We start from the raw sequence: 144179 nt of genomic DNA, 5'->3' as shown, positions 1-144179 counted from the left end.
AATGCATATTTTCAGATGCATGGATAGATGATCCTTAAATATTAATAGATCCTTTTAATTTTGTTTTTTGGCCACACCCAGTGACGCTCAGTGGTTACTCCTGGCTATGTGCTCAGAAATCGCTCCTGGCTTTGGGGGACCAGATGAGACCCCAGAGTTTGAACCCAGTTTCGTCCTTGTTCACCCATTACTTTCCTATCTCATCTTCTTTCCCACCTTGATGTCTTTTTTCTCTCATTTTCCTGCCTAGCCTATGAGGTTAAGGGTGATCTAGGCATTCCCCTTTACTACACTGAATTTTCTAATACAATTATTTTATATAAAAACGTAAGTGAGACCGTCCTGTGTTTGCCTTTCTTCAGAGCCAAGACTGTTCTAAGGTGGGAAGATGATGTTTATCTTTGGTAGCTTGGGATTGGGGCTGAAACTGGATGTCACACAGACTTGTGTTGGGCAAGGACTAAAAGTAAAAATGTCGCAAACATGCAAAAGCAGATCTGACTATCAGTGTAGTAGTCAAGCCAAGCTGAATACTTTTATCTTATTGATATTGTGCTTGGGTATGAGGCAGGTGGTACCATAAACTGGCTATGCTCAGTGCTTAATCCTGACTCTGCTCAGTGACATGTCTTGTGGTGCTCATGGGGTCATATACAGTGCCACGGATCCAAGTTAACTTGACTCTATGGTGTCACTACTGGTGTTTGGTGGACCAAATGTTGCCAAACTCAGTGCTTCACACACATAAGGCAAGTGCTCTAATTCTGAGCTACATATCTAATTCTGAATTATATTTACATTGTCTGGGCCTTAACTCAGCCCTATTGAGTCAGCACTCTCAGTTTGGGAGCAGAAAGATGTTCTTCTACTCCTGAGGGGATGTGTATGACAGCGCACTTCAAAGGGATGTTCTCCATAAATTTGAAAGGGAAACACAAGAATTCATATTGAGGTATTGGGAATGTAAACTATGCAGAGGCACCAATGATCTAAATAGAACAAGAGCACAAAAAGTTAGATAAAAACGGGAAGATACATGATTTCAGGACGCACTTTTTTAACCAACAGCGTGAAAACTGGTGCCAGTCTGGAGGTGTACAAAAAGGTTTAAAACCACTGATTTAGAACACAACACCATCTACATACCTTCATGAACCTATTTGTTTATATCATTCTTCTTTTTAAAGATTCAAAAATAAAAATGGTTGTAGAGAAGGTATGAAAAGGAAATAAAAAGCAAGTTGTATAATGAAAACAGATTTAATAAGAAATGGGGGGAAGTTGTGAAAGAGAAAAGTGATGCACAAAGATGACAATGTGCTTTAAGCTGGAAGATTGATGAACTCAACTTGCACAAGAATACAGTGGTTGGTGGGGTGAGTAGAAATCTTGATGGAAGTAGAGATGAGACAGACTTGGGACATTGGTGGTGGGAATGTTGCACTGGCAAAGGGGGTGTTCTTTACATGACTGAAATCATACAACTACAATCATATTTGTAATCACAGTGTTTAAATAAAGATTTTAAAAAAGAAATCTAGATGGAGGACTTGAGTAATAGCAAGGCAGTAGAGAGCATTTACCTTGCATGTGGCCTACTTGGGATGGACCCAGGTGTGATCACCAGCATCCCATGTGGTGCCCTGGGCATGCCAGGAGAGATTTTTGAGAGCAGGGCCAGGAGTAACCACTGAGCATGACCAAGAAAGAAAAGAAAAGAAAAAAATAAATCAGTAAAAAACGTTAATAAATCTGCTGCAAACCAGAGCCCTATATAATTCTTCTGCACACCACCACCACCTTGACTTCTGAAGTTGTTATTTCCTTTTTTAGCATTTCCATGACTTGACCTCCACTTAGCCTTTCTCTCACTGCCTGCCTTCTACTTTGCAATCTAATACTGTAGCAAATGTCATGCTTCTCACTACCCCACATCTTTATTCATGCTGTCTCTTGCCTGAGACAATTTTTTAGCTTTCTTCCCTTGACTAATTATTCTTTTTTTCTTCAATTCAGCTCAGGTGTCCTTTCATCCAGAAGTGTTTCAGCCCCCTCTGACTGGGTTAACTTGACCCATAAACTGTCAAAGAAGTGGGTGATTTGATTGAAGTATAATTAATGTGCTGAAACCATTGATTTGTGTGTTGTTGGTTTTAGTTCCGCTTAGGGGTGGGTCTCAGTCAGCAGTGCTTAAGGAGTCATTCCTGGCTCTGTGCTCAGAAGTGACTTTTGGTGGTACTCAAGGGACCATTTCTGGGACCAGGAATGAAACTGGGATCAGCATGAAGCAAGTTACTATCTCTTCAGCCCCTGCTGTTTCAATTTTTATGGAAGCAATATGGGTTTATATTTTTATGTCTATTTCGGGTGTACAGCATTAAAGTTCAAAACCTGAATACAAAATTACACACAAGGGACCAGAGAGATAGCACAAAAGGTATGTTTCCTCATTTCAGAGCTAGGAATAACCCCTAAGCATTCGAGTTTGGCCCAGAAACAAACAAAAATCACTCACAAAAACATTGTGATTACTACGGAAAGACTTGTTTCTATTTACTACCGTACAATTGACTCCTATTAACCTGCTTACATACTCCCAAAACCTCTCTCCTCTGAAAATCTCTGTTCTAAGAGATATAGGAGTTTGTTTTCACTTTGTTTCTTTATCTTCCAAGTGAAACTGTAAAGTGTTTGTTTTTCTTAGGTTTTTGTCTAACTTATTTCATTTAGCATAACGTTGTCAAGATACATCCATTTGTGTTTTTAAGCCTCTTCAGACTAAAGACTCACTCATCCTTTATACCCCGGTGCCTGTCAATATTGTGCTTACAATTCAATAGGTTTCAAATGATATAGGACTTACCTTAAAACAGATGTGGGATGACTTGCCAAGAAGTAGGAATTTCATTTATGCATTCATTCACTTACACAAGGCCTTGTTCAGAATAACTGTAAAGCAGTACTTGAGAATAAAACTGCAGAGAGACAGAGAAAGAAAGAGAGAGAGAAAGAGAGAGAGTAGAAGTTCACTATGTAAGCAGTGATCACCACCAGTCTTCTGTTGCCACAGAACTCCATAGCAGTTTTCTGTGTGGATAGACATAGATCTAGAACAAGAGTCTATGGTGCCATCCCTGCCATCTCTAGGAGAGTGGGTGGTTTTCACCCAGGTGCAAACTTGTTTAATTTATTTAGGTTTCTACATCTTCCAATCAAGTAGAAATATGAATGTTTTACATTGTCTTCTTATTTACATCAAATAATTTCTGAATGTGTAACCTCACAAGAAAACTCCCAAAATACAGGTTGCCTTTACAAAACCAAGGAATTGCATGATGAATTGATATAGAGAATTCAAAAGTTCATGTCCTAAAGGATTCACAAATCTTCCATTGAGAAAACAGTGACAGTCATGCTCCCTTTCCACAAAAAGAAAATAAATGCTTTATTCAAATAAAATGTTATGTAGGAGATATTTTTAAACCTGAAATACTAACTATATAAAATGAATTTGTCTCTTAGTTCTGAAATTTTAAACCTGAAATACTAACTATAAAATGAATTTGTCTTGTGATTCTAAGAGTCATCACAAATTGCTGGGGTATTTTTAACAGACCAAATTATATTTGTTTAAATTATTGGTTGGTAAAACTGAAATTCATTTGGCTAGAAAAATGATTTGCCTTTTATTTAAAAGGTACTTATGTACAGAATGAGTTAATCATGAGGGATACAATTGAGTATCCCTAGAGTAGAATTTCTCAGCCTCAACAATATTAACGTTTTGAGTGCTATTATTCTTTCTTGTGAAAGTACAGGTGTTTTTTGACTGTAGGAGAGTTAGCAGCATCCTTGGCCTCTACCCACATAGTGACTATAGTAAGCACCTGGCAGTAATCAAAACCAAACTGAAGAGGAGCAAACCCCCTCCCAATTAATGACCACTTCACTAGAGCCATTCACAGATTAGTCTTCTTTAAAACATAAAACAGGGCTGGAGCGATAGCACAATGGCAGCCCTACCATTTGCCTTGCACACAGTTGACCTGTGATAGACCCCAGTTCAATCATTGGTATCCCATATGGTCTCTGGAGCCTGCCAGAAGCGATTTCTGAGGTCAGAGCTAGGAATAACCCTGAGTGTTGCTGGATTTGGCCTCACACTACCCCCCAAATAAATAAACTCTCACTTAAAAAAACATAAAATAATACACAGGCCTTTCCTTAACCCAAACTTCAAGAATTAAATTGAACCTTCTTCAGTCATGCATGTCAAACTTGCCAATGCAATATAAAGCAGCATATTCTTTTATATATAGCATTTTTAACTCTAGCCAAGAGAGGGTTCTCTAGTACAGTGAGTAGAATGCTTGCTTTGCATACAGCTAACTAGGTTCAGTACCTGGCATTCTATATGGTTGCCACTGCCACCAGGAGTGACCTCTGAACTGTGAGTCAGGAATAAGCCCTGAGTGCTGCTGGATATGCTCCCCCCAAAAAAATCTAGTTTAAAGATATTTTACAGAAGTTTACTTTTTAATAATTCAATAATAATACTTTTAGATATTGTAAAGAAACTCACCTTCCACCTGAGGACAAGTAGGAACAACTCTGGATAGACAGGGTTTTTGTTCAGACAGGGTTTAATAGGGAACAGGCAGGATAAAGAAGCCAGGGTCTGTACAGTCGAAATCACTAGTCCAGTAAACAATCCTTTCAAGGAAGTATTTTGGGAAATCCAGCTAGCGTCCAGGAGAAACAAACAGGAAAAAACACCAAAAGAAACAGCCACCACCATGTACAACAATTAACCAACTACCAGCCACCATCCCCCTAACACCCCCATTCTCCAGCTGGGAGATCTTATCCCCTCACACACAAAATCTTCTAAATTAATTACCAGGGGTCTCTATTTGACCAATTTCTCCATGCTTAAAGGAGCAGATGACTTTTCAGGGAGTGTCACCTAAGAAGATACTGTATTCTTTCACTCAAATATCTTCAATTTCAGGGGTCAGAATAATAGTACAATGGGAAGGTCTCCTGACTTGTACATGATCAACCTAAGTTTGAGCCCCAGCACCCCATATGTTTCCCAGAGCCTCCAGAAATGATCCCTGAACACAGAACCTAGAGTAAGCCCTGAGCACTCCTGGGAATGACCCAAAAACAAACAAAAATTTTTCAATTGTTTATGTTTATTTTTAATTTGGCAATTTTTGATTTGTTGCACAATGTGCAGGTGAGTTGATATTTTATGATATTCTAGCATGTCTCTTACATTTGTATAGTTCTATTTTATCAAGTTATAAACAGTGAAGCTGAACTATGGTTTCTTTTTTACATTTCAATTATAATCTTAAAACAAATTTTAATATGTGCATTTAGCACACCTTTAATTTTGACTTAGACAAAATACATTGTATGAATGACAAGAGCTTTATTGACCTCAGTGAACATTTAATCATCATTAATCACAAATAATTAGAAATGTTAAGTGAAGCCACCAATTATTAAACGGTTGTGGTAGACTGAATCATATGGCCTCTGAAGATAGTTAAATCTTAATTCAAGAGTATGTCAAGCAAAAGGGACTTTAGAAGTGTGATTAAATTATGAGTCTTGAGGTGGGAAGATTATCCTCGACTATAGAATGTCATAAAACGAGATCCTGTCAGGGGGGAAAAAGGAAATGTAGAAAGAATATGGTGATGAAAAACAGAGGTCAGTGTGATATTACATTTGATAAAATGGAAGAGGCTACAAGCCAAGGAAAGCAGGCACCTCTAGAAACTGAAAAGGCAAAGTATAAATCATGAGTGCCTACAGAAGGACATAGCCCAATGAAGATCTTGATTTTAGTCTAATGAGACCCTGACCGCCAGAAATAGAGACTATATTTGTATAGTCAAGTCATTAAATGTGTGATAATATGACACAGCAGCAAATATAACTAATACAAGGAGAGTCTCTGAGTATATCATGAAGAAAATTCAGCAAGAAGGTTGTAGCCTATGAGGCCAGGAAAAAAAGCTATTCATTAGTTTTACTAAGCATAATAAATTTGACTTGTTTGTATGGTGCCAGGGTTTGAACCAAGAATCTCACATATTCAGCACAAGAATTCTTCTGCTGAGCTATATCCCTGACTAAATTAGCATTTTAAAACATAGACAAATATTTTGGATAATACAAAAATGAATTTCATTTCCCTTGTAACCAATAAGTATATAGATCTTTTGTCAAAGAAATAATTAAGGGTTTTTACTTTATCAACAATTCATTTGATCGTACTAATAGCATTATAACACAAATATTTTAATGATCCCCATGTTAATGATGAGAAAACTGAAATAAAAAGAATAACAATTAACTCTTTTTTTGGCTTTTGGGTCACACCTGGCAGTGCTCAGGGGTTATTCCTGGCTCTATGCTCAGAAATCCCCTCTGGCAGGCACAGGGGACCATATGGGATGCCGGGATTCGAACCATCGACCTTCTGCAGGAAAGGCAAACACCTTACCTCCATGCTATCTCTCTGGCCCCAACAATTAACTCTTAACTCTAAAATGTCAACACTTGGTTTCAAATCTAGGCTGCTTGACACCAGAATTGCAACAACAAACAAACAAACAAACAAACAAAGCACCCAGAACAGTTCTATGAAATTCAGGTATGGGGCCCGGAGAGATAGCACAGCGGTGTTTGCCTTGCAAGCAGCCAATCCAGGACCAAAGGTGGTTGGTTCAAATCCCGGTATCCCATATGGTCCCCCGTGCCTGCCAGGAGCTATTTCTGAGCAGACAGCCAGGAGTAACCCCTGAGCACCGCCAGGTGTGGCCCAAAAACAAAAAAAAAAAAAAAAAAAAAAAGAAATTCAGGTATAAAATGTTTATCAAGCAAACCAGTAGATTTCTGTTCCCGAAGAGTATGCTTGACCATAAACTCTGTAGTATCTGTTTTCAGGGTAAAGATATTTACTGTTTTTCTCCAGTCAGTAGATTTGCCACCTCATTTGGACATCAGAATGTCATGCCTCTTGATTGCACAAGGTTACCACTCCCTTGGCCAATTAGATACAATCCCTAACCAATATTCCACGTCCCACATCTGGAACTTTTTAAAAATATATTTTATTGCCATGAAGACATTTCAACTTACATTAAATTGAACCTAGAACTTCTTTCTCCTAGAAAATATACAGCTCAGAATCCAGTTGAATAAACCAGTGAATTAGTTTGCAATATTTTATCATACTTACATAACTTCACTTGTTTAGGAAAATAACCTCTAAAGCAGATATACCTCCAGCCACCTTTTATACCATCAGTGCAATAGATCACTTTGTTAAACACCCTGAAACTCCAGCATTCCAACCCACCAAATGCAAGCAACAATGGGGAAACTACGGAAGATGCCTGAAAAATCCTGGAAAATTTCCAAGTCTATCAAAATGCCTGAGCCTTATAGATGAGGACCTAAAATCAATACTTAATGTTTTATCAACTGAAATCAAGGAGTCACTAGCCTGTGAAATTAAGAAATCTATAGATTAACAATTCAACCAATTCAAAGAAAAACTCTTTCAAAAGATGAGATAATCCATACAAAGGGAACAAAAGGAACTGAAAAACATGTTAGCAAGCCATTGTAGCAGAATTATACAGGTGGAGGCGCTGGAGAGATAGCACAGCAGTAGGGCATTTTGCCTTCCATGCGGCCAACACAGGACAGACCCCTGTTCAATTTCCAGTCTCCCATATGGTCCCCTGAGCCTGCCATGAGCAATTTCTAAGTACAGAGCCTGAGCGCTGCCAAGTATGACCCATAAACCAAAAAAAAAAAAAATCTTACAGGTGGAGAATCATATAGACAAATTTGAAAACAAGTTACAAAGCAGCATTGATAAAGAAGTCAAAAAAGGGGGCCCGGAGAGATAGCACAGCGGTGTTTGCCTGGCAAGCAGCCGATCCAGGACCAAAGGTGATTAGTTCAAATCCCGGTGTCCCATATGGTCCCCCGTGCCTGCCAGGAACTATTTCTGAACAGACAGCCAGGAGTAACCCCTGAGCACTGCCGGGTGTGGCCCAAAAACCAAAAAAAAAAAAGTCAAAAAAGAAAGGAGGGGACGGAGAGATAGCATGGAGGTAAGGCATTTGCCTTTCATGCAAAAGGTCATTGGTTTGAATCCTGGCGTCCCATATGGTCCCCCCAGCCTGCCAGCCAGGAGCGATTTCTGAGCATGGAGCCAGGAGTAACCCTGAGCACTGCCGGGTGTGACCCAAAAACAAAAACAAAAAAAAAGAAAAAAGAAAAAAAAAGTAGAGAAAAACCATTGGAAGAAAAGGTACTTAATGAACAAAGACAAAATAAATAATCTCCATATTATAAGAATACAAGAAGGAGAGGAAAAAGGAAAGGGGAAGAACATGTAGTGAAGGAGATAGTAGCAGAGAACTTTACCACTCTCTGGAAAGAGGGGCTATACAAATCCAAGAGGCAAAAAGTGTACCAAACAAAATGGACCCTAAAAGAACAACACCAAGACATATAGTAATCCAAATGGCAAAAACAAGAGATATATGGACTCTTTAAAGCAGTAAGGGAGAAGAAAACCTTAAGTATAAAGGAAAGAACATAAAAATTAAACCAGATCTTCCATTTGAAACAATCCAGGTAAGAAATGAGAGTAATGACATATTCAAACTACTGAATTAAAGAAATTTTCAATCTTGAGTCCACTACCTAGCAAACCTCTAATTTACATGGGAGGGAGGATTAAAAACACTCTCAGATTAAAAAAAGGAACTTGCAATATTTGGACTATCCAAACTGACTCGAGATGAACTACTCAAAGATCATTTACATAAACCAATTGTAAAGCAAAAATCTTACGCAATATAATGAATGGCATAACAGCCCTTTATGTCAATAGTGTATTTAAATGTCAATGGACTAAACTCTCCAATCAAAAGACATGGAGTAGTGGGTTGGATCAGGGAACAAAACCAGACATCTTCTGCCTTCAGGAAACACACTGAAAATTTCAGGACAGACACAGGCTGAGAGTAAAAGGATAGAAAAAAATTACTCAAGCTACCGGAAAACAAAACAAAAATAAGGGACAGCCATACTTCTATCAGACCAAATTACATTCAACCTCAAGAAACTACTTAGATACAAAGCTGGACACTACTTATTGATTAACACATCAAATAAAGGTTTAATACCTAGGATATACAAAGTACTCACAAACGTTAACTCCAGAAAACCTAAAAACCCATCAAAAATGGGGAGAGGAAATGAACAGATACTTCTCTAAGGAAGTCAGATGGCCAACAGTTATGGAAAAAAAGTTCATCATCACTTATAATTAGGGAAATCCAAATCAAGACAACATTTAGATATCACTTTACACCAGTGAGGATGGTGTATATCAAAAATACTGTGAACAATCTCTCTTGGCGGGGATGTAGTGAGAAAGGATTTCTCCTCTACTGCATGTGGAATCCAACCCCTATGGAAAACAATATGGAGGGTTCTCGCTAAACTCAAAATTGAGCTGCCATATGACCCAGCAATCATCCTATTGGAGATCTATCCCCAGGACAGAAAAACATTCATCCAAAATTATGTATGCACATCACTATTCATTGCAGCACTCGAAGACTTGGACTCAACCTAGATATCCAACAACATAAGGAATGATGCAATCATGCAATTAGCAACAACATGGATGGAACTAGAAGATGTTGCGTTAAATGAAGTAAGCCAGAACAAGAAAGATAAATACAGAATGATATCACTTATATGTGGTATTTAGAATAAGTCTATGAAGAAACAATGCTAGAAATGGTAGCTCTCTCAAACTCGTTGGATCCAGAGTATAGTGAGAAGTAAACTGAGTGGAAGAGGAGAAACAAAAAAGCTTATAATCTCTTTTATACTTCAAAGAAACCTGCAGAAATGATACAGCTGTTTAAATTGAACATGTGTTTCATTAACAGCTCTTCATAGAGGTCTATAATAATGTTCTAATGCTTTTACCTACAGAATCAGGTGCAGAAAATGTTTGGAAACCATGGACTCCCACTGCAGTGTTCACTATAAGAATGTTTTAGTGTCTTAATTTTAATGTTTATAATAACTATTTAATTTTTTAGTTCACAAAGGTTCTTGGAGATATGGGTTTGTTGATCTAACTTCATACTACAGTGCTATATTATATTAGAATCCAAATACAGTCTTCATTATGATAATGTCTTGACAAATATTCTAGTCTATTAATTTTCCATTTGATTATGCCTGCTAATTTGATCTAATATTTATGTCCACAGATATTATTGGAATACATATCTGCATGTTATAGACTCTTGCTACAGTGCTCATCAATCGAGTATGTTTTTGCAAATTATTTTCAATTCAAAATAGTTTTCTATTATATCGTAATAACTATGTTTTCAGTTTGCTTCCAAGAAAGGAACCTTGATGTTCAAGGTCTTGATGTTCAAGACCTGTTAGACAATACGTCATGGTGTAGACTCCTTTTACAGTGCTCATTACCATATTACTTAGTACTCTAGGCTTGAAAATTACGATTGTTTTAAGAATGTTTTCTGCACAATCTACCCAGGAAGCCTTTCTTCAGCAAAATTTACCCTCACCAATGATGAGTTGCCTAAGAATTGCAAAACCTTTCCATCTGACCTGCTGGCTTTATATTTTTAAGCACTCTGATAATTTCACCTGGGTCAGTTTTTCAACCTATGGATTGATCTTCATTGTCTGTCTATGTATGTGTGGGAATATTTGTGTGGTGGCCACCTCTATGTCCATCTGTATTGTACATAATGTCTGTCTATATTGTATACAGTCCTTTCCCCTGTTATATATAACCCTTCCTTTTCCCCCTCCCCTGCTTACCACTTTATAAATCCTTTTCTATAACTTCACTCTCTCACCCCTGATCTGTTATTTCTCCCTACTTAACCTTTTTTACCCTCAATTCTTAACTCCTTCAGAATGGAACATTCCCCCATCCTACCCCATCCAACTGCCAGCTGGCTCCCAAAACTAAAGGACAGCCTCCCAACCTACCTTGTCTTAGCCATGGAAGAAGCTGCCACCACGGCTACTTCTGATTTGTTCTTGGCAGCCCCTTTTCTCCCATCTCCCTTCACTGTGGGCTGTTGTTCACTAATGGATTCAGCTTTTGAGAGACTCTCAACTTGAGGGCATTCCCTGATCTGTGTCTGTCAGCCATTTTTCAGACTTCACAAGACTATGTTGGAGGTTGAAGATGTGCTCTGAATTTTTATCCCCACCCCAGATTATTCAAAAGACTCAAAGGAGGTAAATATATTTCCTTTGTATATTTCTTTAGGTGTACTTTTTTAATAGATATAATTCTTATTGTGTATTTCCTAATGTAGATGTAGTTTTCTCACCGCCTTTTTTGGATTAGTTTAATAGGAAATTCTAGTAGATAAGTCTCTCTTGGGTTCTGATTTCATGTTAGAACCAAATTATAGGGATTGTTTAGCTTGATATTTTTACCCCCATATGCTCCAATACTATTATATGGCATTGTTCCTTTTTGCATAGGCACATTAAAATGGGGAAAATATCATGTACAGAAAGAAGTTCTTATCTAATAGGGATAGTAACTCCTAAATATTTTTATTGCAGGGGGAGGCCTTTCACCCGAACATTTGTCATAATGACTTGACTTAGGCGTCAGTTGATCAGACATCATACATTTACCCCCAAAACTTGGATCTTATCTTTGAAAACAGCACAGTTTTCTGCACCACCACCAGTAATCTAACTTCTGCTGAAGAAGGTCCTAATACTGCCCTAGCAACGAATTGCTCGAGGGTGGTTTCACATCACACTCTGATGATATGGAAATAGCAACAACTTGCTTTCAGGCAGGATTCCCTGCATCGCCACCTAATGGTCAGAAGAAACCAAAAGATTCTCCATGGCACCCTGACTTCAACATAGGATAAGTGCGAAAACCAAGATCTCTAATGACTGAAGCCTGACTGTGACAACTATGATTGAACAGAACTTTTCCTGGTAGCATGAAGAAATACTTTGAAGTTAGGCAACTTAGTATCCCCAGAACCTGTAGATGGTCTTATGGCAGGATGCTTCATGGGAAAGGACACTGTTTTTAGGCCAAAGTTTTTTCTTTTGTATTTTACCTAACTTTTGCTGCACCTATACAAAAAATGTGACTCTTTTTTAATTTTTAGATAGCATCTTTTTCTATAGAACCTTGGGACATGAATTACTTTGTTTACCTCATATTTCTGCATTTTTGTTTAAAACTAAGGAGAAGAAAAATAAAAGAAAGGATAGGGGTCAGGGGCCAAGTAGACTCAGTTCCATTGATGGAGATAAAAAAGAACAAGTATAAATATCCAAAACTAAGGTAATAAAAATAGAAGCAATATACCCAAACTATATCAATCTAAACTTAAAATGGACCTATTATACTTGGCAGGCCAGAGGGCAAAGGGTGGTAGTATAGGATGCACTCTGAGAACATTGGTGGAAGTAGGTCGACACTTGTGGTGGGGGATTAGCCCTCTATGTCTTAAATACTGATATAAAGGACTTTGTAAATTGCCAAGCCTTCAATAAAATAAAATTTAAAAATATTTTACGGAGTAACATTGGTTTACAAGAATATATGGATTTATATGTCTTATTTTTATATATATTTATATATAATATATATTATATATATTTATATGTCTTAGAGGTATAATGTTACCACTCCACACCTACCACCAATGCCAATTTCCCCTCAAGCATGGTCAATAGGACACTTTCAGTTCACTCTTCTCTCCTACATTGTTCTGGACCAGAATCTAATTTTTTTTTTTGGTTTTTGGGTCACGCCTGGCATCGCTCAGGGGTTACTCCTGGCTCTATGCTCAGAAATTTCTCCTGGCATGCTCGGGGGACCATATGGGACACCGGGATTCAAACAGATGATCTTCTGCATGAAATGCAAACGCCTTACCCTTCATGCTATCTCTCCGGCCCCAGAATCTAAATTCTTGATTTTTACCAGGAAGTGTCTTTCCTGTCTTTTGTTTCTTTATATAACACATATGAAGAAGATCATACAGCACTACTCCTTCTCTTCAGACTTATTTTACCTACCATCGCCTCTCTCTTCCTATAGCAGAATTTAGGAGCTAACCAGAGAATAGGCAGAGTTTGCAGGCATGGAAAATAAAAACTACAGAACTCAGCTATTAAAATGGACCTACTGTTTCATAATCAATCAAAAGTACTTAGAAAGTAGACAATTTTTCCTGAGTCTACTGCATAGACATATGCAATGAGTCAATCATCCAAGCATTCACAAACATGGATACAAACAAGGATGCACTGAACCTAAAGAACACAGGAAGTGAAGTGAGGACCCTTCTGGCATAATGGATCATTTTATTGTTTTCATATACTGCTGTGGGTAGTTAACTCAACCCAATAGCACTCGTGACCATTGCAGCCGAGATATCACTGACAGAGTTGACAAATCAAATAAAGGATTACTTCCAGAAGAATGCTAGCTTTAATGGAGTTCATTTCTTTAGAGTTACCATATAAAAATAGAGCATGAATAAAATTTCTTGTTTTTTGATTGCCTGAACTTCTGCAAGCCTAGGCATCATTGCAATCTAAAAATGTTTCATTCCTATTATGTGTGCAGCTCAAAATCCGCAGCCTCCAATCTCTGTGTTAAGATAAAAACTTCGAGATAATCAGCAGCTTCACTGACCTGATTTTACCAGGTCTTAAAGTCACTTTCAGTTGTCAAAACTTTTTTAATTACAAAAAGCTACATTTTTCCAATAAATGAAATGTCAGATGGTTTGAGATTGCCTGAGGCAGACCTTTCAAAGTATTGGGGGCTTTTAAAAAACCTTTCTATTCGTGACTGATTCAGAGACATTAAAGTCCTTATGTATACTGTCAGTAGCCCCTCATCTTTTTTAACAATTTTGTCCTAGATTTACCCTATACAAGGCAAGTTTTACTGTCACTCTTTAAGGATTTACTAAGAAGTCATTCTACTTTTATGAGATTGCTAACTTGATGTTTAGCTGACCTTTGGGAAAAAAACTCCAGTTCAATCTGTTGCTGAATGGCACATACTTCTAGGCATATTAGGAAAAAAGAGAACAAATTTTAAGATTGAATTCCATTTCTTTGTATTTATTTTTTAATTACAAAATTTCATTTTTTGTACTTCAGAACTCAACAGCTATCAGGGTTTATTTTGTTTCTACATCCCCATAATTATTTATTACATACTTGGATATTTGTTCTTTTTAACTGCATTCATATAATTCTCCCACCGTGGCTAACCACAAATCATAACATTTTTACTATGAATTTGGTTTTGAGAGTTGTTTTAGATCCACATTTAAGTGAGTTAATAAAGTATTTGTCTGTCTCTGACTTATTTCTTGTTACAAACTGACCTCAAAGTCCATTCATGTCATTAAAACTTACAGGAATCCCTCTTTTCATTACTAAAATAATATTGCTTTCTATGTAATACTGCTTTATCCATTCATCTCTAGATAAATTGTTTGCCATGTTTTTGGTCATTATGAACAATATTAAAGTTAACATGGGATATAAATATTTATTTGACAGTGAGAGAGTACGGGAGTTAGACATGTGCCTTGCATGCAATCATCCTCTGTTCAAATCCCCAGCACCAAATATGGCCTGCTGAGCACATACCCAAGTGAATTTTCAGGTAGATCAAAATAAAAAAATCTCAGATATTCAGTCAGAAGTGGAATAGGTTTTATTTTCATAAAAGTAAGCAAACCAGGGCCGGAGTGATGGCACAAGCCGTAAGGCATCTGCCTTGCCTGCACTAGCCTAGGACAAACTGCAGTTCGATACCCCGGCAGCCAATAAGGTCCCCCAAGCCAGGAGCGATTTCTGAGCACACAGCCAGGAGTAACCCCTGAACAAAACAAGACAAAAAAGTAAGCAAATCAGTGAGTTATATACCAAGAATATATTGCAAAATATTTCCTTGACTTTCACTTTTTTGTTGTACTTTCTACAAGCAAATGTACAAGCAAAAGTACGTTCTCAATCAAATCTTGAGCATCATAGCTGTTCTGCAAGTCTGCAAGTCTGCAGTGAAAGTGACTTTAAATGAGTTTTCAGTCTAGGTCACAAAAAGTGCAGCAGCTTCCAGTTCGTCTCAGCTTAGAACCATACACCACTATGTGAACTGACTCTAGCTGATCAGATGGCGGTTAAGAGGCCATGTTGAAAGATGTGAGAGATACTTTAACTAGTCCAGTCCTGCCAAGGGCCCAGAAGTGAGCCAGTTAAGTAAGTAAAGGAGAGCCTGCATCAGGCCACTAGGTTTGCCATCAGTGATGACTTGAGTAAATGTTTGTTTTTGTAAGTCATCAAAGCCAAAAGCTATCTGATATACAAACCCTTAAGCAGAATATTTCAGCTCTCTGGGATCTGGAAATTGAGGAGATTGAAGTTGCACTGGCATTTTCTTTGCTTTCTTTTTTTGTTGCGGATACTCCTGTATCTAAGCTCAGGGGTGATTTCTTGGGAGCTTGGGGGTCAAACTCAGGTCGACCACATTCAAGACAAGTGATTAACCCCTGAACTATCACTGTGGTCCTAGAATTCTCTCATTGTTAAAAAAAAGTTATCAGTAATATATTCACCACCAGGCTTACCAAATAGAAAAAGTCTAACATGAGATACACACAGGACTGCATATAAGAATTCAAGAAACGTATCAGAGAAATAGTAAGTACAAGTGAGTGAAGGTACTTACCTGGCTTGAAGCTGACTCGAGTTCATATTTCTGGCACCACATGTGGTCCCCTGAACAAATCCAGGAATGACTCCTTAGCACAGAACCATGATTCGGCCCTGAGTGTGGCCCCAAAAGATCCCCCCAAATCAAGTATGTTTAATATACTATAGAATTAAATTACTTTATCTCCTATAGTATGTGGAAATGCTTGCAAAACTTAAAGCATGTTTGAAAATCAAGCTGCAATTGTAATCATCTACAAACTAGGAGTATTGTTTGTCTAAAGAACATAAATGAAGGTCAGGTCAAAGCATGGAAAGATATTTTCTTCCCAAAGCAATGGAAGGAAGGATGGAGCCCCTAGATATTACATATAGTAGTTTATTTAACCCTCAAAATAATCTCCCAAAATCTTGAAGGTGGTAAATAACTTGACTGAATTCAAACAGAAAAAGATCTATAAGTACTGACCTTCAGACCCCAAAATCTAACTCTTCATTTCTTTTCACTACTTAGCTGTTTACATGCTACCCCACAGAGTCAAATTTAATGACCACAAAATATTTTCCTGACTTTTTATTTTTGCTTATTTTTCCACTTACTGTTTCTTTTTTATTTTTTCGTATTGTTTCTCTTCATGCATGCATCTGAAACACCTGGTGTTAAATCTTAGCAATTTTTAAACCATAAGTTTTCCCACTGATTTTCTTCAATTAGTATAAATATTATTATTTTGATTATTATTTCTTAAATCATAAATATAAGAACTAGGAATGTAGCTCAGTTTTAGAATACCTGCATATAGGGGACCCTCAGTTAGAACCCTGGCACCCAAAATATTTCATAAATTATAATTTTAAAATATGGACATAGGGTTGTTATGAAAAGTAAAATGATCAAAAATACTGATGAGGGACTGGAGCGATAGCACAGCAGTAAGGCATTTGCTTGCTCGCAGCCAACATAGGACGCACCCTGGTTTGATTCCCGGCATCCCGTATGGTCCCCCAAGCCTGGCAGGAGTGACTTCTGAGCACAGAGCCAGGAGTAATCCCTGAGCGCCACTGAGTGTGACCCAACCCCCCTCCAAATTATAAGATGAAAGAGTATCTTTTTGGTTAGTGTCCTTTGAAAAACATTGCATAAATTATTGTAATGCACTATAAAATGTTGTCTTTTGCAGATATTAAGTATACTTTGTGTCAGATGAAATGGATAATTGTAAGTATGTTTGTTGTGACTTTCTTCTTCACTTACCAATTTTCTATACCAGGGCATTACAGATGTGCCACATATTTTGATATTAATATGCATAGAGCATCTGTACCATATATATTATTTAATACTTCTTTTCTCCAAAGACCCCAAGAGTGCTTCCAATATTTTACTACAGCATGACTAAAGAAACAACTATACATAAAAGATCATAAACAGAAGAGCATTTATTTAGAGAGATGTTCACAGACTTTTTATTTTTAAAAAACACTTCCGAAGTAACTCACCAAAAATGTTATTCCACACAGGGTTATTGCTGTTATTCCAACCACACTTGTAAATATTAGATTTTTATATTTTTCTAGTAGGTTAAAGAGCTTATTATTGCCTAATTTAAATTTTATTGATTTCAAAAATAATCAGTTCTTAAGCTTATTGATCATTTGATTTTTTTCTTTAATAAATTATTCATTTCTTTCCTTATTCAATTTTAATCATTTTCTTTTACATATATATACACACACTAAATGGATATTGATTTTTTGAGATATACAAAATAGGTATTGATCTTTTGCTATATATATTTAAAATGTATTTGCAAGCTGTTACTTATATTTCATCTTGTCTTGTGATATGTCTGAATATACAAAATTATTAAATTTTGCATCTATTCAAATATGTCAGTCTTTTCCTTTATGGATTTAAATACTATAAAATAATTTTTCCTACTCTGTGATTGTAGGTATACACATATTTTCAGAACTTTCTACATTTTTTAACATTTAGAAATTTAATATTTAATTAATATGGAATTTATTTTTGTATCTGGTACACAAACTGATTCTGCTTTGTATGGATTACACTTGGCAGTGCTCAGAGGCAACTCCTGGGTCAGTGGTTGGGGGTAACTCTCAGTAGTGTTCAGGAGACCATATGGTATCAGAATCAAACATGGAATCAGAATCGAACCTGGGCCTCCTACCTGCAGAGTATGTGCTCCAGCTTCCTGTGTTCTCTCTCTGGAGAAGAGACTATTTTAAATCAAATGAGTTGTTGGTTTCCTTAACACATCTTCTGTCACCTACCAATGTCAAAGTATTTTTATTTTAGTTTTATAGCATGCTTTATGTCTTATAGAGCAACTTCCTTATGATTGTCCCTATTCGTTCAAAAACTTGTTTTTCTGATAGATTATCTCTTTTACATTGTTTAAAAGCAAACAGTTATGGTTCTAATTGACAGTGCAATAACTATGAATGGGAATGACCATTCTATGTGGTAGGTATATTAGTGACTCTCCCCTCAACAAAACTGTCCCTGTCCAAATACCTAGAGTTTCTAAATAGGTAGCATATTACCAAAGAGATAAGTAAGGGTTTATGAGGAATTAAGATTGCTAATCAGATCTTTAATATAGCGATATTAGATTGAGTTTTTAGAGTGAGCCAAATGTGATCATAAGGGTCTATAAAAATGAAAGAGGGAGTAGAAGACTAGAGCTAGAGGAGATAGACTATTATGGAAAAAGAATCAGAAAAATGTAATGTGACTGATTTTAAAGTAAGAAGAAACCATGAACCAAAGAACATTGTACCCTCTACAAACTGCAATAATCAAGGAAATGAATTCTTTCCTGGAGCCTCTGAAAAATAATGTGGTCTTACTCATTATTATACCTCAATATTATAAGCCTAGTGAAATCCATGTTAAATTCCTAACTTGCAGGACAGTATGATAGCCAATTCATGTGGTTTTAAGTCACTCAAGTTCTAATCATTTTTCACAGCAACAACAGAAAACTAACACTTGGCCATACTGCTATTCCTGTTACATTTCTGAAACAATTGGGACCTTAGCTAACTTAAATGAAGGAAATTTATTGCTATTGTATTAAATATTTTATAAAACTCCCAATACTTGAGAAAATCCAGGTTTGGAGGGGAAGTCAAAGAAAGCCAGTTACAAAGCTAAAGTTTGTACAACAGTTAGTGATCAACTGGAAAGCGTGAAGCCAATCTGGATATTCAAGCAGATGGAGTTGGTTGCAATGAATGTAACAGAAGCACTAAATTAACAAAATGATAAATAGGATGAAATAAAAGGAGTTGCCCCAAGATTATGAACACATGAAGCTTGCCTGTACTCATATAGAGCTTCTGGGAAAACAGCTATACTAGTATTGCTCTGGAAACTGTAACTCTACTAAAAAGGAAAGCAGCATTCCACATCCTCCTGAATGATAATGGAGACATGAGCTCTCTTTCTATAGTTACCTTCCATTCATTTTGCTGATGGTGCTATTGCCAAAGATGCCCTCAAAAAGTGGCAGGGCTAGAGGTTAAGGGAATACCCTCAACTTTTCCATGATTACTTTTCATTTTCATACTGTTACCAGCGATTAAGGTAATACAGGAGTTTGGGGGGAGCAGGGATTGTAGCTTGGATGGTTTTAGTCTTCATAAAGAGAAGTGAAAAGTGAGGGTATATCTGAGAGATAAGAGATATCATCTAGCAAAGCAAGAGTAATATTAAGCTGGTAGCTTCTATATTATATATTAAAAATAATCTTTGTATCTCATCATTTTTTGTGTTGGGAGACCATGTAAGGTATATCTGGGTCTTTTATTGAGAATCTCACAAAATTTTGACGGAAGTCTGGGCCCTGGTAGCAATAGCAGCTGAATCTCAGTTCTTTGTGTAAGATCACTGCTGGCAAAATGCAGTGCTTTGTGATTGTAAGAATGAGGACCTGGGCCCGGAGAGATAGCACAGCAGTGTTTGCCTTGCAAGCAGCCGATCTAGGACCAAAGGTGGTTGGTTCGAATCCCGGTGTCCCATATGGTCCCCCGTGCATGCCAGGAGCTATTTCTGAGCAGCTAGCCAGGAGTAACCCCTGAGCACCGCCGGGTGTGGCCCAAAAACCAAAAAAAAAAAAAAAAAGAATGAGGACCTTCACACCCGGTGATGTTCAGGGGATACTCCTGGCTATGAGCTCAGAAATCGCTTCTGGCTTGGGGGACCATGTGGGACATTGGGAGATCAAGCCGTGGTCCATCTTAGGCTAGCACTGGTAAGGCACCACCATGCCACCATTCCAGCCCCAACAGTCAAAATTTAGATAGTTAAAAATACATGCTAAACCTACTTTTCAAAAAAATGTAACTCTGAATAAAAATGCAGAATGAAAAAGAAAGAATCAGGACCTTCTTTATTCTGACTATTAGCCAAACATGGATCATTTTCACCTCCTAAATTACTTGCCTGGTATTCCCCAAACAAGAAAGTAGCTTAGTTATTCAAAGCAGTAGAGCAGGGGTCTCAAACTCGTGGCCCGCGGGCTGTTTGCGGCCCTCCGTACAACATTTTGTGGCCCGCGGCCGGCCTTCAAATATCGCAGTATTTGCGATTATTTGCTTACCAAGTAATCGTAATAAAAATCGCATTAGTAAGAAAAAAGTCGCATTAAACATTCGCATATTCTGAGCAGTTCCGTTCAGGGTATGCAAATGTTTGATGCGATTTTTTCTTACTAATGCAATTTTTTGAATTAATAATGAGTATTATTGCTTTATTTTTAGAGGAAGTATATATCTTTTGTCATATACTGTTACTTCTTTTTTAAACATTTTAATTTTTTTATTGTAAGAATTTATTCAAGAGACAAAATTGATTAACATAATGAGGTAAACTAACATAACATAATATAGTGACATAACATAAATATAATATTATTGATATAATAATACATGTAAGTCAAAGAAAGTTTCTGATTAAAACCACAATTTTTTTCCATAATGGCTTATTATCTTTCACTGTAGTATTTTAGGTATATATTAACATTGAATCAGGGGAAAACCCATCACCAACTATGTCCTCCCCCCATTCCAGTTCCCTTTCTACAACCCATATACCCCACCATCACCCCCCGGGCTGCTAGAGTAGGTGGACCCCTCTTTGACTGGCTTACTATTAGTGATCACATATCTGTTTGGTCCTGGAACCCTCCCTTGTTTCCCCCTCTGTTGTGAATATTCAGTAAGTGAATAATTGCGAATAATTTGCGCCTAGCGAAGACGTCATTTCCGCTGCTTCTGCCCGCTGTCCCTTGCATTATCAGAGGCCTAAGGGAGAGTAGTTTATTACAGAATTAGATTTTGTCATACTTTCATCATGACTTCATCAAAGCCTGCAGTGAAGAGAAAGATTGATGACGAGCACAGACAATTTCAGAAAAAGTGGGAGATGCAGTATTTCTTTGTTGAGTACAGGGGCATCCCCACATGTCTTATTTGCTCAGAGAAAGTTGCAGTGCACAAGAAATACAACTTGAAATGCCATTATTCAACTAAACATGCTGAGGAATGTGCAAAACATCAAGGATATGAGAGAGCCAAGCGGGTTGCCAGTCTTAAAGCATGTCTAATGAGGCAACCAGATTTCTTCAAGAAAGCAACCAAAGAGAATATTGCATCAGTTGAAGCTAGTTACATGGTTAGTGAGATGATTGCTAAGGCAGGGAAACCATTCACAGAAGGAGAGTTTGTTAAAAAAAAATGCATGTTACAGGCTGCAAGTATTATCTGTCTGGAAAAGAAAGGTCAGTTTAGCAAAATCAGTCTTTCTGCCAACACTGCGGCAGAGTGCATTTCTGACATGTCAAGTGACATTTATCATTAACTGTGTGAGAAAGCCAAATGTTTTGATGCATACTCAGTTGCTCCTGACGAGGGCACAGATATAACAGACACTGCGCAGCTCACAATTTATGTCCATGGTGTTGATTGCAATTTTGAATTGACAGAGGAGTTGCTCACAATAATTCCAATGCATGGCCAGACCACTGCTAATGAGATATTTCGGCATCTGTGTGATGCCATTGAGAATGCAGGTTTGCCATGGAAGAGGTTTGTTGGAATAATAACCGATGGAGCACCATCGATGACAGGAAGGAAAAATGGACTGGTGGCACTTGTTCAAAAAAACTTGAAGAGGAGGGTGTAGAGAAGGCCATTGCTCTTCACTGCATTATCCATCAGCAGACCCTTTGCAGTAAATGCCTGTCGTGTGACAATGTGATGTCTGTTGTTGTGAAATGCATCAACCAAATCAGATCCAGGGCCTTAAAGCACAGGAGGTTCCATGCTTTTTCAGAGGAAATGGAGTCAGAATATGGAGATGTGTTCTATTTCACCAAGGTACGTTGGCTCAGCAGGGGAAATGTCCTGAAAAGATTTTTTGATTTGGGAGAAGAAGTGAAAGCCTTCATGGAGAAGGATGGGAATGCTGTTTCTTAGTTGAGTGATCACAAATGGCTCATGGACTTAGCTTTTCTTGTTGACATCACACATAAGCTGAATGTACTAAACAAGATGTTACAAGGCCCGGGGCAGCTTATCAGTGCTGCCTATGACAATGTGAGAGCATTCTCCACAAAACTTGTGTTATGGAAATCCCAGCTCTCTCAGACAAACCTTTGCCATTTCCCAGCATGCAAGGAACTTGTGGATGCAGGCAAACCATTCAGTGGTGAGAAATATATTGATGCTATTTTTAAGCTAGAGAAGGAATTTGATCACAGATTTGCAGACTTCAAAAAGCACAGAGCCACTTTCCAAATTTTTTTGTGTTATGGAAATCCCAGCTCTCTCAGACAAACCTTTGCCATTTCCCAGCATGCAAGGAACTTGTGGATGCAGGCAAACCATTCAGTGGTGAGAAATATATTGATGCTATTTTTAAGCTAGAGAAGGAATTTGATCACAGATTTTCAGACTTCAAAAAGCACAGAGCCACTTTCCAAATTTTTGTGGACCCCTTTTCCTTTGATGTGCAAGGTGCCCCTCCTGTGCTTCAAATGGAGCTCATTGACCCGCAATGCAACTCTGATCTCAAAGCCAAGTTCAGGGAGATTAGTGGAAAAGCAGACATGCATGGGCAATTTTTGAGAGAATTGCCCCCAAGCTTCCCTGAGCTTTCCTGAATGTTATAAATATCCATTTAAAAAGAAGAAATGAAAAAAGAAGAAAATCACAAAAAAGCAAAAAGAACCACAGCAAAACAAAAACCAACAGCAACAACAACCAAATAGACAAAACCAAAAAAGAAACAAAAATCAGACAAAAGGCCAAAACCAGCAATTACAAAAAGCACCATAGCAACAAATACAACAACCAAACAATAACCACGAGACCAAAAGATAAAAAAGAAAGAAAAGAAAAAAGGAAGGAGGGCTGGTGTGCAAAGTTTTTTTGTTGTTGTTTTTTGGTTTTGTTTGTTTTGCATAGGCACAGTAAATATTGGGGAAATTAGAAAGGGAAGTTCCTTGGCCTAAAAAATACAGTGTTTCTCTGCCCTTGAATCATAGGCTCCATACATGCTCCTTTTCACACCCCAAGGAATTTTTATGGTGCCAGGAAACTTTTCTGCTCAATTGTGGCTGATAGAATCAGGCCTCTAACTATAAATCTTGCTATTTGCATGTCATAGGATGAAGCCTAGGATAGCACTGTGGTTTGCACTGTTGTTAATGGAGGCGTGCCTTGCCTGCTGGTTTCTTCACTTCTAATACTAAGTTCGTGTCTAGATCTATCAGTTCCAACTGTCATTGTCCTAATAGACCTTTCTCTACTCTAGCTACAATCACCACTCTATGTGGTGAGCTTTCTACCCAGAGCTGGACCTCCTGACCTATGTCTCTATTGTCTCTGGTATTACTATAATACTCTCTTTTATTTTTCTTAAACCCCACAGATGAGTGAGACTATTCTGTGTCTATATCTCTCCCTCTGACTTAATTTTCCATGATTAGAAAAAATTCATGACTTCAGTTTCCTGTTCCATTGTGTAGATATACTACAGTTTCTTTAGCCACTCATCTGTTGTCAGGAAAATGGATTGTGGGGAAACTCTTTTTGCAGTCTTCTAAGATATAATTTTCTATAAAGTATTAAATTCATGGCCACAGAAATTGAGTGTTTAAAATATTATTTTAAAATATGGTATGCAAATATTTTACTGTAAAGTAGAAAAACCCATAAGACCACCTTTTGCCATTAAATCATTATAGAAATCCTGTAAACAATTAATGTATCTAAATGTATTTTATTTAAAATAATTAAACTGTCATATCATCTGAAAAATTTGACTTTCTTCCTTTCCCCTTAACTGTATCTAATTTACCCATCAATTCCTCGAGGCAGTCAGCAATATAAAAACAATATTCACAATTGAAGATAATGTAGCTATCTCCAACTTAAAGCTTAGTCTTGAGGGGACCGTAGAGATAGCACAGTGAGGCATTTGCCTACAGAAGGTGGTTCTAATCCTGGCATCCCATATGGTCCCTCATGCCTGCCAGGAGCGATTTCTGAGTGCAGAGTCAAAAGTAACCCCTGAGGACTGCCGGGTGTGACCCAAAATCCAAACCAAACAACAACAACAAAAAAAAAAAACCCTCAGTCTTGAGTAACCTATTATTTCCACAAACACCTTTCTTTACAGAAATAAACTAGGTTTTTTTATAAAAATAATTTTTATTTTGACCAAAGTGGATTACATATCTTTCACAGTAATATTTTAGGTACATAGTGACATTGAATCAGGGGCATTCCCACCACCAATGTTGTCCTCCCTCCACCTCTGTTCCCAGCATGCATCCCATAAACCCCTCCTTTACTCCCCACCGGGCTGCTAGTTAGTATATGTGGTCCCCTCTGTGTCTAGATTGTTGTAGATTGGGTATGGATTCTGTTGTCATTGACTTTGGATTTGGTGTTTAAATCTGATCATTTTTTATTTCTACTTAATGATCAAACAACTGTTTGGTCTTGGTACCCTTCATTATTTCCCCCTCAATTTGTGAGGCGGAACAAGATGGTTCAAGTTATGTGTTTCTGTTTGTAGGAAAGAAAAAAATAAAATGAGGCAAAAATCAAACAAGCAAAAAATGGGCAGAGTCCTTCTAGAGGCTATACATATCAATTTGTGAGGAAAAAAGGGGAAAAGGAAGAGAAACATAACAACAATACAAAAAGAAAAATCAAAGAAAAAATTCAAAAAGCACCACAGCAATAAAGACAACCACCATACAATAACCATGGTCCTAAAATAAAAACAAAGCAAGCACAAGAAAATCGGAAATAAAACAAACAACAATAACAAAACCAAAATAATTTATTTTGCGCTTCATTTTTTTGCATAGGCACAGTAAATATTGGGGAGATTAGAAAGGGAATTCCCTTGGCCTAAGAGATACAGGGTTTCTCCGCCCTTGAAGTATACTGTCATGGGAATAACTACAGGCTCCATACATGTTCTTTTACTCTCCCCTAGGTCCTTTTGTGGTGTCTGGAAACTGTCTGCTCCGTTTTGGATGATAAAATCAGATCTCTGTATCTAGAGATCTTGGTATCTGCACAGATCAAAGGATGGAATCTTTCTTTACGGTTCTAGAAGTTCTGTTGCATCACTGTTGTTTTAATCAGTCTTCTATAGTTGGTGGTCTTGGTTTTTGTACAGGATAGCCAACTACATAGGTAGGCCTTGTTAACACATTGCTTAGTACTCAAGACGTGAAACCTATGTATATCCTAAACTGCTCCAGCCATTATCTAACCCTAAAACCTTCATTTAGCAGGGCCGCACCCTATCTCTGATGAAATGCCTAGAAACTGGGAAAACCTCCCAACTCCGATGCCTGGACCCGATCTCTTATTTATTAATTTGTTGAATGACATAGCAAATCACACTTCAATAAGAAGAGGGTCAACTAGATACAGGAATCCTGTTTTCTACTGGAATTAGTTGGAATTTTAAAAACTCATCTGGTCCTTTCATTTTTTATCATTCGTTGCTGAAGCCCACTAGCCCATCTGTAATAACCAGACACAGTTCTGATCCTTCTTTAGCCTGACCAAAGATATCCTAAAAGGAAAGGGCACAGTCAATGACTCTTGGAGATTTAGACTCTAGACTGCCCCATGCCACTACCACAACCAGGCTTAAAATCATGGATCTTTGTAGATTCAACATCAGGAATCTATACCTATGAAATTCTCTCAGCATCTTAAGCATTCTTAAGAGTTTTGCAGTCTCCTAAGCTATCACTGAGATGTGTGGCTCTTGTCCTTCTACAATTAGATCACCCCCAAACTCATCTGAGGCTCATTTGCCCTCTCCTATTCCATTTTATCCCAATGAGTGGATACAAAACCCCAGCCATCATTATAGGGAACACTGCTTCCTACCTATCATTTCTTCTCTCAGTGCTATCCCTTCCTCGTTATAATGCAATCCTCCCTGATCCAGGGTAGGAATAGTTTTACATCATTAAGGATTTCTATTTTTGTTTACTTAGGGTTTGGGGTCTCATCCAGAGGTGCTCAGGGCTTACTCTTGGTTCTGTACTTAGGGATCATGTCTGATGGAGCTCAGGGAACCATATAGGGTGCCAGGAATCTAACTTGGGTTGGTCACATACAAGGAAATACCTTTCTTCTTTTTATTTTTTTTTGTGCATGATTTTCAGGTTCTTATTTATTTATGAGACCATAAAGGGAGAGAAAAAGGGATAATGCTCTTGAAATTACTAAAGCTCTTAAAATATTTTATAAACCAATGTTACCTTGGGATATTAAAGTTGAAATAAGCTTTATAAGCAGCAACTACAAAAAAGTATACACAAAATAAAATTAAATAAATACTTTAATACAATAATATATTCTTCCTTAAAGTTGAAACTTATTTCAAACTTTTGAGAGTAAATGAAAAACTAAGTTCACAATTAATGTTTCTAAAAGTTAAATTTATTAAGTTGTTTAGACATTATATTCTTTAATAAATACACCATTTCACCAGAGGATTGGACCCTTTTGCAGAAATTTGCATTTGTTCTAATAGAAGCTGATTTTTTTCTAGGCATAAAAACAAGGTTCAGGCTTCATTTTTCTTTTGGTGCAATGCAAAACTAATCATAAGATGACTTCCTCAAAAAAAACTTTCACCACATGAGCACCATATTAAGGTCATCATATGCCTAAATAGCCATGGTCTAGAATTCAAATGAAGAGGAAATGTATGTGATGCAATTTGAAACCAACAACAAGGTGCTCAAAAATATCAAAGTAATTCTACAAGCTGGAGACCTCATAATCCTTTCTCACTCTTGATCATGCCCTAAAGTTTGTGGGTTGGATCCACAATGCTTTATAGTTTATGCTTCTTCCTTATACTATGAATAATTTTACCTAATATTATCTGACTCTTAAATGCAGCCTTAAAGATGAAAATGTTTCCCTTAAAATAGAGTGTATGAAAAGAGATGGGCTAATTGCACATACCAGTTTTATTTTATGATGACACCCTGTAATAATAAATAGTAGCTAATAATAACTAAGCACTAAACTTTAGTAAAGTACTATGCTTGCATTTATATTTTATTTAAATAGCACATATGAGGAGCTTATGTTAGAGTTTTGAAAGTTTCAACTATCCTGGTGAATGTTTCCCAATTGCTATGTTATATTGTATATCTTATATAATAATTTTATACATATATCTCTGTTGTGTCCCTGTTATAGACTTATCAATAATGCTTCTGTAATAATACAAAAAAAGGTGGAGAATGTGAGTATCCCTTTCCCAAACTCATCTATCCCACCTGAATTCAGAACTGCCCACACCTGGAATGGGCGGGTAGAGGAGTCTGCAGTGGGGAGAGAGAGGGGATAAAGAAGGAGAGTTAGAAAGAGAAGCAAGATGCATTTGGAGAGAGAGCCATCATCATCAGAGATACAGCATCGGATTCAGCATCAGCAACTCGGTATCATCAAAGAAGCAGCAGCAGGAACATCACCAGAGGGAGTTGGTCAGCCTGGAAGCCAGTTAGGAAACCTGGTAAGAGCAACTGAAAGGGAGACAGAGGTCAAAACAGCCCAGCAGGAGTGGAGAAGTAGCTGCTAGAAAGAGTTTAGTATAGAGGCCATGTGAGGAAATGTACATGGTGGTAGGGACTGTGAAATAAAGCTGGCTGACTCTTGAAACTTCATCTGACTGCTCTGTGAATCTCTCTGCCCTCACTCTGCCACCTTCAGACCCGCGAGACCATAGGGTCTGCGAGAGCCGGGTCAAGCCCAGAAAGGCCTCACCATCCCCACACCAACTCTAGGACTCTTTAATTTATATTAAGAAAACAACCATCCCCCTAACAATAATAGGACTCATTAATTTTTATTAAGACAACAGATACTCACATTATTTTAGTTTTATAAGTTAAAAAAGGTGTAGAAAACTCAAGATAAATAATTTTGTAATCATGATGCTTAAATAAAGCATTTAATAATAATAAATGAAAAAATATTGTAGCCTAAAAAAACTTAAGTGATTTTCTCATAATCAAACACACAAATTTTTTAAAAAATGGAACCAGAATGCTTAAATCTATGTTTACTTGAGCCTGTCATGAAATATTACATGGTTCAGTTTGTCAAATATTTCATAAGAAAACTAGAAGATAAAATAAAACACATAGTTCCTATAACACCTATATACATATATGTTAATTAAAAGTGAAATTATTATATAAGAAATACGATTTCTTATAGCCTGTCATACTTACCCCCAAAGGCACCAATAATGTTATATGGCACCATTCCCTTTTGCATAGGCATACTAAAAGAAAGGGAATTCTTATATATAGAAACAAACTCATATCTATCTACTAGGGATAAGAGCCCTTACATTTTACAATACAGGGGCACCTCCCACCCTGAACACGTGTTATGAGGACCCTACTCCATATGACCAGACAGTGGCCGTCCAATCCTCAACCCCAGATCCCAAAAGAAGATCCGACACAGCTCCCTACAACAGCACCAGGAACAAAACTCCCCCTGGGAAATCCCTAATACCGCCCTGGCACCAACTTGCAACAGGTTGATACAACAACCTGACAATGAGGAAACAGCAAAAACTTAATCCAAGAGCAGGTTGTCTGTCTCATCATCTAATGGTAAGATGAAATCAGAAAACATGTCATTCTTTGATCTGCAAAAAACAAAATCACTAATTACAGAAAATGGACTATGACAACCATGACTGGGCAGAAGTTTTCCTGGGACCAATAAGAAATATCCCAGTCTATGCTTCAGCCTAGGATTGGTACAAAAACCAAGATCACTAATTCCAGAGTTCTGACTTTGACAATCATGACTGAGCAGAACTTCTGGGGCCCATAAGGAAAGACTCTATCCTAGGCTTCAGCCTAGGATCAGTGCAAAAACAAGATCACTAATTACAGAAGACTGATTATAACAAACGTGAGGAACAGATCTTCTAGAACCATAATGAAAGACTCTATCCTAGACTTTGTCCTGTGACCCATTGAAATACCAAGATCTCTAGACACGGAGGACTGATTTTGTCATCCACAACTAAACAGAAAATTTCCTGGCACTATAAGTTTCCTGACACACGTTGGGGTGTGAAAATGAGCATTTATGGAACCTGCAGTTGTTCCTATGACAGTATGCTTAAAGGGTAGAGGAACTCTGTATCTCCTAAGCCAAGGGAATTCCCTCTAAATTCCACAATACTTATTGTGCCTATGCAAACACACACACACACACACACACACACACACACACACACACACAGCCTTGCCACACCAGCCTTTCATTTTTTTTTCTTTTTATTTCTTGTGGTTGTTGTTTTGGTGATGATTCTTTTTTGTTGCTGCTGTTGTGATTTTTGTCATTGCTTGGGGTTTTTTGTTTTCCCTTTTCTATTTTTCCTTCTTCTTCTGAATTGTTATTTATAGTCTAGACAAATTCCTCCCAGATTTTTTCTTCTTTCTTTTATTTTTCCAACAGAACCACAGAACTTGAATCATTTTGTTTTCCCTCATAACTTGAGGGGAAACATGGATAGTTCCAGGAGCAACCAGTTGTATGAACATTGAGAGGAAATAAAATATGATCAGACATAAGCACCAAACCCAAGGTCAATGACACCAGAATTGATATCCAATCTACAGCAAGCTATAAACAAAGGAGATCTGTTACACTAGCAGTCCATGGGCCAAAGGGGGGAGAAATGGGATGCATGCTGGGAACAGGAGTGGAGGGAGGACAACACTGGTGGTGGGAATGGCCCTAACTCATTGTCACTATGTACCTGAAATATTACTGTAAAGAACTTGTAATTCATTTTGATCACAATAAAAATAATTTTAAAAAAAGAAATAAGATTCCTAAAATTTACGGGGCATGACTGTACTTTTGATATTGTACTAAATAAATTTATAACATTTTATTAACTCAAGTTTAAGTCTTATTAAAATGAATATTCTATGTGAAGAAATTTGAATATTATGGAAGCTTAATAAATATTAGCCTTTAGGATGAGAAAGAGGATTAGAGCTGATCTGCAATAAGAAGAAAACCAATTGAAGCACTGAGAGAAGCAAAGAAACATTGGCAATCACCTTCAAATATTTATGAGACCTAAGTGCATCCGGAAACCCTGAGTCAATGCTTTTTTCTTATTAAGCTAATCTATGATCTGAATATGGCACCAAATATGGTGAATCTTCACCACATCTAAAGCTGATGATATAGGAGGTGTAATGATTAGGCCATGTGGGTGGAGTCCTTATAAGTAAAATTTCATGCTCTTCTACTAGATTCCAGAGACCCTGTGTCCCTTTTATCATGTGACAGGTGACACAGTAACAGGTGTTTTCTATGACCCAGAAAATAAATCTTCACTAGCCATTACACTAAGCTTCCCTGCATGGTGAACTTAATTCCCAACCTCAAGAATATAAGAGGAGTCAGAGAGATAGTACAGCAGAAAGTACACTTTCCCTGCATGAAGCCCACCCTGGTTACATCCCCAGAATTACTTATGGTCTTGTGAGCCCCATCAGGTGTGATCCCTGAGCACAGAGCCAGGAGTAAACTCTGAGCACTGCCAGGTATGGCCCCAAAACCAGAACCAACGAAAATAAAGTAGATTTCTTATTTTTGAAAAATAAAATAAGCTCCTGCTATCTTCAAACTAGCCAGACTATGGCATTTAGTTATAGCAACCTGAACAGACTAAGCCAGGTACTTTGTATAGGCTTCTGATATGTGCAACCAAAATAAATCCATGTTTTCCCCCTCCTGAGTATGGTCCCACTTCCATCAACCACAGTACTGAATCCCTCATTTAGGAGCACATAGAGGAGAATGAGCAAGAAAAACAATGAACATATGAATCTAATTTTGGTATTTATTTTTGGTACTTGTAGGTGAGAAGCATAGGGAACCCTTTATAGCATCATAATTTATATGTCTTAACTTGGGCTTTCCTAAAAGCAGATCCTAACACAGGGAAAAGAGAGAATAAGTAAGTGGAAGATAGTTCTAGGAAACACATGTGAAGATATGGGATGAAAGGAAAGACTACCAAGGACACTTTGATAATAAGATTATCATTATAAACAATCAAGGTCAAATTCTCCTGAAGATCGTCAAAGACATGATTCGGAAGAACCTCAAAACAGTCCCATGGAATGTTGAGAATACAGAGGAATTTATCAGCAACTCTTATTCTTCCCTTTATTGAAAGTTGTCCTGAAGTCTTCAATTATCAGACATTGCTGTCTTTTAAGTTCTTACAAGGTTTTATTAAATGCCTATTACTTCATAAATACAATTGCTTGCCTCCCAGCCTTAAATAACAAGGTCTTTTCCAAATACCACTTCTGTAGCAGGACAACCCCTGAAGAGGTTGACTGATGGAGGGATGGAGAATGAGGCCCTTTTCTTCCAGCTCGGAGCACGTGTCTGCCACCCTGTCTAGCCCACGGTTCTGAGGTGAAACGGCGGGTAAACAGCTCGCAGACAATCAGGCTCGTGGAAATATTTGCTTTATTCGGATGGACAAAACTGAAGTCCAAAGACTCAGATTCAGTTCCAGCCAGCAAAAGCCTCTCGCCTTCCACAGACCCTTGCTCTTATAGTCCAGAGTCAGGTCCCACCCAATGGTGGGATCAGATACCAACCAATGGTGGAAGCAGAATCAGGTCCTACCCTAGGGTGGGGGCAGAATGCCAGGTCACACCCTAGGGTAGGGCACAATCACCTAATCAGATTAGGGTGAGCAACATAGTAATCCCCCAAAATATTTACATACACAACACACTTCAAAGCCAATGCCACATATTTTTTGTTATTTGTTTGTTTGGGGGGCACACCTGGAAGTTCTCAAGGTTTATTCATTGCTCCAATCACTCCTGGCAGTGCTCAGAGGACCATCTGTGTTGCGGGAGACTGAATCCAGATTGGCTGTGTACAAGGCAAGTGCTTTACCCACTGTACTATTTCTGACCTCGCAATATCACATAGTTTTATATTTTGTTATGGCAGCAGCACACTGTGGGTGATATTGATTCCTTTAGTCAATTTTGGCTTAGTTATAAGGCAGTCATAAACAACACACAAAAGTTTCAGAACCCTTCAACAGCAATTGATATATACTTTTGCTTTGGTTACATTTATGGTTCTGCATTAATTTTTCTTAACTTTGGCATGCTGAGTAAATAGACAGTCTTCATCTGGTCATTGCCTTGCTCATGGTAGAAGGACAAAAGGCATGTTATGGTTTTTCTAGTTTCATTCTGTTAAGAAGGGAACAAGAGAGAAGCGTAGGGGTTAAGACCCCGATTAGATTTATAGCACTATATCCCTAAACTCTTACAATGAACTACTGACTATGTTAACCAAGATTTTATGGGCCTTCTGAACACTGCTTTGTATATCCTCACTTATTATAATAACTTAAGGAAGATTCCTAAACATGGTACAGTTTATACTTTGCATGAGGGAGACTAGAGTTTGATTCCTGACATCTCATAGGCTTCCACGCACTGAGCTGGGAATAGGCCCCAGCACTGCCGGGTGTGCACCTTCTCCCCCAAAAAAAGACTTCAAAAAAAGTTTTGGCAATGCAGAGGAATTGTAATTTATGGCCAAAACTGTAAAAAATATAATGGAAATTAGCTCAGTTATAAGAAAACTGTAAAAAATATAATGGAAATTAGCTCAGTTATAAGAAATAAATTGTGCAAGTTGTTGCTACATGAATAGAACTAGAAGGTCTGAAGCTGAGAGAAGTCAGTCAGGATAGGAAGAGAGCGACAGATACAAAATAATCTATATGTGGGATATAAAAGAACACAGTAGGAAAATCACAAATGGTCAATCCAATGATTTTAACTTGCCAATAGGTGCCAAAAGGGTGGGAAGGGATCTCAAGAAACTGATGATTACACTCAGTTGGTAGTGTAGTGTAACAACCTTGTATGCTTGAAATTTTACTATAGTAGTAGTAGTAGTAGTAGTAGTAGTAGTAGTAGTAGTAGTAGTAGTAGTATTGTAGATTAGAGGTGCTTAAATAAAAACTGAAATGAAAAAATAACAAGAAACCGAGAAACTGGACAATCCCCTAAGAGAATAGGAAAAAAAAAAGTAATTTAGCAAGTTACTTAATTTACCAAAAGCTTTAAGCAAGTTACCTAGCAGCAAATGGAGGCTATAAGGAGAGCATTCAAATAGAGAGCTTTGTGATAATTCCTAAGTAGACAAAACTTACCCTGCCATCCATACAAAGTTCAAGTCAGTCCGTTTTGCAAAAACCGGTCATTTCTTGTTTCTATCTCTGAATCAGGCCTTTACAAGAAATTGGCCTTGCAATCTTTATCAGCCCTTGAGTTTTATTTCCCTGGAGGCACATGCTTGAGATTTTCTGTTTTAAATCTCTAGATTCCATACTTAAATGGACCTTCTTTCACAATTTTAAAGTGGTTCCTATGACCTGTCCCTCACTGCCATGCTGAGGCTTCTGGGTGCATGCTATGCTGCAAGTTCACCTTTTCCACACTGCGACTAGGACTGGCACAGGAGACCAATTGACTGTTATCCTGCACTGATGCCTTCCTCCTAAACACACTTCATAAGGTATCCTAACAATGAATGTATCAACCATGCTTAAAACTTTGAAAGAAGTGACCCAAACTCAAACCACATACATCATTTAAAAAAAATTCTCAGAGGCTGAGAAGAAACTCATAAACTTCTCTAAGTCTTTCTATATTTCCTAACATTGCTGCTCCCTGTTTTATGACTAGAAGCATAGAGCTTGGGGGTGTTATTCTGGTGTAGGTTTACCTGTGGGACTTGTCTTACTTTACAGTGCTGGTGCTGACAGGGTTTTATATATAACACTTTACCCCCTTTCAGCACCACTTCCTCCTCCCAGTTGAACACTAGCCTCCTCCGTGTCCTTTTCCAAGTACCCTCAAGATGCATGTATCCTGGGCCAGAGTAATAACGCAGCATAGTACATTGCACACAACTGATCCAGGACAGACCTCAGTTCGATCCCAAGCATCCCATATGGTCCTCTGAGCCAGGAGCAATTTCTGAGAGCAAGCCAGGAGTAACCCATGAACACCATCAGGTGTGGCCCACAAAAACAGAAAAATATGCAGTACCCGGGATGGAACCAGGGTTGGTTCTGTGCAAGACATGTACCTTCACCTGTACCATCACTCTGTTCTGCCACTGGGAATCTCAACATACAGAATTTGTCGTGTTGCTAGGCATCTGGCAGTGGGAGATGCTTTTAGAAATAGACCTATTTAGAACAAGAAACATCAGTGCTAAATTATAACATGAGTGACAAGGTCCAGGTGAGAAATGTCACCAAGTTTGCACTCATAGCATAAACAATGCTTTTCATTTGGGGGTGTTGGGGACAGTCCTGGCTGTGTTTAGGGGATTTCCCTCGTTCTGTGTTTAGGAGTCACTGAACCTGGTAGTGCTTGTAGAATCATAAGTGGTGCCAGGCATTAAACTAATGTTGGCTGCACAATCAGGCGAGCGCCTTTAACCCTATCCTATCTCTTTGTTGTTGTTTTTGGGCCACTCCTGGCTCAGTGTGCAGGAATCACTCTTTGTGGGGATTAAAGCAGAATATGGAGTGTCAGGATGGAACCTGTGTTGGCTATTTTCAAGGCTATACTATATCTCTGGCTCTAGAAGGAAACTTCAATTACTAAGCTCAATTGTTCTAAAACATTATTTTTGAGGAGATAGTTCTGATTTGAGTATATTTGATTACAAATGACAGCACATAAATATTAACTTAAAACCAATTGAAGTGTATTTCTCTCTTGTATACATGAAGTGAGAAGCAATCATGATCTAATGGGCAGGCTTAGCAATGGTCAGGGAACCAACTTCTGCCTAACTTGAATGAACAGCCTTAAAAATAGCTACTGCTTCTTGATTTAAGATGGCTGCACTCAGGGACCGAAGTGGTGGCACAAGTGGTAAGGCATCTCTCTTCCTTACACGTGCTAGCCTAGGACAGACCGCAGCATCCCCGGGCATCCCATATGGTCCCCCAAGCGAGGAGTAATCTCTGAGAGCATAGCCAGGAGTAACCCCTGAGCATCACTGGGTGTGACCGATAAAACAAACAAACAATAAAAGATGGCTGGCCTTTAAATCTTGTGGACAATCCCCATTACCTTTGTCCTGGAAACCAGGATATAACTGAACAGATCCCGAGGTATTGTCCCTTGTTGCTTTGTGGGTAAGGAATCTGAAGAACCTCTCTAACCTGGAGTCAGAGACCAAGCTACATTGTTTTTTGCATTAAAAGGATTCTAGTGTTAAGCAACAAACTTTAACTGAATTAATAGCAATAATGACTTTATTCAGTGATTCACCCATTGGGTAGCATTATCTCTGGTAGGTCAAAAAGAGTTCCAACAAGGCAAGAGATGTTCATAGACCAAAATAAGCAAAGTCCAAGGTAGTTAAACTGGGCATTTGCTAAGTTGTTAAATAATAGCTACTTTTCTAATAAGGACCAAAAAGAAAGGATTATGAGTAAATGGAAGACTTGGAGTAAAGGCAGGTAGTTTGTTCTAAGGAGCCCAATGCTCTTTAGAGGCTCTTTTTTTTTTTTTTTTAGCAAAGTGGAGCATAGGAACTGTCAAATTATGTTTGCCTCTGTGGGACTTAGAATGAACAATAGCCATCTTGGAAAGCAGTGAATATACCTCCTAAATCTCAGCTCTTAACCTTTTCTGTTCTCCCACTTCAGAAAATAGTGCTTGTTTGTGAGCTACTCAAGGGCCTTCACATCTGCATTTGCTTTTTGTTCGTTAGTAGCCTTTAGGTTTTCATTATCTTTCCTTAAGGTGTCATTGTAGCTTACTAGCCACTAGACAATACCTTTGTTCTTATATGCATCACCACCTCCCTCGTCCTCCAAATCTCACTTTTGAGCTTTTCACATCTTTGGACCAGCCAGAATATTTACTTTCATCAAAAACTCTTTTGAGTCACCCATACTGTATTTCCATCTTTTTTCCTGTTGGATCCTCTGGGAATTATGCAGTGTGACAATGAGGAATGTGGGACTAGTTGGTGACACTCAGATAAATGAAGAGAGAGAAATCAAACTAAACCAGCAAGACCTGCAGGCTACAATGCTGATATGACCCCTAGTGAAATGAAAAAAAGGTGACTTGTGCAGAGCATCGTACACTGCAACTGAGCTCTGATAAGGTTCCAGCCACTCCAGTGGGAAGCCCTTTACACAGATTGCCCATTTGTGAGCACTTCTATTTGGCCCTTATAATAATATCATACCTTATCCTTAGCTAAGGTTTTTCCCAGAAAAAAGGACATCACAATTTACATGCCTTGACATATCCTAGAGATAAGCAGTTGGAAAGTTGTCAGTTAACTGTACTTCTTGGGTCTGATGAATGGAAGTGGCAACTTCCCTCGTTTTCCATAGCAGGTCAAAAAAAAGATGTGCACTTCATTTGCATTAGGCATATTAATAGCATCTATAAGGAATAACTAAGTCCTACAAATACAGGGTGATCTCACACGTTGTATATACTGGTAGAATAACTAGGAAATGTAATGCAATGTTTTAAAAGTGATATGCCTAGATTATTGTTAGCCCCAGAGTATAGGGAGGAGTAGGGAAGACAAAGAAAGTGAGGGGAAAGATATATATGTGAAGCAACAGGAAGCAGGATTCAAGGAGATCTGAGTACATCAGTGGTGTAAAAGAGTGATACAGATAAATAGCCAAACCACAGAGTCAACAACACTAAAAACAAGAGATTCAAACTTCAACAAAATTTTAAAATGTGCCTATCAAAATGGAAGACGGAGGATGGGGAAGGGAGGAGTTATGTTCATGAAAAGGAACTGGGAACACTAGTAGTGGGAAGAGGACAATGGTGGTAGAATTAGTACTGGAACATCATATGTCTAAAACTCAACTATGTATAGCTGTAAATCATGGTGCTTCAATAAAAATGTTAAAAACAACAACAACAACAACAACAACAAAGGGTCTAAGCCCCAAGAAGGACATTTATTATCCTTATGGCTCATTTCTAAAGACAATGGCCTCACCTTTGACCTCCACTGAAAGTAGATAAAAGTGTAATCACTACCATTTTTACGCATCTCCTATTTTGAGATACTAATTCAGCTAAGACTAATAATATTTCACCTTTACACTATTCATTGTCCAAGGCTAACCCTAATCTCCAAGCAATATACACTATTTAAGAAATGAATATAACAAAATTTCTCACATTCCATGAATTGCGTTCAGCTACCATTCTCTTTCTTTGAGTACATGTTGAACTTCAAATCATGTGAAGCTATAATTTGGTTATATCATTTTCCGAGTTGTAGCTCTAGGGTTCTTCTTTTGATCACTCCTTCAATTTGCTGCTCATGTATTCATTTCCCTTCCATCTAAAAGGCAAAAGAATTCATGCTTTTGGCCCATTTCTTGAACCAACTTCTAATATCTTCAGGTTTATGCTGAAGTCTTGGGTTTTAAGGGTACCAACTCTGTCTTCTACCTACCCAAAAGTTATGCTTGCTTGTGCTCTTCTTTTTTTTTATTTTATAATAATTATATTTTATAATAAGATAAAACTTAATTTTGTCTGACTACCATTTGCATTCTCAAGAAGTTTGAACTCTATAGGAAATCAGGAATGGTGGGGGCTGACAGGGGAGGTATTCTTTAATCCAAAGCTGGTCTACACCCATCTCACACTGAAGATCATGCATGATTTCTGGATAGAATGAAGACCTATCCTAAAACAAGGATTATCAGCATTTTGGTCTCTGTCCAAGGGCTATGATACTCATGAAAATGTATAAGAGTTTTTCTCTGCTCTGTACTTGGGAGTTTTTTCCTGGCAGGCCTCCCACCTGCAAATGCCTTAATCTCTGTACTATCTGTCTGGATCAATGTTTTCATTTTTTTAATTTATTTAAACACCTTGATTATGTACATGATTGTGTTTGGGTTTCAGTCATGTAAAGAACACCACCCATCACCAGTGCAACATTCCCATCACCAATGTCCCAAGTCTCCCTTCGCCCCACCCGACCCCTGCCTGTACTCTAGACAGGCTCTCCATTTTCCTCATACATTCTCATTATTAGGACAGTTCAAAATGTAGTTATTTCCCTAACTAAACTCATCACTCTTTGTGGTGAGCTTCCTGTGGTGAGCTGGAACTTCCAGCTCTTTTCTCTTTTGTGTCTGAAAATTATTATTACAAGGGTGTCTTTCATTTTTCTTAAAACCCATAGATGAGTGAGACCATTCTGCGTTTTTCTCTCTCTCTCTGACTTATTTCACTCAGCATAATAGATTCCGTGTACATCCATGTATAGGAAAATTTCATGACTTCATCTCTCCTGACAGCTGCATAATATTCCATTGTGTATATGTACCACAGTTTCTTTAGCCATTCGTCTGTTGAAGGGCATCTTGCTTGTTTCCAGAGTCTTGCTATGGTAAATAGTGCTGCAATGAATATAGGTGTAAGGAAGGGGTTTTTGTATTGTATTTTTGTGTTCCTAGGGTATATTCCTAGGAGTGGTATAGCTGGATCGTATGGGAGCTCGATTTCCAGTTTTTGGAGGAATCTCCATATCGCTTTCCATAAAGGTTGAACTAGACGGCATTCCCACCAGCAGTGGATAAGAGTTCCTTTCTCTCCACATCCCCGCCAACACTGTTTATTTTCATTCTTTGTGATGTGTGCCATTCTCTGGGGTGTGAGGTGGTATCTCATCGTTGTTTTCATTTGCATCTCCCTGATGATTAGTGATGTGGAACATTTTTTCATGTGTCTTTTGGCCATGTGTATTTCTTCTTTGTCAAAGTGTCTTCGCTTGTGCTCTTCTAGTCGAATAGCCAGGGTAAAAAAATAAACAATTTAGCAAGATGTCATTTTCCCCAATTTTACAGTAAATGCCCTACCTATTGGTAAGAGAAATTCTTTAAAACTTAATTAGATAAAGGGGAAATGGAATTGTATGCTGATCTTTACAGGATCACCCAAGGGCCAACATTCTGAAATAATATGGTAAATGTTTTGGGTTTTTTGGACCACGCTCAGCAGTACTCAGGGCTTACTCTTGGTTCTGTACTCAGGGATTCCTTCTAACAGTATTTATGGGACCATATATTGTGCCAGAGTTTGAATCTGAGTTAACCATATGCAAGATAAGCTCCCTGCCCCGGTCCTATCTCTCTATCCCTATGGTAATTTTTCTGTTTTTAGAAAACATAGCCTGAAATGGGGCAAGGAACCAATAATGGGGTGTACAGAGTGAGAGTTTCTCCACACTGCCAAGGAAAGAAATCAAGGTTGTTATTTGGAAAAACAAATAATGGACATCAACAATGATGTTCAAATCTCCAAACAGCAAAGAAATATATATATGTAAATTTTGGGAGAATATAATAACAAAGGTGAGATAAAATCCAGGGATCCAACCAAATGCAGAGAAGATAAATATACTGTGATGTGGGGCTGGAGAGATAGCATGGAGGTAAGGTGTTTGACTTGCATACATAAGGACAGTGGTTTGAATCCCAGCATCCCATATGGTCCCCTGAGAGCCTGCCAGGAGCAATTTCTGAGCATAGAGCCAGGAGTAACCCGAGTTCTTCCGGGTGTGATCCAAAAACAATATGTATATGTATATATATTTAAATTTATATATATATAACAGTATATATATGTATATATATACTGTGATGTAGAAAATAAAGGACTAAGAGATAAATGAAGGCTCAGTTTTGTTTTTTAGGAATATCTTCATTTGATCTGCTACTAATATTTTTGTTTTATAACTCCTGTGTATATGAATATATACATAAAATTATGTATCTATAGAAAGTAAAATGATTATGAATAACTATATACATAAAATATGATCACAGTTACAGTTTCATTGGCATAAATGTTGACCAGGTTATTTTAACTTACATAATTTTATTAAATTTATTTCGAACTACCTTTCCAGGTATAATATAAATCTGCTGTCCCAAAATTTTCTTTCAACAGCGTCCCCATCTTGTGGATCTTTTCATTAATTAACAGAACGAAATATTTAGCAGGTGAAATCTACATTTTTCAATTTTTGAAAATCACTCTAACATTATAATTTTTGAGTCCAAAGTCTTTAGTCTTGCCCTATATAGATGACCTTTCACAATAAGCATGCCATGAAAGAGTCATATTATGCTGCTTATCTATTCTCATGTCAAGAATATGACCTTTTTTTGGAACATGTATTTGAAAAGAGCTTTCCTCTTACCAAGACTTCTAGGGAATTGACTGTGAGATATGCTTCCTGAAAAGTGCTGCTGGGGTTTTTACCTATCTTGAAACAAAATGTAAATACTTAAGACAGTGGTTTTAATTCCTCCTGTGGTTTCCTTGGCTTTGTGAAGTCTTGGATACAAACAAGTCAAGCTAAAACTCTTCCCCAAAATGGACCATGAAGGACAAATTTGCTTCATAAAACATGAAAAAGTTGTCTTTGTTGATGGTCCAGTGACATATTGAGAATATATATGCTTAATTTTTGGCAATTGTGGTTACTTTACAAAGGCTAGAATCCCTTTTTTCCTACTTCTAACATAAAAAATGCTAGACAAGATTTGAAAAAAATAAAATTTTAAGACACAGTTGAGCTCAAAGGCAAATCCTCACATCAAAAGAACAAAGAATGTCAGAATCAAAGAGGAAGAGGGATTGAAGAAATACAGCTTTGGGAGTATCAAGCTTGAAGACACAACTCAGGGGTGAGGCTATTCACATAAAAATACAGGCTAAACAACCAGCTCAAATTATATTACCAAACATAGGATCTTTAATAAAGGTAACCTCATGGTAAGAACTTGTAACTTCAAGTATGTTCTCGTCTGGGAGTCTGATCAAATATAGACTACCTCAGAATAAATTCACTGGGAATAGGATGAAGTTTCTCAAAACTGAACCTTGACTTCATGAACTTTGAATGAAGCTAAGCAGAGGCAAATACAAGTATTTCTAATGGAGGCACCCTTCTCCAAGCAGAAAATACTGATTTTTTCATGAGAATGCACCACCACTGAAAATGAGCTGATAACAAAAATTTCAATGTACGGGGAAGGACAATCTTTCTGAGTGCCCAATCAAACGAAAGCTATTAAACAGAGAATCCATTCAAGGAACCACAGAAAAATTTAACATATAGGAAAAACAGCCTATTCCTTCCTTAAGTCCCACATATGAGAGAGATCATTCTATATCTTTTCCATTCATTCTGTTTTAACTCCATGTAGTATCGTCTAGTTTCATCCATGTTGCTGTAAACTGCAAGATTTTCTTCTTTCTTAGAGGTGCATTGCAACAGGCTATAAAAATTGCCCATTATCACTCATAATTAGAGAAATTCAAATAAAAACAACAATAAGATACCATCTTATGACTGTTAGAATGGCACATATTGGGGCCAGAGTGATAGTGCAGTGGTAGGGCAGCTGACCCAGGACGGACCTGAGTTCACTCCCCAGTATCCCACAAAGTCCCCGATTTCTGAGCACATAGCCAGGGAGTAACCCCTGAGCACCACTGGTGTGGCCCAAAAAACAAACAAACAAATAAATAAATAAATAAGAATGGCACATATTGGGCCGGTGAGGTGGCGCTAGAGGTAAGGTGTCTGCCTTGCAAGTGCTAGCCAAGGAACGACCCCGGTTCGATCCCCCAGTGTCTCATATGGTCCCCCCAGGCCAGGGGCAATTTCTGAATGCTTAGCCAAGAGTAACCCCTAAGCATCAAATGGGTGTGGCTCTAAAAACCAAAAAACAAACAAACAAAAAAAAGAATGGCACATATCAAGAAATTGGAAATAAAAAAAAGAAATTGGAAATAGAAGTGGAGAGATGGTACAGCAGGTATGACCATTGCCCTGTACTCAGGAGACCCGGGTTCAATTCCTATAATCCCAAATATTCCCCCAGCACTGCCAGAAGTGACCCTGAAGTTTAGAGCCAGGAATAATTCCTGAGCATCACTGAATGTGATCAAAATACCCCCCAAAATCTGGAAGTAGCCAATGTTGTTGGGGCTGTGATGAAAAAAGAACATTCATCTACTGTTTATAGGGATGTTGTCTGATTTATCCCCCAGAGTAAACAATATGGAGATTTCTCACAAGAAATGAAATAGAACTCCATTATGACCCAGCCAAAAGTATAAAGAAAGACATTAGTTTAAAAGGACACTTATGTTCACACTACTGCACTTGCTTCAGTAGCCAAGACATGGAAAAGATGTGAATGCCCAAGATCCGCTCTCCCTTATTAAGTGATCCCATGAAAAAGGAGCATTTGTCTCTTTCAGCAATGGAAAGAGTTGAGCCTTGATTTGAACATTCCTAAATGACTTGGAGATAAGAATCAATAATCAAAAAAATCTAAATAATTGGCACATCTGTGTCCCTTTGCTCCATCCCTCTTCAAAAAAACTGGGTGGGTCAAGAAAAACCTGCCTTGAGGCTTGAATCTTAAAGAATGTGATAACCCTTTTCTGAAGACACCATAATGTTACATTCTTTTGACTTTAATTGAGCCATGACAGAATCTTACAAATACCTTTGTTCTGATTCTTATCCTTATACGTTCAAACCCTTGCATAGAAAACACTGGTCAGTGGAGACTACAGAGCCCCCTTTCACCCATAGTCACCTTTTCCTTCATTACACACTCTTACTGATTTTTTCTTCACCATTTTCTGTATATAGGATGTATGAATGTGCATGTTCATTGGATGTTATCCAACTGTGCATGCCCACTTCTCCCTCATAGATACATAGTTTCTAGAAGTTTCTAGAAAACGTCTACATAACTCCTATTTTTATGTGGCCTATTAGATCACCCTAACAGTCCTGCTATGCTTAAAATTCACAACCAGGAATTCCTCCCTTTGCAGCTGGCTGTAAGTTGCACTTTCCCATTTCAGTGTTGCCTATGATGTTTCTATGACACTCAAGTGCCATTACTTCAGGAGGGCTGTACATAACTCACTTGATGAATAGTGATTTGAGTAAAACAAAGCAGACAAAATTGAACAAAAATGGAAGTTGAATCCACGGACAACTTTGTAAAATTGGTTATCCTACCCTAAGAGAAGCAGAGGTATAAGATGTGTGTGTGTGTGGTGACAAGGAGTCTATCTCAGGTCTTATGCATGTCACACATGAGCTTTGCTGTTGAGCCACATCCCCATAGTAGTAAAATGATTAGTATTAGGGGCAATAGTTACACACATTTTGGCTGAGAACTCTTCTCAAATAGTTGGTGCTTACTGTCTTTTGCCCTGTTGCACAAGTGGAATGTGCATACCTCATGAAAGGGGGAAATTTAGCTACAGAGATAAAGCTACAGGTCACTGAAAGTCAAGGAGAAAACACGAATGAAAAAGATATTAGGGTCAGAAATAGGAGCATTGAGAGGTTAGCTAGCAACAGCTCTGAATTGTATTTCTGCCTTATTCTCTACCTGTGGTGTGGACAGAGGGCTGCCAGAGAACAAAACCCTTATCAGGAGCACATTTGTAGTTTTTTTTCTCCTCAAACTATCATTTTTTTCTAGCTCTGATAAGCATTTATTCAGCTTTGGCTGGTTTAGAATGACCTAGTCGTCTTCTAGGTCTTTCTTTCTAACCTGAAGCCTTCAGGAACTTGGCTTTTAATACCCAAATCTACTCAGGCTCTTTCCTCTCTCTTTTCTTGTAAGTCTGGCAAAGACTTTCAAAAGCTGTTTTCTGTAGCACAAAAGTAAATGATTCTCATTTTTCTCTCCCCACTCATTTTAATAAGGGACGGGACGAGAAGCCATCATTTAAAAAGTAGAAACAACAGTCACAAAATAGAGTTGTTCAGACTGTCCAACCAAGATTTTCATTCAAAGTGCCATACTTTACAGTATTGTTAATAAAGAATTCCATAAATACAGCATTTAAATATTACACCCTCCACCAGAGTATCCATTTCCTTCCACCATTTTCTCTGGGTACTCATCCTTCTGCACACCCCCACCATCTTTGGTAAACTCAGTTCCGTAGACCATGTCTAAGGTTCAGTTGCCTTTGGCCATTTGTTATTCCCTTACTATGCTCTTTATCTCCCACAAATGAGAGATCATTCTATATATAGTCCTCTCTTTCTCAGTGAGTTCCCTTAGCAGCAAATTGAATTATTTTGTTTTTCCTTAGCCAAGTAGTATTGCTTTGCGTGTGAGTGTGTGTTTATTTTGTCTGTTATTGGACACTCAGCTTGATTACAGATAGTGGCTATTGTGAATTGTGCTATAATGAATATAGGAGAACAAATAACTGAAAAAGTGTTTGTTGGGCCTTTGAGACAGATGTCAAGAAGTGGAATTTCTGGGTCATATGAAAGTTCAATCCCTAGTTTTTTGAGGATTGTCCTTATTATTTTCCAAAATACTGACTCAGTCTATATTATTCACCAACAGTGGATGACGTTTCTTTTATTCCCACATCAATGCCAACATTGATTATATTTTTTATTGTGCCAGTCACACTGTTGTGAAGTGATATCTCATTGTTGGTTTGTTTTGCATTTCTCTGTTGGTAAATGATGGAGAGCATTTTTCATATACCAAATGTAACTTTAAACCAATATATGCACACTGGTGAAGGTTGTCATGCACTGTATGACCGTGACTTAATCATGAACAACTTTATCCGTGAAAAAAAAACCTGTAGCATGAACAACCTTGTAACCATGGTATTTAAATAAAAATCTTAAAAAATCATAAATAGAAACAATACATTTGGAGTTTTTTATTAATAAGGAATATACAATGAACTGCATATTCATACATCCAATGTACAGAAATGGTGGTGAAATGTTGTGTTAATCCTCTCAAATGTTTCCCAAATAATTCTTTGGCTAATTGTAATGTAACTTTTTCTGTGTTAACTGCAATTTTTATATCACAGAATTCACTGAGTTCTGTAAGACTTTGTAGAAATTATCTTTTTTTTTGGTTTAGGTTTACACCTATATTTTTAGGGCTTACTCCTGGCTCGACATTCTGAGATCACTTCTCGTGAGCTCAGGGATCAATCTGGGATGCCAGGGATCAAATCCAGGTTAGCTGTGTGTAAGCCAAGCATCTTTCCAGCTGTACTTTTGCTCTGGCCTGAAACGATCTCATCTCAAAGGTGTTAGGAGTAAACTTATTTAGGTACTATTGACAGGAATGTAAATTTTAGAGTCAACTTGGAAAACAGTATGTATTTTTCATTAAAAAAATCAAATATTTAGCTACCATATTATCCGGCAATTCCATTTCCAGATATATGTTCAAATAAAATTATTGGACTATCTTCACTTCCATATTCACATTATTCACAATCACCAAAATATGGAAAAAACCTAACATTATGTCAATGGATGACTAAATAAGAAAATTGCATGAAAGAAAATTCCTTCCCTTCCCTTTCCTCCCCTTCCCTTCCCTCTCCTTCCCTTCCCTCCCCTTCCCTTCCCTCCTCTTCCCTTCCCTTCCCTCTCTCTTTCCTCCTCTTCCCTTCCCTCTCTCTTTCCTCCTCTTCCCTTCCCTCCTCTTCCCTTCCCTTCCCTCTCTCTTTCCTCCTCTTCCCTTCCCTCCTCTTCCCTTCCCTTCCCTCCCCTTCCCTCCCCTTCCCTTCCCTCCCCTTCCCTTCCCTTCCCTCCCTTTCCTTTCCCCTCCCCACCCCTTCCCTTCCCTTCTCTTTTCTTACTTCTCTTCTCTTTCCTCTTCTCCATTCCCCCTAATATTTCCTTAGTAAAACTATTTAACATTTTAAAAAGTAGAATATATAAGTAAATAGTGATATAGTCATACTATTGAAAAATTAATGGAAAGTTTTGGACACATGGTGGTATTAAGGGAGATAATAGTTTGCAATAAAACTATAACTGTCAACAACAAATAATTTGAGTACTTGTGAAAATGAAATGAACCAGAGAATGGATGGTGAGTGTCATGGGCACTTTGGTGATGGTGTTGTGTGGTTCTTTAAACCTTAATACCAAAAAGTTGAACACTATAGTAATCCTATCACCTAAATTATAATAAAATATATGAATAAAAAATAAGTAAACTTCACTCATAGATGACACACACTTGTCATGAATCTCACAAAATCAAAGTTAATAAAATTACTAGAAATGAAACAGTACATAATATATAATTCCACAAATAGAAAAATCTGAAACAAATAAACTATTCTGAAGTATTTTAAGTAAGTATAATAGTGGAAGGGTACAAGAATTCTCTATACTCAAAATATGCTTCTTTGGTTTATGGATTATCTTAAAGCAGTGTATTTCTGAGAAAAGACAGATCTAGGAGAAATTCTAAAGCTGAATAGAATATACCTTTTTTGAAGGCAATTTACACTTGTAAGTATAATTGTCATTCATAAGGGTTTTTGTCTGAAGTAGGAATAGAAAGATGAATAAGTCATTAGAAATTCTCATCAATGAAAAGGTTCTGGGTTTGAATATGCATAACAAACTTGCTGCTAGGATTTTTTTGACAACCTCCTATATTTTTCTTCCCCATCTTCCATGTTTCCTTTGTGTTGAGCTGAAGATAGATAGGGTAATGAGGACCAGTCACTTGTCTGGCATAGGGCCAAACCAAGTTCAAGCCATAGTATCACATATGTTCCCTTGAGACTTGCCAAGAGTGATTTATGAGCAAAGTGCCAGGAGTAAGCCCTGAGCAACACGGGTGTGGCCAAACATTAAAAATTGGGGTGGTGTCTTTTTTGTTTGTTCTTACTTTCTTGAATCACATCAGGCGACGCTCAGGTGTTACTCCTGGCTCTGCGCTCAGAAATTACTCCTGGCTTGGGGAACCATATGGGATGCTGGAGATCAAACCCATGTTCATCCTGGGTCAGCTACGTGCAAGGCAAATGCCCTACCACTGTGCTACTACTCTGGCCCTGGGGTGGTGTCTTGAACCAGTTCAGACAATAATTACACTAGTTATCCTGAGTCTCTTCCATGTACACAAAGATTGTTGACCTCGGGCCCGGGCGGTGGCGCTAAAGGTAAGGTGCCTGCCTTGCCTGCGCTAGCCTAGGACCGACCGCGGTTCGATCCCCCGGTGTCCCATATGGTCCCCCAAGCCAGGAGCAACTTCTGAGCACATAGTCAGGAGTAACCCCTGAGCGTTACCGGGTGTGGCCCAAAAACCAAAAAAAAAAAAAAAAAGATTGTTGACCTCAAATAAAAGCAATTAACAACAAAATAGATTTATTTAGAAACAAACAAAAAGTGCAGGCTGCAAACTGAAATATCATATGAGACACCTGTGCACTTACTGCATGAATAAAATGCCTGCAAAGCTATAGAACCCCTGTAGGATCTTTGCCGTCTCGTTTGCTGATTGTACTTGTGTAGTGCTGTTCCTGGCTTATTTTAAATATTCTTTATCTATTGTTTTACAAGGTAAACATGTTAATAAACTTGCTGATTTACCTTGTTAATCTGTCTTTTATTATAGTAGATCTCAGTCAAGAACTCAGATGGGTAGAGGAAAATTGTTTTCCTCTATTGCATAGTTACTCAAAGAAGGAATAACTAAAAAAGATGCACAATAGGGTGTGGCCCAAAAACCAAAAAAAAAAAGATGCTATGGGAATTCTGGAACTATTAATTTTATTTATTTACTTTTGCTTTTCTGGGGCCACACTGGTGGTGCTTCTGGCTCTGCACTCAGAAATTGCTCCTGGCTTGGGGAACCATATGGGATGCTGGGGATGGAATCCATGTCCATCCTGGGTCAGGCGCTGAAAGGCAAATGCCCTATAGCTGTGCTACCACTCCGGTTGACATTTTATATTTAAAAAAATCATGTAGTCATCATGAAATTATAAAGTTATTCAAGATTGGGTTTCAGGCATACAGTGTTTCAACACCAATCCCTCACTGGTGTCTACTACCCTCCACCAATACCACCCTCAATTTGCCTGCCACCAGTCTCTACTTCTACAACATTTTTAAATATAAATTTTTGCACTGTGATTTACATTGCTGTGGCAAATAGGGTTTTATACATAAGACTTTACCATCTTTCAGCTCCATCTCCTCCGCCTGATTGAATGCTTCCATCTACCATGTTTCCCATTTCTCACCCAACTCCAACCAGTCTTATCCTCCAGCCCTTTAAGGGGCTTATTTCCTACTGCATATCAGTTATCATGTTCTTTGTTTCCATTGTCTTTGAGTACTACTCATTTTCTTGATCTAGATGCATGTATGTTCACTTAATAAGGTTTTATAGAGTTGCATACTTGCAGGTATATATATGTATATATGTTGGAATAACCAATTTTACCCTGTTAAAGATAATTATTCCTTGCTTGTGCTTGTCACTCATGGACTGAAAGTACCTCTGGATTGGTCCCCTACCCCTACCTGTTTCTCCACCCATGGAGTAGTCCCTATCTTCCCAAAAAAGACTTCCAGTCAAAGATACTGCTTGCAGTTTTGGATCCACAGCTAGTCTGTCTGTCTGTCTGCTTGTATCTTTGCCTACTTGCAGAGAGCTTGTGGTGGAAGTTTCCTGAACTTATTTTAACTCTTCATCTTTGGGTGGATTATTTCCCGTGTCAGTTTTGCTTCCAGACATTCTTTCCCCAATCCCTTGGGACTGGGGCATGAGCTTTCTGCTACATATATGATGTTATATTTAAATTAGTTTACATAAATATAGTATTCTACTCTTTTGCCTTAAGGATAGCTATTTTCAGTAAATTCAAGGCTTAAAACAAAAAATCTAGAATGGGTATACACACACACACACACACACACACACATATATATATATATATTGTACATGCCTTCTGTCTAGTGTAATCCGACTGTTTTGAGTTGCTGTGAACTTCCTAGTACAGAAAATTCCACATACCAAAAAATCACCCTAAATCCCAGATGATCTGGGAAACTGAATCACTTCATTTCTGTCTACAAATATAATAAAAATTTGGAGAGGATTACATAAAGAATTGACTGACATTCTTGAAATCGGGAAGAATATTTATTTTGATCTTATTTAGATATAACACTTATAGTTTACTCATCATCACACCAAACCAAACATCTTCTCTTTAGTCTTTATCTCTATCTAGGTCTATCTTGAAGGGGTGGTGCACATGATTTTATATGCATGAGACCCTGAGTTTGATTCTCAGTATTAGAGAACACCCCACACTCAGTACCTCCAGTTGTAATATGATAGCTCCAAGCACCACCAGGCCAGCCAGTACTGTTCATAAGAGTGACCTTCATAGGTCTAAGCACCATTATGTGTCACTAGTTTAAAAAAGTCTCTGGGGGATCCCAACTGTAGAACCGACACAATTCCCTGCAATAGCACCAAGAATCAAGCAACCTCTGGGGAATGCCCAATACTGCTCTGGCACAAACTTGCATCAAGTTGACATGATAGCCTGACAATGAGAAAACAGAAATAACCTGACCTACGAGAAGATTGCTCTACCTCATCACCTAACGATAAAATTAAATCAATAAACACTCTGTCTGTGGATCTGTGTAAAAACCCAAATCACTAACTACAGAAAACTGAATTTGACAACTATGATGGAACAGAACTTCTAGAACCATAAAGAAAGACTCTGTCTATCCTATGTTCCAACCTAGGATCTGCTAAAAAATCAAAAACACTCATTACAGAAGAATGACTGCAACAAATGTGACAGAGCAGAACCTCTGGATCCATAAAGAATCTATCCTAGACTTCCTATGACTTGTGTTAATACCAATCTCTAAATACAGAGGCCTGATTCTGATAGCCACACTGAGCATAATGTTTTTTGGCACCATAAAAAGACCTTGGGGTTCGACATTGAGCATGTTCGGAGCCTGTAGTTGTTCCCATGACAGTATGCTTAAAGGGTGGAGAAACCCTGTCTTTCCTAGGCCAAGGGAATTCCCTTTCTAATTTCCCCCAATATTTACTGTGACTATTTTTTTAAAAAAAACTTTCCACACCATACCCCTCCTTTTTTCTTTATTTTTCTTCTCTTTTTTAGTTATTTTTTTGGTCGTTGCTTGTTTTGGTTAGGTTTTCTTTTTCTTTCTTCTTTTAAATATATATTTATAGCTTCTAGATGGGCTCCTCCCAGCTTTTGTTTTCTTTTTCCAACAAAACCACAGAACTTGAACCATCTTGTTCTGCCTCAAAATTAAGGGAGAAGGGCCCGGAAAGATAGCACAGTGGCGTTTGCCTTGCAAGCAGCCGATCCAGGACCAAAGGTGGTTGGTTCGAATCCCGATGTCCCGTATGGTCCCCCGTGCCTGCCAGGAGCTATTTCTGAGCAGACAGCCAGGAGTAACCCCTGAGCACCGCCAGGTGTGGCCCAAAAACCAAAAAAAAATTGAGGGAGGAAAAAAAAGTGAACATTAAGTGGAAATAAAAAATGATCATACCTGTTGTATATGAAAACATTTCCATTATTCTTTGCCTGTTGTCCCACCTTGACCTTCCAAGTGGGGTCGCTTTTGAGAGCCGAATAAATAGTTTGGGAGCGAGGTGTTCAGGGTCTTTTGCCAGAGTTGGCTGGCTGGCTCTAGGTGTGTTTTGGAACTAGCAGCAGGCTGACAAAGGACTTTCTTCGCCCAACCTTTTACCCCTTAACCCTCCTGTCTGTGTGGATTATTTGCTGCTGATAAATATTACCAAGATCTCCCCTAAAAAAGGGGAAAAGGGGATGGGAATCAATTTCTCAATCTGGGAGCTCTTTGCAGATACATAAACAATCAATAAAGGAATAAACGGGACCCAACACATATCTAAACACCAAACCTAAAGCAGCGACAACAGAATCAAGATAACCCAATCTACATCAAGCTACACAAACAGGGGACCTATTACACTAGCAGTCCAGGGGACAAAGGGAGGTGATGTATGATGCATGCTGGGAAAAGGGGTGGAGGGAGGACAACACTGGTGGTGGGATTGGCCCTATTTCACTGCCAATATGTACCTTAAATATAACTGCGAAACACTTGTAAATCACATTAGTCTCAATAAAAATTATTAAAAAACAAAGTCTCAGGGGCCAGAGAAATATCACAGTGGGTAGGGTACTTGACTTGCACACCACAGACCTAGGTTCAGTCCCTATATCCCACATGGTCCCTCAAGGCATCCTGGAGTGATTCCTGTATGCATAGCCTGGGGTAACCCCTGCGACCACCAGGTATGGCCTAAAATTGAAAAAAAAAAGTCTAGAAAATCAAAAGTATACTGTCTCGCTTTGAAAAGTCAGAATTCACATTAACCTGAAAGCTTAAGTCATATGCATCAGGCTCAAGCTTCACACACAGCTGTCTGAACCTAGATCCAAAGGGAGATATTCCATTGGAAAGTTTACTTTGAAAAAGGTCAAGTTATTCTCCCTCAAGTTCCTGTAGACAAGTGATTTTAAAGATAGAGGCCCCATGAGATCTAAAGGAAATGCTATTATAATACAAATAAACCTTCTCACAACCCAGCTGTGACATTTGATACCAGGGAGAATATGACTGAAAATACACAGCCCCACTCTGGCTATTCTCAAAAGAAAAAAGATTGTCAGAGACAACTATAACTCACAAAGACAAAAGCCAAAACATATGCATTTCCATTTCTAGTTCAAAGGATGAAGGTGCTGCAAGTGAATGGTTGGGGTGGGCTACTAAAGAGAAATACTGAGTTCCTTCTTAGCCAAACATTGCCAGAAGGGAAAAAGCTGAGAAGGGGGCAATAGAGACCCAGTTTTAATGAACAGCACAGTCAATAAGTCCATTAAACAAAGTGTTGTTCCTTTAATGTTTTCCATTATACAGTGATTAAATGTGCTCCCACACAGCTCTGATTAAAAAGATTTGGGGGGACTCATATCTCCAATTCCAGTCCCATTGCACTTAATGTTCCCTCCAAAATTGCTTTGGGGAGAGCAATCTCATGTCAGGGAAATGAATTCAAAAGTGCTTCCCTACCAGGACTGAGGGAAATTCACACCTGTAATCCACAATATGTCAGGCTTTAGATTGCTTTTGGAAGTACACAAAATGAAGAAATCTTGTGTTTAGAGAGGTCATCTTTAGACAGTCTTCCAACGCATTTAGTTCGTAAAATATCATTTAAGAAAAGGTGATCATCAACATTTTTCAAAGAGAATATACTTGCTTTACGAATGAAACTATTTGAATCCCATGTTTTGTAAGCATTAGAATTTTAAAAATTACCTACTTTTCAGAGCCAATACTTTAAACTTTTCTCTTCACAACTTTGGGGCATTATTCTACGTCAATAGCCTCCATTTGCCACTAGTAATAAATATTGGAATTATATGTATGAGAAACTTATTTTGGGGGGCACAGCCTGTGGTGCTCAGCGTTTATTGCACTCAAGGTTTATTGTGCTCAGGGTTTACCGTGTTCAGGGCTCTGCACTCAGGACTTATTTCTGGCAGTGTTCTTGGGGACCTTATGGGATGTTGGGGGATCAAACTTGGGTTGGCCATGTGCAAGGCAAACACCCTACCCATTGTATTATTGCTGTGGCCCTGAGAAACCAACATTAACATTATTGTAAACCACAGAATCTCAATTACTAAAAAATATTGTATTAAAAAAGTTTTAAAATGAAATAATAAAACCCTCCATGAAAACATTTAGTATTACGTCACTAGCTCAAAGGCTACTAAGCAAGTTTCTGGAACTTTGCAGTCTAATCTCCCCCCTCGCCTCACCCTCTATTTCTTTACCAGTTATAACATATCTCCTGCTTCACAATCTTTCTGAACTCATGTTAAGAAAGGTTTTGTATAGCCTTGTGTCCCCTTAAAAACAGACCCATAGGGCTGCAGTAATAGCACAGCAGGTAGGGCATTTGCCTTGCACTGACCTGGGTTCCATCCCTGGCATTCCATTTGGTTCCCTGAGCGTCACCAAGAATAACCCCTGAGTGCAGAGAAAGGAGTAACGCCTGAACACCACCAGGTGTGACCCAAAAAGACAAAAAAATAAAAGAACAGACTCCTGGCTCCAAAGAGATAGCACAAGGATTAAGATGTCTGCCTTGTATGACTAACCTACCCAGGACAAATATCTAGCTATACATGGTCCCCCAAGTTTGATCTCCAACCACAGAGGCAGGAGCATGCACCCCAGCACCCCAGGAGTATCCTAAACCAAATGGTCCCCAAAAGCAGACCCCTCACAATCATTTTCAAACGTGATTCTGTAATCCTTTTCTCCAAATGAATCCTGTATTAACACATACAATCTTAACACTAATAAATATTAATATCAAAAATTGATTTTGAAACAGGTTTTAGGAATGTGACTCAGTAATAGAGAACTATGTGTCTCATGTGTAATGCTCTGAATTCAATTTCTAACACCACAAGATATTACAATATCAAATAGATTTCTGAGCAAAAAAAAATAGCAATGATAAAGGGCCATTTCAAAGTGATAAATGAGTCAATTGGTCAGAAATATCTTAAAAAATCAGGGCCGATGGCTATTATGTGGTGCTTATCTTTATTGCTGTATTGCTCACTGGATATTTTATTTGATACTTCTTTTTGTATTGTTGTGGTGTTTCACTTTCTTTTCCCCTTTGCTCTCTCAAACCGAGGATGAGAGCCTATAGAAGGACTCTGCCCATTTTCGGCGTATTTGATTTTTACCCCATTTTATTGCTTTTCTCTTCTTCAAACAAAACCACATAACTTGAACTATCTAGTCCCACCTCCCAACTAGAGGGGGAAATAATGGAGGTACCAAGACCAAAGAGTTGTATGATCACTAGTAGTAAGCTAGGCACAGAAGGGACCACTCATTCTAGCAGCCCGGGGGGTGCGGGTGGGGGATATGGGAGGCAGGATGGGAACAGAGGTGGAGGGAAGACAATTCAGTGATGGGAATTCCCCTGATTCAATGTTAATATGTACCTAAAATATTACTGTGAACGATATGTAAGCCACTATGATTAAAATAAAAATTATATTTTAAAAAATCAGGGCTGGAGCAATAGCACAGCAAATAGGGCATTTGCCTTGTATGAAGCTGACCCAGGTTCCATTCTGGCATCCCGTATGTTCCCCCAAGCCGGCTAGGAATAATTTCTGAGCACAGAACTAGGCTTAACCCCTGATTGCTGCTGGGAGTGAACCAAAAATAAAAAAGAATACCTAAAATATTATAAATGTTTTTGAACTTAATATTATAAATTCAAAATATCCTAAACAAAATCTGATGAGACTGAAAAGCAAAGTAGATGATTACAGGTTTAAATATCTGTCTTACAGCAATTAACAGAACAAGTAAACAAAATCAGCAAGTATGTGGACTGTTTCATATAATAAAACAATATTCATAATATTTCATCCATCAGAAAAATGAATAGACTTTTCAAGTACACATAGAATATATACCAAGATAGACCACGTTTTGAGTCATAAAACAAGTTTCAATAAATTTGAAAGGAATCAAGTTGTATGATATATGATATATTTTTATGATATGACCACTACAGACTTAGAATCAATAATGGAAAAACGTCTAGAAAATCCCCCAAATAAAACAATTATGGATAATGTAATGGAAAAGAAAATCAAATGAGGCATTAAAAGTATTTAAAATGATATAAATTAAAATTATATTTATATAAACATGTGTAGGTTGTAACAGAATAGTGCATTGAGAAAGTTATAACACACAATACTTATATTGCCAAAGGAAAAAATAGTTTGAAATCAATAACTCCTGCCTCCACAATTAGTTGTGAAATTAAATGATTCTGTAGAAGTGATGGAGATTCTTCTGGGTTCTTTTATGCTAGTCTCTTCTTTTCTTTTGGAGTCACACCTGCAGTGCTTGGGGCTTACTCCTGGTTTTCCACTTAGGAATTACTCCTGGCTGTGCACTGGGGACCACAATGGTATGCTGGGGATTGATCCCATGTCGACACATTCCCTTTTGAAAGAGAGCTAGAGTACAGTAGGAGGTGAGGGAAAGAGGTAGATGGATGCCAATGTAGCAACAAGACTTCTTGATATTATGAACTTGACTGAAAATACCCTCGGGTCTTAGATGTATAAGCCACCAGTTATATTCTTTGGACAAGTTACCTACCTCTCTACACTTCAATTTTCAGCTTTTTTCAAATAAGAATAGTAACAGAAACCACTGGTAAAATTTGGGGGCAACCAGTAAATTCTTTTATGTGAAACAGAGTTGGAAATGTTTGTTTGAATATCAATGTTACCTTCCATTTCATTCATTGTTTGCTTAGCAATTACCTCCTATCCACCAAACACATATATCTGACTTACAATATCACATAATTATGCTTGGGAAGTTTGTGACCCTGGTATCTCCTGCTATGAAGATTTAGAAACATTGAACAGAGTTTAATGCCTTTTCACACAGCCTGAATACTTTCATGAATTTTAATAGCCTGAATTATATAATCCCTCTATGTCTTCTCCTTCTTAGAATTAAAAAGATGCAACTTATTTCCAACTACTTTTGCTAAGTGTATTTTCAACTTAAGTGCATTTATATCTACTTTCCAGAGTATTTAAAAGAAAAACCCATGAATCCCATAGCCCAATAGAAATTTACTGAGGGCCTAACAGGAATCTCAAACTCAATTTACCTGGGGGCCACAGGAGGCATAGTCGGGGTGATCCTTGAGTGCAAAGTCAGTAGTAAGCCTTGAACACTGGGGGGTGTGACCCAAACAACTAAAATAAAACAAAACAAAAAAAGATTTCTCTAGGGCAGGGCCACAAAATGTTGGCCTCGAGTTTGAGATCCCTGGAATGTGTTAATTTAGGTGCCAAGTATATTGAAAGAAACAAAACAGATCATATTATCTTATATTTTATACCAATAAAAATAACTATAATAATATAAACTTTGCAAAGTCTGTTGGCTTTAATTTAGAACTGCTGTTTAGAAAGGTCATTGTCTGTATTGTAAGAAAAATGTATTTAATTTGTATTTTGACAGTGCAGGCCAGTGGAGCTATCAATAGTGCCAGAGATAAAGGAATATAGAATTGATTTATCAGACTAAATGAACATCAAGAAAATGTTATATAATACATGAGCATGCTGAGAAGAGCAAGAAAAATCTTCAACAATCTATAATTTCTAGGTTCTTTAAATATTTATTTATAAAATAAGGGGGTACAAGAAGTATTTTTTTAGCTTTTGGGGAACACCCAAGAGTACTTACTCCTTGTTCTGTGTTCAGGGATCACTCCTGGCAGTACTCAGGAGACCATAGACTGTGCTTGGGATCAAACCTGGATGGTTTTGTGTGACACCAGCATTCTACCCACTGTACTCTCTCTTTAGACCCAACCAAAGGTATTTAGAAAACATTTCTAGTTCCAAATCTATGTTATGTATAACTATAAAAGAATAAAAGGATTTAATTTTATTTGGGGGGGGAGCAAACCCAATGGTACTTTGGGTACCAAACCCAAAGTCCCCACGTGTTAAGCACATGAACCCTTTGGATTACCATATTTTCCAGCATATAAAATGACTTTTTAACCCAAGAAAAACTTCTTAAAAGTTGGGGGTCATTTTATACGCCAGTATATGGCATGCTGAAACTTACTCCAGCTTCAGGGACGAGTGATCCGCCGCCCTCTTACCACCACAACCCATCCAGTTGCCAAGCCTCATCACTCAGTCCTCTGATTGTCCTGATTAATCTTTCAGGGCACACAGAGGAGCTGAGTTACCGAGCACTTGCATTCCATCCAGCTGCGGGGTGTCATCGCTGGTATGCAGCTTTCCGGTGCTCAGTTTTCTGCTTTTCCTGATTCATCTTTCAGGGCACAGAGAGGAGCTGAGTTACTGAGCGTCACATCTCATCCAGCCTCGGTGTATGCGGCTTTCCGGTGCTCAGTCTTCTGTTCAGCTTTTGTGAGACACAAAAGGGCGCTCTGTCTCTCTCTAGCGGTCTTATTCATCACTGCACCACAGCCAGCTGCTCTTGAAGGAGCCCCCTCCCTGCTCTCAACGTAGGTCACAATTAAAAGATCATAGTCACTCACTACAAATGACAAACGTAAAATGATTGTTGGAACTTCAAAGTCTAGCATATATTTGTTAACCTTTGAGGGTTCTACACTTTTTCTCTTACGTTTTTAAATTTCCATTTGGTGTGCATTAAAACAGAGGTAGTTTTATATGGCGATTATAGCCCAAACCCTATATTTTAACAGGAAAAGTAGGGGGGTCATCTTACATGCTCAGTCGTCTTATACACTGGAAAATATGGTACCTTGTAAACGCTAAAAGAATAAAACAACTTTATGTTATTTCAACAATCTGAGACAGTCATATTGAAACATTTAAATGATAAATGAGTTCTCCTCTCCCCCTTTTCCTCTCCTCTCTTTATCAGTTTTTTGTCTCTCTCTGTGTCTGTCTGCTGTCTGTCTGTCTTTCAGATCAAACTCAGGGCATCACCCATGCAAGGCAAGTGCTCCACCACTGAGCTCTATCCTTCACACTCATCTTTAAAGTTATTTTCAAATTGCTATGTAGCACTTCACTCGCTTTACTGGACTTTCAACATCAGGTTTTGGGGAGGATCCAGAAAATCCACTTCATTGAGATTTGTGAGATAGTCTGAGCATTTAAGCTAATACAACAACAAAAAAGCAAAAGTTTAGCTGTAATTGTGGGGGGCGTGTAGAGGGAGCACTGTCTGTGTTTACTTTTTAGTAAGTTATTTAATGCCATAGAATATGACAATTGGAGGGTGCTAGCTAGCTGCTTCATTAGCCCATGACTTTTGAAAGTTGCTGACTCAATAGAGTGAATTTATGAAACTGTGTGAATCAATATGCATCTGTGACAGAGCTCTAGTTTTCCTTCCAACAACCCCTTTCTCTTGCGTCTAAGGAAACAGGGTATTTTAGCTAGACACAGCACTAAGCAAAGACGACTAGACGCTGCAGAGCAGCTCAGAGGCATCCAGAGCCATAGCATTGGGGTAAATAAGAAAGATTTATAATATTGTGCAGCGTCTGCTGCTTCTTGCTACTTTTAGCAACATCCTACAGAGGGATGGACCCTAGTCAGACTAGCCAGACAGAAACCAAAAATGGAAGAGAACAGAGCTCTGTCAAAAGTCATTCTTTGCTTGCCGCCGGTGATTTCAGAGCCCCACACAATTTAAAACTCTGGCTATTTTGGCAAATGTACACTTTGGCATTTTAAGGAGGCTGCTAAAAAAGAAATGACTTGGCAAGAGATACTACTGTGGTCCCTCAGCATCATCCTTCTTGACCAGTTAATGAGAGACAGAGCAGAGAAACAACATTCTAAAGGGGATGACAAGTCCCCACCCAAGTCTAATAAGAAGAGCTTAACAAGGCAGTCTTCAAGTAGAATGAGGGGAAACTGAGTCCTTACAGAAAACAGTGAAACAGCATGAGAATCTGTCTGGAAGAGTTTATAGGGGCACAGGGAAAATCCCCTACCCTCAGGATTCTTCTCTGACTGGACAAGTTAAGGAATCAAAAACAATATAAGACTAGTTAGTGAAAGTAAAAATCACTAAAATCATACATGGGGGAGCTATAGTTATTATGCTGTGTCCAAATTCTGCAAAAGAAATCTGGACAGACCTGGGTTCGATTACCAGTGTCCCATATGGTCCCCCAAGCCAGGAAAGATTTCTGAGCGCATAGCCAGGAGTAACCCCTGAGTGTCACCGGGTGTGGCCCAAAAACAAAACAAAATATTAAAGAAAAGAAATCTGGGTACTAAATCCCCATCTGAAGTGCCAAGAAGAGCTTTCACATAACAAGGAGAGAATATTCTCTATACTGATGGTAAAGATGACATTCTCAATAGAAAGGGCCTGTTTGTGGTAAACTTACACTTGGGTGGCACCCCCAACCCTCCAAACAACATTCTTCTGGGCCATAAAAGGGGAATGTGATGGCTTCTATTACTAGAAAGGCAAGAGCTTGAGGAATTCAGATGGATTCACTGGGGGTAGGGTAAAAAGACTAAGGCAAGGGCCAGAGTTTACCAGCCTACAGGGTTTCCTCTCTCCGCACGCCAGAGCAGGGCACAATGAAACCAATTCTGGGATTCTGGGGTTACTCTGGTTCAGGCCCCTCCAAGATGATGGACTGTGGTTACTTCTATGTGTAATTAACACGCCACAAATAGACCAGAGATTTATTGTTAGAGGGAATTCCAAAGCCTGAAGAAACCAAAAACCGGGCTTGCATAGGTTTGTGATGATTAGGGCTTCCAAGAGAAGTTTTTGAACCCCCAGACTGCTCAGCAGGAAACAGGTCATGAAAACCGAGAAATTGCTAAGATCCTCTACACATGCAGCCACAAAAATCAAGGAAATGAACCACAAGAGCCACAGAAAACAATGGCAGAGAGTTCCTTGAAGAGAGCAGAACTAAAGGCTGTCAGATGAGCTAAGGAATTCAATCTGAGGAATGGATAAAGAGCTTTTGTATTTCAAAGCTAGTGGGATTAAATGATTACCATGAAATTGTTGCAACAGGCAACAAATGGACCCCCAGCATAGTACCAGTCTGACCACACACACACACACACACACACATACACACACACACTCGGTAGCAACAAATGATTGACATAAACTGATGATGGCTGCAGCATTCCACTACTTTGAGGAAGTTTTTTTCTCTTGTGACTCAGCTCCTACTCCACCATTATGATGCTGATGGTCACTTAAGTTGTTTTCTTATTTTTAATAGACTCTAGGATCACAAGGAGATGAATCCAAACCTGACTCAGGGGATCATATATCTGTTCGATATCCTGGACTTTGGAGATTTATGTAGCAATGAGATTATAATAGGGAGTTCACTCCCTTGATTATGGGCAGGTTCCATGTGTGAGAGGGGTATGCATAGATGTTTGTGTTGTCAGCAGAGCAAAATAACAAGAGGCCAACAATTTTACTCGAACATGTTTGCTGCTTTTTATAATAATAGGAATTGAAAGGAGAAGGGGTTTGGTCGATATCAGTGGAGTTCAGGGACCAATCCTTACTCTGTGCTAGTGGAGTTTAGGGGAGCCATATGTACTGACAAAGATTGAATCAGAGTTGACCTTGTGCCTCAATCTCTGTACTATCTCTCACACCCCTAAATTAACTAGTTCTTTGCTGGCAGAATACACTTCTGTGCACTTTTAGGTGGTTATTAGTGTCCCTAGCCTCTGCTCACTAAATGTCAAATGTAACCTACATTGGACAACTAAAACTTGTCCCCAGGAGCTGGAGAGATGGTACAACAGGTACAGCACTTACCTTACATGTGGCTGACCCATATTCAATCCCCCACAACCCATAAGATTCCCTCAAGGATTCCCCCAAGGAGATTCCTTCTCCTGGCAGGAGTGATTCCCTGAGCACAGAGCCAGGAGTAAAACCTAAACACTGTTGAGTGTGCCCCCTCAAAAAAAAGAAACCACAAAAAAATTTTCTCCAGACATTGTCAAATGTATCCTATTTTACACATCAGTAGGGTGTTGGGCCACACCTACCACTTCCAAAGGCCTTACTCCTAGATCTGTGTTCAAAAATAATTTCTGATGGGGTTCAGGGGCCCTATGGAGTACTGGGAATCAAACTGCAGGAATCTGCATATTATGCTGAATAAATCTATTAGCTACTGTCTATTGAAAATATATTTCATGCTAGGCACTATGCTAAATGTTTTTATTAATTTAATCTTCACATTATATATGAGAAACTATGATTTGAAGAGGTTAAGCAATTCATCCAAGGGAAGTATTTACAGCAGAATTTCCAAACTAGTGGCAGCCAACTTCAGAGTCCATATTTTCTCTTCTGTTTTATTTGCTTTTATTTTTGTTTTGGTAGGGGCCAAATCCAGCTTTATAAAAGGAGAGTAAGGCTGTGAGGCAGAGTATGCCATACTGGGAATCTAACTCAGCTTCTCATATGCTAAGCTCATTCTTCTCAACTCAATGGCCCAGCGTTATTTTTCTCAACAACAAAATTATATTGCCTCCATGCTCAAAGAACATATATGACAGCAACATTATAAAGTCTAGAAGTGAGGCCAGAGTGGTTGCGCAGCAGTAGGGTGATGCCTTGCACACGGCTGACCAAGGACAAACCACAGTTTTGATCCCCCGGTGTCCCATATGGTCCCCCAAGCCAGGAGCAATTTCTGAGCGCATAACTAGGAGTAATCCCTGAGCGTCACCAGGTGTGGCCCCAACAAAACAAAACAAGAACGAAAGTCTAGAAGTGACTCATTCCATACTGTTCAGTTTGAGAGATTCCTTACTGGCTTTCTCTTTCCCTTTTCTACTCACTAGCATAGGAAATGAATTTCCCAGGATTGTTTTTTCTTTGGCTTTTGGTAGGTGTAGCCATGAAGATCACTTGCAGCAGTATTTTTCATTCCCTTTCCTGGCTCTTAAAGTATCTCTTCTGTAGTTTGGGCCTTTGCAAACCCAATCTCCCTTGACAGCCCTAGATACTTGTAGTCTGGTCTCAGTGGACAGGTGCATTCATAGTTCTAATTTCTTTTAGGCAGCTCTGTTTCTGAACTGAATACTATCTTGTCCATGTGTTCTTCCAATCTGAAAATTGAGCTCCGGTATTTATCAGGTGTTTGCCAATCAGTCTCTGTTTTTATTTATTTTATTTTATTTTTTGTCCCCCCATTCACAATACAGACCAGGCAAGGTTTGAGGTGTACATGGGGAGCATTTACTGTACCTCCTCTTCTATAAGTCAGTATAAAGAACATGGCCTGTGGTAAGCATTGGGAGGGAGGCCTTATCTATTCTTTTTTATTATATATATAAACAACATTCTAATGGGGATGACAGGTCCCCACCTAAGTCTAGTAAGAAGAGCTTAACAAGGCAGTCTTCAAGTAGAATGAGGGGGAACTGAGTCCTAACAGAAAACAGTGAAACAGCATGAGAATCTGTCTGGAAGAGTTTATAGGGGCACAGGGAAAATCCCCTACCCTCAGGATTCTTCTCTGACTGGACAAGTTAAGGAATCAAAAACAATATAAGACTAGTTAGTGAAGGTAAAATAATTAATATCATACATGGGGGAGCTATAGTTATTATGCTGTGTCCAAATTCTGCAAAAGAAATCTGGACAGACCTGGGTTCGATTACCAGTGTCCCATATGGTCCCCCAAGCCAGGAAAGATTTCTGAGCGCATAGCCAGGAGTAACCCCTGAGTGTCACCGGGTGTGGCCCAAAAACAAAACAAAATATTAAAGAAAAGAAATCTGGGTACTAAATCCCCATCTGAAGTGCCAAGAAGAGCTTTCACATAACAAGGAGAGAATATTCTCTATACTGATGGTAAAGATGACATTCTCAATAGAAAGGGCCTGTTTGTGGTAAACTTACACTTGGGTGGCACCCCCAACCCTCCAAACAACATTCTTCTGGGCCATAAAAGGGGAATGTGATGGCTTCTATTACTAGAAAGGCAAGAGCTTGAGGAATTTATGTATTTATATAATTTATATAAAATTTATATATTTATAAATAAATATAAACTATATATATTTATAAATTTATATATTCATAAATATATAATAAAATGTTTATGTATTTATATATTTATATAATTTATATCAATTTATATATATTTATAAATTTTATATATTTTTAAATATATATTATATATACTTATATATTTATAAATATATAATAAATATATTACATATAATATATATTTATAAATATATAATATATAGTTATATTATATATTTATATATATTATATATATTTATAAATTTATATATTTATAAATATATTCTATGTATTTATAAATATATAATATTTATATATCTATATATAAATATATAATAATATTTATGTTATATTATATAATATATTTATAAATATATTGTATAATTGTATATTTATAAATATATAATAAATATATTATATATATAAAACCCTTCATCAGTGCAACATTCCCATCACCAATATCCCAAGTGTCCTTCATCCCCACCACCATGAACTTCTTAGCTTCTTTAATACTTCTAAAGTCAATTTCCTGTTTTATTTCCCTCTTTTAAAATACAAGTGTGGCTTCAATAGGTTTTGTTGTTGTTGTTGTTGTTGTTGAAACTTGACTTTATCCATACACAGTACACCTAAAAAGAACAATAACAATGACCATGAATTATCAAGCCCACCAATTTTCTACCCTAATGTCACTTAAAAAATATTTTATAGAAATATCAGCATACTGAAGCCTTCCATACACCACAAAAGCACTGAGGGGAGAGTAAATGAACAGGCAAGGAGTCTATAGTTATTCCCATGACAGTTTACTTCAAATGAGAAACCCTGTAACTTTTAGGCCAAGGGAATTCCCTATCTAATGTCCCCGATATTTACTATGCCTATGCAGGGAAAAAAAAAACAGCACAAAATAATCTTTTTCTTATTTATTTAACTATTTATTTATATTTTTGATCTCTTTGTTTGGGTTTGGATATTGAAGTTATTGTCTCCAATTTTTTTTCCTTTTTCATTTTTGTACTCCGTTATGTCTTCATTTCAGGACCGTGGTTATTATGTGGTGCTTGTCTTTATTGCTGTAGTGCTCACTGGATTTTTTTGATTTTTTTTAATGTGAGATCTCCTTTTGTATGGTTGTGGTGTTTCACTTCCTTTTTCCCTTTTCTCTCTCAAACTGAGGTTGAGAGCTTCTAAAAGCACTCCACCCATTTTTGGCTTATTTGATTTTTTACCCCATTTGATTACTCTTCTTTTCTTCAAACAAAACCACATAACTTGAACTATCTAGTACTGCCTCTCAAATAGAAGGGGAAAGAGTGGAGGTTATTAAAACCAAACAGTTGTATGATCACTAAGTAGTAAGCTAGACACAGAGGGGACCACCTATACTAGCAGCTCAGGGGTTGAGGGTGGGGGATATGGGATGAAAGATGCGAACGAGGGTTGAGGGAGGACAACTTTGGTGATGGGAATTCCCCTGACACATTGTTAATATGTACCTAAAATATTACTGTGAAAGATATGTAAGCCACTTTGGTGAAAATAAAAATTATATCAAAAAAAGAAATATCAGCATAAAATTTGCAGAAAGATATCCCTTTTGACATTATTAATAGTCATAGAACATTGAAGACCACCTAAATGTCCACTATTAGGAGAATGATCTATAAGTCAGAGTACATAGTACAATAAAATAATCTTCAGAAATATATCATATTTTGCTAGATTATTTTCAGGAACCTATGATTCTTAATTCTCATTAATCTATTGATCTATTGATCATTGATCTCATGAGATCAATTATAGATCATTGATCTATAATATAATGATCATATAAGAATCATATGATTCTTAATTCTCATTGATCTATTGATCTATTTATCATTGATCTCATGAGATCAATTATAGATCATTGATCTATAATATAATGATCATAGATCATTGATCTCATTGATCTATCAGTGCTTGTCAGCGTTTACTTCTGGCTCTGCCCTTAGGATATACTCTTGGCAGTGTTCAGGGAACCATATTAGACGCAAGGGATCAAACCCAGGTCAGTCTCATGAAGGCAAACACGCTACCCACTGTACTATTTCTCCAGGCCCTTCACAGGCTAATTTTTTCTCACTCAAACCATGTTTATGTAATTGGAGTGGAAAAAGTGAAGCCAGAATACTAGTGTTCTTCTTAAACTTTATACTCAGATACAGAATATATAATTTCTGCTTAAATTCACTGGCCATAGTTCTCTCTTTCTCTTTCCATGTTACTTCTGTTGGGTAAGTCACATTATTTAGACTGCAGTCATAACAACTATAGCAACTCCCAATCTGACATTGTCTCCAGGAAGTAAATGTGTCTTCCCTGGATGTCCCAGCAAAAATATCATTGTACTTGATTTTTTTTCTGCAAAGTTTATATGCCCACCCCTTGAACCAATTACTGTGGTTGGAGGAATTAAAGTTGATTGCTCACAGCAATGTAATTTCCATAGGGATTGGGGGCAAGGCAATTTCACCAGAGGCACACTTCAAGAGGAGAGCAGTTTCCTCCATCCCATCAAGGGAAACCTGGGAAAGTTACTAGAAAGCTCATAAATGCTAGGCAATAAAACTCAGTCCCAAATACATAGGTTTACTATACAGAGATCTTAATTTAGATTCTCTGGAATAGATTTTAAGATGAAGAACTTAGGACATATCCAGAAATGCTCTTAGATAGAAAACAAACACCTAAAAGGCAGCTGAACATGGAGACACTGATCCATGGTGAGTGCAATGAGGGCTGCAGCCTCTCTGTGGGAGCTCTGAAGTTGAAATTATTCCTTGTAATTATGCCAAATTAGTTTTGAGAATGACAATCATTGGCAGTGGACCACCTATTTGAAGATAGCATAGCCTTCGTGAGAAAGAGCTCTAAAAGAAAGGCAATTAATTACTAGTGACTGACAAATGTGTGGCTGTCTGAAACCCATAGCCCCAGCAAACAGGGCCTACAGAGGATGTCCAGATTCTCTCTTCTCTCTCTCTCTCTCTCTCTCTCTCTCTCTCTCTCTCTCTCTCTCTCTCTCTCTCTCACTCACTCACTCTCTCTCATCTCACTCTTTCTTTCTCGCTCTTTTTGGGCCACACCTGGTGATGCTCAGGGTTTACTTCTGGCTATTCGCTCAGAAATCGCTCCTGGCTTGGGGGACCATATGGAATGCCAGGTCCATACTGGGTCAACTGCGTGCAAGGCAAATGTCCAACCACTGTGCTATCACTCTGGCCCCATCCAGCTTCTCTTGGAGCAGTGCAGTATCTATTCCAAATGCTCTCCACACTTGCTATTATTTTAGAAGTTCACTCCATAAATTTATGAATATTTTCTAACTTATCTACCCCTGTCACTCTTTTCTGTCAACTTTCACCAATATGGTATTTTCCTTTTCTGTGTTGTCCCAAAATTTCCACTGAATCAATGGAAAAGGCACCTTGTTAGGTCATTTTAGACTTTTTTTATTCAAAATGAAATCTGTATGTATTTATTTCAAGTGGAGAGTTGAGAAAATAAGCAACCAGAAGATTGCATGTTTGCCTGTTTGTAGTCCTTGCACACTTAGTTGTGGTGCCTGGGATTTCATAAGAGAACTGCTAGGATCTCACAGGTATCGTGTCAGGGATGTGGCTTCCTGGCCACAAAGCAGGTACTTTTGCCACTGAGATCTCTCCAAACCACTTTATGTTTTCTTCTGAGAGATCTGTTATCACTTCTGAGATAACAGCCTGGGTATAGACAAGCAAGTGGCTAGGTAAGCAGTGAGGACAGAGGTGGTAAAGAGCAGGACTAGAAAGGTAAAAGAAGGAAGTGAAAGGGTTGATTCTGGGAGCCCAAGTAATAGTACAATGGGGAGGGCACCTACTTTGCATGTGGCCTACCCAGGATTGATCTTCAGCATTTTATATGGTCTCCAGAGAACCACCAGGAGTGATTCCTATGTACAGAGCAAGGAGTAACCCCTGAGCATTGCTAGGTGTGCTCCCCCAAATGAAAGGGTTGATTCTGGTCAGCAACTGGTGTTGCTGGTGTACTATTTCTTTTGGGGGGGCCACAGGAAGTGCTCAGGGGTTATTCCTGGAGCTGCACTCAGAAATTACTTATGACAGGCTTTGGGAACCAAACAGAATGCCAGGCATCAAACATGGATTGGCCACGTGCAAGACAATGCTCTACAGACTGTGCTATCACTCAGGCCCACCTGATATACTATATCAAATCAGTTCAGGGAATGATCCAACATTTTGTTCTGACTTCGTTTAAAAAGAGTTCCAGTGTCTATAGGTGAGACATGATTTAGAAGCTTAAACTCATTACCCATCACTAAATACACAACTCCCAAGTCTGAGGGTTGGGGTGATAGGTCACTAATCTGTATTTACTTAATCTCCTTAATTTATTTAATCTTAGTTTATGTATTTTTTTCTCTTGGTATGGGAATGATATCTCATTGTCCTGTGTGGTTACAATAGGGAAAACTAGTATATGTAGTCCTTCAGCAAGTTCAGAAGGCACTAACTAGGGCACTAATAAACACAGGGTCAAGTGTTAAATAAAATCTAGGTGGGAAGTAAAATTAGGTATAGTATAATGAAAAACTTAGATTATGAGAACTTCTTTCTTGTTGAGAATCACCAAATTACAAGGGAAAAATCAATCCAGAGATCTACATAGGAGGAAAAACGTAATGGGATTTAGATAAGATATTTTAGTGTAAGAAGCTCATTTGTCTGAAAGTGAGCCTAAGAACTCATGTGGACTTTCATGTAAAAGCTAACTGGAACCAGGGACCACCCTTCTCCCAGAAGAATGGCTTCACTCAACTTCAACTTTTCATAGTAATATTTCAGAGCCTTAATCTTAGACACAAGGAACAGTTGGTACACCAAACCCAGGTGGTCTGTTATCAAGTAACAGATGAGTTGTCTTAAAAGCTTGCTCAATACAAGGGAAAGTAAGGGCTCCAATCAAAGGAACAGAGGTTTCCCTCTAGAACCAGTCAGGGTTCCCTCTTTGCAAGGCTTAACTAGCTACTACTAGCCAGCACATTAGCTACATAATCTAACAGTGGGCCACAGTTTGACATCATGCTTCAAAGAGTCCTAGGTCTTCGGGTAAATTGAATACTTTACTGCCCTTGTACATGGGATATGTATGTCTGTATGACAGTAATTCATTCCTTTTTTTTTTTTTTTTGGTTTTTGGGCCACACCAGCTAACGTTCAGGGGTTACTCCTGGCTATGCGATCAGAAATCACTCCTGGCCTCCTGGCTTGGGGACCCATATAGGATGCCAGGGGATCTAACCACCATCTATCCTAGGTCAGCCTCATGCAAGGCAAATGCCCTACCACTGTGCCACCGATCCGGCACAAACAGTAATTCATTCTTTCCAGAACTGATTCAGACTTTTAAAATTGAGTTTGGCTTTCCTATCACAGCCTCCCCCACCAATGCCACCATTCAAGAGTTTACAAAATGCTCATCTATTAATGTGCTATTCCTACAGCACTGTCTAAAACCAATGGTCCCATGCCACATGAACACGAGAACCTCTGGTTTCATCAAGTGTGTCATCACACAAAAGCTGAAGGCTTAATTGAATGGCTCATTAAAGGTTCAGTTCATGTTTCAGCTTTTAGATAATACCCTGCAGATCTGAGGCAATTTAGTGAGTGCAGACCCTGGTTGGGTCTACAAACGGCCTCAAATCTGGCTGCTATGAATAACACTGTAAAATCGGAAGATGAGCTGCCTTACTAAGCCCAACTCAAATTTATTGCATAATGAGCAAATAAAAATGGTTTATTATTTTAAACTTTCGTGTTTTGGAGTGGTTTGCTAGGTTATGGATACAACAGGTGAGGCCACAAAGATCTTAAATGGTGCCTACGATGTGTCTGATACAACTGAAGAAAATATAGGTTTAACTTTATCAGATTATGAAGTGAGCTTCTTCGAGGCCCATACCTAAAGGCTCATCAAGAGGCAGCAAAACCGGTTCCATGAGTATCAAACACTTCCTCTAGTCTAACTAAGAGAAAATTAGAAGGGAGATGTGTATTAGATAATACCTTTGGAGAGTGTTACAAATTTTCTTCCCTATTGGGAAAAACCAAATGAGACCACCTCATGCAAGGCTCACTCCTATATTATCTCTCTTGATCCCGAAAATACATTTATAAAAAGGTGTGTTGGACTAGGAATGTGGCTCAGTGGCAGAGCTTATGTCTTGCATGTTTGAGGTCCTCATTTTGATTCCTTGTACCTCCCTCCTCAAATGCTTAATCCATATTTCAGGTCTGCGCAGTAACACAGTACAGTAGATAAAGGGTTGATCTCCAAGATCTATACAATACTCACAAAATTCAACCACAAAATATCTAATGACCTCCATAAATGGAATGAAAAGGTGAACAGACATTTCCAGAAAGTCATATGGGTGGCCAATAGGCATATGAAAAAGTGCTAATTGTTGTTCATTTGATAAGGCATCTGTGAAGCAATTAACTTGCCCACTTCCATTTCAATCTGTTTCATCCCTGGAGAAGAGACTTGGTTGTGTTCAGGACAGAAGTAGATGCCATAGAAAGCAGAAAAACTATAGTATTTGGGTATTTCAAGTTCCTCTCTGGAGGCAGAAACTCTCTGGACTTGAAACTATCCCCACAGCACTTTATGGGTGCTAGAGCAAGAAGCAACTCTGTCTGAGCCTGAGTTGCTAGATGAAATCACTCTTGCCATACTCACTGTGTTTCCAAAGTATTGTAGCTATCGTGCTCACCTCACATGCTTGCCAGGTAACAAGCAAAATCTCAATGCCATACTTGAGGCCACATTACATTCTCACTCATGAGTTTGATTTAGCTGGGGTGGCAGCTCTGTTCAGTATGAAATTCTCAACCTGAAGTGAATTACTTGGGATTGTTTAAATACAATAAATCCTCCCTCTGTGAAGTGGTTCACAGGAGTTCGTGGCTCACTTTCTGATGACAACCAGTCTTAACCCAACACAACTTTGCTTTAGAAGACAGGCCAAATCATCTCTCCTATCTGTGTCTTATACTCCTTCCTAGGTTGGAGGGACACCTGAAGTTCTTGACCACATTCACAATATGCTTCACCTTGCAATCGTTCCCCACGCTTACAGAAATGGCACCTGGCCTATTCCCAGCACAGTTTCAGTGCCACAAATCCTTCTTTAAAATATCTGGATAGTAAGAATCCTGCCTGGCTCTCCTTGACTGACAGTTTTTGTAATTTCTATCTTGGCTGCACATTGAATTCTCACCTTGCTGTTTCAGTTATCTGCTAATTCCTTCTATGAAATTCTCTGTTTAAATAAGTTGGTGTGGTTTGTTTTTGGAAATCATCCTGACTGGCCTATGGCACTAAATGTGACACCTATGATACTCCCGTCAAAAATGTACACTGCCTTTGCTGCCATGTGGCTGGAGCTGGAGAATGCCATGTGGAATAAAATCAGCTAGAAGGAGAGAAACAGACACAGAATGATCTCTCTCAACAGGAAGTTGATCACGGGGTTGGAGAGGGTGAAAGAAGAACCCTGGGACAATGGTAGAAAGAAGTGGACACCTGGGTGAAGGATGTGGTGCTGGAATAATTCGTGTATGAAATTCTCCTAAAAAGTTTGTAAATTAAAAAAATATTTTTCAAATAAAAAGTCTAAAGAAATTTCTCTGCTGACTTTTTAAAAGAAATTCTAAAACTTTTAACTTTAAAGAAATTAACATTTTAAAAATTAAATTAAAAATGTAAATGTCTAAATTAAATTAAATGTTCTAATGTAAAAATTAAATTTTAAAGAGATGTCTCTGCTATCATGTCTCCTTGGCCAATTTCCCTCTCTATAGGTGTCATTCGTCTCTGCTTTCATTTCTATGGCAGAATTGATTGTGCTGAACTGTCACTAAGGTTCACTTAACTCCTTTCCCAGTGAGGTCAGCGGATACCTCGCTGCCTTCCCGGTCCTTGACACACAGGCTACTCTGAGCATACATTTGTATAGCTAAGAAAACGGGTGAAGAAAGGAGGGGAAAAAAAGAAAACAGAAACCAAAGTAGTCATTAGTACAAGGCGCAGAAGACTCGAGTGGTGGTAAAGCGAAAGAGATAGATGCTGCTGACGTGAAGAAACTGAAGGGCTGGTGCTGACAGCTGTGACTTCTACTGGACGCACGCAGCTGTCTAGAGATGTTTGCTCGAGATAAATAAAAGCACCGACCACAGGATGGACTGAGACTTGTGCCAATGATCGTCCAAGTCAGATCGGCAGGGAAAAAAGAGAGAGCTGGAAGAATCCAAAAGTGTGGGGTTCACTTGCAGGCTCTCGAAAGCCTTTAGGGTCGCCTCTCACTAGGCCAACCAGGTCCCGCCCCAGCCTTTCCCGGGTTTCTTTCCCATTCCACCTCCTCCTCTTTCTCCGCCCCGCGCCTTCAAGAGGCTACAAGTAAAACCCGGAGCCCCGGAGCGTCTGCCTGCTCGGGGCTGCTCTGGGCATGCGCGGCCGCTCCGCCCGCACGCAGGTGCAGTCGGGGTCGGTGTAGCCGGCGTTGCCCATTTCCGGTATGGGGGCGCGGGTGGCGGCGAGGCAGCCCGGGCCATCCCAGTTGACCACCTTTCCCGTGGGCCCCCGCCCTGCACTGAGCGTGGGAGAAGCCTCGCGAGATCGCTTGGGCCCGGGCCCAGCGGCGCCATCTTTGTGCCTGGCGGCTGACGGCGCCCGCCGAGAACCTGGCAGCGGGCTCGCGGCGTGCCAAGTTCTCGCGGAGACCGGATCCAGGAACTCCGAGGCGGGCCTCAGTGGGAGGGACGTGCCGAGGGAGGAGGGAGGAAAGGGGGCGGCGGCGGCGCTCACCGGATCCCGGCTCGGCGCGACGCGCACCGGAGGGGGGGTCGGGCGGGGAAAGTGGCGCCGGCCCGGACCCCCCGCGGGAGGGCGGGCGAGGCAGCGGCCACGGCCGCAGACGCAGCGATCAGCGGCTGCGGGTGAGTGTCCGCGCCGAGGCCGGCACCTGCCCGGGGACGGGGCATCGGGAGCGATCGTGAGGGTCGCGGCGCGCGATCACCCCGCGCTGAAAACGGGGGGGCGTGTGCGCGCCTGTCTGCGGGTGCTGGGGGGGCGCGGTTCGGCCCGGGTGGCTGGCGGACCCCAGGAACTGCGGGGCTGTCGGAGGTATGTATGCGCTGGGCCTGGCGCCTTCACGCCCGCCCTGGACGCCCCAGGAGGCCGGGAGAGGGAGTGGCCGGGGGGGCCCTGGGGCGGGCTGGGGCCCCCCCAAGGCGAGGAGGATGCTCCCCTTCCTCGCCCCGTCCCTGGATCTTGTCGGGAGGGAGCCGCTGCGGACGGACGGACGGACGGGCTCCGAGTGTCGGCGCGGCTTTCCAACTGCAGGACGAGCCCAGCCGCACCGAGCTTGGGGGCTTGGTCCACAGGCTTTGGAGACTCGGCGCAGTTTCGGGGTAATAGGAATAATCGCTGCCCCCCGAAGGTTGCCCAGTGATCGCTAGCAGGTGCGGAGCTCGGCGCAAACATTGTGGAGGCTCATTTAAAGCTCGCACGCGCAGCTTTCCGAGGGCCAACAACAGATGAGAGTTATTCCCAGTTGGAGTTCTGGAGTTGAGTGTCTTGTGCCAGCTCATTAAACTGCAGGAAAGCCGGCTTCTGCGAGGTGGGGTCCCGGGGAAAGGGGGGATCCAAAGTGGTGTGTCGACTCAGCTGCCGAGCAAAGCAAAAGTTAATGCTTTCGATGTGTAAAAAATATTTATATGCAAGCAGGTCTGTTCTTAGGGAGACGTGGTTTCTGTGGAAATTGCTTCAGAAGATTTGTCACCTTTGGTCCAGACAGGGTTTGTCAAATCCATCTGTTCTTGGGTTGGTTCGGGCCGACCATAATTTTGGCGAGGGGAGCTGAGTTGCTTCTGGGTTGTGAGTAAAAAAGAACGAGTGGGAAAGACCAGTTGGGCAAAATGCATCTCCTTGGCATGCTCTTTCCTTTGGGAGGGATCCGGAGATTTACATTTTTCCCTTTTGCTTTGCAAATGTTTTGCAGTAGTATGCCAAAGCATGCTTAGGAAAGCAGCCTTTCGATCAAAAAACAGCGTTTGAGATGAGTTTGATTTACCATTGTGTTAACTTGTAGAGGGCATTATCTTCCATAAATATTTTATCACGCTATCATTTTTTGTGAATGTTGGAAGAATGCAAGCATATCCACATACATCGCTTTAAATCTGTGTACCCTAAAGTTTTCACCTGTAGACACTTCTCCCCTCTCTATTAACTTCTCCTGGTCAGTGTAATACAGGCAAAAGTTCAAGGGTAAATATTAAATATGTAGGTTTCATCTCTACCTGGAAATGTATATCCCCTCGTGAATTTTCCCCATATGTTTGGCACCTCAGTTACAGACCCCATACTCGGAATAGTTGGTGGTATGTGTTGGCATGAAGCAAGTAAAGTACATAATATTTTCAGAAACTAGGCTTGGTGGGTTAATGTTTGCATTTAATCCTGACGGCTACCTCCTATTAAAGAGAATGTCAGTCCTGTTGGACAGATAAGGACACTAACCTCCAGTCTTTGGCAGTCACTTTACTGAGGTTACAAAGCTGGTAAATTGCAGAGCAAGCTCTCAAAATCATGTGTCTGATTCTGGAATATGCACTCTTTCTACTGTACTATGCACAAATTTATGTGCTGACTGGCACAAATTTTATGATCATGAACATTTTTGTTAACAACCAAAAAACACCCTTTTAAGACTCTTGATAATCTTAAAAGCCTTTCAGTGGCCTTGTCTGAAGGTAATCTAGAGTTGTTGTTTTTTTTTTTCTGATGATGTTCATTTTCTAGCCAGAGGTAACATTTTACTGCAAGTCTATTGATTTATAAGGCTTCTTAGTAGCCTATCTGAATTTCAGCTGTCTTCAGTAACTTTGGCTCCAAATTCAGCATATCCAAAATACTTAGAAGATCAAATATTTTGTTTATTCTGGGCCTGCATAGTTTTTCAGATTACATTGCTAAATGAACTACTATTTAGAGGTTTGAATTTACTTTTTTATAGCTTGGAGTCATATACATTCCCACTCACCTGCCTACCAACCAACTCCATGTGGAGTACTTGATGACAGACATTATTTTCTTTTTACTGCAGAGATTTCAGACCCAGTTCATAATTTGCAGAAATTATGGCAGCTATTGCAGGAGAGCCAGCATAAGCTCATTGCCTATAGGTCGAGGGATTGAAAGCCTTTACAGGTTCCCAAACAGTAACTGTGATGTCAGTGAAACAGCAGGCACATCTTGCCAGTTGGTTACTTTTGTTCTCCAGTCTCTGCTCTTGCATCTTTGATGTGCTGCTGGGCTTGCCATCTGGGCCATTATCTCTGCTTAAGAAAGTTCAACTGGAAGAGTAGCTGCTGAAATTCAAAAGCGGGAAAAGGATGCCAAACTGGCTCTCTAGCAGGCCATTTGGTTTGGCTTACCTGTGGAATTAATTACCCCTTGCAGGAGGTTCTAGAAAAGTTATTACGGAATTGGAATTTGCTCTTCCATCTTCTCAGAAGTGAATTGTTTGGGACACCTTCAGTTGAAGCGCCTTGTCTTATGGAAACTTGGTTATCAGAGGTAGAAGAAAAAGAAGTCCTGTGTTCCTTGGGACACATCTCTGTGTGCACATGTTGTATGGAGGCTATTTTGGGGGGAGCACACCTGGCTGTACTCAGGGCTCACTCCTTGTTCTGTTTGGGAATCAATCCTGGCAATGCTGAGGTGAACATATGGGTGCTGTTGAGCAAACTTAGTTGGTCACACACAAGACAAGCGCCCTTCCTGTTGAACTGTCTTTCTGGCCCCAGGAGTTTTGAGCTTTGCTTTAGTTCTTTGGATTGTAATGGACAATATGTGATTGAATGAACAAGTTTTTCATTACAGTTATATCCCCAAGAAAGATTTCAATATACTTATTTATGAAAAGTATGATATTGGACATTTAGGGCAAAAAAAAAGGTTGATCACTAGTAGCTGGAGGGATAGAATTGGGGTTAAGGCATTCATTCCCCTTTTATGTGGCTACTTCAGTTCAAAATACCTGGTACTTCTGACCACCACCAGTGGTTCCTGAGCACAGCTAAGTGTGGTTACAACACCCCCCAAAGAAACAAATGGAAATGTAACTAAGTGCTCACTCAGTTTAAAATAAAGCCTCTGTGAAATGATTGATGTTGTCACTGTAAAGAAGAGATACTAGGAATTTTCTCATTTATTTAAAAGTTTATTTTCATAATTTCTGTACTGTAAACCCCAAGTTATTGCCATGGCCACAAAGACATATTTGTCTAAAAGTGAAATGGAGGTGATGAAATATTTGAAACTGAATTAATCCTAAAAACCATTTATTATTGCTCAATTCATTGGAAGTTCTTTTAGTTAATTTTTGGTTTGTGTTTTGTTTTGTTTTTAGGCCAGTCCCAGTGATGCCCAGAGGTTACTCCTGGCCCTGTAATCAGGAGTTACCCTGGGCAGTGCTCTGTGGACCATATGGGGTGCCGGGGGTCAAATCCTGGTGTGCAACAAAAATGCCCCACCCGATATACTATTAATTAGTTTGGCACACCAGCATGCCAATTCCCTCTGGCTTCAGATCACTCTCCTTCCTTCCTTTCTGACTTGGTCCCTATCATTATCTGGAACCTACCCTTAGTTTTCAGCTGACACTAAAGCCTGTAGGTGGATGCCCACAAGGAGAGTAGCGAAATTCCTCTATGTCATCTACCCCTCTCGGAATTGTGCTCTGGGAGAGCAAGAAGGATCTGGATAAGACTCTTGCAGTCATCCCCATTCTTCCATGAAAAGGAGAATGAGTATAGCCCAATCAAGGATTAGAGTGTCAGAACCTTGCCATGATTTCTCTTGATTTTCTGTCTTCCTAAGTGTTTTGTTTTTTTTTTGGTTTTGGTTTTTGGGCCACACCCGGTAACGCTCAGGGGTTACTCCTGGCTATGTGCTCAGAAGTTGCTCCTGGCTTGGGGGACCATATGGGAGACCGGGGGATCGAACTGTGGTCCGTCCAAGGGTAGCGCAGGCAAGGCAGGCACCTTACCTCTTGCGCCACCGCCCGGCCCCTGTCTTCCTAAGTGTTGAGGAGAGCTTGTAAGGCCCAGCAGCTGCAGCGACAGACACACAGGAAGGGGCATCTGGACCTCGTAGCAATCCTAGCAATCCCCCCTGACCCACACACTTTTCCCTCACTCCCTTTAGCTACCACCTTTATGCCCTCTAAGTGGAGAAGCCTAAAGGCACTGCACCCTCAACCCTTCTTTGCTTGCCTAGGAAGCCTGGTTCTGTGATTCAAGGGAAGCTCAGTCTCCCAGGTAGGGAGAAAAGAATTCCTCTTCTATTTCTAGTGCTGAGTGAGGAAGAAAAGGGGGGTTCACTTTTATCTGAACTTGAATGCTTAATAGGTTTCCTCGTAGAACCATTACTCATGGAGGTTTATTATATTCTACTTACATACCTTAAGCTTTTGTGGCCTTGGTTTGAAAATCTGGTACAAAGACTTGTTTCCTGGGAATAAATTTGGAGGTTCAGATAGCCAATCAAAATTGACTTATGCAGGGCTGCACATGATCGACCCAGGTTCGATTCTCAGCATCCCATGTAGTCCCGCAGAGCACTGCCAGGAGTAATTCCTTAGTGCAGAGCCAGGAGTAACCCTAATACACTGCTGGGTGTGGTCCAAAAAGAAAAACAAACAAAATCTGCTTGTGTTCCAGACATTGTTGGGGTTATGTGTATTTTGCGACTCAATGAGATGATAGGAGGCTCCATTAGCTATCCAAATTAGATAGTTTATGTAGGGCAGTTGTCTTTGGAGATCATCGTCTTTTTTAGGCATATTGGAGTTGAATTTATGGACTTGGGTAATTTTGAAATAGAGTTGAAGTACAGTCCACTCCAGGTTAATATTCATAGTTAAATCAGATGTTACATTTATATGGGGATAAATAAGTTATGCTTTGTTGTTCAAAGACTATCTAGTTCTCACCATTAATTGTTGATGTTTTAGAATTCTTCAAGGGTCTTAGAATTCTTGCAGTTAATTTATCCTAGTTTACTTAGTAGTTAACACAGTGTTTTTATTTTACCTGAAGTTTTAGAAGTAGTTTTATTAGTCTGTTGTGGAAGTAAAATGTTACCATTATTTGTAGTGCTCAAAAAATGAAGGATTTCAAATAATGAATGTAAAGGAAAATACATTTAAAATCTGTTCTCCATAAATATACTTTGTTAATTTGGTCGAAGGGCAGCTAATAAAAGGCTAGCTAGATCCTCTTTTAAGAAATTGTTAAAAACCAAAAGAAAATGTTAAAACCACTCTTGTTTTTCAAAAACATGAATTTGAGTACATATCCTTTGTCCATTTTAAGAGCTTATCAAGTTATTTAATTGCACTCAAGAATGCAGTGGCTAAAAACATAATCTCTAGGGTAAAATGCTGCAATGTTAAGTCTTAACTTTTGACACTAACTCTGATCTTAGCCTGGTTGCTTAATCTGTGACCTGTTTCCTGGTTTTTGAAATTGGGGACAGCGCAATATGTACCTCACAGGATTTTTTTGTGAGGATTAAATGAGCCGAGTATGTATAGTATTTAGAATATGGTTGGCAGTGGCATATGCTCAAAAAGAGTTGTTTTAATTACATCTTCTTTGTCATGATTCTGTTAATACTTTGGCAAATTTCTGAAACAACACCAGTTTTGGAGCATTTGTGTAAGATATTCAATTGAATTTTTAGTGGGTACTGCAGAGAGTAGTATATTAACTCTTAGATACAAACCTAAATTGGCCATAATGCAGGACATTCATAAAACACTAAGATGATTTTTCAGTGACATTTCTATTATGTTAAGTATAAGTAACTATGTCACTTTTTTGAGTGCATAAAACTGGATTATTTTGAGTAACCACAGTATCTTCACTTTATTTTGTTACTTTGATCAAGCTAGAGCCCGTGAGAAAGTAGACTCAATTTCTAAAGAGTAATTTTTAAGAATTTTTTCTTTTGAGGAATCGCCATTTTCCCACAGAAATAATGCCTTCAGATTCCCAACCCAACATATCTGAAATTGAAGACTGATAATAATGTAAAAACTAACTTCGATGTAAAAGCTAACAGTGTCTCAATGAGAGCAGGCACCAAGTGCATTGGATACTGAAAGATTATGAACCGTGAAGATGGGGTGGCGGGGTCACATTCCTTCATGATCTAGCAAGGACTTCCAAACGTTGGGCCGCTTTCTTCTCTGGTGGAGGCTCCATGCAAAGTTGGGGGACCTGAATTGGAGAAGGTAGGAGCTTTTTCTAACTTGTGCTTCTTAAAGACTGTAACTAAGTGGCTGGTTTCATATTAGTGCTTCATCCCTTAAAAATAGTTCTGGAAGATGTAGATATAAGCTCTGCCTGTCTTGTTGGCTCTAAGGAAGTGAGTGTGGTTAGATAGTACCAGGCTCATAGGTGAGCACATATTAAATATTACCTATTTATTGTTTTAGGATCTCTAGAATGCCTGTTTGGCTGTCTGGTGCCCATTAAATAGGATTTTCCCCTTTTCACTGGAGAATGTATTGATAACTTATTTTCCTCCCTGTTTAAAGTAAACTGCTTCTTTGTAGGGAGGGGGTGGAGTGGAGAGGTGCAGAGGGGACTACTTTTCTGGCATTTATTTAGATGGCCTTGTAAGGATTACACATTACTTAAAGTTCCTGGCTATGGACGTTTGATTGGGTCAGTGCAAACTTATCAATTCCTGGTGGCTCTTGCCAAATCAAGCTTTTAATTCTGGAATATTTTGAGATGTGCAGATGCAGCAAAGTTTTAAAGATAATGCAGAGTTCCTTTATACCCCTTATTTGAGTATACAATACCATAGTACATTTAACGAAAGTTTTTTTATTTGATTTTAGTTGTTTTCTACTAATGTTCTTTTTCTATTTAAGAATCCAATCCAGCATATTGTGTTACATTTAGTTTATAAGTCACTACTCATCGTATTTATTGAGACCTTCAGTTCTTTAGTGATGAGATTTTTCTGGCTCTAAATAAATTGATTTAAGCTTTCAGCAGGTCTTCAGAAAGCCAGGTGTTTCCCCTTGAGGATAATAAGTCAAAGAAATCATCTTGGCACTGAATTTAAAAGTTTCAATAAAAGGATCATCCTGTGATAGTAGAAGGAACATAGTGAGGCTTAAGTGAAGGCTAAAGCTTTTTTTTTAGATAATCTTCACTAGGACTTCATTGGGGGGGGGGGCAAAGCGATAACTCAACAGGCTAACTGCATGTTTTGCATGTAGGAGGCAAAAGTTTGACCCCTAGCACTACTTCACGTGGACTCCCCTCTCCTCCACCACAAAGCTACATATGGGTTGTTTTATGTATTTGCTTTTGGATATAGAAGATATGAGAAATAAACTAGGATTAATCCATTTTTGTACTTATAATAATTGATTTAAAAAGTAATATTTAGTACTATGCGTTGTCAGTAATTTAGCAAGACATTTGTATATATGTGATGAATTTCATTTGGTAGTCTCAATTTTTATGTCAATTTTAGGGACAGCAAGTGCTATAGATGCCATCATCCCTCTAAACTATCACATGCTCCTGAAATTGGATGTCTGGCCAAGTCATCATTTAGCGTAAACAGAAAGTTATCTATTAGGTTGCACATATGAACTTTACTTTTAGAAAGTCTTATCTTTTCTGCCCCAGAAATAGTTTTTGACTGTTAGTCATGGAGTGCAAAAAAACTTAATTTTGAATTGGTTTCATTCATATGAAAACATTTCAGTTGGACATGGCATGTATTGGGAGATAGAGCCTATAAACTCATTTACTTAGTGAGTGAAAATCCTTTAAAATTTACAGCAAGTCAGGATACGAGTGAATGGGTGAACTGTAATTAAATAGCTTCTGATTGTTTATACTTATTGAGAGATTCTTATGCTGTAAATAAACTATCCAACCTCAAAGACTTTGGTTTTTTTAATTAGGCTTGAATAAATGGGTGAATTTATTAGTCCCATTTTTGAGATTTGAAAGTTCCTCTTAGATCAAGTTGTCTTAGATCATTATAAATAAACACTAGGCATTATGTTTAGATATGTGTATATTTGGGGGTTCAAATAGTTCCAAACCAGTTTTATTGTAAGTTTGAATGCCTCTCGTTTGACACCTCTATGAATTGTTTTAGTAATTAACAGCTTGTGCTATAATAATACTTACTTTTTCAGTATTTATTGCTTGGTTTGTGTGCTTTAACCTGAAAAAATAAACTTAACACGTTTTTGCTTTCCTATTCACTAATCAACCATTTCTAGACAATTGCTGTTTCTTTACAGTCTAGGAATTCATTAAAGTTTCATATAGAATGCAGATAGTACATAACAATAGTGAACAGCTCTAAATTTTCACTGAGCACGTTTCTGTACTTACATCAGGAAGGTAAATACTATTTATCTTTTTGTTTGTTTTGGGGGCCTCACAAACAAAAACAAACAAAAGTGCTCATAGGACTTCTCCCAGCTAGGTTTTTGGAAATTACTTCTGGAGGTGCTCTGGGGACCAGTGTAGTACCAGAGTTTAAACCTGGGACCCCAGCATGAAAAATATGTACTCCAGACCTTTGAGCCATCTCAAACAGGACTTTCTGAGTGACAAAGTGTTTCTTTTTTTTTAAATGTAATTGATATATAACAATAGTGTCAGGGGTATAAAACCTACTTTGATATTTGTATTTATTGTTCAATGGTCAGCACAATAAATTCATTCAGCATACATTACCATACAGTTCATTTTTATCTCTCTTTTGGGGGGGATTTGGGCCACCTCGCAGTGCTTTACGGGTTGTACCTGGCTCTGCATTCAGGGATCATTTTTAGTGGTGCTCAGAGTACCATATGGGGTAGAAGTGTTTGAATCTGGGTCAGCCATGTGCAAGGCAAGCTCCCTACCCACTCTACTGTTGCTCTAGCACTTAAATTTTTTCTTTTCTTAAATTTAATTTTACTGTATTGAAACCATTGTGATTTGCAAAGTTCTTCACAGTTGGGTTTCAGACATACAATGAATCAGGGCCAAAGTGTTGACCTCCCTCCACCCTGTTCCCAGAGTATATCTCAACCACCACCCTTTGTCCCCCAGCCTGCCAGTATTACAGGCCCATTTAAAGTTTAGATTTTTAGAGTTTGGGTCTCTTGAATTCATTGTCATTGGCTTTGATGTTCAGATTTACTTCATTCCTTTATTTCTCCACCAATGCACCTGAGACCTCGTGGCCCCTGGACCCTGTCCTTTCATATTTGTGTTTCTCCTCCTCCACTCAGCTTCTTTGCTTCTACTTGCTATACTCTGGGGTCAAAGGTGTTCGAGACAACTCCTGAAATTTTTCTTATGATGAAACCATTAATATCTGCTCTTAAGTACACACACAGTATTATAAACTCTAGTCCTCTGTGAATTACATTCCAAGTGACTTTGGTGGGGGGGGGGTTTGGGTCACACCCGGCGGTGCTCAGGGGTTACTCCTGGCTATCTGCTCAGAAATAGCTCCTGGCAAGCACGGGGGACCATATGGGATGCTGGGATTTGAACCAACCACTTTAGGTCCTGGGTCGGCTGCTTGCAAGGCAAACGCCGCTGTGCTATCTCTCTGGCCCCCACAAGTGACTTATTTTAAAGTTGAAATTTTAATACTTTTTATCACCTTTCACTCACTAGCTGCCTCTCCTCTCTTCTGGTAACCACTGATCTGTTCTCAGTATCCATGAAATAACTTTTATTGATGATGATGATGATGATGATGATGATGATGATGATGATGATGATGATTTTAGTTTTTGGCCACACAGTGCTTGGGCCTGCAGTGCTGGGGACCACTTCAAGTAGGTGTGGGGAACTTTTAAGTGTCAAGGTTCACACTCAGGTCTCAGCCTATGTGTTAAGTTGTGTCCCAGCCCCCAGTGACACATTTTTGTTCCATCAGGTTTGTATTTTTTCTTCCCTTAGTTTTATTTTCTATCACATTTTCTGTTTTGGTTCAGCTATCACAATTCATTTTAATTCATCTTATTAAAGGTTCGACGTGTATATTTTTCATAGTTCTGTGATCCTTCTGACTTCGCAAAATCATTTTAAAAATGCCTCAGTTCTATTCACACATCTCATGACATACAGTCAGTTCTCTAATTTATCATAATTATAAAAGCTGTACAATTTGGGGCTACTGTATGAGTTTGGAGATAAGGTTTTATATACCTTTTGATGTTTCACATGCTTATACTTTCATAGTTCTTTATTCCTTACACCTTTTAAGAAAACAGTATATTTTGTTCAACTCTATTGTCTTCAGTAGCTATATGGTTCTGTACACATTTATGAAAAGTTTAAAATTTATTACATTCTTTGTGTGAAAAAGTAAAAATAGCTATTGTGGCTTGGAATGCATTGCAGGAGGCCTGGGTTTAGTTCATGTCACCACATGGTCCCTTAAGTGTCCCCAGGTGTGTGACCTAACCCTAACCCTAACCCTCCCCCAAAAGAAGTTGTTAGTTACCCTTTTACTCAACAGCATTTTAAGACTTTTCAACCTTGAAATGGACATGTTTGTTGTATTTAAGTTTCAGTTAAAAACTCTGGGGTCAGAAAGATAGTGAGTAAGGTGCTCGCCTTGTATGTTTCAGAGCCACGTTTGCTCCCCAGCATGCCATATGGTTTCTGAGCTCACTACCAGTAATCCGAAAGCACATAGTCAGGATTAAGGCCTGGCCACAGCTGGATCTGGACCAAAACCAAACAAATGCAAAACCAAAAAAATTTTTGTCTGGTATAACACTCAGGACATGAATTTTTTATTTTAGTCTTAAATTGGGATGCCTAATATCAACTAGGGTTTTTTTTTTTTTGGTGTAAAAGAATCCTTTTCTAGCTCTAACTTTCACCATCATGATTTCTGTTTTGGCTTATTTGTGGGCATGTCTGTCTGCCTAGGTTTGCTGCTATACAGAAGTTCTCAGACAAAATCAGTGACTGTGATGTGGGTTTTGGTTTTGTGTGTTTTTTTTTGTTGTTGTTGTTTGGGGGGATGGATTTGAGACCACACCCAGAACTGCTCAGGACTTATTCCTGGCTCAGGGTTCAGGGATCATTCCTGGCTGGGCTCAGTGAATCATATGGGATGCCAGGGGTGGAACTCAGGTTGGCCCCATGCAAAAACAGCGCTGCACTTGCTGTACTCTCAGTCTGGTCCTTTATTGTGGTCTTTCACAATTTATAGTCCTTTCTATTCTGTGTCAGTTCCCATAACTGCACTATGAGGTGTGATTAGCAAAAGATTTTAAATAAAGGCCCTAGGAGGTTAAGTAGTTTGTCTCTGGCCCCATACCTGATGAATGGCATGCTTATCTGTGCCTGTCAGTATTTTACTTGAGGCATTTTGGCCAGTTACTACTTGCCTATAGATGGCTACTGACTTCCCAGTTTTGTTACATATTATACTTTTCTCTTTCTATAAACCATATGATATGTTAACCTCAAAACTCATGTCCTGGGCCGGAGAGATAGCATGGAGGGAAGGCCTTTCATGCAGAAGGACAGTGGTTCGAACCCCACCATCCCATATGATCCCCTGTGCCTGCCAAGGGCGATTTCTGAGCGTGAAGCCAGGAGTAACCCCTGAGCGCCGGGTGTGACCAACCCCCCCCCAATAAAAAAAAAGACTCATGTCCTGAAGATTGAAACAATTGAGGAATTATTCTGGATAGCCTATCTTCTTCACTGCACCACTCCTCCCATTTCTAGAACATGGTCTCACTGACTCTGGAAATTACCAAGCCTTCTGCCCTGTTGAAAATCTTTTTTCAAAAGAAAAAAAGCATAGGGGCCGGAGAGATAGCATGGAGGTAAGGCATTTGCCTTGCATGCAGAAGGTCATTGGTTCGAATCCCGGCATCCCATATGGTCCCCCGAGCCTGCCAGGAGCGATTTCTGAGCGTAAGCCAGGAGTAACCCCTGAGCGCTGCCGGGTGTGATCCAAACCACCGCCCCCCAAAAAAAGCATCACTAGTTCTTTCTTATCTTCACATAGACTGACTTTTAGTATCCCCTTCCCTAATTTTACATGTCTCAGTTTTTCCAATTTTTTAGAATTTTTCCAATTCTACCTTTCATTCTGATATATTTGCCTTCTGTCTTGTCATTCTTTTGATTAAACTTCATTTTTGGCTATTTTATGCAACGATATATTCTCTAATCACTCTTGATAAGAGTTCAGAGGTTTCTTTTCAGAAAAGAAATTGCTTAACACCCTTCTGGAAATCCACCTTAATCTAAGCTTTCTTTTGACCCCCAATTGCATCCTCCACATAATTAATCACATTCCTGGGGTGATTCAAATTACCCACTTTGGGATAGACTATGCAAACCAAATCCTATTTATTCTGATCCTCTGAATCTTTACCCCCAATTTTTATAATACCGTGGTTTACCAAGTTGTTCATAATACAGTTATTTAGGCATAAGTATTCAAACACCAATCTTAGCATCAGTATGACCTTCTCTTCACCAGTGTTCTTATCCCCCACCCAGCACCATAGCCTGCCTCCATGCAGGCGCAAACAAATTTACTTCTTATTGCTTGTTACAAAACAAAGGCAAATGGAATTATGATAACTTAGGTCAACACAGATCAATTTGAAATGATTGTTATATCTTGCCATGGTATACTAAACTCAATGTCTGAGTATTTACTGGGCAAATGTTCCCCTGAGCAAAGAACCAGGAGTAAACTCTAGTTGTCTCCTGAAAACAAAACAGAGTAAAGCATTAAGGTGCAAGTGTATGGCTCAGTGGTAAAGCATCTGCCTTGTATTTGTGACACCCTGGGTTCAATCCCTGGCATTGAAAAAATAGTAATGATAATAAAATACAAGATGTACAATTGGGCATACTTTTAAAAAGAATATATTTCAGGATGGAGTATGGGCCTTCATACTTTTGCATTATTCTTTTAGGATCTTACATATACTGTTTGCTAAGAATATGACCCTGAGATAGATTTTTTGTTTGTTTGGGGACCACACCAAGTGCTGACAAGGTACCACTCCCAGCTCTGCTTTGGAGTTACTTGATAGTATTTAGAGGGCCATGCAGTGCCAGAGATCAGATCTAGGGCTTCTACATGCAACGTATGCACTCTGTCCAATTGAACCATTGCCTGGCTCTTCAAACAGTATTTTAAACTTACTAGTCCTCACTGTTTTGGGAGGAAAATGTGCAAATAACCTCTAACCTATGGCTATTGAAATAAGGTGGCCAACATAAAAGGCCTAGAGCAAATAGCAAACAGGCAGTGCAAATAGCTGAGCAAAGTTAGCACCATATCCTTTTTCTTGCAGAATATCAGGTAGTTTAAGAAGCCCAGAGCCACTTTGTTGTGATTACTTTCCCTCCTTCCCTTCCCTTGTTTTTTTCGGTTGTTGGCATGTCCAGGGTTTCCACACTTGGATGGAGCACATCGGTGATCATAATAGCAACCCTTGGGATTGTTCTTGATGTATGGGCTGGTGCTGATGCCTGAATGGCTCATGCATGAATGGCAGGTGCTCTGCCACTGAACCACATCTCCGTACCTAACCCAAAAATCAGAGTAAATTTGATTGTTCAAAGGACTCAAGTGTGAACTCCGAATTTTTTTTTTTTTGGTTTTTGGGGCCACACCCGTTTGATGCTCAGGGGTTATTCCTGGCTAAGTGCTCAGAAATTGCCCCTGGCTTGGGGAACCATATGGGATGCCGGGGGATTGAACCACAGTCCTTCCTTGGATAGCACTTGCAAGGCAGACACCTTACCTCTAGCGCCACCTCACCGGCCACAAACTCTGACTTTTTACCTAATCTATTAGAGTGGATGGATTTGTTGGTGTAGAATTGTAATTACTTTAATTTCATCAATTCTAATCTATACTGGGTGAAATTTTCCTATGTACAGAAAAAAACAAAAACAAAATTTCTCTCATTCATTTGGTGCTAACCTTATTTAGCTATACAGTTCTGAAAATTCTGCTTTCCTCTTTAGTATTAAGTCTATTATTTCCCTAAATACTCTTCTTCCTTCTTGAAGAAGTGATTTCTTTGCAGTTTTATTGAGAAATAGCAATCACTATGTAAATTTTAGGATTACAGCATAATGATTTATGAGATGATTTCCACTATAGGTTCAAGTAACATCTATATTCTCAAATAGCTTTTATAGCTTCTCATAAAAGGAAAAGAAAAAAGGAAAAATAGCCCTTGTGATGAGAATTTCTGGAATTTAGTCTAACCATTTTCTTTGTGTTATATGTTACTTTCCTATTCTAAACTTACTCTCGAGTGGTGGTTAGTGATTTGTAGGTGGGGTTAGAGAGGTGAGTTTTGCTAGTCACGCAGAATTAGGACAGCCCTGATTTTTACTAAGAGGGGTGTGTGTATGAATGGGAATAAAGGAAGAACTACATACCTGTTTCCCTTGAACTTTTCAGTGAGGGTACAGTGCAAACATTAAGGCATTTCCTTTACTTCGTTGGAGTGTAAATCAGATCCTGTAGGAAGTCATTTAAATTTAATGCCCTTAAAAGTGCCTCTGCACTATTTTGTAATTAAATTTATTAAAATGTAATGGCAAGTACATGAAGGGAGACCTCCAAGGGGGAAGCAGATAGTTGCAACTAAAATTCTCTAAAAGCAAAAACTCAGAAAAACTTTGGCGTCTATTCTGCTGTTGCCATCTGTACCTTAAGCCCCACTAGTGATAGACATCAGGGGAACTTCCTGTTAGTAAAGATGAATGGAACAGACACTTTTCACTGAAGTTGCAGGCAGTAAAGGTATACAAATGGCAACTTCTTTTCCATATTTTTCAAAACAATTCATGTGTCTCCTACCGGTGCTGTAATCTTTAAACCTTTCATACTTTGAACCTTACCCCTTTGTGATCTTTTATTTTTATAGGGCAGTTCTTTTAACCTCTTCAAGATCTTCATCGTGATTTGTGTATCTGGCTGGACAAGGAATCTTAGTTGAAGTTTCACTAATTGAAAATTTGGAGGTAAGATGTATCTTGTGAATTCCTAAGTTATATCCAAACGAAAACCTTTGAATGAAATGAATCTATATTGTTGTTGACTTGTTTATGTACTGTATCCCCTTGCCCTCATTCCTGTTGTATAAAAAAAGATTTCTAGGTGGCATATATTTCAGAACCTAAACAAATTCTAATTACTACTAAGTTACTTTTAGAAACTTCATCAGGAAATTGAAGGGTAAATTCGCAGTTGATTAGAGTAAAAGGAATCAATACTTCCTAGAGTTTGGCCTGATGGAACATGAAAGATTTGTCCCAAGGATGGAAGGGAAGAAGAGGGAGAGAGAAAAGAGGGAGGAAGGGAGTGGGGGAAGGAGGGAGGGAAGGTGGGAGGGAGGGAGAGAGGGAGAGGAAAAGAATAAGGGAGGGAGGAGAGGGAAGAAAGAACTGCTTTGCATACTTGACACCCAGGTTTGGTCACTTGCATCAAGTGGTCCCCAAGTATCATCAGGAGTGACCACCAAGCACAGAAGAGTAGCCCCTAAGCACCACCACTGTAGCTCAAGAAACAAAATTAAAATGATCAAAGAGCAAGCGAAGGACTTGCCCCAAGGAGTAACTGGAACTGTTGTATATGCTCATCTTCAACTTTGTGTAATTTTTCCTAGTCTCAAATCTATGTTGAATAAAACTGAGTTGCATATATAATAAATTTAGTCTTATGAGCAAGTAAGATTATAAATTTAAATGGTATTATTGGTAGATTTGTATCACATATCAGAATAAATTAACATACCAGCTTTGATTCTCTATTTTTTCAAATTATGAAAATGCTCTTATTCTTTTTTACACCTGTTCCTGCTAGAACATTATATGTGTGTGTCATGAATGAAACACTGGGCAGAATAGATTTTGAGACCTTTTTAGCAAGACAGTGTTTGTGGGGCACAACCAACATATTTAAGGGCTACTCTCAGTTCAGTGTTTGGCATCACTCCTGACAGTGTGTGGGATACTATGTGGTGTGGGGGATTAAGTCTGGGTGTCCTGCATACAAAGCATGTGCACTAATCCTTTGAGCCATCTCTTGATTTTTTTTATTTATTGGGGGGTTGGGTGTTGAGTTTCACATCTGGCAGTATTCAGGGCTTACTTCTGGCTCTGTGCCAGGGATCAAACCTGGGCTGACCATGTGCAGGTGTCCTCCCCATTGTACCATTGTATTATATCTGTCTGGCCTCTCTGGCCCTTTTTCCCTTTTTAGTAGTACAAGTGTTGTGATGCTTCTAGCCTTCATTCAGTCTGCCAAATAAAGCAGTCACCCTGAAATTGGGTTCAGGGTTTGGGGCTTCTCAGCCTCATCATGTCGATGCTTTGGGCTAAATAATTATTTGCAGACAGAATGTGCTTCCCTCGGGCTCTCCTTTGTACCGTAGGATAGCAGTGTTGTGGTCCTCTGTTCACCCAACGCTCGTAACATCCTGCTGTGTACAACAACTACAAAATGTCTCTAGATATTGCTAAACGTGCTTGTGGGCCAGGTTGGTTGTTGTATAGATTTGCTTCCAGCTGTATAGTTTTACTGCTTTCATAAAAACAAAAGCAAACCATTCTTTGTATCCCAGCTTAAGAGTTTTCTTTTCTACAAAACTTTTTCTTGTTCTACTTTAATTGGTTTTTTTTTTTTTTTTTGGTTTTTGGGCCACACCCGTTTGATGCTCAGGGGTTACTCCTGGCTATGAGCTCAGAAATCGCCCCTGGCTTGGGGAGACCATATGGGACGCCGGGGGATCGAACCGCGGTCCGTCCTACACTAGCGCTTGTAAGGCAGACACCTTACCTCTAGCGCCACCTTCCCGGCCCCATTTTTCTAACAAATTCTTATTATAGGACTCTGGCCTACTCTAATAACTACTGGTCTGTGTCTCTCACTTTTTAAGGATATAGGCTTTCTATATTTACAAACTTGATGCTGATTTTATTAAATAATTTTTAAACTGCTAAGTAAGTGATGGTATGTTTGTCCCTTTTTAAAATTATTTTATTAACTTTTAAAGGCAGGAGTTCACAGTAAGATACGAGGGAGTAATAGCACAGTGGGTAAGGTGCCTGTGACTCATCTAGGTTCGATTCCCAGCATTCCATTTGGTTCCCTGAGCCCACCAGGCGTGATTGCTGAGTGCAGAACAAGGAGTAAACCCCAATTGTTGTTGGTATCGCAGCTTTCATTTTGAGAGGTTTTTCAAATAGTGGTTAATTTGTTTTTGGTTTTTGGTTTTGTTTTTTTTTTTTTTTGGTGGGGGGGGGGGTCACACCCGGCAGTGCTCAGGGGTTACTCCTGGCTTCACGCTCAGAAATCACTCCTGGTAGGCTCCGGGGACCGTATGAGATACCGGGATTCAAACCAATGACCTTCTGCATGAAAGGCAAATGCCTTACCTCCATGCTATCTCTCTGGCCCCTCCAAATACTGGTGCCATCTTTTTAATTGAAAGTAATTTAATTGAAAGTAAAACATGGAAGCTAGTAAATATTTTTTACATAACCTCATTGCCTTTCCAGATTCTAAGGCAGCAGCTTGTAATAAGAAATGTTTTATAAAAACACATTTTAATCATTATTGAGTACATATGCACACCTAAAACACATTTTAATCAATATTTAACATTACTATATATGGAATACCTGATGTTTCCTATCATGTTTCTTTTTCCCCATGAAATACTTGTTATCACCCAGTAAATTTTTATACAGTATACTAATACATTGCAGCCTACCACATGAAAGCCATTGTCCCAAGGAATTGTTTTAAATAATGTGGAGGTGATCTGCATCTGGCATGTATCATCAATGAGTTGTCCCATTTTTCCTTTAAAATAACATCATTAAGAGTTGGCACAGTAAGGCCAAAGGGAGACTATAGTGAGTCTAGCACTTAACTTGCATGTGGCTGACCTGATTTTGATTCCTGACATCTCATATGGCCCCCCTGAGCACACTACACGTGATTCCTGAGTGCACAGATAATAGCATCTTAATATCACTGGTTACGGTCCCTCTACAAAAGCTTAGAAATTGACACAGCTCAGGCTCGTGAGGTACTTTTGGGTAGGGTATTTGTCTTGTATGTAGTTGTCCTGGGTTTGATCTTCAACATCCATATGGTCCCCGAGTTCTGACAGAAGTGATCCTTGAGCACAGAGCCAAGAATAATCCTTGGGCACACCCTGTGGTCTAAAAAAATGGACAAAAAATGGACACAACAAAAATTTTGGAGCACCTCAACCACAACTATTTAATTTACAATTTTTTTCAAGTCCTATGCTTTGTCAGATACTCTTAAATCTTTAGTGTTTCGGACAATGTAGCTAAAAGAACTTACCATATATACTCGAGTATAAGACGACCCCCTTAATTTTACCCTAAAACCTGGGAATACTTAGTGACTTGAGTACAAGCCAAGGTGGAAAATGCAGCAGCCACTGGTAAATTTCAAAAATAAAAATATATACCTTAAACAATGACAATACTCGAGGAATCAGTAGGTTAAATGTTTTTCAGTATTTATTGCTAAAAAAAACCTGTAAACTAGCCATAATAAATTTAAGGCTTTAAATAAATTGCAGAAAACCTTAGCTTAACAGGTAATCAAGCTAAATCACAAAGGTTAAAATCCTTCAAAACGAAATTCCTCCTCCTCATCATCTGTTGTGTATGTAAATATTTTAGGGGATTATTATGTTACTGACCCTACCCTGATCAGTGATTGTGCCCTACCCTAGGGTGTGACCTGGCATTCTGCCCCACCCTAGGGTAGTACCTGATTCTGCTTCCACCATTGGGTGGTACCTGATTCTGGGGGATAAAAACAAGGGTCTGTGGGAGGTGAGAGGCTTTTGGCAGGAACTGATGCTGAGGCTTTGGACTTCAGTCTTGTCCACCGAATAAAGCTGATATTTCCACAAGCCTGTCTGCAAGCTGTTGACCCACCGTTTCACCTCAGAATCTTCGGCTAGACAGGGTGGCAGACGCATGCTCCGAGCTGAAGGGGAAAGACCTCATCCTCCATCCCTCCATCAGTCAACCTCTTCAGGGACTGATTTGCAACAATCATCTTATGTCCAAACAGAGTTTCAGCTGGATCTGATGTGAGGGTATCAGCATAGACATTGTCATCATCACTGAGTTCACAGATACCATCATCACTGCTGTCGGTCTCATACAAAGCGCAGAATATTGTGCGTTAAATAGTTCGGTGGCATAGAGTTCAGTTCATTCGCCTACCTTTTCAGCTCAGCCATGACTTGTAGACTGAGCTGAAGCGCCAGCAGACAGCAGAAGACAACTGGAGACTACATGCATTCAATTTGGTGGCACGCACACCAAATCAAATAACCTGTATGACCCAAGTATAAGCCGAGTTCTGGGTTTTCAGCACAAAACTGAAAACAAGACTCAGCTTATACTCGAATATATATGGTAGATGGTTTTCATACCCAAGATTATTAATGAGAAAACCTAGAAAGGAACCAAAAAGAAAAAAAAGGAAATAGTATTATAAATGCTGAAACAAGTATTAGGTGCATGATAAACTCACCTCAAAGGTTAAGGTGCTTGATTAGCATAAGTGCTATGTCCCTGGGTCAAGTCCCACCTCTGCATAAGGTGCCCTGAGCACAGAACCAGGTATGGCCCCTAAGCACCATGGGCTGTGTCCCTCAAGCCCCCAAAAGAAAAGGATACTCATGTAGGTATACAGGACTTATTCATATTTGAAATGTTCGTGTAGGTATTAGTCAAGAGGATTAACAAAACTTACAGATTAACAGTATTGTAAAGTGCTAAAATAGTATAAGCTGAGTATGTTCTTTTAGGTATATTGTAGTTATAAAATGAAGTTGAATTCAAGAGGACAATTAGAATTTTGAATTTACAATGGTTCGATATATCAGTTTTTGCCCTAAAGTAATAAAGTTAGCATTGCATTGTTGCCTGGAGTAAAGATGACTTTGTAAACGACAACAGCTGACAGAGAAACAGGGGCCAGAGAAATAGTAGAGTGGTTAGGGCTTTTGCCTTGCATGCAGCTGTCACATTTTTGATCCTAGCACGCCATATAGTCAATTTGTGAGTACTGAGAGTGATCCCTGAGTAAGCCTGAGCAAGGAGTAAGCCGAACATTTGTTTGTGGCCCATAAACAAATAAAAAGAACACTCATCTGTCAAATAATAAACCTATATATCTGTTGTTCTTTGTGGAAATTATAGAAATTATAATTGTAGAAATTTATATGATTTTTTTTGTTTTGGGGGCCACACCCATTTGATGCTCAGGGGTTACTCCTGGCTAAGTGCTTAGAAATTGCCCCTGGCTTGGGGGGACGATATGGGATGCTGGGGGGTTGAACCGTGGTCCTTCCTTGGCTAGCGCTTGCAAGGCAGACACCTTACCTCTAGCGCCACCTCACTGGCCCCCAGAAATTTATATGACTTTGACCATTCACTTAAAATTTTATATTTACTTAGTGGCCTGAACTTCTTCCTTCTTTAAGGAGAATTAGGGGGAGGGTCTCAGAATGTTAAGTCACAGCTAGGTGAGGTTGAGAAACCTGGAGAAAATTAGCAGTGAATATTCTGGACTACCTTCATTTTTTCTTGGAGACCTTCCCAGTGGAACTGACTACTACCACTACCCCAGGCTAAACCTGGTCATCCTCGGGAAATTACAGAGTGCAGGGGATCCTCCTGGGGACCCTGTGCATGCCTTCCATGTATTCCAGCCCTCTGAGCTAGTTCCCAGTACCCTCTTAGTGTCTTTTTGAACTATTATTCTCTTTCTGTAATATAACTTAGAATTGTATTTCTATGGAAGTTAGTTGTGACCTAAAACAATATTCACACCACGTGGCATTGCTCCTTTTTTGCATAGGCACATTAAAATGGGAAAATACTATACATACAAATAAGATCCTATCTAATAGAGATTGGAACATACAAATCTTGTAGTGCAAAGGGACCTTACACCCTGAACATTGACATAACGACCTGGCACAGACCTCAGAAGAAAGGGCATTTTCCATTCACCCCTGAACCAGGGAAGCTATCCACGAAACATCCAGGCTTTTCTATAACATCACCTAGAAGTAATCCTCTACCATGGAAGACCCTACACTGCTCAGATATCGATCTGCTCAAAAGAGACTTCCCTTAACAACTGAGAAGAATTAACAACAACAACGACCTTCTTACAGGACAGGGCTCCCTGCATTGCCCTTTGATTGTGAGGTGAAAGGAGAGGACGCTCCACATCCTGACTTTAATGTAGGATATGCAGATTATAGGATCTTTTATACAGAAACATGATACCAACAACAGAGACTGTGTGAAAAATAAAAGTGTGTTGGCACTACAGACAATGTCTTGGATTGGATGATCTAGCTTGCCTGGAGCCTAGAGTTGGTCTTGTGCCAGGAAACTTCAGGGGTCAGGTCTTTTTGTATTTAGGCCAAGGTTATTCCTTTCCATGTCCCTCATATTTTGGTGGGCCTATGCAAACAACAATTGCCACTCTAACACCATTTTTACTGTGCTCCTTTGACTCTAATCCTTAAAAAGCACCCACTTAAAATTTGAGGTTAACTTAAGCTAATATGCATGTACATGGAAATGTAGAAAAATACTATGCCTGTAATGTTTAAGGAGTTATATAAGTTTTATGGCTTTAGATTGCCTTGTGTGCTGTTAAGAAATATTATAATGTGTTACAATCTGGGGGCTTGAGGGACAAAGTAATTGTACATGGATTCTGTCTTATTTATCTTAATGTTCTTTGGCTGAAATTTCAAAGTTAAGATATCAGCAAGGGGACTTCTGAGAATTATGTTATGGGTGATTGTCCTTCCACTGTAACTTTATCTTGTCCTCTTTCTTTGCATCTTTGTTCTCATAATTAAAAATAAAAAAAAAACAATATTCATCTTGTTGGGGGAAACCATGTATTCTGAAAGTGAGGCATAGCTTCTTATCTGCTGTTACATAAAGACACTAGAACTCTGAATTTTTGTCATTTTCTATATTGAAAGAAAAATTGGCCAAGAATAACTATGTCTTCATTTTCTCAGATTTCCAGACTACTGAAAAGAAGGTGCTTTGAGAGATGGAGTTGTGAAAAATATTCCTGTGCCAGGGATCATAAACCATCCTTTGAGGTATTGAAAACAATATTTCAGCAGATGGGGGGGGTTTGTTTGGTTGTTTGGTTTTGGATTTTTGCATTGCCACTTGGTGGTGCTCAGGGAACCACATGTAAGTGCCTTACCTGCTGTAGGATTTCTCAGGCCCTAGACTTTAAAGAGTAGTTTTTAATTTACACAATATGTTAGAAGGTAGTACAGAGTTTCCGTATACTCCCCACACAAGGTGTCTATCACTCTCAACTTAAATTTGCATGGTAAATTTGTTTTTGTTTGGGGGCCACACCTGGATCTATGTTGGTGGTTCCCTTGATGGTGGTGCCTGGTGGAGCATGTGGAAGTGGAGATAAAATCAGGGGCTCTCACATGCTTACCTCTCCTGGGCCAGCTTAATATATTTGTTAAAATTAGCCAGCGTTGAAATGTTGTTTTTAACTAGAATCCCTAATTCAGATTGCCTAAGCTTTTACCTAATGTATGTTTTTTTGTTTGTTTGTTTCAGGCTCTTACCAGGATACCCAATTGCATTTAGATAGACATCATGTTTCTTTAAGGCTCTTCTTAGCTGTGATAGTTTCTCAGGTTTGCACTATTTTGATGACCTTGTCAAATTTGAGGAAAACTGATTAGGTATTTTGTAGAATGTTCCTTAATTGGGATTTTTCTGGTGGTTTTGTATACTTAGACTGTGGTTATGGGTGTTTGGAAGGAAGAACACAGAGGTGACATGCCATTCTCACATTCTTACCATAGCAAGACTATCAACCAGATTTTTCCTAAAGAAAGCAGTACTTCCCCTGCTGGTGCTGGAATGAATCCAGGGGGTGGAGGCAGTAGCCTTCAGTGCAACTGTCAGGGGGGGTGCCCTCTCTTCTACCATAAAGGAGGTAGTTTTTTTGGGGAAGGCGTTGAGTGATTTCTATTTTTCTGAAAAGGGATTGATAGACCAACTCAGTTTGGGAACCTCAGGTAGGAACTGTCAGTATGATTTCTCAGTTAAGGTTTGTCAGCTCTGTGAAGTCACTATTTTTTTTTATTTTTAAATCACTTCTTTACTCTACTGCTTAGAAAGAAATAGCTATTTGTAGTCCACGCTTAGAGAGTGGGAAGTTATGTTCATCTCCTTGATGATAAATTGTCTACATAATCTATTGGGAATTTTTCTGCATGGGAGATTTGTGTTCCTTCCCCATTTATTTTTCAGTCTTATCTTTATATTGATCTGGCATCATGGATGTTAATTTTCAGTCCATAATCTGGGTCATAATTCTACTTAAGATTACTGTCCATATTTTACCAGCTTTGTCCATTGGGAGCTCTTTTGGTTGGCTCTGGTGAATGTTTTGACATATTCCCGTCATCATGGGTTGAAACATATTTTGGAGTGCTTCCTTTTAGCACCTCTACTATAATCTAAGCTTATTCTTCCTATATACCCTGCTGCACTTCAATTTGTTCACACAGCTCTGGTTCCCTTCATCAGAAAATGCTATTGGAAATGAAGATCTGGTTGATAGGTGTGAGTGCTTGTTGCTACTAAGACAGACTGACATGATAAATTTTCGCATCCAGAATTACCACGTCAGTAGCCATTGAGATTCAAAAAACAAGGCTGGGGGCCGGGCGGTGGCGCTAAAGGTAAGGTGCCTGCCTTGCCTGCGCTAGCCTTGGACGGACCAGGGTTCGATCCCCCGGTGTCCCATATGGTCCCCCAAGCCAGGAGCAACGTCTGAGCACATAGCCAGGAGTAACCCCTGAGCATTACCGGGTGTGGCCCAAAAAAAACAAAAAACAAAAAAAAAAAAAGACAAGGCTGGTGTTGTGCTGTCGTTAATCCTCTCTATTAAACACACTGCAAGTGGCACAGTACCAGTGAGTAAAGCAAGACCATGACTCAATGCCTGGGACACCCGGGCAAGTGTGGGAACTAGGAAAGTATTATCTTTTCAAAGAGGCAATGAAGCCATAAGCCTTAGTTGTAGCTAATCTTCTGATGTGTGTGTGTGTGTGTGTGTGTGTGTGTGTGTGTGTGTGTGTTTTGAAGAAAGCAAATAACCAAACTTTGAGGCAGAATTTCCCCTGCTTTAAAGTGTGGTTCAACTCTTCCCCCCAGTCCTTGCCTTTAAACATTGCCAGGTCCAAACCATCAGCTTGGTGGACTGGATCTGGTCCACAGACCATTGGTTTATCTACCAATTACTTTAGGAAGTGAGCTAAGATTCTTGCAGAAGTAATGCACTCAGGGCATACACTGTCTTGCATGTTTCGGGGGGACTCTAAATTAGCTCTAGAAATGTGCCAGGTGTTGAGAGAATTCTTCCTAGAGTGCAGAGAATTGCAGGATTAGAGAACAGAGCTCTGGGGTAGTTTCTCTAAGGGAAAGAGGGGTTCTGTTAAAAGATAATCCAGTCGTTGTTTTCAGATAGTCACAGCTTCCTGTGCCCTGTGAAGCCAGTACACCTGAATCAAGGGGGTAGCAGCACCACCAAAGAAAGCCTGAGTAATTCCATTGCTAAGTGTACTTGCTTAGCACTCTAATCTCCAGGCTGCCTTGAGGAATTAAGACACCCCCCACACAAGCTGTCAGGCAGTAAGAGCTCCAACCTGATGAATCCTGTGCCTCATGTGACTTCATTATTGATCATAGAATTTTATCTCAGTAGTTCTTTCTTGATCTCAGGTTACTACCTATATTGTTCATATATAAAGCCATCTGTGCTTGAGTAGGGTTATTTCTTAGTTATTCCTGGAATTTGGTGGTAGCCTAGATGCTCCAGTTCCCATGTTAATCAAGCCTCATATCTTGTTTTAAGGTATTAAATCATCACTTGTCCTTTCAACATTGTATGAAAAGTCGATGTAATGTTGTTAGGAAACACAGATATATATATTTTATATATAGTTGTTGCATACACTGAAATATATGGACAAGAATTCAGAGTATGTTATGATCTGTATGGTATCCAAATCTATAAAATACTATAATTGTAATCTTTTAGTTTAGTTTTATGCTCTGGATTAAATACAAAAATAGTGTGGTGTGATTTTTTAAGGAAAATGGGCTGATCTTTTTGGCTTGAATATTTTCTATTCTGTTGGTGTAACCTCCCAGTGAGCAAAAAGGAAATTGCTTCTCCTTCCTATTATATTATGTCCCTTCCCTTACCATTTCTTAGGTAACCTTAGTTGTATCAGTATCCATAAGAATGTCTTTTTTAATTTTTTATCCATTTTTAAATTTTTATTTTGTATTATTTTTAATTTGCTCATTTATTTTATATATTTATATTTCATATATATGTGTGTGCGTGGAATCTAGCATGTGTCCTTTTCTTTTGACTTCTCTTCAAATAACTACCTAAAGCCCTTCCATTTTGTAGATGTAAATAAAGATGGCAACATCTTTCTTTGGGAACCATATCCATTGGGGTTCAGTGGCACCTGGCAGTGCTCGAGAGCTATGGAGTGCTTGATTTGACTGTGCACCTCCTACATTTAAAGCATGTGTTTCAGCCCTTTTAGCCATCACTCAACTTCCATCATTTTACTAGCTGAGTAGTGTTCCCGTATGTAAATATGCAACAGCTTTTTGCAGTCAGTCATCTACTAATAAGTTGGCTACTGTAAATAACATGGCAATAAACTTTGGGGTAATAGAACTGTTGCGGTTTTTTTAGTGTTTGGTTAGATATGCAAAAGTGGTACCGCAGTATCATATGGTAGCTCTGACTTTAGATTTTTAGGGGAAGACTACACCCAGCAGTGCTCAGGGCCTACTCCTGGTCCTTTACTTAGGGATCACTCCTGGAATTTTTGTGAGGACCACATGTGGATGCCAAGGATCATATTGGGGTCAGCCTTTTAAGGCAAGCACTTTACCTATTATCTTTAGCTTCTTAAGGAAATTTCTATAGGGAAAGTACTTTTTAAAAAAGGATATTTGTTAATATAAATCTTTATTTAAGCACCATGATTACAAGCATGTTTGGAGTTGGGTTTCAGTCATAAACAGAATACTCCCTTCACCAGTGCAACATTCCCACCACCAATTACCCCTCCTCCTCCACCCCTGCATGTATTTGTGACAGGCATTCTACTTTTCTCATTCTTTAACATTGTCATGCTAGTTGTTAGTGTAGTTATTTCCCTAACAGAATTCACCACTCTTTTTGGTGAGCTTCAAATTGTGAGCCAGTCCTTCCAGGCTTCCAGCCCTTAACTCTGGGCCTTATTACAGTAATGTCCTTAATTTTTCTTAAAACCCATAGATGAGTGAGACTATTCTGTGTTTGTCTCTCTCCCTCTGACTTATTTCACTCAACATAATAGATTCCATGTACATCCATGTATAGGAAAATTTCATGACTTCATCTCTCCTCACGGCTGCATAATATTCTATTGTGTATATGTACCACAGTTTCTTTAGCCATTCATCTGTTGAAGGGTATCTTGGCTGTTTCCAGAGACTTTATGGTAAATAGTGCTGCAATGAATATAGGTGTGAGGAAGGGATTTTTGAATAGTATTTTTGTGTTCCTAGGGTATATCCCTAGGAGTGGAATAGCTGTATCATATGGGATTTCAATATTTAGTAAAAAGGAACATATGATCCCTGCTACCACATATGGTTTCCTGCATTCTACCAGGAGTAAGCTCTGAGCACTGCCAGGTGTAGTTCCTAAACCATACACACACATACTCTCACTCACCCACTCACTTACACACACATACACATACACACACACATTCTCTCTTTCTCTCTCATCTCTCTTTCACAAAAGGCTTATTTTTACAGCATTTATTTTCTCCATAGCTTGTTTAGATAATAAACCAGTAAGAGTTTTGTTGTTTTTATTTTTCCTAGTCAAAGAAAGGTGTGCATCATTATGGGGAATGTCCTTGATGTTGACCAAAAGCTATGTGGGACACACTATGGAGATGACTGGCTTTTATTGAGTCACAATTCTGCCAAATGCTGAGAATTTGAGTTTGCTTTCCTGTTTATAAAATGGAAATAAAATAACTGCCTTTGAGAGCAGAATTGTTCATTATATAGTAGCTGATAGTAGAAGGTATCAGAGTAATGGTAACTTTGGCCTAAAGTTTTGAAGGGGCACTAACGTAACGTAGAACTCACAGCTAGCTTCTAAGGACTCTATAAACAGAACTCAAGAGCTTGACTCCTGGGACCTGTTTGTTCTCGTTTGCCCTGTGGCCTTTTCTTTTTCATAAAGAGACAGGGGTGTTTTCTTATATTTTATTTTTTTGCTGCGCTGGGAATAGAAACCATAGCTTCACTATTAATAAAGTCATGTGCTCTACTGAACATCATATCTGAGCCACATCCCTGACCCTTTCTTATGTAGATTTTATTTGGGGCTTTAGGGGTTTGAGGGACACTCCTAATGACATTCACCCTGAAAGTGCATGCCCTGGTGCTTCACTGCTCAAACCCAATGGCAACCAAAGCTATACCTAGTGGTGCTTGTAATGAGGGTAAGCGGTGGGACCTAGACTGTGGGGTCTTGGAGATGCAAGGCATGCATTCCATCCCATTGAACTATCTCCTAGGCCCTACCTCTTTTTTTTAAATTTTTCTTTTTTGTGTGTTTTTTGGGTCACACCCGGCAGTGCTCAGGGGTTATTCCTGGCTCCAGGCTCAGAAATTGCTCCTGACAGGCACGGGGGACCATATGGGATGCCGGGATTCGAACTGATGACCTCCTGCATGAAAGGCAAATGCTTTACCTCCATGCTATTTCTCTGGCCCCTAATTTTTTATTTTTAATTATGAGAACAAAGATGCAAAGAAAGAGGACAAGGTAAAGTTACAGTGGAAGGACAATCAACTGAAACATAATTCTCAGAAGAAGTCCCCTTGCTGATATCTTAACTTTGAACTTTCAGCCAAAGAACATTAAGATAAATAAAACAGAATCCATGTACAATTACTTTGTCCCTCAGTCCCCAGATTGTAATACATTATAATATTTCTTAGCAGCAGACAAGGCAATCTAAAGCCATAAAACTTATGTAACTCCTTAGACATTAGAGGCATAGTACTTTTTTACATTTCCATGTACATGCATATTAGTTTAAGTTAACCTCAAAACTTTAAGTGGGTTTTTTTTAAGGATTAGTGTCAAAGGAGCACAGTAAAAATTGTTGTTTGCATAGGCCCACCAAATATGAGGGGCATGGAAAGGAATAACCTTGGCCTAAATACAAAGAGACCCTACCCCTGAAGTTTCCTGGCATAAGACTAACTCTAGGCTCCAGGCAAGCTAGATCGTCCAATTCAAGACATTGCCTGTAGTGCCAACACACTTATTTTTCACATAGTTTCTGTTGTTGGTATCATGTTTCTGTATTAAAGATCCTGGAATCTGCTTATCCTACATTGAAGTCAGGATGTGGAGCGTCCTCTAGTTTCACTTCACAATTAAAGGGCAATGCAGAGAGCCCTGTCCTGTAAGCAGGTCATTGTTGTTGTTAAGTCTTCTCAGTGTGGGCTACATCCAGTGGTTCTAGTGGTTATTGCATGCACTCTAGTCCTTTTAGCCATCAATACTTCCCACTCTTAAAAAGATTTGACCATCTATATCTAGTGAGTTTATAAATTTGGAGTTTATACAGTGTGTATTTCCCCTTTTAAGAGAGGAAAGTATGGGACCAGTGAGGCAACGCAAAGGCATTCAGGAAGACCTGCATTAGATCCCTAACACTGAATGGTTCCCCAGGCCATGCCAAGAGCAATCCCCTGAGCATTATCCCTCTGGCCAAAATAGTTCTTAAAAGGGAAATAAGTATTAAAAAGTAGATTAGTTAATTGACCCTTGATGCTATCAGTTGATTTATGATTTTATCATCAATTTAATAGCTGCATAATTTATATGCTTTCCTGTCAAAGGTGACATTTAGTGTTAGTTTCTTCTATTTAAATTGCACTCCCAAGTCCTACTATCTTAGTGCTTTGCCCATAACACTGGAACGAAGTGAAAGCTGAGGTAGGCAGGTCTGCTTGATGACAGATAACCAGCATTATCTGGTTATCAGGATTTTACATTTCTATTTTTGTTGCCCATTTGTTTCATTTAGACTTTGGGTTTCCTTGACTCAGACTTCAAATCCTTTGCTTTTGAAGTACACTCAGAAGGAAAGGGATACAGGACAGATGTGTTCTATACATTAACATCAAATCCTTGTTACCTGTTTTATTATTTCAGACAACAGAATGATAACTCTGATTTAGAGTAGTAATGTGATGACCTTGGAAAAACATAAGTGATTTTATGGACTATGGCTTTTTTAAGATCGAAAAGTATGGTTCCCAATTGATAAAGTGTATTTAATCTTGCTGTTGCTTTTTTAAACACTAAAATGGAACTGAAACGCTATGATTTGGGCTGGTGAATTTTTTGTACATGGGTGGGAATGGGGAGGGTTGTGTTGTTTATGTGCTATTGCTGTGATATCTGAAGGTGTGCTGAGAGTTGGGGGCTACCACATTTACATGCAGTAGTGCTGGAGAGCAGAGTGTGTGAAGTATCAAGGATAGGAATTAGGGCATCATATATGCTCTACTACTTGAGTTACCAGAGGGTGTTTCAAAACCACTTGTGATATGTTGGAAAAAATACATCTGGTTTTATTGGGGACACGCATGGTGTTCAGGGTTCTACATTGAGATTATTCATAACAGAACTCAAACAGAGCCCAAGTCTTTGACTTTATTGAATTTGTTAACTTGTCAGCTTTATAATTAGGTATAACTTTAGATTATTGTGATTTTAACATATTGTTATTTTCCATTTGAATAAGGTGAAAAATGTAATTAACTTGAACTCTTGATTTTTTTAATAGAAAATGACTGCCATATTGGAAGATCACTACTATCGGAAGGCTGGTTAGAATCCATTTCCTCAGAGAAACTTGACCACCATTTGCTCTGGCATGGCGCAGAGCAGTCCACAGCTTGATATTCAGGTTCTCCATGACCTCCGCCAACGTTTCCCTGAGATTCCAGAGGGTGTGGTGTCTCAATGCATGCTACAGGTAGATTATCTACCCATGACAATGAAATTAAATTTGAGATTTCCTAATCAGAGCTGGCTTTGTATTGTGACTAGAACTCAGATTTGCTTATAGACGGTGGTAGTTGAGGGAGCCTTTATGACTTAAGTGCCTTCATCTCACTTAGCTGAAGGATAATTACTTTAAATTCAGATTAGTAGGTGTGGAGCGTTTTTCTTTTATGAAGAAGACATATGTTCAATCCCTGGCATTCCGTATGGTCTTTCTAGCACTGCCAGGAGTGAGCCCTGAACAGAGATCCAGAGTAACTCTTGAGCTCCCCCATGTATGGCCCCAAATAACAAGCAAACATCAAAATCAGTGAACAGACTTTGATAGCTTTCATTGTCCCAAGCCTTAGTTTCTTTGAGATTAATGATTAATGGCATATGCTGGTTCTGGAAAGTTTCTCTATTTGCACGTAAAAGACAAACCTTTAAGTCTCATTCCAGACAATTATCTTTTAATATAGGATGGCTTTTTTGAGCCTTTTTGCCCAATTTTGAAAAAATGGTCATTTGTTTACTTAAATATTCTGAATTCTTTATTCAGCTAAATAATTTTGATATCTTTATTCTTTCACTGTTTGATAATTTTGTTTTATTTATTTTAAGAGGGGTGAACCCACACTCTGGGCTCTCAGGGGAACAATAGATGCTAATTAGCTGCCTGATTCCACATAGAAAATATGAAGTTTTAGGATTAATAAAATGTCAGTAAAGTGTCTGCAAGTGCTTTAGGTTTCAAATAAAACTTGGGGTTTTTTTTCTTCCCTTGGTCCATAGTTTTATAATATAATATGAAAGGCATACTTTATTTTTACATATATTTCTGCCCATCACTGTCAATGATATTTTCTAGTTAACAGTTTGAACCCTCTAAATTTGCATATTTAGTTTCTCTCCCTTTGTGGGTATGTATGTGTGTGTGTGTGTGTGTGTGTGAGAGAGAGAGAGAGAGAGAGAGAGAGAGAGAGAGAGTGAGTCACCAGGTAGAAGGGAAACTTGGGAACATTGGTGATGGGAAATGTGCACTGATCAAGGGATGGCTGTTGGGATATTGTATTACTGAAACTCAATCATGAACAACTTTGTAAATATATCTCACAGTGATTCAATTTAAAAAAAGAAAAAAACAACAAAAACACTGTGGTCTGATTATTTTTTTTCTTAAACTTCAACAAACTTTTTTTCTGTGACACCAGGGATGGCAGGGATCAAAAGCAGGTTGGCCACATTCAAGGCAAACACCCTACCTACTGTGATAACTCTTCAGCCCCAACTCCTAGTATCTTTTAAATATTTGAATTTTAGTATTAAAACTTTATAAAAATGAAAAGGATTAAAGTTAGCTATCTTGTTTTGATAAAAACAAATCTTTAAATTTCTGAAATAGCTATGAAACTTTGCTATACTGAATCTTTTATTTCCCAGTGCTTCAGTAGAGAATGCACTTTGGCCTAACATCCTCTCCCTTGAAATTACTGTTTTATTGTGGAAAGAGAACTGGAAGTCAGGAGACCAAAAATCTAAAATTGGCTTCCAGTTAACTAAACAAGTTCCGGTTGTAAAACCATGTAATTTGCCAGGTGTCTCTTTCTTCATCTGTGAGTGAGTTGAATATGAGTAGAGAAACCATAAAAGTTTCTCCATCTCTAAATTTGTCATGGTTTTAGCTTTAATAGTACTTATTTTCAAAAACAAAAGTGATATTTCCCCCATTTTTATGTAAAATATATTCTCCCTAAAATAAACATTCAGTGATATGTATTATGTCCTTATCGGACTATACATTTAGGAAATACGAAGGATGTCACACAAATTGTTAAAATTGTATAGCCTATTTTAAAGGCAATGAATGATACTGAATTAAGCAATGCAGTTGTTTATAATTCTGCATCTTAATGTAAAATACCTTATATATTAACATTTTAAATAGCAAATCTTTTTATTTTGGTTATTGTCAATTAGAGCATTGGAAATGTCTGTTTGTTGCTACCTTAAGACTACCATCTTTGAATCATTGTTATGGCTCTAAAATATTTAAAACATTTAAGTGATTTTGGAAATATGGCAAACTATCTTTCAGCAGGTAAAAACCTTTTGCAATTGGGAGTATGAATGATTTTCATTAAAGCCACTGAGACCTAGTTTTTATTAAATTACCATAATTTTGTTCCACGGTCATGGAACTTTGCTCATGCCATAGCTCAAATGTGGACTTGGGATTTTTTGACTGACATCTTTGTTGAGTTTAAACCTTTTATAATGTTAGGTGAAGTTATATAATATTTGGTTTAAAGCTTGGTTTAGAATTTATGTTATTTTCACTCTAGAAATGTATTATATTTACCCCACTTTTGTGGTTTCAGTTCCTTCTGAAAAACTAAGGCATGGTTATTTTCATATTTATCCTTTTAAATATTATTAATGATGGATATTACTTATACTTGTATATTTCAGCAATTGTGATGAATTCAAGATTAGCCCAGCATTTTAATTTGTTGACATGCAGCAAATATAAGATGAGTCCTGGATTTGGAGTCAGAAAACTTGGGGTTGAATCACAATGTTCATTACTAGGTACTTTACATTTCTATAGCTGTAGTAGTAGTGGTAATACTAGTCATATGATCTAATTGTAAAGTAATAGGAATTATTTGATACTTGCTTTTCAGGATTGAAGACCATGAACTTTTTGTGTATAAAATGCCATAGCCTACTTAATTTCTGACAGTTTTGTATTTGCATAAAATTCTGGTAAAGTTTGACTTCACTATTGAGGATCTGTTTATTTTTGCCTGTTAATTTATTATTTTTCTTCCCTAGAATAACAACAATCTTGAAGCCTGTTGCCGAGCCCTTTCCCAGGAAAGTAGCAAGTACTTATATATGGAATACCATAGTCCTGATGACAACAGGATGAATAGAAACCGCCTTTTGCATATTAACCTGGGTATCCATTCTCCTGGGAGCTACCACCCAGGAGATGGAGCACAAATGAATGGTGGCCGAACACTGGTACATAGTTCAAGTGATGGACATATAGATCCACAGCACACAGCAGGTAAACAGCTGATATGTTTAGTTCAGGAACCACACTCAGCTCCAGCTGTGGTGGCTGCTACTCCCAATTACAATCCGTTTTTTATGAATGAACAGAACAGAAGTGCAGCTACTCCCCCTTCACAGCCACCTCAACAGCCATCCTCCATGCAAACAGGAATGAATTCATCTGCTATGCAAGGGCCTTCACCGCCGCCGCCGCCTCCTTCGTACATGCACATACCTCGGTATAGTACTAATCCAGTTACTGTTACAGTATCCCAAAACCTCCCTTCTGGACACACTGTACCAAGAGCTTTACAAATTCTTCCACAAATTCCAAGCAATCTCTATGGGTCTCCTGGTTCTATTTATATTAGACAGACATCTCAGAGTTCATCAGGAAGACAAACTCCTCAGAGTACGCCATGGCAATCCTCACCACAGGGCCCGGTGCCTCATTTTAACCCACGTCCTTTACCTGTGTATTCACATCAACAGAACTATCAGCCTTCTCAGTATTCTCCCAAACAGCAGCAGATCCCTCAACCTACCTACCACTCACCGCCTCCTTCTCAGTGTCCTTCTCCCTTCAGCTCTCCACAGCATCAGGTGCAACCTTCCCCTTTGGGCCACCCAAGTTCCCACATCTTTATGCCACCTAGTCCTTCAACTACTCCACCCCATCCATATCAACAAGGACCTCCTAGCTATCAGAAACCGGGGAGTCACTCAGTAGCTTATCTCCCATATGCAGCATCTGGCTTATCCAAAGGATCTATGAAGAAGATAGAAATTACAGTTGAGCCCTCTCAGAGACCTGGGACAGCAATTAATAGGAGTCCTTCACCTATCAGTAGCCAGCCCTCTCCTCGGAATCAACACTCACTTTACACAGCTACCACCCCACCTTCAAGTTCTCCTTCGAGAGGAATATCCAGTCAACCAAAACCTCCATTTGGTGTTAATCCTGTGTATATTACATATACACAACCGACTGGACCTTCCTGTGCTCCATCACCGTCTCCACGGGTGATGCCAAACCCAACGACAGTTTTCAAAATTACTGTAGGACGAGCAGTAACTGAAAATCTGTTAAATTTAGTGGACCAAGAAGATCAGTCTGCAGCCCCAGAACCTATTCAGCCCATTTCAGTAATACCAGGCTCTGGGGGGGACAAGGGGAGCCATAAATATCAAAGGAGTTCTAGTTCTGGATCCGATGACTATGCCTATACCCAAGGTAAGTTTAGCCCATTAATAAAATTGAATCTTGGTGGCAAGTCAGAAATTCTGTATTCAAAGTAATTTATATTAGCTGTTCCTTTTTAATTAAGTAGTATTTATTAAACATCGGAAATAGCATTGCTGTTAAGAACAGAATTTTTAAGCACAGTTAATATTTCAGAGATGTCTACAGGCTTCGTTTTAAAGTATGAGATTTTAGTATCCTTTTAGTATAGAAGTAATTCTGTTGGTTCTGTTTCAAATACACAGTAGTGTAGTTTTAAAGAATCTTAGCATATAAAGGACAATAGAATAAGAGAAACACATAAGTCGATGTCGTTTTGGTGAAAGTTGTAAGAGCTGAAGCAGACAATGGAAACAGTAGTGTTGGAAAGACAGAGTAAAGGCCAGTTCAAATTAGATGACAAGGTTCTTTATTTATTACACAGCCATGCCTTTAGAAAAATTTCCCAGTCACTTGTTCAATGTTATTCTCTGCAATGACTTTGTTTGTAATGATATAGCCTTGCTGTTACATCAGCGAGCAAGGATGGAGAGGCTAGCAAAGCAATTGAAACTTGAGAAAGAGGAGCTGGATCGGTTGAAGGCTGAAGTGAATGGTATGGAGCATGACCTGATGCAGAGACGGCTCAGGAGGGTCAGCTGCACCACTGCAATCCCCACGGTAAGTCATCTCTTGGAATGTGTGCAGAGGAAGGTGAAGACATGGATTCTGCCGACCATTATACATTTTGGTTCTGTTTCAGGCAGATACTTAGTTTTGTTTTTTGAAATTGAATGATAGTCTTTTGCCCTCAGTTGTTCTTGTGAAAATAATTTGATGCTCTTCTGTTTTCACATATATGAATTCTGTAACTTTCTGAGTACTCACAGATATTGACAATTATAATTGTTGTGTCTAACTGTCAATGGATTCTTGTCAAAGTAAAAATGAAAAGTGTACCCTTAGTAAATACTTTAAAAGTTGTTCCCATGGGCCCAAGAGATAGCACAGCGATAGGGCGTGTGTTTGCCTTTCACGCAGCCGATTCAGAATGGGCAGTGGTTTGAATCCCGGCATCCCATATGGTCCCCTGTGCCTGCCAGGAACGATTTCTGAGTGCAGAGCCAGGAGTAACCCCTGAGTGCCACCGGGTATGGCCCAAAAACCAAAAAAATAAAATAAAAATAAAAATAAGTTGTTCCCAAATGTTTATTTTATTTTTTCATCTTCAAACTTTTAGAAATTATTTTTTAAAGTACAATGATACAAATGAGCTAGAAAACAAGGCCATTATGGATTTTGGGAAAGTGTTGAATATGACTTACTTTAAAGCAGTAATTTTTGTTTAAGCTGGGATAATGGTATTGACTGCTCTTATGAAAAGATTCGGTTATTTTAAAGTGTTGGTTACTATTTGAATTCTCAAGATCTTATACAATTCTGAGAGCTCTGAAAGATATCTCCTAATATCTTGTGACATTCTGCTATCCGACCTATTATTTCACTTTTTAATATTCATTCATTCAACAACCATGTTCTGCAGCCCGAATGTGATTCTTTTACTATGTACCTACTACTAGGAGAAATAGACCCATCAACAGTTAACTATAATGCAGCGTGGTAAGTGCTGTGTATGGTGACAGATAATGAGAGAATTCATGCATCAAGTGGTTTCTATATATACTTAATGCACTTCTCTGCTTTCTCACATTGTGCTTCTGCTGGAATGTCCTAAAGCTCTGCATGTATAGAGTCTGTCTGTTCTTTTTCCACAGAGCCTTTCCTCATTTTTCTACCCTCTGTAAATATCTCTGAGTTTATAAATTTACAGAAGAGGGTAGGTTCATGATTTACAAAAAGATCAGTGAATCTGCTAAAAGAGTTTCAGATGGAAAGTGAGGCCATAGTTTTCTAATTTTTTTCAGGTCAATAAAATGAAAAGGATCTGGAGCTAAATGTAGTATTACTGTTTGTAAGAGAGAAGCAGAAATACATGAGGCAGAGATCATGAGATTAATCAATACCAATTGACTTTGAGAGGTAGCATTTAGAGTTCCCGTGCTCAAGCTTAGAGAGCTGATACCTTAAAAGAGATTGCTGTACATAGACAGGTAGAGGGGAACTTAGCTTTGAGTGCTAGGTTGAGGTGTTTTAAATTTTAATCTGGCAATGAGGAAGTGAATTTTGAGAATATTGAAAGTAGGCATATTTAATAACAAAATATTCTGTAATGTTGGCTAAATTGCTAAGTGAGAGGGAAGATTTTAATTTAACCACTTGGGAGGTTGAGGTTCTCGACAAGAGAGCATTTGTCTTGCATGTCTGGGGCCCTGGTTTGATCTCCTGCACTGTGAAAATAAACAATTGGAAAATAGCAAAGGTATCATCAACTAAAAGAGTATATTAATATGAATAAAGTTTTTTTCATATTTTTATTTACTTGAAGTCTTAATTGAATCTTATGGTGACTATAGTGAAGGAAGTTACTTCAAAATTTTGGATTCCTTTAGATACTCGGAGAGTATAAACGAGTTTTCTTTTTTTTTTTTCAAAGTCATTTAACAGAAACCCGTGTCTCATTCCTATGAGTACTTCCATTTCTTTTTGTTTGTTTTTACTACAATTTTATTTATTTATTTATTTTTAGTTTTTTTTATTTAACCAACTTTATTACATACATGATTGTGTTTGGGTTTCAGTCATGTAAAGAACACCACCCATCACCCTAGTTCAACCTTTATGGAAAGCAATATGGAGATTCCTCCAAAAAACTGGAAATCGAGCTCCCATACGACCCAGCTATACCACTCCTAGGAATATACCCTAGGAACACAAAAATCAATACAAAAATCCCTTCCTTACACCTATATTCATTGCAGCACTATTTACCATAGCAAGACTCTGGAAACAGCCAAGATACCCTTCAACAGATGAATGGCTAAAGAAACTGTGGTACATATACACAATGGAATATTATTCAGCTGTCAGAAGAGATGAAGTCATGAAATTCTCCTATACATGGATGTACATGGAATCTATTATGCTGAGTGAAATAAGTCAGAGAGAGAGAGAAAAAAACGCAGAATGGTCTCACTCATCTATGGGTTTTAAGAAAAGTGAAAGACATTTTTGCAATAATAATTTTTAGGCACAAAAGAGGAAAAAGCTGGAAGTTACAGCTCACCTCATGAAGCTCACCGCAAACAGGGATGAGTTTAGTTAGAGAAATAACTACGTTTTGAACTATCCTAATAATGAGAATGTACGAGGAAGATAAACGAGTTTTCTTAATGTCACTTTCCTAATAGATACAGTATGCTTAGCTATCTCTTTCTATATAATAATCCCTGCTAAATAAAGCTCTATTGATTTTTTTGTTATTGGAGAGGTAATTTAGCATAGGTTAGTGCTTTAAAAAACAAATTTATATGAGAACTTTAATTGATGAGTGTAATTTAGTGAGAGGGAAGATTGTGAAACTGCTGCCCTAAGCTGTGTTTTTTTTTTAACTTTTTTTGTTTTTTTGTTTTTGTTTTTGTTTTTTGGGTCACAACCAGCAGCGCTCAGGGGTTACTCCTGGCTCTACGCTCAGAAATTGTTCCTGACAGGCTCGGAGGTGTGTGGGGAGGGGGACCATATGGGCTGCCGGAACTCGAACCACCTTCCTTCTGCATGAAAGGCAAACACTTTACCTCCATGCTATCTCTCTGGCCCCTATTTTTAACGTTTTATTATAGAAAATTTTAAAGATGTATATGATAAACTAGTATACAGAACCCCCATATAGCTACTACCCAGGTTCAGGAATCTTTAGCTCATGTAAGTAATAATACTGCAAAAACAGTTGCTTGAGATCCAGGGGTCTGAAACTCAATTTACCTGCGGGCCACAGGAGGCAAAGTCGGGGTGATCCTTGAGTGCAAAGTCAGTAGTAAGCCTTGAACATTGGGGGTGTGTGACCCAAACAACTAAAACAAAACAAAACAAAACAAAAATTCCTCTAGGGCAGGGCCACAAAACGTTGTACGGAGGGCCGAGTTTGAGACCCCTGACTGACACACACATACACACACATATCCATACACAAATCAGAAAACTGTTTTTTAAACGTTGATCTCCTTTTGAGGGAGCAGTGCTGGGAATCAAATGCAGTTCTCAGGCATGCAAGTGTCGTGCTTCATCACATCCCCAACTTTGATTTACTTTACCAGAGGGACATGGATAACATAGAGGATATCAGATGGGTAATTAATCAAGAAATAAAGCATTTCGTCAGAGTTCTTTTGTGTTCACTTGGGCACCATGACAGTGTGGAGAGTCCAAATAGACTAAGGAGCTAAGAGAGCTCTTTCACTAAGTGGCTTTCTCTAACTTCTGTGCTTGATTTTTCCCTGTCTGTAAAAGCAAATTTTATTACAAATGCATTGTAATATAAACAGTGTAAAACTGAAGTGTGTAGAGGATTACACAATAGAGTTTTGACTTTTTTCTTTGCTATAAGCATATAATTTTACCTTAAGTTTCCATCAAGCAGTGTCTAAAAATGCACATGCCTAATAGGACTGGAATGAACATTTGTGACCAGCTATGTGTAAGTTGCAAAAACTTAGGGGAAAATGCTAGATGAATGACCTCCATGCTATTTGTATTGCATTAAATGCTGAGGCAAAGGTCACCTCATGCAGACCCATATGTAAAAGTATAACAAATCCATAAAACCTATCTGCATTTGTTTGTGAGAGAGAAATGATAGCGTAAAACAGTAAAGTAGTGCTGGCTAACTATAATGGTAATACTATGCAGTACTTTCAGTGTTCTAAGACAGAAATCAGATTTTTGTTAATGAGATTCAAAGATGTGACAGTTTCATAGAAGAGAAATTTAAATTATATGATAGCGGAGTAAGAGCTTAATAAGCAGAAAGCTGCCAATTACCCTTCCAAGTTATAACCCCCTATTCACCTTATTCTTATTAATTGGACTTTTTGGACTAACCTATACATAACTTTGTATCCCAAATTCTTTAATTGGAGTCAGACCACCAAAGAACATTAATGGTCTTTGAAGTCAATTAGTCACTGTAAAACAGCAACTTAAAGTGCTAAGACAGTTGACTAAGACATTTCTGCCATCTTTCAAGACATACTTAGAATTTTTCACTTTGAAATGTCAGGGATAAACATTCTAGTATTTTACAAACAACTGTTAAACTCGGCAATCCTGAAACCCCTCCACCATGAAAATACAGTGCCCTTTTTGACAAATGGTGGTGACTTTCCAGAAACAGCTATAAATACTGTGGAAAGGACATGGGAATCTTATATAAACACTTTAGTGAGTTTCAGTATTTCTAGTGTCTTTGGGAATGAGGCTTTTGAGAAGAGTTTGTTATAAGCAACTTTGCAGTAGTCTCCTGACTATAAAAGTGTTTTATAGTTTTATACTTTGTTACAGAGTTTTGGCAGGAAAGTTTTTTCTTCCTCAATATAGGATTAGCTCCTTAAGATACTTGCCTTTACCAGATAAAAGGCTAGCTTTTTCGCATATACTTAAGAAGATAATATCATTTTTGAAAGCTAATGTCTGCTTTCATGTAAACGCATTTTAAACTCTTAATACTGCCAAGGGGTAAGCATTTAATGTAGTATTAGAACATTTGCCCATAAGAATGAGGACAGAGAAGCAATCCTTAATATTTCTAAATTACTTTAGTATTCCTCTAGTTTTCTAAAGCAGTATTTTTTAACCTTTTTATTGGGCCCTGTATTTAGAAATGCTATTTTGAAGAATTGTAGCTACCAGTATTTCTGCTATGGTATTTATCTTAAACTTTTGATACCTGATAATTGAATGGGCATTCTCAGTTACTCTGATAATGCCTCCCAGCTGCATAAGGTTTTGCATTATGCATATTAAAATAACTTTTTAAATCATTCTTGATTCATTAACACACTTAGTAAAATACATTTTAATAGGATTTTATTCAATATTCTCATCTTTTGAAATCACCATAGTAAAAAAATTATTACCTGGGTTATGCTGAAAGCTTTAATATTCAAATATCTGAAGCCTAAATCTGTTTTTTTTTTACTAAATGTATATAAGTTGTAAAGAAATTCAGACTGTCATGGGAAGGCTTTCACAAAGCATTTTATAATTGAAGAGTAAGTCTTCACATGTATGTATCTTATCTGGCCCTAAGAATAGTCTGGGATGGGGCCAGAGCAGTGACGCTACAGGCAAGGCGTCTGCCTTGTAAGTGCTAGCCTAGGATGAACCACGGCTCAATCCCCCTGGCTTCCCATATGGTTCCCCAAGCCAGGAGCGATTTCTGAGAGCATAGCCAGGAGTAACCCCTGAGTGTCACCAGGTGTGGCGCCCAACCCCACACCCCCAAAAAGAATATTTGAGAGCAGAAGAAAGTTAAATTGGGGAAAGAATCTAGTCCATTTGTTCCTGAAACTGTCTCTTGTATTTGAGGGGGGCAAAGGATTAAACCTGGGTTGGTCACATGCAAATCAAGTGCTTAACCCACTATGCTATTTCTCTGGCCACTTCATGAAATTTTCATGTACTCAAAGTACATTGATTCAACCTAGGAAAAAAATGATACTGAATGAGTTTATATAGAAGACATCTGGGACGGAGAGATAGCATGGAGGTAGGGCATTTGGCTTGCATGCAGAAGGATGGTGGTTCAAATCCTTGCATCCCGTATAGTTCCCTGAGCCTGCCAGGAGTTATTTCTGAGTGTAGATCCAGGAGTAACTCCTGAGTGCAGCTGGGTGTGACCCAAAAACCAAAAAAAAAAAAAAAAAAAAAAGACATCTCTTTAAATCTTTCCCCTATCAAATAGCAGTTTTTGACAAAAATTTATGAAACTTCTAATGTCTCAGTGTCTTATATAAATTGAAGGTTATATTAGTACATACCTCATAAAATATTGCAGGAAAGCAAGAATTCTGGTGAACACAGTCCCTAACAACTCAGCAAGTACTAGCTAAAAGTAGTGCTGTTATATTTACTGGCCCAAACAAAAAATCCTGGACATTGCTTATTTACAAGGTTGATATTTAGTTTTCTTTATGAAAGCAAAATATTCTCAGTGCTCTGTAATAAGAAGGGTAATATATGCATTATATAATATGGTATAGTTTTATAGCCCACCCATATGATATGCATATTGCTTATATGCGGCTGTCTTGATGTCCACATTTTACTTATTCCTTTAAAACTATATTTTAGGGTTAGAAATATAGCTCAAAGGGCTGAGTGAATGCAATCCTGGTTTTGATTTCCCAAGCAGCACCAGGTGTGAGTCTCCAAAATATATGTATACCTATAGAACTTTGTAAATATATCTTCTTGTGATTAAGACTATATTGTTGGTAATGACCAATCAGAATAGTTAACATAAAATGAATTTCTTAAATGTTGGGCTTAATAATGACTTTCCCACAATTGCTATTTTGGGTCCTTTCTTACTAGCCTGAGGAAATGACAAGATTGAGAAGCATGAACAGACAACTCCAGATAAATGTTGACTGTACACTGAAAGAAGTTGACCTCCTTCAATCTAGAGGTATAAACTTAATTATTTGGTAAACCATAAGTAATAGTGTGGTGTTTTAATATGCTTAAAAAGCAATCATTTTGGTTTTAAAAATCAAACAGTCCCCTATGGCATGGTCAGAGATCAGATTTGGGGATATCAAAATAATTTTACTTTAGTTTTAATTAAGTTCCTATGTTATTACTTTCCATTTATCCCATTGGAATTTTATAAATTGATGGGTCTTAATTCTAAAATTTAGTATATTTTTATGTGATATTCATTGGAAATATCTGTAAAAATAAGGATCCTCAAGTTTGAATATATCAGATTTCTCAATTTTAGAAAGAAATTTCATATGCTAATTTTGTTATGTTTTAAGAAACTATATATAGTTTTATATAAAATATATAATTCATAGTTTACATAGTCTAAACTATGTATGTTTAGAATTTTCTTTTTTTAAAATGTCTTATAGTAGTGTACTACAGTAGAAGCTCTCTTAACTGACTTCATTTATCCAGTTCGCCAAGTTAAAGCTGTTCTTTATTTATAAACTGGCTGATACCCACAGTCCCTGCATACGCCAGAGGCTTGCATTCCAGCATGGCAATGAACTGCAGCTTCCATCAGTCCATCAATTTGCTTGTCAAGAGTCAGTTGTGCCTTTTCCCAACCCCTTTATGGCAGTTACCATCCTTCTGTAATTTAATGTTTCTTAAGCTGACATAGTGAAAATGAAACTTCTCTTTCTGTAAAAATCAAAGGCAAGGCTGGAGAGAGGGCACAAGGGTTAAGGCATTTGCTTGCACTCTACTGACCTTGTAACTGCATACAGTCCTCTGAGCACCGCAGGGTGTGGCCCAACACTCTTCACCCAAAAAAGTTAAAAGCAAATGTTAAAGAGTCAAAGACAGGCCACTGAAAACTGGGGGCTGCTAATTAAATATGGATAAAAAAAACAATTGGAAAGAAAGGTTTAAGGGGGCAACCATGAAAATTTAAGCAGATTCTGTCTTCATTGTTTTACAAGTATCTGTGAGGATTACTGTGGAATTGTCTAAAGGGACAATTACGGATCAAGTTTTATTAAACTAGCTCACTACCTGTTTTTGTTGTGGTAAATAAGTGTTAGTGGAACATAGCCACGTGCATATTGTCTAGACCTGTTTTTGTGCAGCATTGATGAAGGTTTGCAACAGAGATTTACATAGCTTGAAATGTTTGTTTATTATTTGGATCTTAGAGGAAAAACTTACTGGGTGTAGTTTACGTAGGAAATATTATACAGAACTTTGATCAACAGCTGTTTTAAGATCTTGGTCCAGCATTACAATAGCATCATGTTTGTCTTGTTAAATTAAAGTTGACTTGTAATGTTTTCTCAACAGTTCTGTTTTGGGGCTGAACACATGCTTCGCATACAAGTGGCCCAGGTTTGATCCCTGGCACACATGGTCTCCTGAGTGTGGCCCAAAACAACAAAACATTTCTGTGTTTTAATCAGTCTCTTTACCCTCCACCTTTTATTTTGTCAGTGCCAAGGATTGAACCCAGGACTTCACTCATTCAAGGCAAGCACTTTACCACATTCCCAGCCCCCTAACCTCTTCTTAGGTATGCTAGTTAAGAGAGCTTCTACTGTATTTCAAGTATATAATAAGTACTTCATTGCCATTTTTAGCAGCTAAAATAGTAGCTGCAGGGAAACGTGTAAGATGAGTACCTGAACAATAGAAGCAAATTTGAATATGAATTATTTTCAGAAGTCTTAAGTCACTCTACAGCCTACTAGCTTTAAGCAGGGAGAAGATTACTATGCACAATGTGCTGGGGAGGGGTTATACAAACCACTGCTACTATATTAGAAGATTATAGCAAATTTTTGCTTGTATGTTCTTTGAAGGAAAACATTCACTCAAACATTTGGTTAGGATATTTATAGTAAACTTTATGGGATCTAGAAATTAGAACATCAGCTGTTAACTTTAGTAACTGAAGAAATATATATACAACATCTTAAAGCATAAAAAATCCAATTAATAATTTCAAATAGCTTTGTGGCATTTGAGTGCCATCATAGGACTTATTTTCAGAAAAGTATCTTAAAATAGCATATTCAAATGGAAAAAAGCATTTGTAAAAGAACCTGCAAGGCCTAATAAGGTTTTATAAGCAAGTACTGTGTCTTGGTCTCCCCTTGGTACCAAAGAACACTTTTAGATACTTGAGCATTTCTAAATCTCCTTTCAAAGGAGTTCAAATAATGTCCATGTTATATTAAATTTTATTTTTCCAGGCTATGGAAATTATTTGTAGTGAATTTCCGATCTATATTTTTGGGGAACAAACTGCAAATTAGTGCATGATTTGGTGAAAAGTAAATTTTGGCTTTGATGAGTTTAGCTTTCATTTAGAAAACAATCGGGTCTAGAAATCAAGATTTTCAAATATTTATGAAATGTCAGTATTAGTATTTATAAGGATTAATTGGAATTTTGCTGAGCAAGCAACTTGAAGTGATGACCTCACTCACAGTGGTGAAGGTACAACCCCAAATTGACCATGAAGGAGGTAAGGCTAACCATTTGTGGAAGGACAGAGTTCTTAGAGATTGTTCTGAAACTGACACCACAGCTTTCTATCGTTGATAAATTTGTGGGCAACATTTAAGATGCTCCTTTTTTGAAACTAGTGATACTGATGTAATTTCACATAGATGCAGGGTTTTTAGGTGTGTCCAAATAGAAAAATTAGCCTCTGTAAACTATTTTCATAGTTGAATTTAATGGCTAAATTCTTAAGGAGAATTATGAGACATGATAATATATGTTGAGTATTTAATCTTGTATCTCATGGTTTGTTCATTAAAATCAAAACAAACTGATTAGCCATCCTTTATTTCTCTTCATTTACCTCCATTAAAACTCTACATGCTTAATTCTCTTAAGGAGATAAGCTTTACCTTAATGAAAATATTCCTTTGGGTGATAACATTGTAGACAAATTCTTGGGTGTAGTTTTCTTGAGTCTTTTCTCACATTGATAAAATTTTCCATGGGAGGAGGGAAGATAAGTTTTGTGACCCTGCAAAAGTTTCCCTTCTTACATGTTTTAGTCTATATTTTCCTTTAAAATTTCAAGTAACAGGAGAAAGAACTTAAATGCCTACTGATTATATTTTCTTTATAGGAAACTTTGACCCAAAAGCCATGAATAATTTTTATGACAACATAGAACCTGGCCCAGTTGTGCCTCCTAAGCCATCTAAAAAAGGTGAGTAGAAAAGTGTCATAAACATCACAGAAACATCAGAATTCTTTGAGAATTTAGATATAATTTTATTCATTTAACATAAAAATGACCTTATTTTACAGTGGTGATAATGAAATGTTCCCAAACTTTAATATTTTACCTCAATACTTTCCCAAACATCCTAATCTTTAATAAATCTGTCTTTTTAAATGTATCTTTGTATGGCACTCAATAAGTAGTATATAACAATCTTGAATTAAATCCTTTTTTTTCATGGATACTTGATGTTTATAAATCATCAGAACTGTAGTTGTTCATAGTAAAAAATATTTTACTTGACAGTATTCACGAGTTTGAACCCAGGCATCCAGCAGCTTAGCCATTTGAGCTCTCTATCCCTTCAGACTTTAAACAGCTCTATCTCCTGGAATTGTTAGGCATAACATGCATTAGCTGTGCATTTTTGTCACATATATACACTACATTTTTGCTAAAAGTCTATTTCCTTATATAATTGACATTTTTAACCTACCTTCTGTATATACTGAGTAAAATCATACTTTATCTTTGAATCACATTATGCATATATCTTTAGCAGTTACTGAGTACTCCAGTTGTTTCCGACTTTTGTAAGTGAAGCTGCAATAAAGTGATATAGCACATCTTTTAAATAGTATTATTTAATATATAAAATATATATTTAATATATATTAAATATAATATATTATTATATTATATATTATTATAATTTAATATATATATCGCCAGAGCGATAGCACAGTGGTAGGGTGTTTGCCTTGCATGCATTTGACCCAGGACAGACCTGGGTTTGATCCCTGGCATCCCATATGGTCCTCCGAGCCAGGAGCGATTTCTCAGTGCATAGCCAGGAGTAACCCCTAAGTGTCACTGGATGTGGCATAAAAACAAAATAAACAAAAAAGTATTCTCAATTTTTTTCAGGTAGACACCCCAAAATAGTATAACTGGATTGTATGGAATTTTAAACTTGTTAGGAATCTTCATATTGCTTCCCATAGTGATACCAGTTTATATAATTTTCTGTATGATGCTTGTGGGAATATAATTTTTACAACATATTTTTTTAATTTTTTATTTAAAGCATAGTTGAGTTTTAGACATGCAGAATCCACCACTAGTCCCAGAGTCTATTTTCTACCCCCCCATCCTTTTTATTGGCACCTTTTTTAATTTGGTTGTTAAAGTTTGGGTCTCATGATTTCAGTGTTGTTGACTCCATGGTTTTCCCGTAATATCACCAGTTTATCTGAAACCCCTTGAGCCCTGGTCCCCCTTATTTCACATCTGTCTTTCTCCCCCTCCACTGCTTCTTTCCTTCTCCTCACTATACCTGGGCCAAAAGTTTTGTAGGAGATCTCCATTTAAACCTTTGCATTTCCTCATATAAATTATATCTTGTATTTATCCTCCTCCTATGGCTTACTTCATTTAACTTGATATATTCCAGTTCCATCCATGTTGCAGCCAATTGCATGATGCCTTGTAGCTGTGTAGTATTCCATTATAGATCTATCACATCTTCATGGTCTACTCATCTGTTGTTGAACATGTAGGAAGATTCCAACTCTTAGCTATATACTGAGTGCTGAAATGAATAGAGGCTTGCATATGTCCTTTTGAATGTTTTTCTGTCCTGGAGATACATTTGTATTATTCCTGTACCATGCAGTTTTAGTTACCAGAATTTGTATGAATTTGAAAAATATTTTTTCTGGTTTTTTTTTTTGGCCACACCCAGCAGCACTCACATTACTCCTGGCTCTGTGCTCAGAAATCAATTCTGGCAGGCTTAGGGGGACATATGAGATGCCAGAATTGAACCTGGGCCTGTCCCAGGTTGGCAGCATCAAGGCAAACGCCCTACCACTGTGCTATCACTCCAGCCCACATTTGAAAATTTTAAATCAAAGAAGTATGATACCTTCATTCCCCCCCCTTCTTAGGATTGCTTTTTCTATTTGAGGTCTTTTGTAGTTCAAATAAGTTTAAGGATTTCTTTTAATAGTAACTTACATTTTTCCACATACAGGTCTAACTTTATTAAATTTATTCCAAAGTATTTTCAGCTAGTTTACAATGTATGAATAGAAACTAATTTTATACATGAATATTGTAGCCAGCTACCATACTACATTTGAAGGTTTTAAAAATAGAAAAATCTTTTATCTGAAAATAGTGTTATTTTTCATTTTTTTAATTTGAATACCTCTCTCTTGTCTGGGACTTCGTCTCGATGGTAGTTCTTAATAAAGAACTTCAATGACAACAGTTACATTAAACTTGAGAGTTTTATCAATAATATCTTTTCTACATCTGTTGAAATTACATTTTTATTTTGTTGCAGAATATCACATTTATTGGCTTGAATATGTTAATTTAAGCTAGTATTTTGGGAATAACTCAATATGGTCTGCTAGTGTTTTGTTGAGGATATTGGCATTCTTTTTTGGTTAGTTTTGTTTTCCATTGCATTTATTTATTTTTAAATTTTATTTTATTGAAACAATTGCCTATGTAAAAACAAAAAAGACTGCCACACACGCCTTTTTTATTTTATTGTATTTTTAATCTTTTCTTTTAAACTGGGGCTCCCGCCTTTTTCATAGAACCTTGGGACACGGATTACTTTATTTTACTTTATTTCTGCATTTTTCTATATAACTAAGAAGAAAGGAATAATGAATGGCTGGGGGGTGGTAGCGTTCAAGTGGTCTCTGATACATTGGTGGGGAAATAAATAAGGACAGGACTAAATATCCAAGCCAAACTCAACGATAACAGAATCAAGGGACCTAACCTTTAACAATCTAAATTTAAAGGGGCCTGTTATACTGGCAGGCCAGTGGGCAAGGGATGGTGGTATAGGATGCACTCTGAGTCCATTGGTGGAGGGAGATTGACTATGAAGGACTCTGTAGATTTTGACATTCTTGATCAGTTATTACTCTGTTGTTTTTGGTCTTTGTGATATCCTTTTCTGGTTTTAGAATTTGGGTAACTGTGCTTCATAAGAATGTCTTTGGAAAAATTTGGAAAGGATAGATATGTAGTCTCAGGTGGGAGAATTCATTATGGGTCCAACTTTCTGATTGAGTCTTGGAATGTTAAATACTTAGAATTTATCTGCAGAATATCAGAATGATATTGCAGTTTCTGTTTGGAGCGAAGTTCACAAGACCCCTCCCATTAATTCTGGCATTACTTTAACTCTACAATACATTATAACTCATCTATTTATTAGTTTGACTCTCAATCTATTTCATTCATTCTTTTGTAACTTTTACTTTCTCTCACTTTTGATACTTTTCCCCTAGTGCCTTTAGATTCAGGCATGGGTCAGTTCTTTTTGCTGAGATATTCTGTACTTATAAAATTTTCTCAATTTCATTTTTGCTATATCCCTTTATTTTGAAATTAAGGTCTTCCCCATGTTTTTTGGAATACCAGGGATATATTACTCATGCTTTTATTCTACCACTGACCTACATCCCCATTAGGGTAAGGCTCCACTGCTATGTGGTGGTTATATTTTTGCTAGTTTCTATTATTTCAATATTCATTAATTTGAGGCTTGTTTGGTGTCCCAAGATAAGTTCTCTCCTTGAGATTTTTTTCATAAACTTCTGAAAAGATATTTGTATTACTTTGGGATACATATATAATGGTCATGTTTATCTTCTCTTGTCATTTTTATTATTCTAAGTATGGCAGTTCCTAGCTTTTAATATTTTTGTTCATTTTTATAGTACCATTGTCCATCCTTCATTTTAATCCTATATTTTTCTTTACAATGGAGGTATCTTGTCAGAGATATCTATCATAGGCAAACTTCTCCATCTTCAAGTATTTTGTATGTCCTTGGTGTTGTACACTTTAAGCTAAGAAGTCTCATTATAGCCCAGTCATATTACCTATTCCCCCACCCTTAATAATTTCACTGTTTTATACTCTTTATAGTAGAACTATGTATTATTTTGTTGACTTACATATTCAGTCCCTGGTTTGTAGAGTACTCAACTGTTACTTTGTTGGGAACTGACTTGTTTGAGGACATTTTGCGGTTCTTTCTGCCATAGCCCAGCTTTTCACCTAAAAGCAATATGTAGTCTTGCTGCAAATTTTTGAGCTAAGAGAAAAGAATGTGCAGCTGCAGGACATAATTTAGCTCTAAGCCCGGAGGAGAGTAAAAACTGCCTGGTACAGTTATCAGAAACTAGGCCCCATTCCTTAAGACCACATTCCGGAGTGAATTAGGCTGTTTTCAATAAGTATATGCTACATTGTCTGTTCAAGATCACTGAGACAAGCACATCTTGCACCATTTCCTGATAGTCAAGCAATTAGGAATGCAGCTAGAAGGACACTAAAAGTTTCCATTGAAACAGCACGTTCAGCATAGCTTGAAGGTCATCCAGCCCCCTAGCCCACTGTCCATTTCGTGCCAAAAGTATGATTGACAGCACCTTTGTACTGCCCCCTTCTCCTTCACTATAAAAGAAGGAGTTGTATTTCAATAAACGCCTTTGAGCAGTGAGATATTGCCTTAGGTCTTTATTATTAACCTCTCTCAGATTTTTTACAGGTGTGGTTGTTCTTCTACTCAGCAAAATAGGAGTGCGGTTGTCTGAGAAGCCTTCCCAGCTAATTCCTGCTGGCCGGGCCCCCCTGGGGGGCTTCTGGACCCTGCATTACTTCTCTGAATAATTTCTTTGGAATACCCTAACAATGTCTTCCTTGCGATGGTGTGTGTTTGTAGTATCACTGCTAGCCCACCTCTCTGTGATCCTTATCTGAGACTTCAGTCTATATGCTCTTGGCACACTTTATGGGATGGATCAGTATAGGTACTCAGAGAAGTGGGAGATTATATTCTAAAATAGTGGTTCTCCACTTTTGAGCTGTTCGTGAGCTCTCTTGCTCTGTTCTCTTTGCTGAGTTCCTGGCCTTTGTAGAATACCTCGTTCCATTGTTGTGTTTATACATATCACTTATCACTTCCATCATGCTGTTATGTTATGGGTCATCTCTCTTCTCATGCCAAGAGTACTTTAACCGCCATAATTTTACTCAACATTAAAGAGTATAGTCCTAAAAGATAATGACTTAAAATTCTCTCATTATTTCTATGAATTATGTTAGAATGGAAAGTTTGATCTGCAGTGGGGCACAATTATTTTTACAAGCAACAATAGAATCCTTGCATGTGTGACAGTTTGCTGTTTTTCATCAAAAGGACAAAGATGTTATATAATAATTTGGATGAATCATTTTTGATAATTACAGAGTAATTTCAGTTAAACCTCGAATCACTGGATTTAATTTTCTGCTCTATTTTACTAATGTCATATTTTATAAATCAAGAACTGATCTAAAATATACATTTCATATTTTTGCTTTAAGTGACTCAAATTATGAACACCTAGTAAGGGATTCTATATTACTCTAGGCATGCCATTTTAGGTTTTTGCAGGGAGAGGGCTCAAGTGAGTGAACATTATCAGGTGTGGTCCCTGTGTTAAAAAATACAGATTCTTTCTAAATTATGAGTTCCAGACTTAAATTATATGAAAAGCTGTTGAGCCGAAATTCAAGCTCAGTACAATGTGTTTTTATAGGTTGCAACACCTTATCTCTTCTTTTTTATTGTTTAGTACTGTTACGCATAGTCTATGCATGTTTGATGCCCCACACTCAGAAATGCTCAGGGGTTGCTCCTGGCAGGCTTGAGGGACCATATGGGATGCTAGGGATTGAACCTGGTCATCCTGTACCCACTGTGCTATAGCTCAGGCCCCAGTCTTGTCTGTATTTAAAAAAAAAAACTACTAATTTCTAAAAATGATGCAAAGAAGAATACTCATGACTACCAAGTACCAGATTTGACAGTGGCAATTTCAAAACTGAAGCTACAGGGTGTATAACACTTTAACCCTTTGAATTTAATATATATAAGTCTTGGGGCCGGCGAGGTGGAGCTAGAGGTAAGGTGTCTGCCTTGCAAGCACTAGGCAAGGAAAGATCGCAACCGTGGTTCAATCCCCCAGCATCCCATATGGTCCCCCCAAGCCAGGGGCAATTTTTGAGCGCTTAGCCAGGAGAAACCCCTGAGCATCAAATGGGTGTGGACCGAAAAACTAAAAAAAAAATTGTCTTGAGTTTCTATTAAGGAAATAACTACAAAATGATTTAAGAGGAATCATACCCTTAAAAGGAGTGCTTGGAAAAATAGTTAATTTCGAGTAGATGATGAAGTTGACAAATGGTGGCTTATATATTTACTATAAAGCACCTTTCATTAGGCAAAGATGGATATTTTACTACTAAGTAGTTAAAGAAATGCTTTCAATTAAGACTATAATATAGAAGTTTACCATGAGCTGGAAAAGAATAAGTAGGGGTAGAGAAAATGGTGGGTAGGTCTCTTGTTTTGCACATGACAGACCTGGGGTGGCTCCAAAAGAGAACAAGTGAAGAATACATAGAGGAAAGGTAAGTTAATGAGATAGAAATTAAAGTTAACAAAGGAAAGCCATACGTCACCATAAACTTCACACTTGAAATGCCAGGGACCATATTCAAAACACTGAAGAAATCATATCTGCATAATAGCTAGAAACTGAAAATAGACCAAGCAGCTATTAACAGCACAATAAATGGTTAGATGTGGTGTGTTAATGATATAAAATTCAATTTAAAAACCAGAACAGTAGTTGTCAGGAGGTTCAGGTTAAGATTTGAGAATAACCGAGAGAGCATATGGAAGGATTTATCTTGGCCAAGTCTGATAGGACTTGGGTTACTCAGATGCATATGCATTTGTTAAATTGACATCTTAAGCATATCATTTGGTATTTCTTTGTATAAATATTTCCATGATTCCTCACAAAGGAAATTTCTTGAGGCCACATAATAGGCCCAGGTATGTCATTCTTCCTTCAATCCATGGCACCACAGACACAAAACCAAGCTTTTCATGACATAGATCATTCTCACAAAATTTGTTTAAACTACTGGATAATCCTTAGAATTCATTGTAATGAATTTCATTTGTTAATATATAAATAAATCTTTGAAGTTACCAAGGTAAGGGGTTCTACATTGGGCAGTTGATATTCTTTCTATATATATACTCAGTTTAATAAAAAAGTGGACTAGAGAGGTGCCTATCTTTTCTAATTTAGAAATACAGCTTTTTTATATATTAGTTGGTAAGAATATAGTTTTATATACTATAAATTTGTAAGACATTTTAACTTTTTCTATAAAACTTACAACTTCAGTTATAGTTTTGATTAGTCAAATTGGCTTATCTGTTAGAATAAATGTCTTGGAGTTGTTCCAGATTTGCTAGAAATCCAGTAGAATTTGGAGACAGAAACATTTGGACTAGACTTTGTTGTTAAGCAATATTGTGTGTATGCAAGGTTGTCCTTTGATTGAAAAATTGACCCCACCCTGTTATTGATAATTCATAGAGTGAAAATTGAACTTGGTGCCTCATGACTTGAGAGCTTGTCTTTTTACCACAGGTCTTGTTCGGGTGCAGTCTGAATCAATGAGTCAAAAATAGAGAGCTTTGGTATTTTACTGTGTTGTTCAAGTTAAGAAGAGAAATGCCTTACAGATCTAAATAATGACATTTTACTCTGATAATGTCATTAAGTGCCCAAACATGGGCTATACTGAGGAATGTCTAATGGTCCCAGAACTAATTAGGAAAATGAAAACTTGCCCTTTGGTTTTCATGGTCAAATAATATGTATGATGTCTTCCCATATTATTTACTATAGCAGACTAATTACTAATACAGTAACAGAAACACTAGTCTGGCAAGAAATGGGGTGTCTACTGAACTTTGGACATGGGAAGTTATGAAATGATTGGGGAACAGGTGTTATATTATGTTCTGAAGTGGTTCTGATGTTTCAAAATACTCCTACTCTTTAATTCAGCACCTGTTTTATTTTTATTCTATTGAGTTCTTAGGTTAGCCTTATGTGGGTAGTACCTAAGCTTCTACATTTTACTTTCACATAAGCAATTGCTGTCACTGAGTTTACAACTCTAACTCAAGGGGAAATGGGAGACACCTTACCCCTTGCTTACAGCGGAATCCTCTGAGCCCATCCACTCTTGCTAATGAATGGTTGATGGCTTCTTCTCATGCAGACTCGTCAGACCCTTGCACAGTTGAGAGGAAAGCCCGAAGAATTAGTGTGACCTCCAAAGTACAGGCAGATGTCCATGACACCCAGGCAGCTGCTGCAGATGGTTTGTACAATGTCCAAAGACAAGTGTTAATCCCATGTAGAGTTGCCAAACTTTTTTCTTAACACAAATTTCCTTCCGAGTTTTTTAAAGCTGCACTGTCCAATAGAAATATAATACAAGTTACTACATAAAAGTACTCCATAAAGTAAAGGTATTGTCATTCCATTATGAAGCCAAAATAATTACATCTCAGTTCAGAGCCTCCTAGTTGGATAGATTACTCTAGTAGTATTAGGGGAGGAACAAATAATTTATAATGATTGAAAAGCTGGATTTTTTTACATCTAAATTTCCTGATGTTTCTTGAACTTTATGGTCATGGTTTGAATTTCCACAAGTGTTCCATAGATTTTTTTTTAGGTTTTTTTGGACCACATCCACTGACGTTCAGGGGTTATTCCTGGCTATGCACTTAGAAATCACTCCTGGCTTGAGGGACCATATGGGATGTCAGGAATCAAACCGTGGTCTGTCCTAGGCTGGCGCACTCAAGGCCTTATGAATTGCACCACCACTCTGGCCCCTACCATAGATTTTTCTCCTAAATTTCCCTGAATGAACAAATTAAGCATGAAACTACATACTTATGTGTTTAAACAGACCCTTTTTATTGAAGAACCTTTTTTGGGGGGGATGAGTCACACTTGGCAGTGCTCAGGGATTACTTTTGGTTCTGTGCTCAGAAATCACTCTTGCCAGGCTTGGGAGACCATATGGGATGCCAGGTTTCGAACCACCATCTGTCCTGAATCGGCTGCATACAAGGCAAAAGCCCTACCACTGTGCTATCTCTCCAGCCCTAAACAAACCCTTTCTTCACTATCTCAGAAAAATTAATTTTCTGTGTGAATTTCAGGGTTTTGGGAACTGAAGAAAAAAATTTTAATTTTGGACTTCCCTGGTCATGCTCAAGGGTTACTCCTGGCAGGCTTAGGGGGGACCATATGGAGTGCTGGGATTGAACCTCAGTCAGCTGAGTGTAAAGCAAATGCCCTACCTGCTGTATGATCACTTCGGCCCCAAAGTTTCCATGCTGAAATAGAAAATTTTAGTTACATCCTAATAAAAGTATTGATTAAATAGTTGACTTGAAACATGAGGTTGGTCATTTATATAGAAAATTAGCCTCAAAATATTCCATACCTAATAAAATTAAAAACGGGACTTTATGGGGCCAGAGTGACGGCACAGCTGTAAGGTGTTTGCCTTGCATGCAGCTGACCTAGGACAGACCACAGTTCTATCCCCCAGCATCCCATATTGGTCCCCCAAGCCAGGAGCTATTTCTGAGTGCATAGCCAGGCATAACTCCTGAGAGTCACCGGGTTTGGCCCCCCAAATATATATATTAAAGAGAGGGGCGGAGTGGTTGTGCAGCAGTAGGATGTTTGCCTTGCATGCGGCTGACCTAGGAGAGACAGTGGTTAGATTCCCCAACATCCTATATAGTCCCCCAAGCCAGGAGCGATTTCTGAGCATGTAGCCAGGAGTAACCCCTGAGCGTCACCGGGTGTGACCCAAAAACAAAAGAAAAAAACAAAAAGAAACCCCAGAACTTTAAAATATTGTTTTATATTTCATTAATAAACAGCATCCATTGGGATGTAGCTCTGGGTTTAGTGCATCTCACCAGAAGGAGATTTCATATACTTATATGTCAAGTTTAAACAGACAACTAAAATGTCTTTTGATTTTTCAATGCCTCTATTGAAATAGTACTTTCCCTGTGAGTAAGTAAATGAACAGTAAATGTATTTTTAATAATTTACCCTTAAGGGTGATTTTTTAATTCCAAATTAAATTGTTATGGTACTGGATAGTAGCAGAACATTGCCACTCCAAAAATGTCTCTTTGGCAAAAAGATTATTTTCAACTGATTTTGAGAAACTGCACACTGGTGAAGCTCCAAAAACTGACTGAAAATTATCCCATGTGAAGGGTAAATACAGAAGAGTCTTGGTGGTAAAAGCTCCAGCGGGAATCTACACGCTACTCGTCTTTTGTCCTATATGCTTTTCTTGTGACCACCCAGCTACTTTACTTTCTCATAGCTGTATTTAAGTTCGCAACTTGGGCTACTTCAGGAAGCTTTAATTTTCCTGAGTGTTCATTGTTCCATGTATACAAAAGGTAGAAGCTTTGTTTTTCCCTTGTTAATTTGTCTTTTATTAGCAGAAGGGGAAGTCTCACCCACGAACTTACTCAATTCAGAGTATAGATAGGACAACAGTGACAATATTGTGTTTAGGATTAGAAAAAACATCTGCACTGTCACAATATAAGTCTTCCTTTGGCATTAGGATAGAAAAAACATCTGCACTGTCACAATATTAGTCTTCCTTTGGCATTAGGATAGAAAAATGGGCTACAACAGCATCAGGGTCTAACACTTTCAGTGTTTTCACTCCGAAACATGCTAAATGGGGGTAGGAAAGAGTGTAAATGGTAAGGGATAAGGCTATGCTGACCAACCCGACTGCAGAGCTAGCATGGTCACTGCTGGATGTCACCCCAAAACAAACCACCAAATAAAATGGTCATGTGTATAAGAAAAGTATCAGGATTTTTCTGATTTTGAGCCACACCTGGCAGTATTTGGGGATCACTCTTAGCAGGGATCCAGGGACCATATAGGATGCTGGGGATCAAACCCAGTGGTCCATGTGCAAGGCACATCTGCTGGACTATCTTTCCAGCTTGAAAAGTAGCAACTGTTTTAAGAAACCTGTTCCTGCTCTTGTTCATTGGATTTTTTGGAGTGGTGGTCCCCAAGACCCTATTTCTTAAAAACTCAACAGCTATACTATTTTAAGTACTCAGTTGTTGTGTTTTTTTCCAGGGCTTTTTTACTCTATTAAAAGGCACATACTGCTATTTCATGTATCTTTGCTTTTCTGGAAGTGGCTTACTGAATATTTTCCTACTAACCAAAGGCTTTAACCACATTGTGCTCTTATTTGTTTATGTGAAATCAAAGGGGGGGCATATATACATGTTTTGGAGTCAGGTGTCAAAAGGGACAATGGAAGCCAAAGAAAAAACAACCCCATGTTCTTTGCAGTGATGGCTAACCTTTTTGAGCCTGAGTGCCCAAAGTGCCGCACAATGCCTGGTCCTCCCAATGGCCAGTCCAGCCCTGTTGCCAAGTGAGCTGCAAAGCAGGCACCAGCACACTCTTCTCCTGCTGCGCCGCATATCTTAATCGCAGACCCCTTCCCACGTGCCAGCTGCAAGGCCTTCTCATGCCACCACTGGCACGCGTGCCATAGTTTCGCCATCGAGGTTCTATAGTCGTAGGAATAAATGGAAGAACCTAGTGGTTATAAGCTGAGCTCCTTCCTTATGAAACCTAAACTAGCCCCTGATTGGTACCTGCTGTAGAGGTTACAGACTAAATCTGAACTCTGCCTTTTGTTCACAAGCCATTTGTCATGGAAGACAAATTGATAAACGGGTCAGCTCATTAATTGCCAGTAAAAGATGTGCTTGGCCGCACGAAATACCTGATAAACATTTCTCAGATCTCAGTTTGTGTTACCTGATTTTCTTAATCTTCATTTTCAGTTCACAGTGGTGATTAAAATGTAGATTTTCCAGCCCCCTTATATTGTGCTAGAGTCCAGGGTGGATTACATATAGTGATAATTTGCTTCTCATTCACATCACTAAAAGGCAGGACTTTATAGGCTAGAAAAGCAAGAGTCTTTGTGAGCACAAGGCCCGGGAGAATGAGGACCTATATTTTTAAGAATAAATTCCTAGATTCAGTGTAAGGTTCCCAGCCTTTTATAAACACTTACAAAAAGGGTGGCGGGGATAGATCTGCTATAAAATATTTGCCTTGCACATGTGAAGTTCTGGGTTTGATCCCAGCACTGCAAAATACAAATATGAGTCTTCTACGTTGAATTAAACTTACGAAAAACCTTTTGAGTCTTCTTAACCACTCTGAAAAAGCATTGTTATAAAGTGCCATTGCCATTTATGAACTGTAAGCACATGCATATTGAGCTGAAGGTCTCCAGGAAGTCAGTCAGTGGACTGAAGCTGTCAGGAAATAATGAGATGGAGTAGAATTGAACATGCTGTATAGCATAGCTGCCCACTATCTGTGGATAACGAACCAGGAAGGAAACATGCTGAACTTTGGTCTACTCTATAGCAAAAAAAAGTCAGTTGTTTAAAACAAGTGAAATAACATAATCTTTTTCGGTAATGCATTTCTAGAAATTGTTTAACAATTGGCTCTCACATTAGTCAAGGTTGGAAATGACCTCTCTTTGGGGGGAGGGGAGGATAATCTTGAATTTCAGTGTGACTCTTCCTGGGGGAACAACTAGCACTTTTTCTTCCCTACTTCCCTCAGAACATCTAGCCACACTGAGTCCTCGAACACAGCCTCGAGATGAAGACTATGAAGGAGCCCCATGGAACTGTGACAGCTGCACCTTTCTGAACCATCCAGCACTCAATCGCTGTGAGCAATGCGAGATGCCCCGGTACACCTGAACTCCAAAGAGAGCGTACCAGTTGGAAGGCAAAACTTTTGAACACACTAGAAGAAAAGGAAACCTCATCAGCGCAGCCTTTTCATTTCAGATAATAGGGGTGTGGGGGTGGGTGGGAAGGCACAACACTGTAGCACTTGTGCTCACTCAAGGGAAAAGGGGGATATTTTTTTCCCTTTCTTAACTCATTGCAGAAAGAAAGAGAAAGGGATACTTGAAACAGGGAAAGGATTGACTCCTGAAAGAATGTACATGGAGAAGTCAGGAGCTTTTCTCTGGAATTGCAATCGTTAAAGTTACTGCTGAATGGCCCTAATTTTTTAAACTAGAACTTTGATTCATGGTGTCACGTGTTACAGTTTATGCAGGCAAACTGTGAAGTTCCAGAGCCAACTTACTTCGTCACAACTCTCTGGAAAACCAAGGCTCGCCAGGCTTCTTCCATTTGCTTCCTCCTGGAGAGAAGGACAGGAAAAAGCTCCAGAAACGATTTTCTTTGGGTAGATTTAAGGGTATCTGTAATCGCTGCTTACTTCAGGGGTAATAGCAACAAAAGCAAGATGTTTTAAAATGTGATTTTTTTAGAAGTCAGGAATAGGCATGATTTGCCTTTTGTTTGAAATACAATCAGGTGAAAAGTCACTGGTAACTACGACCCAATGTCACTGACTATTTACGTTGCTGCATGCACTCAACAGGCCATTGGATTTTGAAAATAAGTCTTTGCAAAGTATGATTTTATAAATGACTCTCTTGTTTCAAAAACCTCTGCTTTGCCAATAGCACAGTGAATGAATGTATGCCAAATGTAAATCCATTCCAAAATCCATTTGGAAATACTGAGTTCTGCTGTGGTTCTATAAGAAATGTTTGTAGTCCCTAGGGCCTTTTTTTTCCCTCCTTCTAATTTCATGATGAATCTATAATGTTTACAGCACAGATAATACTTGTGCCATTAACTAAAAGAAAACTTAACTGTTCAGTGATGATTTTTTTGCACATTTCTTAATAAACCAGTGTGAGGGAAATTACAGTTGGCCAATGTCATAATATTGCACACTGCGTTCATTTGGGGGACAGAGGAGGCTAAGCCAAGAACTATTAGGAGAGATGAATACAAAGGACATTGAAACTATATACTTTTTAAATTTTACATTCTCTGTTCAGAGAAAATATTGAATTAGTTCAGATAGTTGAGGTGAGGTGATATTTAAGCACTCCTTATTTATAGCAGAAATTTAGGGTGTGGGAAAATGAAGACATGGAAACTCATGTGACTCATGAGGATGCACCACTGGAATGTTTTTAATAGCACATTTAACTAAGGCTTCTATCATGTTTGAATGTCCTTCCTAACTCAGAATTGGTCTGGGAATCTTCTCTTCTTTTTGGTGAATATAAACAGCAATAAACTTGATACGTTCTCCAGTCTTAAAAGATTTTCCTGAGGTTATAACCTTAGGAACATACACTCTCCCATACCAGGTATGCCCTCCACCATACACTTAAGCTGACATTGTATTCTATTTCAGCAGTAATTATTGGCAAACCTGGAAAAATAGGCTGCACTTAATACAATGAAACCAAAGGCATAACAACTCATGTTTTCCATCAGAATCATAATTTCATCCTCTCCATACACTTCGAAAACATTTTTTTCATCATGTGGAAAATACCCTAAAATATATCTACTTGTCTCAGAGTGTGACTGTGTTATAATTTTACTGATAAAACATCTCTCATACAATAATAACTCTGGCAAAACTGTGAAATAGTGAGAAAGGAGATAAGCTTAAAAGCATTGGCATGAGGACAGTATTCTTCCAAGCTTTGTAACACTGGTGGCTGTCAGTCCTACTGTTCTTTAATACGCCGATGCCTTTGTATGGTTTCATATCATTTTAGTGATGGACAACCCCACTGGGTATCAAGTAACAATTTAGGAGAGAATTTACATACTGCTTGGTGTTCTAGCTAAAGGTTTACCAGTATTTTAATGGTATGCTGAAGTAGCAACAGTTAACCTGGCAGTTGTCAGGTTAAAAATAAAAGTAGCATGTATGAAAACAGTTTGGTGTTTTATTAAAATCATGTAGATGACTTAAACTATTGCATGAACATACCTCCAAGCTGTGATACAGTAGATGCATGGTTCCAGTCCTTTGGTGATATATCTAGTAAATCATTGTTTTCACCTGCCAGGAAAAAGGGAGAAAAAAAACAGTCTACTTGATTGATAGGTGTAGAAGGGTGGGGGATGAGACATCAGAGATTGATGTAAGGAAGGTTTATATGTTTATTTTTGGTCATGCACAAGTTTCACATGCCAACACAGGCTGTACTAGTTTTTAATTGTAACTGTGCCCATATATGGACTACTTGTCGATGATCAGTTTGACATGAATGCCGCCACTTCTCAAGGTGCCTTTCCCCAGTGATCACCTATTGGATGGCATCAGTGGTAGAATATAGATGTGACGTGGCTTGCATGCTGAGGACCCTAGAGTCTTTGGATTAGTTGGTGCACTTCTTGTTTCTAGTAAATCGTTTCTTATAAATCTGATTATATATTTTACATTATTTCACTATTTTATAAACTGGGTTTTTAGAAAGCACATTTGCCATTTTGTTAAAATGCAATACCCCTTCATTTTTGGAGTTGATCTTAAAAGAGTCTGAAGTGGTCAGAAAGGAGCCAGAGACTTCCTAAGTATTGTGTAAAATGTTTCGAATTGATAATGACCTTGTTTAGTAGAACTTAGAGGCAGTTGTTTTAAAGAAAAGAAATGCATTGTAAAAAAAAAGATAGTTGTTTTACAGCAGATTAATGATGGGTGGAGAAAGTCCTGTTTAATCTGTTTTATTTCCCTGGAAGAAATGGGAAGCGTGATAAGCAGTTTAATAATTTTTAAGGAGCTGGTCTCAATTTAAATACTTTTTAATTATGAAAAGAAATGTTTCCTCAAATTTTGTCATTGCTTTGTCACAGTTATCTAGGGTTCATATCCAACTTCTGTGGCAACTCAATTTTATATAGTATTTTCAAAGGTAATTGTAATGTCTTGACAGTATAAACAAAAAAGAACCTAAGACATAGAAAATTTGTCCTTTAAAAATACCAATGATCTATCCTGTAATGTGAAAATGTCCCTTTGTAGTTAAAATTGATTTATTTTAATATTGTATTCATTGTTCAGACTGAACGAGTTCATGTTATAGTATGTCTGTATATCTGTAAAGGAACAGCAGTTGAAATGTTACTTTATAAAATTAGAATAAATCAGGCACTGTGTGTTGCACCACTACTGTATCTTTTCAAAAGAATTAATAGTATTTTATTATAAAAGTTAATTCTGATGTTTTCACATTCACCAGACATGCATTTTTTTCTGTATTATTTGCACCCCCCAAATATTTAATACAAGTAGATTCTGCATGGCTTGGGGCACTCGGATTAATATAATGATGACTCAATTTTATTTCAAAAGCCATGAAAATTTGCTTTGAGACTGAACAATTCTGAACTCTTATTTATGACACCCGACGTCCATGTTTCCCTACTGTTAAAGAATTGATCAGTTTCCTCATTAAAACAGCAAAAACAAAAGACCTTATTAAATCTTGTAAATACCATGTCTCTTAGATTTCTGTGTATGCTGTGAATCAGATTTTTGAGATGAAATTGTACAAAGGCATATCGAAGGTTATGCATGCATCGAACTTCCAAACAATACAGATTCGGAAATTCCAAGATTTCTGCAAAATAAATGAACTAAAGCAAACACTACATTCTGCATGTTTTCTGTATAGTTAGCAATGATTTACACAGGGGTCCTCAAACTTTTTCAACAGGGGGCCAGTTCACTGTCCCTCAGACCATTGGAGGGTCTGACTATAGTAAAATCAAAACTTATGAACGAATTCTTAGGCACACTGCATATATTTTATTTTGCAATGAAGAAACAAAACAGATACAAATACAGTATGTGGCCCGCGGGCCATAGTTTGAGGACCACTGACAGTATCAAAGTAGTCCTACTTAAAACACTCAACATATCCTTGGGCTAAAATACACTCTTAGAAATACACACTTTCATCACTTTGGAGGGGTGGAAAGAGGTTTTGGACCACACATAGCTGGGCTAGGGGATACTCCCAGCCATATTAAGGAAATCATGCAGTAATGGGAATCAAACCCAGTGTCTCACACATGTAAGGCAAATTCTTTACCTCTAAGCCATATCCCTGGAATTATAGTGTGTTGTTCTAAAAGAAAATACTGTATTTGAGGTACTTATTATACCTCATTGTACTGTAAGAATTGGGTACACACATATACAAACAAACCTATGTGAAAGGCAAGCAGAACTTGATTTGTTTTTTTACAATGATTTTTTAACTTTTATTATTTTACCTTGTTTTCTCAAGGCAGAAGACCTGCACACAGTTTTCACAATTTTTGCATAGAAATCTCTATTAATGAATTATTTTAGGTAGCTACGTGAAGGATTGAATACATTTAAAGTCAAAACCATTTCCAGCACATTATAAAAGTTTGCAAATATCCACATGTACCAAAGCTCATTTATTACCTATCCGTATATAAATGACTCTAAATTATCTACATGCTCGTCTGTCTCACCCTGCAATTCATTACTTTGGAACAAATCCCAGATATTAACAATTCTTCTGTACATAAACTTTTTAATTGGGAGGAGGTCCACACTGTACCAAGGATCAAGCCCTGGGCTCCCATGTGCAATTTAGCCCTTTGAGTCATTCACCACACCCTGTTAACAAACACCTAATGTAAATACCATATTCTTCTCACACCTTTTTTATTTTTTAATTTTGAATAGCCTGTGTTAAATTGCTGAGACAACTTGGGAAAATAAGACAGATTAGTCTAAATAAAATATTTGGAATTGTTAGTTCTCAACTCTTAAACCTCCCTATATTGCTTTCTTATTTGTGACAAACTTCTAAATCAACTGGTTACCCTTCATCATATCTTACATTGTGCTAATGTAGAGGGAGAAAGCCAAAAGAGCAAAATATTACGTGAACATTTTTCATTTTAATCTTACACACCTCGTCCCAATTTCAAACATCCTGGTTGGGGAAAACAAGTGACTTAAAGCCAGAATGATAGAACAGTGGAGGGGAGCTACATTTGTGTATGGCTAATCACAAGTTTGATACCCAGCATCTCTTATGATCTCCCAATCCCTGATAGGAATGTTCCCGGAGCAGACCCAGGGAGTAATTCCTGAGCACTTCCGGGTGTGACAACCCCCCCCCCACCAAAAAAGAAAAGACTTTTTTTGAAATTGAAGGCTCAACTCAAGTTTACCACAAGAGGTGTTCATTGTGCTGCCCATTTTGGCAGAGAGGAGTGTGTGAGAACTATACATCTTAATTCTGCTGTCCACAGACTTCTTGGAGAATTGACTCTGTTTCCGATAGAATTGGAGGGGGGGAGACTGGTGAAACAAGTTCTTGATGCTTGCCTCCCACCTGCATTCCTTCAGATACTTAATTTTTGCCTGTTTTGACTTTTTTGAAGGTATTAATAGTGTATTGTAATGTGGATCTTTTGTTTCACCAATTCAGGATTCACAGAGTAGTCCAACTAACTCATTTATCCTGCCTCTTGGACAATGTTGGGTGAGAGTTTGACTAGCCTTTCATATCTTTACAGAAAAAAAGTCAAATGATAGCATCCTAGCTTTTTAGAGTTTTTCATTGTGCTTCTTTAGGCTTATTTGTGTATTTAACTTTCTTGGGATCCTAGAAGGTTATCAGGTAGTTCTGTTTTTTTGGTTCAAGAACTCTGAACATTTTGAGCATTTCTAAAAACCATCCCCCAAAGTCTGCTGAGGATTCCAGGGAGCAATTTTCCACCCCACAGTAAATACCTAAAACACCCACTGGTGTTAATTTATTGCGTGGTTAAACACAAATGCTTAGCAAAGCACTGAACTTCCCGGTCTTTTGAAAACAAAGCAAAACAACCCTGCTTCTAAGGGAGTTGAGCAGTGTGAGACTTGAACTTTAAAAGAATTCTTCAAAACTCAGTGAAGAAATGGAAAGACAGCTTTCTGAAAGGCTCATTCTACACAATCCACACAAGAGAAAACTAGTAGCTAATTATAGTTTCAAGCAAAATTTACAGACAGCAGTGTTGCATCTCTCCAAAACCAGAATTGGCAGGAAATGTTTTTCAAATGAAAATGTTTGTGAAATTCTAAGCTACTGATATATACGTAGTAAAACCTGAGAAAAGCAAACCTTTTCTTCCAAATTCTAAAAAGAAAGAGTATATGAATTGTTTATTCTAGATTCAGGAGATGAAGTAAGGACCTTAAGCAAAAAAAAAAGCAGGGGGGATATAAAAATAAGTATTGTGGGAGAGTCATGGAGATCATTCAAAGAGCTGGAATGAAGGCTTTGCATGTTGTAACTCTGGATTCATTTCCTAGCATTGCATGATGTCCACATCCCCCTTCTAGCACCAACAGGTGTGGTCCAAAACACAAAAATCACAATGGGAAATAGGAGAATTTGAAATTTACTACAAAATGTGATAGTAAGAGGTTTCCTCAATATTTTTGTAAAACTTGAACAATTCTAACCTAGAGAGTACAGAATGATCTCTCTTATATGTGGGATATATAAAATATAAGAAATAGCATGTTCAAAGGCAACAAAATCTATGAACTAACCTACAGAACTCTCCCATGGCAGGGAAAGTGGGTAGAGGATGGGACATGTCACACTGGTGGAGGTTAACAGTATTATAATGAATGGCAACTAAAATTGAAGAGAAGAAAACTGCACAACTCAATTATACTAATTAGCAAGACAGGGAATATAGTCTCTAGCATAGTAAGACATCCATATGTTAAAACTTTGCATCTCACATGAATGGAATGAAATATTCATTCAAATGCCTAACAAAACATTTTTCAAAGAAAACTTCAAATTCTGAAACAACATTCGGTTCTCTGACAACAAGAAGTTCAGTCTCAGACATCACTAAAACAAAACTTCCTGAAAATGTAATTTTTCTACACAACTTCGTTTTACAAATGGAATTGGGGATAGGGTGATGTGTCAAAGAGCTGAAACACGTTTTTATATGGGAGTTCTGGATTTGATCCCTGACACCAATGACTTCCCCCATTGATCTTAGAATCACCCCCAAAGCAATTTTAGGTATGACCCAAGAAGCAAGACAATTTTTTCAATCAATGAAGGAGCTTGGGTTTCACTCAGTGGTAGAGAACATACTTTGCCTAGATCCAATCCCTGGCATCACTTATACGCACCAAAAAAATGGAAATGAAAGTAAGCCAAATCAGATTTAGTTCAGGTCAATATTCAACTAGGGGCTTTAACAAAGATGATAGAATCTGAAACTAAAAATGCCAATTCCCATAAAACAAGATCGTTTGGAATCTAAGAATGCAAAATACCTCCCTGATATTCTAAGAGATTGTATCTTGAGTTACATCGAATTGCAGAGAAACTGCCCACTCCTATAGTAGAACAAGTTGCGCAAAGAACTCAGGACCAGAGAGCTAGTTCAGATAGTTCAGGTTATGGTACGCATGCACTTAATCCAGATTCAATTCCCAGCAATACATGGGTTGCTTGAAAGACACAGCCTAGAGGCCGGTCCATTTGTGGCTTTAACAATGACTAGTGGAAGAAAATAAAAGAACAAATTGAAAAAATATAAATTAAAAAAAAATCACAAGTTTGGTTCTCCAAGAAGAGACTAGATGGAGAAAAATACTCAGGTCTTTGTAAAGACTACCTTTTTTACCATCTCCCTTTATTATTGTGATTAATATAATAAACATTTCAACAATTGGTGGAGAAGGATTCAGCTTTTCAGTAAATTAGCAATCTAATCCACTTACATTTTTCTTCAGTTAACTGCTTGAGAACTTCACCAACAATCTAAGAAAGAAAAAAAAAGTTAATTTTGGGTCAAATGCTTAATAAAACATTAAGCTCTGTGGGCAAAAATGATATTATAGTACTGATGGTTTAGAAAAAAATCTCGTTTTCCTTATTTAGGCACTTCTGACTTATCACCAGTTACTATTTAAAACAGCCAACAAGGGGCTGGTGTGGTGGCGCAAGCAATAAGGCGTCTGCCTTGTCGGTGCTAGCCTAGGATGGACCGCAGTTTGATCCCCTGGCACCCCATATGGTCCCCAAACCAGGAGCGATTTCTGAGCGCATAGCCGGGAGTAACTCCCTGAGCATCACCCAGTATGCCCCCCACCAAAAACTAAATAATACAGCCAACAAATCGGAAAGACATTTTCAGTAACATCCCCTATTAGAGGAGCACTACCGATTGCAAGCCATAACATGTTCACATTGATTTGAGCTCAGTATCACCTAGAGTGGACCCTGGGCCACTGGATAGCATCCAGTTTGGAAAAAAGTGGTAATTCAGAACTTGAGTTGGGGCTCTACATTTCCATTATAAAATGTGTGAGAAAATCACAGCTGAACTAGACAGAAAACACCACATCTAATTTAGCCAAGTTTGAAAATCCTCACTGGCTACAGAATTCAGGCCAAGCGCTAAATCTGAGGGGTATCAAGGCCAAGCAGTTGTGCGGAAAAGAACATTTAGAAAACAACACATATGAGTCGAAGGCAGCAAGGAATCAAACTCGATACTGGCCACATGGCATGGAAAGATAGAGACAAAGACTTATGCAAAAAACTTGCATGGGCAGGCAGCCAAGCAAGTAAGAATGCCATGACGCTTTGTTGCCCCAAAGCCAGCTAGTCTTCCATGCTCATATTCTCGAAGCGTGGTTGACAAGTACAAGTTCTAGCAATCTCTAGGTTCATGCAAGGACACACGATGGAGAAATGCCCTATGTCTGTAATTGGTGTGAACTGCAGCACAATGCCCTGTCATATTTGTGGACACCCTGGAAGATAGTCAGTGTGACATACCCATGAGAAGGCATTTCTGCCTCTTATTTATTCCAAACCTACAAAGAGAAAAAGTTACACACACACTTTTCTGGAGGGAAATTTTAGCTCAACAAAAAATATTTGATCTTGGAGCTGGAGTGATAGTACAATGGGCAAGGCACTTACTTGCCTTGCAGACAAACAGCCTGAGTTTGATTCCCAGTGGTCCCCTAATGGTCCCCTAATCCCGGCCATGAGTAAGTCCTGAGCACTTCCAGGTGTGGCTCCAAAATAAAAAAATTCACCTTAAAAAAGTAGGAATGAAAAGTTAGTATGTGGGGGCCGGGAAGGTGGCGCTAGAGGTAGGGTGTCTGCCTTGCAAGCGCTAGCATAGGACGGACCGCGGTTCGGTTCGATCCCCCGGTGTCTCATATGGTTCCCCCCAAGCCAGAGGCGATTTCTGAGCGAATAGCCAGGAGTAACCCCTGAGCGTCAAATGGGTGTGGCCCCCCCCCCAAAAAAAAAGAAGAAAGAAAGAAAAGTTAGTGTGTGGGTTAAGGTGAAGGGTGGTGTTCTTTTTATGACTGAAACCCAACTACAGTCATATTTGTAATCATGGTGTTTAAAGATACTAAAAAAATAAAGAAAAACAAATAATAAAAGCTGTTTACCTTGCATACTACTGACCCCAGTTCAATCCCTAACACTACATTTGGTCCCCTGCGCAGTGGCAGATGTGTTCCCCCACCAAAAAAATTAGACTTAGAATAACAAAAAAGTAAACATGTAGAGAAGGTAAACTATGCTGGAATAGATAGAACTCTGGATCTTAGTGTTAAGTGAATGAGGTTCTTTCTACCTGGGAACATCCTGGATCATAAATTGGTTTTGGAGCTATCTAGAATGGCTTTCCCACGAATTAGTTCTCCCTAGAGAACTGAGGACGTGTTGCTGATCATCAGACTTTTACATTAGATAATTTGTAATAGTCAGCTAAGTAGTGGGGAGGTTTTGCCTGGGAAATAGTTCTGAGTTTGTGAGGAATAAGGCATTACTTAAATGTCTACAAGTAAATAACTGCAAAAACTTATAGTCACTAGGCAGGAGTTACAGTACAGTGGGTAGGGCACTCACCTTGTATGCAGCCCACCTGAATTTGATTACCAGCACCACTTCCACTTACGGTTCCCAAAAGCCTGCCAGAAGTGATCTCTGAGCACAGAACTAGGAGTATGCTCTAAGCACTGCTGTGGTGTCCCCCCAAAAAAACAAAACTTGTAATGACTAAAGTAAAAGCACCCAATGCTGTTTTTTTTTGAATTCACACACAAACACACACCACACACATTCACACACCTGCACTATTTGGGAGCTGTACCTGGCTCAGTGCTAAGAGTACCATGTTATGCTGGGTATGGAACCAGGCCTTCCATCTGCAAAGCACACACTTGCCCATTGAGCCAGCTTTCTGTTCCTGATGCTGCATATTAACTATGCAGTGCACATGTTGACTTTCAACTTTCAAGCCAAGATAAACCAACAGTTATTGTTTTGTAGGGGACACACATGCAAGTGCTTAGGAGTCCTTCAGGACCACATCTAATGGTCCTGATGCTCAGGAAATACTTTTTGTAGTACCAAGGGCCTCATTCAATAAAGGCAAGGGCTTTCTCTGCCACTGAACCATTTCTCTGCCCTCTGCCCACAACACAACATTGTAGACTGAATTACTATAGGAGTACTTTTAAATAGCATGCTATTTCTCTTTAGCTTAAATTTTTTTCAAACCATCCCAATTCCATATTTTAAGTTGGGTTTCAGAAGTGTCTTTTTATTTTAGAAGAATAGGTTATACTGCATTCAACACTTGTACTCAATCCATTTAACCCATTAAGACTTCTGTTATTTTTTCCACAGAATTTAAGCAAAATTTACAATAGATACCGTCAAAAAATGTTGCTGTTTTTAAGTCCCATTAACTAATAAAAAAAAATGCAGGGGCCGGCAAGGTGGCACTAGAGGTAAGGTGTCGTATCTGCCTTGCAAGCGCTAGCCAAGGAAAGATCGCGACCACAGTTCGATCCCCCGGCGTCCCATATGCTCCCCCCAAGCCAGGGGCAATTTCTGAGTGCTTAGCCAGGAGTAACCCCTGAGCATCAAACGGGTGTGGCCCAAAAACCAAAAAAAATGCAATGGGGGTGACATAAAATACACATTTTGACCCAAGATTGTTATGCTGTTTTTCTTAAAAACATCTTCAATTTGAGGTGACTTTTCTAATGCAGGACAATAGAAAAGGTTTTTATACATGCTAGAGCTCTCTTGAGGAGTAGATCTCTCCCTGGGATAGTCAGATAGACCTTCACAAGACCTGTTATTTTGGCATGTAAAATATTTCAGGTTGATGTCAGTAAAGACCTTTCACTATACAGAAGCATGAAAATTAATGTCTTACCCAGAATTCTGATTGTCATGGGTGAAATCAATCTACAGGGCAGGGCAAACATCTAATTATAGAACATCTAGTCTTCCTCATGTGTGTCCTCATTCTTGAAACCCAAGCCCCTATCCCATTCCTTAGCTCAGGATATATGCACACCATTTTACACTATTGGCTCAGGAGTCCACAGTTCTGTCAGCTTCCCACACCTGGCATTAATATAGGTGTTCATGCTACCAGATACAGTGCCAAGGATTGTCCTGCAGTCAGCCATGTGAAAAACATGTGTCTTAATCCCTGTACTAGCTCTCTGACCCCCAATACTGTTAATGTTTTAACTTAAATATACAATTGATGATTTTATAGATCATCTTAATTCTCTATCTCTTTTTTTTTGGTTTTTGGTTTTTGGTTTTTTTTTTTTGTTTGTTTGTTTTTGGGTCACACCCAGCGGTGCTCAGGGGTTACTCCTGACTGCTCAGAAATAGCTCCTGGCAGGCACGGGGGACCATATGGGACACCGGGATTCGAACCAACCACCTTTGGTCCTGGATCGGCTGCTTGCAAGGCAAACGCCGCTGTGCTATCTCTCCGGGCCCTCTATCTCTTTTTTTAATATAATATTGATTTTAATCATAGTGGCTTACATATCATTGATGACAATATTTTAGGTACATATTAACATAAAAACAGGGGAGTTCCCATCACCAAATTGTTCTCCCTCCACCTCCGTTCCTGTCCTACCTCCCATATCCTCCTCCCTCACCCCTGGGGCTGCTAGAATAAGTGGTCCCCTCTGTGCCTAGTTTACTACTTAATTCTCTATCTCTTAATTGAATTTTCAGAGTATTATGATTATTTATAATGGTCCTATAATAGTTTATAATCATAAATACTAGACCAAAGAGATAGCCCAACAGGCTTTGCACGTCAGAAGATTAGGTTTAATCTCCAGGATCACATGGTCTAGCACATCTTTAGCAGGGATGACTTCCAGTGCACAGGAAGCAGCCCCAAAGTACCAAAGGATAAACAAAACAAAGATCAAGAAATCAACTGATAAGGTTAGGGAGCTAGTATAGGGGTTAAAGTACTTGTCGACTCTGGTTCAATCCTCTCAGCACTGTATATTGTCCCAGGAATGATCCCTGAGCACAGAGCAGGGCAGAGCTGGGTGTGTGGTCAAATCTCCCTCACACCAAAATCACACAATGAACATGTTATTGTACAGGAATACCTTATATTAAAATCTGAAGATTTTACAAAATAATTAAACAGGATCTACACAAGTAATAAAATAGTTTCCCAAGTTAATTAAGTTGTGTCCATTTTATTCAGTATCAAATATCCTTAAAATTCATAAACAAGAAAGGCTGGTGTAATAATAATACAACAGGTAGAACACTTTCCTTGCATAAAGCCAATCGGGATTTCCCTTTGGTATCCAAGAGATACTGCAGTTCTCTGTTCAATCCTGACACTGCATGTCCTGAGCACTGGTAGTGTACCTTGAGTAATTCTTGGCATGTTGGCCCTAGCAGCAGCCCCGTTCTTTAGCCTTTGTTGGCCAAGAATAATTGGGAGGTACTCAGGAGCCTTCTGAGCAAGACTTGAAAGACACTCCTAGCCAAAATAATAATGATAATAATAATAATAATAATAATAATAACAACAACAACAACAACAACAATCTACCTTCTGAATGGGTCCAGGTATTGAAGCACCGTATTAACTCCATTTGTTTTCATTCTCAAAAAGTAGCCATCTCTGCCAATTATAAGTGCACACACTCAGGCATACATTTTTAAAGCCCTATAAATTCCCAGGAGTGTTTGTATTTTTGTCTTCAGAGTGCTTGAACAAAGAATAGTTACAAAGCCCAGTTGTGACAATGGGCTGCCTATACTACCTACAACATATCTGTGCCATTTCCTACCAGTCACTTTGTTTCTCTCAGTTACTACATTTGTAAAATAGAGACAATAAGACTCAAGGAATTAAGAAAATAAATACTTACAAGGCAAAAAAATGGAGCCTAGCTCTATTTCTAAATAGAACCTAGCTCTAGTTCTAAATACTCAAAATCTGTCAGCAACAATTATCATAGTATTTGTCGTTTGTAAATTTTCATGATTTGTCTTGGTTTGGTTTGGAGCCACATCTCATGGTTTTCAGGGATCACTCTTGGCAGAGCTTAGAGGACCATATGTGGTGCCAGGGAGTGAAGTCAGGTCAGCAGCATGAAAGACAACTGTCCTACCCTCTATTTGAACCCTCAAGCATTTGTAAACTATCACTGACAATGAAATATA

The 144179-nt window shown here is 38.5% G+C and overlaps 1 protein-coding gene, 1 long non-coding RNA gene and 1 pseudogene across 3 annotated transcripts; 2 read left to right on the top strand and 1 right to left on the bottom strand.

Annotated features, from left to right (window-relative positions):
* Window positions 1-62272: 62272 nt before the first annotated feature.
* Window positions 62273-62396, bottom strand: LOC125999885 (uncharacterized; annotated as a pseudogene).
* Window positions 62397-72038: 9642 nt separating this feature from the next.
* On the top strand, window positions 72039-94518 carry LOC125998716 (uncharacterized). Its single transcript, XR_007492089.1, has 3 exons — window positions 72039-72170; window positions 87233-87329; window positions 94427-94518. It is a non-coding gene; the product is annotated as an uncharacterized LOC125998716 (long non-coding RNA).
* A 523-nt stretch (window positions 94519-95041) lies between these two features.
* TAB3 (TGF-beta activated kinase 1 (MAP3K7) binding protein 3) lies at window positions 95042-134262 on the top strand. 2 transcript variants are annotated; one of them, XM_049766742.1, is made up of 8 exons: window positions 95042-95080; window positions 102362-102553; window positions 105400-106858; window positions 107367-107527; window positions 114335-114428; window positions 117591-117674; window positions 125865-125966; window positions 130334-134262. In XM_049766742.1, exons 2-8 carry the CDS (start codon window positions 102452-102454, stop codon window positions 130474-130476), a joined length of 2145 nt encoding a protein of 714 aa, XP_049622699.1. In that variant the 5' UTR covers window positions 95042-95080; window positions 102362-102451; the 3' UTR covers window positions 130477-134262. The 2 variants fall into 2 exon arrangements, with proteins under 2 accessions (XP_049622699.1, XP_049622700.1); XM_049766743.1 differs by lacking the exon at window positions 125865-125966.
* Window positions 134263-144179: the final 9917 nt, after the last annotated feature.

This window comes from Suncus etruscus, chromosome X (assembly GCF_024139225.1).
Source record: "Suncus etruscus isolate mSunEtr1 chromosome X, mSunEtr1.pri.cur, whole genome shotgun sequence".
Classification (NCBI taxonomy): domain Eukaryota; kingdom Metazoa; phylum Chordata; class Mammalia; order Eulipotyphla; family Soricidae; genus Suncus; species Suncus etruscus.
The sequence above is the reverse complement of the archived record's forward strand: the minus strand, read 5'-3'. Positions and strand labels throughout refer to the sequence as shown.

What these genes read in the sequence shown, in the direction of transcription:
- TAB3 (XM_049766742.1), top strand. Translation starts at nt 102,452, where the DNA reads ATGGCGCAGAGCAGTCCACAGCTTGATATTCAGGTTCTCCATGACCTC. An exon ending in TGTCTCAATGCATGCTACAG is followed by an intron (nt 102,554 to 105,399) that starts GTAGATTATCTA and finishes TTTCTTCCCTAG; the next exon opens with AATAACAACAATCTTGAAGC. An exon ending in TGACCTCCTTCAATCTAGAG is followed by an intron (nt 114,429 to 117,590) that starts GTATAAACTTAA and finishes TTTTCTTTATAG; the next exon opens with GAAACTTTGACCCAAAAGCC.